General features: G+C 40.2%; 3 protein-coding genes across 4 annotated transcripts; 2 read left to right on the top strand and 1 right to left on the bottom strand.

The window, feature by feature from the left end:
- Positions 1-14,491: 14,491 nt before the first annotated feature.
- vsig8b (V-set and immunoglobulin domain containing 8b) lies at positions 14,492-20,272 on the top strand. Of its 2 annotated transcripts, none has more exons than XM_008417534.3 (8): positions 14,492-14,786; positions 15,096-15,175; positions 16,801-16,961; positions 17,077-17,275; positions 18,921-19,073; positions 19,154-19,273; positions 19,465-19,603; positions 19,692-20,272. In XM_008417534.3, the coding sequence occupies exons 2-8, from the start codon at positions 15,103-15,105 to the stop codon at positions 19,930-19,932; spliced, it is 1,086 nt and encodes a 361-aa protein (XP_008415756.1). In that variant the 5' UTR covers positions 14,492-14,786; positions 15,096-15,102; the 3' UTR covers positions 19,933-20,272. The 2 variants fall into 2 exon arrangements, with proteins under 2 accessions (XP_008415756.1, XP_081466631.1); XM_081610505.1 differs by lacking the exon at positions 14,492-14,786 and adding an exon at positions 14,861-14,879.
- Positions 20,273-24,016: 3,744 nt separating this feature from the next.
- Positions 24,017-26,618, top strand: tas2r202 (taste receptor, type 2, member 202). Its single transcript, XM_008417533.3, has one exon. It carries the CDS (start codon positions 25,529-25,531, stop codon positions 26,504-26,506), a length of 978 nt encoding a protein of 325 aa, XP_008415755.2. The 5' UTR covers positions 24,017-25,528; the 3' UTR covers positions 26,507-26,618.
- Positions 26,619-35,025: 8,407 nt separating this feature from the next.
- On the bottom strand, positions 35,026-102,728 carry dock5 (dedicator of cytokinesis 5). The gene is made up of 51 exons (XM_008417532.3): positions 101,842-102,728; positions 87,812-87,895; positions 87,609-87,649; positions 87,467-87,522; positions 87,080-87,176; positions 86,765-86,913; positions 86,002-86,137; positions 85,737-85,894; positions 83,568-83,649; positions 81,201-81,330; positions 79,423-79,495; positions 73,100-73,242; positions 72,786-72,911; positions 72,538-72,662; positions 70,563-70,661; positions 69,158-69,230; positions 68,924-69,027; positions 68,511-68,691; positions 65,509-65,606; positions 65,334-65,423; positions 63,050-63,150; positions 62,803-62,937; positions 62,568-62,679; positions 62,213-62,283; positions 61,864-61,970; positions 61,587-61,723; positions 55,365-55,460; positions 55,104-55,202; positions 54,549-54,719; positions 54,317-54,417; positions 52,771-52,829; positions 52,354-52,508; positions 51,074-51,159; positions 50,749-50,905; positions 49,870-49,910; positions 49,704-49,794; positions 49,469-49,588; positions 49,121-49,210; positions 48,745-48,849; positions 48,279-48,420; positions 47,595-47,676; positions 47,385-47,469; positions 46,438-46,524; positions 46,171-46,347; positions 41,547-41,630; positions 41,308-41,445; positions 40,889-41,046; positions 40,602-40,725; positions 37,413-37,572; positions 37,049-37,167; positions 35,026-36,882 (listed from the first exon to the last, which is right to left on the bottom strand). Exons 1-51 carry the CDS (start codon positions 101,882-101,884, stop codon positions 36,799-36,801), a joined length of 5,562 nt encoding a protein of 1,853 aa, XP_008415754.2. The 5' UTR covers positions 101,885-102,728; the 3' UTR covers positions 35,026-36,798.
- Positions 102,729-110,783: the final 8,055 nt, after the last annotated feature.

Consider the following 110,783-nt stretch of genomic DNA (forward strand, 5'->3'; position numbering starts at 1 on the left):
CAGCTGCTTATTCCCCGTCTGTGCTGAGTTTCCATGTTTTTCCCTTTAACTCAATGGGGCGCAAAGTCAGTCTTGAAGAGCCGGTGTCCCGCATGTTTCCCTGGGTCAACACACCTGAATCAAATGATGGGTTATTGGTCGGCCTAGACAGGAGAGACAAACCCTTAGACTCCAGTCGGTGAAGACCAGCAACTTTTAAATGTGTCTCTGTGTACAATTATTTTATTCATAGGACTATACTGAAGAAAGGCAAGGATGTTTGTTTAAAAATGTTTTGCACCTATTCAGGGAATGCAGAAAAAGTATGGAAGAAGATGTGCTTTTCAGATTAGGCCTAAAATAAACTCTGACATGCAAAAACATTATGCATGGCGGGAAACTAACACTATCCACATTATGTGACCTGCTTGGAGGCTTTTCGTCAACAGAGACAAGGAAACTGGCCGATTTACACGGGAAGCTGGATGAACTTAAATATAGAACTACAGAGGAATGGTTTTTATTGGAGCATATTTGTGTTAGAGTGAAGGGATTCAGACAATGATTATAAATCATTTCAAATTCTCAGTCTAAGAAAATGCAGAAAAGAAAACATTCCATGACAGGATTAAATAATATCTCAGACTTTGAGTTTGTGGTGAATTAGATTACACAGAGAACAAGCAATTCAGTGAACATTTATCTAATATTTAATAAGAATAACAATAAAAATGGAATCATAATTAACTTCCCTGTTTCTTCCCTGAAATTCTTCAGTTTTATCAAAAGTGTTAAACTGTTGCATGTTTTTACCGCAGAAAACAATGACTGAAGTTAAACAATGAATTAATGCCTTACTTCTCATATTTGAAAATCATAATGTGTCGTGTCATAAAAAAATGTATTGAAAGTTTGTGGTTGTAAAGCGGCAGCATTTGAAAGTGTTCACGCTGTATGAATATTTTTGCAAAGCACTTAAAAAAATTATTATTTTTTCCTTACTTCACAAACTGTTTTCAGTTTTTTGTAAACAAGTTGGTCAAAGTAAATCAAAAAACATTAGCGGTGCTCGGTACCGCTTTGTGTTGCTAAGCTAACGCCTTTAGTTTTTTTTTTTTCTGCTGTGAATCGTTTTAATAGCATTCAATGCGTGTCACTCTGGTTTCTGATGAAACACCAATCTTTTTTGAGGGACTGACTGTCTCCTCTGCGCTGGAACACAACGCGTCAGGCTGCTTTCTGTAACGCTAACGGGTACGCGGTGAATAGCTGACGTTTAGACGGACAAGCTTTGTTTAAAGGCCTTGTTTTCCCTCGCTTCTAAAAGGAGCTGAGGTTTGCTGCGGGACATGATAAAGCTCTATAATTCAGCGTAGTGTTTTCTTTCACTTCCACAACGCACTAATCACACGAAGTGAACGCTGTGTAAATCACCGCATGTCTGAACGGCCGTGGCTATAAAAGGCATTCAGGTCTGCACTCCTCAGGGACGCAAGAGAGATTTTCTAGTTCGACACAAGTTCAGCAATTTCCGGATGTAAAACAATGAATTGCTCTGTTAGCGGCCGTATACAGCGAGTTACTTTTTATTTGACGTTGACTGTCATGTTCAGTTTTGAAATAATGTTACGTTACTGTAAAGACCTTGAAAAGACACACACACACACACGCACGCACACACACACACACACACACACACACACAATTGTATGATTAGCACATTTTCATATCTTACATAACACATAATATGTTTTTTTATTAGAACGCACTGCTGTTATAAACTCTGTTGTGGGTGCAGTAAAACTGATAATGTGATGATCATCTGTATAGCCATGTGCTGTCAGAGATAGATGCTTTGGTCTGTTGAACCACAAAGAGATCTCACCATTTTAAAAAGGTTTTATGCATTCAGTTATTGTAATGCATGTAAAAAGGCACGCGTACATGCCAGAACGGCTAGTAAGCTGCTGCCACTCAGGGACAGTGGGGTTTTATTACTTGCTCTCGGTTAATGCGACTGTTTGACATGTCTGCGGCCCCAACCTTTAAAGGATTACAGAGCGGAGTAGCTGCCGGGCGTTTTAAACACATCCACATGACATGTAGAACATCTATTTGAATTGTAAAGCTTGTGCTCCAATCAAAAGAAGAAAAAAAAAGTTGACTTAGCAAATCTTTACAGAAGCAGAACATCAATCCTGAACTTTACAGTAAGTATTTCCCCCATTGGTTTTGTTTTTTTTCTTCTTCCTCTTTTCTCGTTCCCTCTGGGTTTTCCTGTAACATTCAGGGCTTCGGTTAAATAAAAACTAAGCACAGTTTGGTAGAGTGAAGTTTAGCAGAGCGCAGCGACTCCCGACTTACAGGACACTGCAAATTTTCGGACGATATTTTCAAAGAGAGCAAAATATTTCAGGAAAATAAAAGTAAAAATACGACATCTTAGAAATTATAAAAAATTCTCATGCTTTGCTTCCAGCTTTATTTGAATGGTTGGTGTGTATTCCACTGAAAAATCATCTGCCAATTTCAACTTTTATTTTATATCCAAGGACTTAGAATTTAACTGAATGTTATTTTCTAGAGTACTTCCACTTGTTGGAATAAGAGGGACATTTGGGCCAGAAAATTACCCAAACAACCTCCTGCTGGTAGATATTTAATACTTTTAGTCAAACATTTTCAGCTACATGTCACTAAAGCCATGAAAATAATAATAATCCTCCATTATCTAAACTCAGAAACACTTTGGAGATAATCAACAGAAGCAGCTATGACAGACCTTCAGCAAAACTGAAATGATTGTTGCCCTTCACTTCCTCCTGTTGCTGTTTCATAGCATGATCCAATCATGTGATGCTCTGAAGTGCTATATGTAAAAGAAAACGGACAGTAAACTCGTACACATGACCATCACAGGGTCCTGGGTAATTGGTTCCCCCACATCAAACTTAAACAAAAGGGTTTTTACCACCTGAACAGAACAATACATGGATTCCTTAACTCACTAAATTCTAGAAAAAAGTGATTTTTCTTAAACTGTCGATCTGAGGATTTCTTTCTAAGTTTTTGGTTCCCAAAAGTGGACATTGAACGTCCCCAAGGTTGTTGAATTTATGGTATTCAAGAAACGTCCAGGAACGGCAACTCCTCTTCACACCCCCAAAAGTCTTTACAAAGGATACATTTTTGTCAAATAGCCACATTGTTTCCATGGCAGATTAACCTTAGATTACAGAAAATTACTTTAAATTATAAATAGTCAAAGGGAGAACAAAGAGCTCATTATACAAAAGCAAACTCCCATGACTCATTGTCCTTTATGTAAATAAACTACAAATGTATGAAATTGGAGTCACATTTCCCTGTTTGGATTATTTTGTAGAGTTTTGGCAGTTTGTAGAAAATGACAGTGGTTCATAACTTGTCATAGTGGGAATGAAACACCCCAACAACTTGTTCAAATTTACACACGGCAGAACCAAATATCCTGCGGTGGACTGAAAAATATCAAAACCGCACAGGAATGAAACTGGAGTCACATAATTACTTTTTCAACAGCACGCTATCTGGGGAGTGTACAAACCTTTCTATAAATCCTAACCAAACATCACAAATATGCACATAATTGGTGCAAAGCATCTCGTGGAATGAGGATCAATTTTGTTCTAAAAAGTCGAGTGTGAAAAAAACCCAAACTGCAAAATTACAGAAACAGGGCCATGTAACGTACATTTTCTGTACATGATGAAGAATAATGTTAAGTCATCGAATATCAAACTCACTACCAAAAGTCCTATGGCGTACAGCGCCTGAAAGATGTTTCAATAAAACTGGAAACATGCTTGTTGTTGGAAAAAAATCCAACATGTGACTGTGACTGAAACTGAGAATTTTAATAAAAGTCAACAAGCTACAGGAACAATGTGGAGTCATTAGGACATGAACAATGAGAACCAAAGAGCTTAAATACTGAAGCAGAGGGGAAATGACTGAGCAACCAGAGGAACTAATCAGAGGCAAGAGGGGAACAAATAAAACCTAACATTCAAAAATCCCTCCCTGAAGAACATGCAACCACAATTAAAATAACCATTTAATTTGATAAAACAAAAGTTAATTAGAAGTTTCACTTGGATTAATGCTTTTCAACCAATATCATTTATCCGTTTTCTGTTATTGGGAGGCTTCCCTGTAACATCCAAAGCCTTATCAGATCCTCTCCGCTGATTTATGCAGCCAATCATTAAATTCTCATTAAACCATCTTGATGAAGACTGACCTGCGTGACTGCTTCACTATCAGGGGCTTGTCACACATCAGCAGTCTGAAAATTGAATTTTGCTTCAACAAAGTTGAATTTATGAAACCTTGAGACATGACAGCTTGCTCTGATTATTTTGTCTCAGGACCAAATCCATGACGGGGATGTTTTTAATCGCCACATCTGCTTCCCTGGACTTAAGACGAGCAATAAGGAGCAGAAAGGACAGAAAAATAGATTAATATAAACGGAGTAAATGTATGATATTTACTTTATAAATGTGACATTTTTTGTTATAGTTATGGTGCGAAATGCAACAAAAACCCTGGTCTTTATGGACATTTTCCTCCAATGTCATACTTTCTGTTTGCATAAACCCTTTCAAAGGTTACAACATGTTTCAAGTTAAACACTGCAAGTTTGTTTGGGTCGTCTCTCTTGAACCTTTTCTGTTGTTTCTTTTTTTTTTTTTAACGAGACGGTTCACAGGAAAACTGCTCTGACTGGATGGTTCAGCCTTTGTAATCCCTACTGAACCGGGTAATATTTGCCATCCGTGTGTTTTCAGTTGAGCCAGTCTGGTGTCAAAACTCTTCCTTTTTTTTCCCTCTCCAACGAGAATGGGCAGCTCAGTTTAGCGCTGGCCCATCCGCCCACATCGCTCATTCATATGAATAACCTTGTGGGTGTATGTTTTCATACCAGCAGCAACAGCAGTTTATAAAAGAAGAAGAAGAAAACAACAGAAAAACAAAACTAGAGGTAGGACTTCATGTGTCTTGGTGAGTGTTAGTTCCAGCCATATTTTTTTAATGTTATAACCGTCAAGTCGTCGATGGAGGGGAAAATAAAGTCTGGTGGTCGACATGTTTAAGCTGCAGTGTGAAGGGTTTGTGCTGTGGTCCAGATGCACTCAGAACTGGGAAATTCTGACTTCCAAGCTGGAAAAAAATCACCTGGAACGCTGGGAAACTGGGAGCAACTCCGTTTAGGACATTTAAGGTGGACTTTGCATTTCACGCTTCGCACCAACACACTGAAAGACACAAAATCATACAGAATATTTTTATCAAGTTTCTAGTGCAAATATCTCAGTACACTGGAAATGAGGCAAAACTAACTTTTCAGAAAGATTTAGGAGCTTTCTTTCTTTCTCAGTCAATAATTCCTTAATATTGATGAAAAAGTACTTGTTCCATTGGCAGATTGTTTCACTTGTAACATGAGAAAATATAAGTGTGAAATAATTAAACTAGTTCTTTTTATCAATATTAAGGAATTATTGACTTAAAATTAGGACTTAACTTGTAAGTTAGTTTTGTCTTATTTCAAGTGCACTAAGATAATTGCGCTGGAAGATGGGCCAAATTACTTGATGAGATTTTGTGTTTTTGTAATGTGGTAAAGCTGTGGTGAAAGTATGTTTCCGTTACAAGACACTTAAAAAAAGTGCATCTGAAAACCATTGTTACATGAAACAACTGCAACTCTAAACTGAACAAACTAAAAGTGGTGTTTGCCTATGGAGAGTAAAACTTAAAATCATGTTTGTAAGAGCTATTGCAAACAATGTTTATGGGCGTCGCCATGTTGAAATTCAGACTTCGTAACTGGAACGCAGCATCCGATCCCAATTCAGGAACTTCAGTTGCATTTTCTATGCCCTCATTTCTCACCTCTTTATTAAAGTACCACAGATGTATAACAGGCATAGCACTTAAGAAGCATTTGCTTTCTCTGACACTTGAACAGTCCAACACCGGATGAGAAGGTTAATGGCATTATGGAGGTGTAGCTGTTTTTTAGTGAGTATTAGAAATAAAAGAGTGAGAATTGATGTGGACCGTTTCCTCCAGTGTGGAGACGGATCCGGTCTGTCGCGTGAAGAAAGACCAGAGTAAGAAAAGGGCAGGTCGCGATTTACTGCTCTGCTCTGCTCTGACCCACCTTTGGAAATCCGATACATGGATCACAGCTGAGCTTCCCCTGCAGGGGGGGATGGGGGAAGGGGCAGGGTGCCTCCGTCAAAGTTAAGGCGCTGCTTAACTGCTCAAAAAAGCTATAAAGACATTAACCACTGGACTAATTCAAAACCAAACAACACACAACTCAAATGTGACGAGGCCGTATTCAGAGTTTTGCTGATGACGCCTACGTGATGAGTTTACAGCAGTTACATCAGGTTATTTTCTGTCGTTGGTTTCCTGATTTGATTTCCTCCTAAAATGATCACAGATCAATCTCTATTTTAATGAAACCAAAAGCGGTATGGCCTCTTATAGCAGTGTGACCTTCAACAAATTCAAATCAAATGTTTCAATTTAGCCTCCTTTCTTCTGTCATTGTTGTTTTGTCAATTTGCAACTGGGAAAGTTCTTTGGCTCAACACTAAGCATATTTTGGAGTTACTAAGTAATCCCCTGAACAACTATTTGTGGGATATATATAGAAAAGGTGACACTCTCCAATCAAGCGATGTAAATATGAAGAGAAATTTGCATAAAGACGCTGGTGGATATCTTTTAAAAGGTGGTTTGAGTTGATCGAATGAGCTAATCAAGCTCGACCTTCAACTTCTCTGTTTGCTCTAAATTTCTACCAGAACCTGTGGGGCTGAATACGTCACATTTCCAACATATTTTCTCAGACAGCCATGAAGAAGAAGACCAGTACTTTCAGCTTTTGGTTTTGCCTGTTTCTCTATTTTTTATTCATTTATTTTGAAGGCGTATATGTTATCTGATTTCACATGCGCCTCTGGGTAACACCTCAGTGTCAGGTTGTAAGGACTTCTTGCCCTTTTGTAATCTTTGTGTCAAACTGCTACCTGAGCAAATCAATGGAAACAAAAAATGCTTCAGCTAAGCAGGTTTTGCACTGCTCACAGTCATGAGAGACTATTTCTGTGTGTGGTGAACCAGAGGAAAATTGTAAATACAATTTAAAGCACTTTAAAAAAAGAAAAAGTAGAACAATGGCCTAGATTTATGGTCACAACCAGTTTGCAGTTAGAATTGAGCTTGGCCACATTTTAAATAACGAGATCAGACAGCAGCAGCATGCAAATGAAGAGCGAGCGTCACTTCCAAACCGTGTGAGACGCAAGGTTTTTTTTTTTAAAGCTTTTATTAAGACCGAGGAGGGAACAAAGTCACACTCGCCAATTTGCAGCTCTGACGGAGAATAAATAGCATCAATAGACTGAAAATTAATTTCCACATACAAGTGTGTGGAGGAAAATTGCCATTACTGCACGAATTCTTCTGTCGGTTTCAAGTTAAGAGTGTAGGCGAATCCATTCGGAGGAGCTTCAGCTCTTCAGAAATAATTTCCCTTCCAAATGAATGCCTGCCTCCTATTGACTGATGATACGACGAACAGCGAGGCAGAACGTCTTCCGTCCAATCTCATCCTCATCACCAGTTATTCTCCACCGCGCGGTTGGTGGCCGAGTCCGGCGCGCCTCTCTCTTAATTTGTGTTTTCTGAAAAAGACGACAAAGAAATAGAAAAAATAAATAAAAAATGAGCTCGGAATGGCATCGTTAAATAATAATTCCCTGATGTTTATGGGAAAATAAGAGCAGTCATTACGGCAAAGACTGCGGCTGAGATTTTACTATTTTTCTTTGATCGCAGAATACAGTTTTCCATCCCACTCCTTGCAAGCCAGGCTTAGAGGACCAAACTCTCCACAGTCTCCCTCTGTGTGCCAGACTTCACTGGGTTTAGCACAAGAAGCACAACTTATTGGATTATGGAGTCCACCGTCTATTCTCATATCGCTGCGGGCTGAGTGTTTGTGTATGTGTGTGGGATAAGTGGCCGGCTTGAGAACACAGGAAGAAGAAAAAACAAAAAGCATGGATGGTAAATTCCTCCTTACCTTCTTGTCTTAGATGCCTTTTCATGTCTAGAAGTTGGTATTTTAACGCTTCAAGGCTCATTAGGGCTTCTTGTTTCACATGGATTTAACTGCTGCACTCTAATTTCAGTCCTCGGGAAGTGTTGTGTCTGCACAGACAGGATAAGTTTTTGGCACTCTCTCTCTGTTAGTTGGACTTCCCGCTGATGATATAATGCTGCATAATTGAGCACAACGAGACTGAGATTTGCAGCAAAAGTGATTTACTGGCATGCCTTCTATTTGTGGTCTCAGTCTCTTGTTCAAAGTATTAACCTCTTAACTTTTCACAGATTTGTCTCTAGGTAAAGCGAAAAGTTCATTCCCCCAACCCTTATCCTCCACTGTCTTACTATCATCTCAGTTTTTTTTCCTAACACACAAGATTAAAACATTACAGTGCCCTCTAAGGGACAAGGGGAAAAAAATAATTTCTTTTGCGTACCCTCACAATATTTTTGCATTCCCTCACATTAAGTTTGGCGTTCCCTCTAACTGTGTTTATTTTGTATAAAGTCATGAATGTCAAACATTTCAAATATATACACATATAAAAGCGTTAGTGAAAACATGTTTATTATTAACTTTTTAGTGTAAAAAACTGATTGAAAATTTATTTAATAAATGTATTTATTCACTACGTGTTTATGTCCGTTTGTGTAAGGTTGAGATGGAAACGTCCCTTTAAACCATTCAGGCCACCAACACAATAGACACAATCAAAACTGTCAGATGACTTTATTACCCTGTGATAATAACTCAGAAATAGTCCAAGTTTGAATGTATTTTTTTCTTCTTTTCTACTTATGGAAAGTTTCTGTTTGCCTCATAGGTTTGTGGTGCATTTCTATCCTAAAGAAAACGATATAATACTTCGGATATTTCTCAGCGAGATATTAACATTCATGGAAAAACTTCACGGAAATCTTATATCACAGCAGAAAGTACGATGGCCACTGTAAGAAAGGCTTGCAGTATTCAATTATGACCTATGGACTGATCAGTACATTAGTGCGACGGAACGCAAAAGAAAAGAAAAATCTCCATTCCCTTCAGAGGGCTCCGTAAAACATGATAGCTGATCATTGTGTAGTGAGGAAAACGTGTTGCAGTGCATTTCAGGGCAGCTGAAGACATGAGAAAGTTCTTCCAAAATCACCCAAGTTGGTTGTTCTATAAATAAATATGTGACAATTTGTGGTGGTGACATCCACCAGTAAAAAGCTTTAAATGGGACAAGATGTTCCCGAGACATATGCAATGTATTTTAGCTTTAATCATGGATCATACCCTGAAAAATAACTATTTTATTCATCCTCCTAACCTTGCAGCTGCCAAAGAAAATTATCTTGCTGACGTGCAACCAGTTTATACCATAACTGTGATTATTTTGGGAGGGCGTTGGGGGGTTTAAGGTTTTTGTGGCACTATTAGCCTTTATTCATCAGTAACATGACAGGGAAAAGTACAAAAGGAGAAGGAGACGGCATGCAGGAATCAAACCTGAGAGCGCCTCTGTTGCTGCGGCGCACTACCACTGAGCTACCTGGAGAGTCACCACAAGAGTGGCTTTATCTAAATCTAATATTCTCCTAACTATAAAGATGCACCTAGAAGAGATTTGTGGCTGACTTCCAACCTGTGGTTTTTTTGGAAAGTTATGAGCTGCCAATACTGATATCAGCTGACACTGTGTTTTGCTCAGAATGTTTCAGAATTGCTTTTTCTGCTGTCAGCGGTTTTAATTTTTTCATATTAGGAGCAGAGACAACGTTGTAGCTTGCGAGTGAGAGAGCAGTCACTGTGAAGCAAGGTTTTTACTAATTTAAAACAAAGACAAAAAAAGGTTTGGAGCTGACATTTTAGCATATTTTGATAGCAGTTAGCACAGTTAGCAGTAGGCCACGAGCAGTAAAGCCTCAGTTTTTCCGTGCGTCTTTCATGGGAAATGTAGCTCTTTACTATAGTAGAGATTTCCAAAAGGCTGAAAACATTTTAAAGTACACCTTTCTCCGTGACAAACACAAAAGACTGCAAGGGAGCAAATATGCTGCAACATATTCAGGCTTCGGGTTATCAGACGAAGTTAACTCTGGGTGAGTTTGATCCATCCTAAATAATAATTATGTCAAAATTCTCAATCTACAATGTTCCAGCTAATTCTTTCAAACCATATATTTAAACTTTTGGTTTCAACTGAAGATGAAAACTAGCACTTTTTTTTGACTCAAGAATATTAGAAATGTAGTACAGACTGACATGCGACAAACCAAAAGAAAAATGTCAGGTCTTTGTGTATTTTTTTGTTTGTTATTGTTTTGGACAAACTGTTCCAGCTTTGGAAAAGGCGTGTTTTTAAAAAAAATAGACAGGAAAAAGATTAGAACTATGAGTTTTGCTACTGTGGTCTGGTGAGACTAAAAATCATTTGATTCCAGTAAAAAGCCAATAAAGAAACTTAGCATAGCAGTACTTCTTAAAACTAGCTCAAGGGTAACAAAAATATTCATGCTTCATTGTTTTATTGTATAAAAAGGTAACCGAGAATTTATAAAATAATGAATTCATTACACTTTAATTTTAATGTCAAGGTTAGAAGATGACGGCACCAGATGCAGTTCATCTTTTCTCTGTTAAAAGGACAGTATGGATGTTCTGTGAGACGATACTTGCTCAGCTCTGACTAGCTGAACACCTCAGTGGAAACTTGTAGCTGGTTCTCCAATCTGACTCAGTTTCCTGGAGGATGGACCCCGACTGAGGCCAACTCCACAGAAACCACTTCAGAACTATCCAAACCGTCCCTTTTGGGAGTTCTGAAGTGGTTTTGTTTTTGGGAGAACAAAAAAAGAACTTATTTAGTTCTGATGTTTCCTGCTGTCTTTGTCTTTCGAGGTGGGTGTTATACTCAAAGTGGTACAAGAAAAAAAAAGAAAAGCTCCTTCTGGATGGTGACTCAATTTAAAGATGGTGATTCTCCTTTGTGCAAAAGCTTACTTGTTCCAGCAACAAACAGACTGCAGAGTGGGCGCGTACGGGCAGAACAACTGAACTCTGATTGTCGTACAGATATACAAAGTGAAGAGAAGCAGTAATTGTTCAAATCAAAGAACATGGTGTCTGGCTGTACTTGACTTACGTCTCTTTTCCAGGATCTGACTGAATGCCCTCCTTCCTGCCAGAGGCGACATCCTCATCTTAGAGACTTTCCACCTTTAGAAGACAAATACATCCGTCTAACAGGCTCTCTGACATTGACGCACACGGTGATTCATGACGCTGTGCTATCAGAGCACGGCTGCCGGCAAAAGCCACGATTTCCCCCCAGCCTCTCCTGTCCGTGTGTTGGTCATTTGTTTCCTCCCCTGCTCCGCTGTTTACATGTAATTTGGAGATCCGTCAAGGTGGGTGCGCTCGCCACCCCGTCGTCTGATTAGGTCGCCTTTTGCCAATTCGGCAAAGATGAATGCGAACGGAAGCAGGCCTTGGCTGTGAAGGCTGCCAAAGTCTGGCTGCTTTTCATCCACCGGGATAATTAAGAAGACGCCGGGTGACGGGGGGGAAAAAAACAACAGCAACAAAAAAAACCGCAGGGCTGCTGGGATGCAACAAGTTCAGAGCATTTTCATATCCGCCTGTCTGAATCCCCACCTGTGTTGTGTGTTGTCGTTTTGTTGTTCTGTGATGTCTGTGTGATCCGATCCCGCCTTGTTTTTGTCACGCGGTTCGGTCCCACGCGCCAGCAGGATCACCACCTTTGGGCAGGAAGAAGAGCAATTAGCCACACCTGCTTGTGAGGCAGCCATACTTCGCAGGAACTGCGTTTCCATTAACTATATACAATTACGCAAATTGAAATGAGCATAAATTCACTTAAAGGAAATGTATCAAAAAATACTTACATTTTTCCATAAAAGTTGTTACGCGGGGATGAGCCGCATTCGACTCAATGTATGTCACAGAGCCGTAATGGAAACACTTTTTTCCCCCCCATTACAGGAGTCACGTGATCAACAGCCGGATGTTAACGCTGGCGAAAACCACGAAGAAGACAACAGGAAGTAGTCTTCTTCTGCGTTATGTTCTTTCTCATAAGTTAGCTACTCAACAGAACCTCAGTGGAACGTGACTTACTTTATTAGGCATTTTGCTGAAGAACATAGGGAGAACAATGCGCTCATACACCACACTTGCTGTTCTTCCACAAAGAACACAAAATAGTACCACTGAATAATGTATCGTTTTTACCAAATACATAACATTCTGGTTTGTAGTTACTCCTTTTTTTCAGACAATGTTTAGCTGACTCCAACAGAGCTTGTGTAGCGCAGGTAATAAAAACTGGTGTGTCATTCGAACATGTTGAATCCAGTAACTCTTCTGTAAAATTCCGGACGACCATTTCTCCAAAACGCTGCATAAGTAGTCATTCCCTTAAAAGCGAGGAGCTTTTAACTCCTCCAAAGCCTGAATAAGACTCTGGCGTCTCCTCTGATGGTTGATGGATAATGAGCGATAGCGCCATTGCTGAATTATGAATATAATCTCATGTAACTGTTTACATCTGTCGCTGCCATGGTTTTTAATGACTTATCGCTTGAACAAGCTTATTCACCCCTGATTTCAATCTCATTTCTTACTTAATGGGAACACCGCAATTGCGAAATTGTGTGTGTGTGGGGGGGGGGAAGTTTCCCCCTATATTGGCAGAAAATAGACAAAGATTTGCTGACACTTGTAATGGAAACGCGGGCTACTGTCAAACAAACTCTGGAACACCATGCAACGCAGACCTGTCAGGTCCTGGCGCCACTCAGCCACTCAGCACAGAGAGCCGGAGGTCATGGCATGAAAATACGCAGCTCAGAGCAAGAGAGGAGGGCGGATCGGGAATTTGCATTCTGATCATGTTTCATACTGAGCGCTACTAATTTGCTCATGTCCTTAATGAACATTATTGGCAGCATCGCATTAAACCAGCGCATAACTTTCCTAATGGCCAACGACACACCCTGTGCTCCCATCACATTGTACGCTCTCCTGTAATCGATGCTCAGCTATTCCACCAAAACCTTCCAACCTTTATGTTCGTTGTCGGATTTTGTGATTCAGATCCTTCAAGTTCAATACAAAATTCAAGCCATCTGCGGCTCTTGTGATAATCTCAATCATTTAACAAGAAATCTAAAAAAAAAAACAAAAAAAAGACAACAACAACTTGTACTCCAAGCACAAACAGCAGCAGCAGCAGCTGTCACGCTGCGGTTTACATCCCCGAATTTGCAGCCGTCAATTCCTCACGGCTGCCATTGTCTGCCGTCTGTCAGTCAGCGAGGAACAACAACCGTGAATGTGTTTTTGTGGGTCTGTCAAAAAAAAAGAAGAAAAAAAAAAGAGGGAGAATTAGGGGAAAACAACTTTTGGGGCCTGTCAGACTTAGTTACTTCTGTTATGCTGCTTTAAAAAAAAACCATAAAGCGAGACAGTCATTATTTTAGACTAGTGCACTTCTGCCAAACCAAATTTACAGCATTCAGAACCCTATCAGCGAGAGGTGAGCCTGCACGGAGGAAGTTGAGATATGCACAGCTTCCCAATAACAAATCACGGTGGACGAATGGCGAAGAAAAAAAAAAACATGAACGGCAACATAGTTACTGAGCTACTCAAGAGCGAACAATATTTAATCTCTGTCATCAGCCGCTTCACACACACACGCACACACACACCTCAGTGCATATTGAGCAGTATCAGTCAGATAAGCACGGCCCTCTTAGGTAGTCCAATGTCTGAAATAGTTGTGGTTTTTTAAAACCAGGAGAAAAACAAAAACATTCCTGTCATGCATTTCCCACGGTGTAAGTCTTTGAGCTGTACTTCTTGAGTTTTCTCTGGCGTAGAACGCATCACTAGCACTTCACGTCTATTTATTGCTGCCAGTAAGCTATATTTCTTCACTATTTGTTTGTTTTATTTATTTACTTCGCTCTCATAGAGCTCATGCCGCCTCCTAAGGTTGAGGCACCCTGTGTGGAGAGCCATATCTCCCATATTAAGAACTGCTACAAACTGGCATGTCTGTCAAGCAGCTGAAGGCAGGCTTTACCGGAGCAGATAGCCTGACCAATATAGATAAATATCTGCTTGATTTTTCTTTTCTGTTTGTTATTTTATTTTAAAAAAGCAGAACAACAAACCATATAACATGCAATAAAGTCTTGAAAACTACTTCTAAAATTAGCAGGTATTTAAATTCCATGACTTAATAATACAAAAAAAAAGTTTTATCATATCGTTTTTAAGTTTTTAATAAAAAATTGAAAGAAGAAAGTGCTGCTATTTGTGATTATTTCTCCTAATTTCCCCTTTTGAATCACAACATGGAGGCGCTGAGTTCCAGTAAATGGAACTTTAAACCCATAAAAGCAGGTTGAAGGAAGTCAGTCTTGTTCTGTAGCTCTGGGAGGGGCCAGGCGCATGAACTGTGATCAGTGAAGGTGTGGCCATAGTTTACAGCTGCTGAGTTTCACCTGAGAGCAAAACAAGCAAGCCTTCTTCCTTCTTTCCCCGGCAGGGACGCAGTGACGGGCCTCGGAGGATTCATTTAAATTGGACTCTTTCCTTCCCACGTCTCTTTAAGGTACATCAGAGCTTCCAGTGTTTTTCTTTCTTCTCATTGATCAACAGATCTTGATATTCTCGTCCAGACAGGACCCTGTTTGTCAGGCTTTTGGTAAATCATTGATTTATTCCAGACCTTACTGTGTGCATTGAAAAGCTAAGGAAAACTGCATCTTGTTTTTGTTTTGTTTTTTCTTTTATTTGTTTCTTGTTCAGCTTCACGTTGAAGGACAAAGCGTTCAGGGATAACAAGCTGTGACTGAAGCGACTTTCAGAATATTTATTTATCTTCTTCTTCCTCTGCTCATAACGTCATGTTTGCTCTCAGGGTTGCGATGGATCCTGTGTGGATGTGGCCGAAGGTGGCTGTGCTGCTGCTGCTTCTCACAGCAATGCAGCCGAGAACAGGTGAGCCTCATTTCCACATCTACATAGACTGCTTTGTGTTTTTCAGATGAGCCCCCCCCCAGCCCCACCTGCTGCTGCTGATGATGATATTTGTTTCAGTCTTGATCTGACTGGTGGATTGCATTCCAGACACTCAGAAACGAAACAAAACCCACATACATAAATGCAGGTGTCTGATGAGCACCTTGAGTAACATTCTTCCCTCTCTTTTTTTTTTTTTCTTCCTGTTGCTAAGGATCAGAGCAATGTGTGCATGAGCAGCGTATAACCCTGAGAGACGGGGGTTTTTCTTTCTTCTATCCCTGAGAGAAAAAATATTAGTTCTTGGGCTCCTTCCAAGCTTTCTATTTCAATTTACAACCCTCACAATGACAGAAGTAAAATGCAGTGAGTGAGCCGCATGCAAGCAGGTATGCGGGTTGAAACGAAGACTAGAACGAAAGCATCCGCACCTCAACATTTTCAAGCTGCTTGATTGTGCTAGAGAAGAAGGCTGGATTGATTAAGTTGTGATGCTCCCTGTGTGGAGCAGTGAAGAAGCGTGTTATCCACGTCAGTGAGGGGAGAGAGTGAGAAGGATTTAAATATGTTCAGCTCTTTGTATCAAGCTTAGTGACTGGGCTCACTGGCAAGAATCCTAAAATAGAGGGGGGGGGGGGGGACCACATTGTTGTGCCCAGGGGGGCTGTTTCACTGTGTAAACATCTGATTGACTAGTTTGGGCTGCTTTCCTGCCTCCTCTCATCACGTCTGACATTTCCATGCCTTCGTAAATACCTGCGACACGCTTTTTTTTGGTCTGTTTTCCTGCAGTCTGAAGTGGTGGTTTTATTTTTTGGTTGTTTTTTTTAATGCTGGGTTAAAGACGGAGCGTCAACACAGGAGCGAATGACTTAAACTCAATTTTAATCATTTAGTGAAGGTTGAAGATCTAAATTGTGAGAGATGTATTTTCTCGCAGCTGGGTGTGTCGCCACTTATTTCTGCACCATCACAACTTGTAGGTATTTTATTATTATAATTTTTTTACGCGGCGTGATAATCAAGTCGTTGCTGTAAACGGTGAGTCACCGGGGCGTGTCTGATCAGACGGTGAAACTGCAACCTGTCAAGTGTGTTTTCAATTTTAGTTCTGCTTTTTTTTTTTTTTTTTTTTTCCCCACTGAGTTTATCATCGTCGTTTACCATTGTGTGTATTTCTTCCGGTTAATGAGCCTCCAGAATTATATTAGGATGTAGCTCATTTCAGAGAATATATTTAACTTCAACTATTTTTTTCTATTTTTTTATTTTATTTTATTATTTTTATTTTATTTTGTATTCCAGCTCTAAACCCTCAATCTTCCATTGACTTAAGAGGCCAATTAGTCTCACATCGGTACTCCTTTCCCACCCGGAGCATGCTCGGGAGCGCTGGCCCAGAGCTTGAATATCATTAAGCTGAAATACTTGTTAATGCACTTCTGAGTGAAATTAGTTTTATTCTTTTTTTTTTATTTGTATCTTTTACCCCTCTTATGTGTATGTGGTTTTGATGGAATTCAAATTTTGGAGGGAGGGGGAGGAAATAAAAGTGGATTTGATGAGTTGATAAAGAGATATTTTGGACCTCCTTTCCGTCACAGAGGCGATGGTGATAACATCGTCAGGGTCACAGACTATTCAGAAAGCGGAAAAGGAATCGGTCAACCTGGGCTGCACCTACACACCGGCTGCAGAGGACAAAGGGGAGCTGGACATAGAGTGGTCCAACGTCAGCCCGGACATGACGCAGAAGGACAAGCTGGTGAGCTACAGATGGGGAGGAGGAGGGGGGTGAAAAAAAACCTCAGTTTGGACGTTAAAGGATTTATCTGAGAACTTTAAAAACAACCTGCTAACAGTAAAACTTTGTATCTCAGCTCTTGTCTTACGCAGCCGGCCAGACGCACAACTACTACACGGAGTTTAAAGACAGGTTGAAATTTTCGACGGAACCGAACCAGGGAGACGCGTCCATCACCATCTCAGCTCTGAGGGCCTCTGACACGGGCACTTACCAGTGTAAAGTGAAAAAGGCTCCGGGTGTGGACATGAGAAAAGTCACTCTGGTTGTGCTGGGTAAGGAGGAACTAATGTTTTTTTTTTATTTTTTATTTTTTAGCCGGTTTGACCTGTTTATTATCTCTCCATTTGTCGCCGTCATTCACCTGGAATGTCCAAGCTCTTACGTCACAGTTTTTTTTTTTAAATTAGCTGTAGGTGTGGGCCTCACACTTCTCAACACATCCCCAATGGATTCAGGGAATTACAGTCAACATGTTCTTGCATCACAACTACAAACTTCAGTATGTCTGGGGATTTTATGCGATTAAACAAACACAAAATTGCGAAGTGAAGGTGGCTTCAAGTTTGAGTTTTTCCAACATTTGCCGTACAAATTGGAAAAATGTAATGCATTCAGCCACCTTAACCCTGACAACCCTAAAGGAAAATCCAGTGGAACCAGTTGCTCTCAAATCAAGCAATTGAAGACCTGAGAGGTTCTTTTAAACAACATTGGTAAACGTACAACTTTATGAAGACAAAGGAACTCATCAGACGGGTCTGGAAGAAACTCTTAAGAGACATTTAAAGCAGAGTTGAGTTATAAAGCATCCCAACAACTGCAAACCTGGACTGGGCAAGAGTCACTAATCAAGTTAAAAAGTGTTGCAAAAATCCTTTGTGAGGCAGAAAACCTCTGGACATTACCGTGGTTACCATCCCAAATGTGAAACACAGTGATGGTGATGTGCAGTGTGGCTATACTTATTATTCAATGACTGGAACAGTGGTTAATACAGAATATGGATTGAGCTAAATACAGACTATCTACTCTGTGAGGACTACGACCCGAAACAGCCTGAGCTACAATGAAATGATTTAGATCAAAGTCTGTTCAGTCAGACATAAACCCTGTTTAAGATGCCCGGCAGACTCCGTCCAGTCTGCCGGGCTTTGAGTTATTTTACAAAGAAGAATTGACAAAATGTTCAGTCTCGTTTAAGACTCAGAAATACTTTATTCATCCTGAAAGAAAATTAAATGTCGTAATTCATATGGTTCAAGCGTCTTCACAGAGTCGTCGTGCGCAGGATGGATTTCCAAGACCTGTCGGTATCCTTAAAAAAATAAGTTTAAAAAAACCCGATGAAGCTCAGTTTCTGGCAGCAGAGATGATATTCCACCGTAGCGCTGCTCATCCACCTCATTTGCTTTTGCCACTCCCCTTTAAACCTCTGTTTTGTTCAACTCCTGCGACGTATTCGCCCGTAGCTCAGGTATTACTTGAGCTTTTGATATGCTAATAAGCTGCTCCCAGTTGTAAAAATAACACCTTGTTGCGAAAAAACAGAAGAGCAAAAATCATTCCAGTGGCACAGCATCCAAAACGACCTAAACAATAATGAACAAAACTCTACAGAAAGAGCAAATGTGACACTCCCTGCGTGCTTCTAGCATCATAGTCTACGCAATGGTATGGCGGAGACGTACTCCAAAAGATCTGGAGCTTTAAATGCTGCAACAGGTTAATCAGGAAAGTATAGACTCAGGGCAGCAACACACTTAAACAATACTTTCTGTTGTCCAGTCACATAAAACCCCAATGAAATGCTTGGCGGTCAGTGGCTCTGACCTGTGGAAATGTGTTAAAGAAGTTCTGTGTCTAGTGATACTTCTGGAAGACCTTGCGTGTGCTGAATTTGTTTTGTCTCATCATTAGTGCCGCCCTCCGTGCCAAAGTGTTGGGTTGAAGGTGGTGAGGAAAAAGGAGCCACGGTGACCCTCCGCTGTAAATCCTCCAAGGGATCCATTCCTCTCACTTACGTGTGGACACGAGAGACCGGTGGTGCGATGCCGGCCGCTGCGACGCAAGGTATGCAGACCTACAGGTAACGGCAGACGTTGTTGTTTCTCGGTTTAGGTGTGTCCTAAAACATCTTGCCTTTCATTTAGACGTAGGTGGAGAGCTTGTGATAAAGAACCACACGGACAGCTACACCGGGACGTATGTGTGCGAGGCGAAAAATTCAGTCGGACAAGCACAGTGCAAATACAACCTGCATGCATACAACCGTACGTCAATGAAATCATTGTGCAAATTTTACTCGGAACATGTGAATATCCCGAAGCTACTTTTTAATTTTGATGCTGTTTTTTGTCAGAGTACTCATGTGAAATAATTTTTTTTTTAAATTCCATGTAACCCTCTTGTGAGAGAGGCTTCACAGACGTTTGATGTCTCTGCTCTGTGTCCTCTCTTCCAGCTACCGATAAAGTGGGTAAAATAGTTGGTGGGGTGATAGGTGGTCTGCTGCTGTTGATCCTCCTCCTGATTCTCATCTGGCTCCTGATCGTCTGCTGTCAGAAGAAGCGCTACCAGAAGGAGGCTGCAAATGAAATTAGGTATTACATTACAGCCGGTGAGAGTTTTGGGCCCAGATCGGAGCGGAATCTAATGGAGATGCGCCTTTTTGTTCCCTTGTTCTCACAGGGAGGATGCCCCTGCTCCAGAGAGCAGACCCGCCAGCAGGCAGTCAAGCAGGCACTCCAGTTTCCAATCGATGGCGGGATACCGTACTCACCAGGGGGTGCAGTACAGTTCTGTAAGGGGTCATATGCCCAGTATCCACGAATCGGGTCCCATGTACACCGGCAGCAGCAACTCGCCAAGCATAGCAGGGGACAAAGCAACTTCTCTGAAATATGATGAGCGATACGGATATGCGGTTTAGCTGCAAGCGTGTTTTTTAGCAAGGCCAAAACTGTACAAAATGTAAAATATGAAAAGCCAGGTAAAGGAAAGATGCCATGTGTAATATGCTAGTTACTCAAAGTGCAATCCCAGTGGGAGTGCCACACTGTGACTCTTCTCTGCGTTCATATGAAGGACAGGTTCTTGTTGTTTAAGTCGCTACTGCACACATTTTAGCTGAAACTTTATGTAAAATATATGTAACAAGCATTTGAATAATTCATTAAGGTGTTTTTACCTCTTTCACACAAAAGTACTGTATGTAATACTTTTTTAAATCTGTACATATATAAAAAAAAAAAAATTATCTTTGCACATTGGTTGGAGCTCACATTGTCTCAGATGACTATAAACCAGAGAAACCAAAACCTAGCAAGTTGAGATGCTTACATTTTTCAGTGGGAGGTTCAGACTGGAGGCTACAGATGTATAATCTTGATGTCAGCTGCTGAAGAAAATCTACATTGTTACAATTCTACATTTTCCACTTTCACCGATGGAAGCGATTTTTGGAATGGCAAAGTGGTGGTCAACCTAAAATAACAGAGTTCGGTCAGTAAAAGAAGTTGCTGCAGCCCTCCAAACTTCTTTTATCCTTCAGATCAGCTCTGGAAGTGCATAGAAATATTTACTGAACATGTATGAAGGAAAACATTCGACCACCATGTGCGATACAAATCGTAAGAGTGATGCTAGACTCTGGAGAGCAGTGGAGATGTATGGACAGACTAATCATGTCTTTTCTTCTGCAAAACAGTGGATGAGTCTGGATTTGAAACATCTTAAGACGGGAGTGCCCACTCGGTCCTCAAGGGCCGGCATCCTGCACGTCTTAGTTCTCTCCCTGGTGCTAGTAACAACCTTTTCAGCTTGTCGATGTTCCTCTTAGGCCCTCTAACGAGCCATCATTTGATCCAGGTGCGTTAAACCAGGGAGAGAACTAAAACAGGCAGGATGCCGGCCCTCGAGGACCGACTTTGGGCACCCCTGATCCAAGAGAACAGACGCCTGACCTCACTGTGTCAAGTCTCTATATTGATGTTTTTTGCGATTTTTCAGGAATCTCTTAAGTCTTTTGGATATTTCATCAGAAGTGTCGAAATCGGCTCTCGTTGGCTTAGTTGCATGATGAAAATTGTCATCCTGTTGGGAGGCGTCGTCCTCCGCTTCCTGACACCAGGCTCGTGTCGAACAATTTCGATAGAGGTCTGTGCAAAGCGTTGTGTGCTTCGTCACAGGTTTGTGGATATGTTGTATGTCTTGCTTCAACCAGTCCGCGTCCACTAATCGGTTTTTAGTATCTGCAGCTGATGTGAATACTCATGAGGAATGCTTTCATCGGACGGGGTGACAAATTATGTACATTTATACCAAGATTGCCTACTGGCATCTTTCATGCTCAGCGCCAGCATTATCTCCATGCCATGGACTATACCACCATGTTTTCGTCTGCCAGTGACAAAAACATGGCAGCAGGATATGTCCCCAGGCTAATGCGAGGTGTGTGAGAATACGAACTTCCTGCAATCACGTGACCGTTTGTCAAATAATGAAATGAGTGCTGCAGCTCATTGATGCACACTAAATTCATAAATGTTTATGAATGAAAACTGCTTGTAACATAAGACTGTGCAGAAGAGTCAAGACTTTGTAAATACAGAGGCCATTAGTCCATAGTTGTCCGGGATCCAATTCTTGACCTTTGGACCTTTTGCGACATGTCATGTCTTCTTCTCTCAATGTCCATTTCCTGCCTGATTTCTTCTGCTGCAGGTCACTAGTGCCATAAAATCTTAAACCAAAGTGTAAATCGGTCACAATTACTATCATTCTTTGGAAGAACCAGAGAAACCAAAAATAAGTTTAAAATCCTGACCTCTGAGATTCAGCAAGGGTAAAAGACAAAAAAAAAATGCTTTCAAACTCAAAGTGAGAAAACAGACAGCTCTCAAGTGTGTTTGTGGATCAATGTGAAATTGAACTTTGAGCTACTCGTGAGTCAGAGCGTAAGGATGAAGAGGTGACTGTGGTGCCCAGAATCCTCCTCCCTGTGTTTCCCTCTGAATTTTTTTTTAAGCAAAAGAAAGAGCTGCAAAATTGCTTTCTTGTGTTGTGCTTTTCCTCCAGCATCCCCCCCTAAAACAGCCACTAAACTGGTTATTAGTTGACTGCAAACAGTTGCAGCCCTAACCTGCAGCTGACATCTCAGCAGGCAGAGTCAGCACTCTGCCCGCGGTCCAACCTCTTCTAAAACACCCTGCGATCCCATCTTCAGAAAGTCTGTTGAATTAATAACAGCACCTAGAATGGAGCTGGAAGCTGGTGGGACGTCAGCAAAAAAAAAAAAAAAAACACCTCTTTTCCTGCTCCTCTCAAGGGCACAAGCCATCATGTGCTAATATTGCAGGTTTTATTTGTACTCGTTCAACCTTAGCTGCACCTCTGCTGTGTTTGACTTTGTCAACTTTTGTGCTTCTCTTAAAGGCAAATTGACACTTGCGGCGTAAAAAGATATTTTCCACCATTGGCTGAAATAAAATGTTTTAATAGGAGATAATTACTTTTTGTGTGCTAATACGAAGAAACAAGAACTGATGACAAATATGGCTGCGTCGTTTACTGATGCATACTTCGATACTTTTAATGCATCCCGTCTGGTTGCACACATCACTGATTCAACATGACACTCACTCCTCACTCTTAAGGCTAACTTAAGAGTTATCAGTGAGCCTGTCATACATGCTTTTGGATTATGGGAGGAAGGAAGACACCTAATGAAATCCCATATATGGCAAAAATATATGGAGAGGTTAGAAGCACAGATGATCATCATGCTGTGATGCAAAGGAGAAAAAAGGCAAATTAAAAAGCAAAAAAGATGATTTTACAAAAACAAAAGTGATTAACTTATAAAACCAGAAAATACATAAAAATGACAAAACAATTACAATTTATAAAAGTTAGAAAAAGGTTGTTTTTTTTATCCTGTTTACTTAAAATCAGAAAAGTTTTTTTTTTTTTTTTTTTTTTACAGCACTTCAGTTTTCTAGTCTTGGAAACTATTTCTGCATGAGAACAATTTTCAAATGAAAAATATAGTTATGCTGATTTGTGCCAACCTTGATAGACGGCACTCTCAACAAGAGTCATTATCTCTACATGATAACACTTTTAGAAGTATAGCAAAGTGAAATTAAAAATAAATGAAGACAACAAACACACAGGTTCACAGTGGAGCTCATTTAGATGAAGGTTTTTTTTTATTTTGTAATTGGAAACTTCACTAAAGTCCTCAGAGGACCTCTCCCTCTAAAACTATTTGGCACTGGGGCAATCACCCAACATGATACCCATAAACTTGGTAGCTCTGGCATCCCATACTTCATTGTCAACTGACGACCTGCCAAGACTTCAACTAAGATAATAATCAAACAGGCTCTTTGATGAGCTTCTAATATTTAGGAAATATATCTTCAGGGTTTTAGAAGTGAGGCCCTTCAGCTTTCCAACCTGCACAAAAAAAAAAACCTGGGAAGAAATGTGAGCCCACTGAAAAAAAAAAAACAAGCTGGAGTTAAGAGAAGTTCTCAGCTCAGCAGGCCGGCTCCTACTCTCTGGACATTCATGAACCATAATCAATAAAAATGAGTGTCCATATGAAATTTGAACTAAAATAAAATGACCTACAGAACGAATTTTAATAAAGCTGTGATGTAAAGGTTTGTAAAATACTGTTGGCAGGAGCTACGGTTGCATTTTTAATTGAAGATATTTCAACATGGCACAAATCCATTTTTTATTTTCAAACTAGTCATTAACTGTCAGAACAATCTCAGTGTATTCAAAGTTAGAATAAAGAGAAACAGCGGCGCCTACTGCAGGTAACAATTACAAACCATTTATAAATCTGTTACCACTGCTACAAAACATACAAGATTCTTTAAGTAAATTTTGCGGAAATATCATTATATTGAAAGTTTTTTTAAAAATGCTAAAAAAAACAAAAAAAACATACGTCTTACCGCAGTCGTTTATTCAAGAATAAGGGGATTTTCAGTATTCTAGGAGTCACTTGATAGAAACTGACCATCTTCATCTTGGCCCAAAGTTGTTCGTACTTTGGCAGATTTGAGTTTAAAGTAATCTTAATTTCACTAACATTTTTCTGCTGACTGAAAGTAGCGTCAGCGGACCTGGCCAGAACCCCAACTTTAATCTGACAGAGAATCTATGGAGGGAGGTACAGATCAGTGTGATGGCAGCCTCAGAAATCTGGAACTCATCACCAGAGACAAAATAATCCAAACTCTGGTGGAAACATGCAAAAAGCTTCACACATGCTGAAAGACACCAACACAAAAATATAAATCTACCAAAGGTATAAATAATTAACGAATTTGCACAATGACAATGTGATGTCACTAGAAACTACGCCTTTATCTATGGGATGCAAACAAGCGAGCGCTGCAGGACGTCCCCGGTGAAACAGCACCCGTCTTTAATTTGAAAATGAACAATTTCTCATCCCTGTTTGATACAGAAGCTGTTTTCGTACATCCTTGGACATCATTGCAAGTTAAAAAAAAATAATAATAATAAATAAATAAATAAAAATCATCCAAAGAGATAAAATTACCTTCCATTTAAAGAGCTCAGACTTGTTGAGAGTCTGTCCACAAACCTCACCTCCTCCACCGCACGGCGTACAGTGATAAGGCGCCTGCACAAGGACGCCTCCCAAAGGTAATTTTGTGATTATTCGCTTCCCTTATCAGGTAAACAGGTGTGCAGCTGGTCTGTGGTTTGTAAATGTGCGGCGCCGCTGCAGGAACAACCATTTGCATGTGGTAGACGGCGGTCTGCGGGCTGACTGAGCCGTCACGCAGCGCTGATGGACGTACAGTAAGGTAGCCGGACACCCACAACAAGGAAAAATCCAGCCCAGCCAGAGTCCATGCAAATTGGGCCTCACCACTTACCTGAGGTCAGAAGGCATGCAAATTAGATGCTTTGATATAAATCCTTGAGGGCATTTCTGACTCAAAGGGCTTCACCTTTGACAGGAGAATGCTTCACTTGCAGATAAAACTACTAATTTAAAAACTTTTAGAGTTAAAAGAAGTGGGAAATAATTCATCTGGAGCTTCATTTCAGGTAAGAAATTTTTTTTTGCAAACATTCGTTGCCTTATTTACGCTCGATTTGCACGTTACTGTCTAAATTTCTGATTAAACCGTAATGGAAGACTTTATCTAAACCTATTTGGGTCTGTTTTCTGTATTTCAAAAGCCAAAGATGAGGTTTTTGTCCCGAGGCGCCCTCTCTGACAGTGACTGTGGCCAATTTTATTCTGTCACACCAGTGATGAATCGTCTGGTTTGAAGTGTGGGAACCTAATTTTTTATTTTTTTTTTTGCCTCCTTGTCATCTCTCTGAACGCAGCGAAATCGAGCCGCCGCAGAGTTTTCCCTCCTCCCCCTAAACCCAACAAAGACGCCTGACGCGCCGTTATTGAATTACTCTGCGCAGTTTAAGGCTCCTATGCGTTCGGTGCCGAGAGTCCCGATACGTTCGGAATGAGCAAATTGGGCCTGTGGGTGCTGACGGGCTTCACGGCCGTCACCACCGTCTTCTTTAACGTCTACATCTTTCTGATGACTCTGTGGAACCAGACGGGGAAGAAGGACAGGAGTCCCAGCGAAATCATCATCATGGCTCTGGCGGCGGCCAACGTCACCTACCAGCTAATGTGCTACGTCTGGATGACCATGGACGAGGTGGACAGCGACTGCCACATCATGAGGATGTTCTACACCGTCCTGCTGGTGCTCATCACCAGCTTCAAGTTCACCATCATCTGGGACACGAGCTTCCTCACGTTCTACTACAGCACCAAGCTGGTCAGCACGCCCAACCACTGCTACACCCAGATCCAAGCCGCCATCCTCAAGCACGCCACCCTGGCGGTTTTCGTCATCCCGCTGCTTGGCCTGGCCACCTGCATGCCGATCCTGGTGGTGTTCCACATGGACAACCAAACGGAAGAGGCCACCAGCAAGATGGACTGCGGACTTCTGCTGCCGGAGTCCACCGTCGGTCAGGTCTACGACGTGATCTTCCTGCTCCTCTCGGACGTGTTGCCCGGGATGGTCATGCTGAAGTGCTGCATCTCGATCTCCGTCCACCTGGCCATCCACCTGCGCCACATGAAGGCCAGCACCAACGGCGCCCACCCGCCGAAGCTCGGCTCGGAGATGCGGGTGGTCCAGATGTCCTTGGCCCTGGTGGGGAACTTCCTGATCTTCCTTGCCGTCGACCTGTACGTCAACTACGAGGTCGTGGTGAAACACAAGAACTCCCTGGCCATCACGCTCTTCATCACGTCCGTCTACGCGACTGTCACAGCCATGCTCCTCATCTACGGCAAGAAGACTCTGTGGAAGACGATGATACACGACATCAACACCTGCCTGGAAGCGTATCCGTGTTTGTCCTGCCTGAAGCTGCCCGAGCAAAAAGCTCCACCCAGCAGTCCTCCAAAGGTTAAAAACTGAACATGCAGATGTTACGCCACCTGTCTTGTATTTCTGTCATGTTACAAAATCGTGAATAACTACAATTGTAGACAGCAAAAAAACACAAGTTAATTTGGTAAACTCTGAAATTTGCTAAAAAAATAAAAATAAAAAAAAAGGTTGAAAATTGGTAAGAAAAATTCAAATTTTGAGACTAATCTCAGAAATGTTCTAGAAAAAAAAACTGGACAATTTTAGACTTTTCAAATTCAGAAATGTCCATTATTTTTTTTCCTAAAAAACATTTATGATATTAATCTCAAACCCTTGAGTTGTTTCTAGCAATGCTTTAACTTTTCAATTTCTGAAATGGTCACACTTGTAGGTTAATCTCAAAATGTCTTATTTCTTCTTAGCAAATTTTATACTTTTAAACTTAAAATTTTTCTTGTTTTTTTTTCTAGAAAACCTTTGAGATTAATCTTTTTTTCTAGCTACAACGAGTTTGCCGTCGTGCATGACTGTAAATCAGAAGGCTATGGTAAGAAAACTGTAAAAGTCTTAAAGCGTTTCTGTTCTGACCCTTTAATTTTAATCCCCTCGAATAAAATCCAGTTCAACCAAGCTGTCTGTAGGATATATTTTGTAGATAATCCATCTCCACAGCAACTCTATAAGGGCCTTAGAAGAACATCAGTCAGTTCTGCCCAAAATTTTAAGAAAGGTCAAAAATCCACATCATGAACAATCAATCATCATGAAAACCAAAGAGAAGCAGAAGACACTGCAACCGTGTGGAAGAAGGTGCTCTAGTCATTTGAAAACCATTTTTAAATTATTTTTTTGGCCTACATGAAAACAAAGCAACAAAAAAAAAAACAATATATATGGTTGAAAACTAATGTTGAAAATGACTGTGATGGTCAGAGTTAATGAACTCCATAAATCTAACCAAATGTTTACCTGCTGGTACAGTGGGTGAATAAACTTTTGTAGATTTCTATGTGTATGTTAAAAAGAAGAAAAAAAACATGCATCATTTTAATCCCACGCTACAAAACAAAAAAATGCATTTCTTTGTGTTGTTCAAGTTCGCGGTCGTATAATGTGACAAAATGTGGAAAATGTCAAGCTCCATGAAAGGCAGAGCAGCTTTGTGCTGAAGGTCTTTTCTCCTAACTGCTTCAGTAATGACTGATGTCCTGCTGCGCCGCAGGTTCCCGAGAGAGAGAGAGAGAGAGAGAGAGAGAGAGAGAGAGAGAGAGAGTTTGCTTGTTAGGGAAGGAACAAACGCCGACCTTTTTTTTTCTTTTGAGCAGACAGGTAACAGCGCCACGCCACGCAAATCACAACCTTATCTACCTCGGCGCGATAAGTGTTAATATTTCAGTGGGACAAATAATAGGCAGGCCCCGGGAAGTCTATCTGCGAGCATGGTTGGCTGGACATGATGCAAGTCGGTGCCCATCTAACATGTTAAAAAATACATGTGGCCGCGGTGAGAGCACAGAGCATATTAATAAAACAAGACCGCACACACAACCTGATTTTTTTCCTCCTTCTTCTTCCAGGACAGAGTGTTTTCCTCAGCCAGGTCCCCTCTACCTCAGTCGGACCGCTTGTAAGCTGGAAGTGTTCCAGGCCGAACACACTCCGAGTGAGAAAACGGAAAAGTTGATGAAGAAAAGCAGGTCCTCATCCTCCTCTGCATGTTGATTGGCTCCCCTTACTGTGTAGCTTTAAATTTGTGTGTGTGTGCGTGTGCGTGTGTGTGGGTGTGTGTGTTTGTGTGTGTGTGGTGAGAAAACAGAGCGTCAAAGTGCACTCAAAAAACTTTGAGTAAACAGAAGTTTCTTAAGAAAAGAAAAGGCGCGCGCGGCGGACTTGTTTGCGATGCTACATTAGCTCACAGGCTTTGGCACCACCTAGTGAAGTTCAAAGCCGGGAGACAATAATGCGGTTAATCCGGCTACACACAGAGGGACGGGGTGCCTCCAGCAGTCAAGTGGACAGTAAGAAAGGGCATATTTTCCTTTGATGCAGAGGGATTGAGTTGTGCAGAGGCCTCTGCTTTTATAACCAGTCTATGTAGGCGTTCAGGAAGGAGCTGGGCCCAACACGACAGAGGCGAGAGAGCGGGTCAAATGGAATAAAAATGCTGACCAACATGGCTGCACTTCACACAAGTAAAACAAATCCAATCTTTCACTAAATAATAAATAAAAAAAGCATCTGTAAGATCAACTTATAAAATGAATTTTTATCTACATTGTAAAATAAAAATGTACTAAATATTACAGTTACATACAAATAATTTATGGTTGAATTATTCATCCACATTCATTTTTACCAGTGAGCATGACAGATTGATCATTTTAGCATAAATCATTGAGCCATTTTACATTTTCGGAAAGGGACACTTCTAAATGTTGGATGTGTCACATTTTTCTTATGGAGATTCCTCAACCTTGAGTCATTCATTTGGATCCCTGACCAACAGGAAACTCAAGAAGGAGCTGATATTATACAAATATAAGCTTGTTAAAAAAAGGTATTTTAGGATATCCAAGCAATTCATGTTCCAATAATTTACCGTGTGATCCAGAGTTCTACAGATCATCACCAACTTTAGCTCTTATATACTTCAGCTGCAATAACTTCTATTTACAGCCGCTCACCTCCAGCCCAGAACCCGTCAGCAGCGGCTTTAACCCGCCTAGAAATGTTAAGGAGCAGAGCAAACAGTCAGCAGGTGGTACCAGGTGGTACCAGGTGGTACCGGGACTTTGAGCTGCGTCGCGACTCGCGGTGACAGTCGCAGTACCTTGTCTTATATCAGGATATCTGATATAAAGAGAGACATTGTTTATATCTGTCGATGGGACCGACTCTGACTGCCTGTAGCGAACCGGGCATTTAGCAGCCTGATTAAGTTAAAGTCAGAAGTTTTCTCTGCAGCTGAAGTGTTTCTGTGTTTAGGGGCGAATTAAGCGAAATTTGCAGCTATTGTATGTTTCATTGATCTCAATCCAGGTTGGTTCATAAACAGCAGCTTATGGACCTACAGAACCAGGACCAGACTGTACCCCAAACTGCATTAGCTTCTGACCAGGAACCTCCTTCAGAAACCAAGAGACGATGCTACAAAATACTTAAAGAAACAACAACTCTAGGCATGTTTTTTTTTTTTTTTTTTATTCACTATTCAATAATTTTTACTTTTATATTGCATAAATGCTGTCATATGATTCATTTTTGTAATGCAGTTTTCTCCAAGGCAGGCCTGCTGGATGCTTCTGTCGTTAGTGTCAGAAACGTTTCCATTTCGCTCTGCCTCGTTAGCTGGAGGAGCAAATGAGCTTGATGAATTTGAAAATAAATTGTGAAAGATGAGACTTCAGCAAATTATTTCAACTTTCAAGATTAAATTTTTTATTTATTTTTTTGAAAATCTTTCCTCCGGCCCCCCTAGCGCTCCCTGGTGGCCCCCGCTTTGAAAACCACCGCTACTAGAAAACCAACGTTTCAGTTCAACCCTCAGGGTTCTGGTCGGGTTGGACGGAAAATACTGTAATAAGGTAACTTCAACAGAATCTGATGATCATCTCTCAGGACACTAACGGCTAGTCGCCACTCTCTCTCTTTCTTTCTGGACGTTAGCGGTTAGCACATAAGTACCAAGCGCTCCGTTTCCACTGCTGGACGGGGTTCTGCTGACTGGAGGATGAGAGGTCACGACCTTTTTCAGAAAACACTAAAAGATCACAAAACCGCAGAAAACAGAAAAAATACAACCACATTTACACTACCTAAACATATAGTGGACGTGATAAGTCAACAGTTTTGGTGCGTTGATCATAAACTTTGGTTTTTACTGGGTGGGTAAAGGTTGGGGTTGAAGTTGGCGAACTTAGCTTTCATGTCTTTTGTTCCAATCATAAAATGAGGATTGGTCTAATGAAGAACAAACTTTGCATGTTCTTCCCATGCGTGTGTGGATTCTCTCTGGGTGTTGTTGCTTCCTCCCACAGAATATGCATGTTAGCTTCATCGGTCACTCTTCATAGTGACAACGTGTGTGTGTGTGTGTGTGTGTGTGTGTGTGTGTTTCTATGTTCCCCTGCATTACACTGGCATCCTATCCAAGATGTACTCTGCCTCTTACCCATTGAAGAGACGGATTTGGATAGAAATAACAAAATTGGAATTAAAAATACTTAAAGGGAAATGAGGTCGAACATTCAGAGTATCATTGCGTGATTAAAGGTCTAATCAAGAGTTCGATCAATGTCTCTCTCCAGTGTTTCTTAGTCTGGACAGATTCTTCCCCGACTTCTCCTAGAAAGTGCAACTTTGTGACATCAGGCACCCATCTGAGAATATGAATTAAGGATTGCATTTCCACTTGACATAAAAGAAAAATACAAGAAAATTCCTTTTTTTTTTTTTTTTTTTACCTTTTTGTTAAGGTTTTCAGGAGGGGATGGTTTCAAAACAAAACTAGATGAGATGATGTTTCTGACTGCAAGCTGTTTTTGCGCTCAAGGTTACCGATATGTAATATTCTAAGGAGAGTTCATTTCAAGTATGTAATCCATGTTATAAAGGAATAGCCACTCAGAAATTAGCGGAGTTATTTAGAAAGCTTACCGAGGTCTGAACAAGGAGAATAAAATCGTTTAAGTAACAACTGTATAGAGATGAATCCAAATAAAAGGTTTTTAACATTACAGTTTTGACGTTGCCAGAAACATCTAGAAAAGGATAAAGAAATATATATATGACATATATATATTTTCCCCTGCAAAAGGATTGCTGGGGAAAAAAGTCTGATTTCCAGGGTTTACAGCCAGTGCAAGTGAGGAAATTTTATACCAAGTGCTGACTAAGAGATTACACATTAATGAATTCCATTCATCTCGAGATTAAATAATACATTTTCAGATCTGAAAAAAATAAAATTAAAATGTTTCAAACTTTCCTACGTGACAAACGTGCTCACGTGGTTCATTCCTCTCTAAGTAAAGCGTCCTGCTCGTTTTTCCCTAAAACGCATCACAGCAGCGCGTTTCTCCATGCAACACACGAAGAAGCTGTGTTGATTTAAAAAAAAAGAAAAAAAGAAAAGAAAACAAAAAAACATGCTGCTTCAGGGAGACAGCTCTGTGTGTTCCTTGGACAGACACAGCACCAAGCTGTGCCTACAGTTTACGAGTAAACACACACACACACACACACACACACACACACACACACACACACACACACACACACACGCACACGCACGCACACATGAACAGAAACAAGGGAAACAGAGCAGAAACAGCACTGAAAGGCTGTGGTTGAAACCATTACCCTGACCTGAACGAATTTTTACAGAGATGATTTTCTTATTCTGCACACAGGTACCACAAAACCTCCAGCAGAGCGCACATCCAAGATGAGACCGCTGGAGGAAACTGCTGCCCGATAATGAACATTTTTATATATAGGTTCCAGACCAGATTTAATTGGAGACGCTTTTGTTCCCTTTAAAAAAAACAAAATAAAATTTTGGGCTGCTTGATGAGCTTTTTAATCCAGTTTGAATACCTCAATGTGTCGAGAATCTGATGAAATGAGTTGAATGCACATCAGACGATGTAAAAAAAGGACGTAAACGCTACATTTTGTCATGTCACGTTTAAAACAATTTTTTTTAAATCATTTGTCAAATTAAAGGTGTGGTGTGCATCTGTATTCAGGACCTCGAGTCGATGCTCTGCAGAACCACTTTCTGCTGCAATTACAGCTGCAAGTCTTGGGGGTTTTCTTTTTTTCTTTTTCTTTTTTTTTTAACCAGCCTTGCACATCTAGAGACTGAAATTTTTGTCCATTTTCTCTTTCCAGTGATCAGTATCATCCTTGTGCTGCTGTGGCTGTATGAATGATGGGAATACAACGGCTCTGCGAGATGGAAAATAAGGACATACGCATGGAGATAAGGAACTTTAATACCAAATATTTTAGCTTGTTCAATTTGTGTAAAATTCAGCCACAGCCGTTTCTTTACTCACCCGGATGATGCGGCCACGTCTATAACAGTCCCCGCTCACCTGGGAGCGTGTTTGTGGGAAATGTTTGACAGTCATGTCGGAACAGGAAGCGACCATCTCCAAAAGTTTCCTGCAACGGAAGATGCAGTCGTCCAATAGGTGGTGCTGCTTCTGCTGAAGTATTAGAACGTCCCTTTCAGTGGAGCCAATACTGTGACTGTACTAAATGTAAAATAAAAATGATTTTTTTTTTCTCAACTTCTCAGAAAAGTTTGCAACAGTGTTTAAACAAAACACATGTCCGATCTTTAGACGGCGAAGGAACTCAAAGGCACACAACCCGAGCTGTCAAAGAAGCTGGAAAGACACGAAAAGGAATAAAAAGAACGATACTGTTACAAATAACATGCTTTTTTTTTTTTTTGATCAATTTAGCATGAAGCTGTAAGCACGTTGCATTATGCAGGCCCATTTCCACAGAGGAGTTCCTGAGCATCTAGTTAAAGCTGGCAGCTACAACACTGCTCTGTTTGCATGAGCGAACATCAGTACAAGTGTTCATTGCTCCTGAGGTTTCCTGGCAGAGTTATCTCCCTTACCTCACAATCTGACAGGAGGGGTACAGGCCATTAAAAATCCTGATTAGCCAGACCCAAGCCCCACCACACACACACACACACACGCACACACACAAACGCATGCATCCTCCATAAACATCTTATAAACCCCACCCCAGTCGATAACGAACCGCGTGTGAATCACCGTGAGCTACAGCGGCATCATTTACCTTCATCTGACCCGTGGTATTTGAAAAGCATAAATCACCTGGGTTGTTTCTTTTATTTATTTTCCTTTATGCCGGCTTGTTGGATGTGTTGAAACTGAATGTGTAATTTGTCACGCTATCAGCATCCAAAGCACTATCCGAGTGCCCACAGAGAATAACCTGTGTTCTCTGTGATTACACATCTGCACTTAAGCAACGGAGAGGAAACACTTTTCAAACAAAAGGAGACATACTAAAGCTTTTTTTATTTTTTTATCTTTATTTTATTTCAGTCAACAGCTTGTTCATTATAAAAAATATCACTATATGTCTGTGGAATCATTGTTCATAAACATTTCTGCTTTTTAAAGAAATCTGCTCTATACAACGACATTAATCCCTTGTAAAACATCAGACTAAAAATAGAAAATTAACAGCAATGACATGATTATTCAGTTCCATTTGATCTCTCTCAAAACAGCATGCACTCACAGATTCAGCACCCTGAAGGCACATCATTTGTATTGCTTATTTAAAAATAATAACAATAATAATAAAAAAAAAGATTTACAGTGTTCGGTAAAATGACTTTGCTTCCAACATAATGTAAACACCCGCTGTGCAAATCTCTGAGAAGTTTTTTTAATTTTTTTAACAGAAACAACACCTGAATTTTCGAGCTAAAGTGACCTCCAGAGACATTTTGTATTTATGGCTCCGTTAAAAGTCCCAGCAAAAAAAAAAAACACACACACATTTGGAAACTTTGCTCATTTACTTTCCTGACAAGAAACTTTTATGCCCCTGCAATAAATATTTACCGGGAGCCTGAAGCAGACATGCTCAGCACGGCGACTGAGGACCCAAACCCTCATAAATGTGCTCATTAACAAGATCTAATTTGGGTTTTATATCATTTTTAAAGGCCGTGCCTCTCAAGCTGTGCCATCTTGGTTTGCCTTTAGCGTGACTGTTAGGAAAGTTTGGTATCAATTACTGTACTTGCACCGAGTTTGTGAACACACCAAGTAATGTAGATGCAAGAGGCGATGAGAGCCAAACAAAAAAAAAAAAAGACTTACGTTCATTTTTGTTCTACATAGAAAGTAGTGGAGAAGAGTACTAGAGCTAACTGATAAGCAGGAAGTAGCTCTGGTAGCTAGCATGTTATTTACCTTTTGTGTCGTACCTTGGCTCTAACTCAACTGTTCTCCTTTGCCGAGTTGGAACACCAGTAAGAGTTGCAGTACAGTTAAGAAGAAAAATAAAATAATAAAGGAATTGCTAATCAATGAATCGGAAATTCAGGCTAACCGTAGTTAGCAAGGGACGCTAAAAGAAATGCATTTCATTTGGACTTTCAAATACTTTAGCAGTATGTTCATCAACAGAGGTCGCATAATGTTTGTGCAAACAGTTTAACAAGATACATCTGAACTATCAGTCATGCATGTGAGGCAGCCATATTTTATGTTGGAACCTGTGATTTTTTTCCCCGACTCAGAATTTCAGCATCTGGAAATCGACTATGGAACTATAAACTTGCAAATTCCTGAACTAAGAAGGTTTTAAAAATAAATTCTCTTATTTCGAGGGTCAAACGGGCTGCGATAAAGTGAGAGAGAGCAAGTCTTTCAGCAGAAACAAGAGGGTCTAACAGAAAAAGCCAAAGTTGCTATGTTTGATTCTTTAAAGCAGTCAACCTGTCCGTCATGGGAAAGGGTGGATTTGGACATTTCGGCAGCTTTTTGGAAGTAGAGACCTGCATTCTCTAACTGCAGATTTTCTGATGCTAACCATGCTAACTGCTCTAACTGTGAGTAGAAGTTGCGAAGTCGATTTAAAATGTTGATTTGTAATCATTGTGCTTGTTTGCAAATCTTAAAAAAAGCAGAATGTTGCTGCTTTGGCTTCAAATATAAATAATGACTGGTCACTTTGTCCCTCTTTCTTGCGACCACTTACCCATAAACAGCCAATTTCAAAACGCTGTATGTGGTGCATTATCCACTTGCCAACATTTTTTATACATGCCATGTTTTGCACAAGGACATAGAGTATATTTCTATTTATTTGGTTTCGCCATAGTGGTGAATTATTGGGATGAAGATTCATCAGAATAAAAAATAAAAGTGCCAAGTTGAAACCACATTTGTGTGCTTTTCCTGAATAAACAAGGTCCATATATAGAGGTGAAATGACAAAGTTCCAGAAAAGTTAGAAATGTATATATTTGTGGTTTGTTACAATGCAACATTGTTTATTAAGAGAAATAGCTAATAGGAAAAATGGACCCAGAAAACTCTGTTTTTCTTTCATGACACAATAAATGGAAAAAAAAATCCAAATCCTGTTAAGAGACTATCAACATGTTTGTGAAGAGGATGGTGTGAGAAAGCTAGGGATTTAGCAAGATGGTGGATGTTCTAAAAAGTTGGAGAACCATTGTCTAAAGGCGTATTTAGGGAGCTTCAACACAACTATACATGCCACTTAGAAAAAAGTCCGTCAGGTTTTCAACGTCAGGTTTCGCACCAAGCAGACTAAAAGCATCCGACGTGGACGAATCGCAGTCACAAAAACCAGTTTAGTTTTGTTTGCTTTTTTTTGGCTCCGGCTCTGTATTTAAGCAGGTTTGACAGTGGTATCAAGTGTTTCTTTTTTTTAAATTATTTTCCTCTTTCTTTTTCTGACAACACTTCCCAATAAACACCAGCAGCTACTGCAGCGTAGTGCATCATCAACAGGTTGGGTTTGACATAAGCAACAAGCGCAGAATCTGCAGCACATTCAATAATGCCATCCAGTGTCTCTGAAACCTCGGCGGGTCGGAATGAAAGGCTGCGCTAACAACAAATAAAACAGGAACACAATCAACAGACGCAGACCAACTCCGCTTCAGACCAACAGTTACCTTCTGTACATGGTAATCCCTGCATATTAGTCAAGTTTGACATTTATCTAATGCAGTTCTTTGTATAGGGAACGCTGTTAAACAGCTAGAGGGAGAGTGAGTCATCCAGTGTCGCTCCATACACAAACATAAAAATAAAAACATGACGCTGTACCATTATTCATTCCATTTGTTTGCCACTGATTAAACAGAAAATGCACTGCTGTGACCCATCTTGAGGGAATGAGTCTTTCATTACCTTAATAAGCCCACAGAGCCTAAGATTGTACCTTAAATCACATCCCAAATCATGCATCGGGTTCTGCTGTTTTGACGACGGATCCTTCCCGTCCCAGCTTAACGCTACGATAATTACTCAAATTTAAGAGCGGAGGACAGCTTGGAAGTAAAAGTGAACTGAAAAGAAGCAAATTACTCAAACAAAACAAACAGAAATAAAGAAATCAAGCCAGCCCTGCCTCTCCCCTCAACGTTCCGGTTCTCTTCTGTGACCCCCACTGTGGCGTCTCCGTGACGTCCAAAACGAGACGTCTGCGCTTTCATTACAACCAAATCAGGGAATTAATAAAACTCCCAAGGTCGGTGCGTAGGTGTTGCCTTACTGGGGTGTTGCTCTTTACGAGGGGAACATTGACTTTCGAATCTTCGGAGGAGGCGGGGGAGGCTTGTTCTCAATTTTCACGGGTAGCGGAGGGACGAACTGGTTGTGGGGAAAAAACACAGAAGAAGGTTCGTGTTAAGACTTTAAATATAAATAAAATACAATTCACAAAAAAAAACTCCCCAAAAAAACGGAGTATATTCACGTTTACTAGCCATTAAATATGCATCAGGGAGGGGCTGTTATTTCCTCTAAGCAGATGTACCTCTGAAGAGCCGGCGAGGTTGTCAATCTCGTGCGGATGTTTCTTCGGAGGCATGGGTGGGGGAGTCCCTGGGGTGTCGATGGTATTGGCATCGTTGTCGCTGAGGAGCGATGAATAACCTAGCGAACGGAGGGGGGGAGGGGGGAGGAATAAAAACTCTTCAGACCACATCCGTCTGTGAATGTGTGTGTGACCTGATTAGCTCTGCAGACCAGAATGTGCTTTACACACCCCAGAAAAAAAAAAAAAAGAAAAGTCTGTCAGGTTCCCCCCCCCCTTTATTGTGTGGAAAAGCAGAACTTTAAGAGGGGGAGAAGTGCAGTGTGGTGCTTCTCAGAAGAGGAAGGAGCTGTTCGCTACGTACTGGAGCTGCGTGGCGTGTTTGGAGTGTGCGGGGAGGCGGCGAGCGGGCTGAGTTGGTTAGACAGGCTGAGCTGGGATGAAACGCCCTGGAAAAGGGAGAGGGTGAGCCGTCTGTCACCGAGCTGCAAACTTTTGGGTCTCTGCTGCTTGTCTGGTGAAACCTGGGTGGTGATGGTGGGGGAGAGAAGAAAAGAAGAAAAAAAAAAGGAGTGAAAAAATAAGAACTCCAAGAAAAGTACAGAAAACCATAAAGAAGTGCTCAGTTTTTCACAATTACACTTAGAATAACTTCAAAGGAGCAAAAGTGCTCACACTTCACCAAACGTATTGGTATTTTATGTGACAAATCAAGACCAAGAGCCAAACGGATGGCAGATGAAAAGCGAAGGGATACATGGTTCTGAAAATGAACAACACAAAAGTGCAGCATTGCACTTGAGCCCTGTTTCCTTCTGGACCCCTAAATAAAATCCACTGAAACCAGCTGCCATCAGAAGTTAGGGTAACACTTTATTTGAAGGGGTGTGAATAAGACTGTCATAAACATGACATAAAACTGACATAAATTTGTTATACAAGTATTACTGATTGCACTTTAAAAATTAGGTAACTTTATGTTAGTAAAGGTAAAGTTTAAACAGTAATGATTTATTGGTTAATGTCAAATTGTCATAAAGACATTTTGAATAATGTCAACTTTGTATTAAAAGTGTCATAATTTACCGAATGATGCTTTATGACAACAGTCATAAATATTCATGAAGACTTATTCATGTTCATGACAGTGTTATGTCAGTCTTATTCACCCCCCTTCAATTAAAGTGTTACTGAAGTTAGTTAAACGTGTGTAGCTTCATCTCATAATAAAAGACCCAGATTCAGCTAGAGGGACTATTTGGGCGTTCCAGAATGAAATGGAGAGATGTAGAGATATTTATAGCAGGGTAAAGTTATAACAGGGTTTCTATTCCTCAAATTTAAAACTTTAAAGACCATTATGAGCACAACTTAAGAGCTATATAAATGCACCAACTTTGTCCAACCGACTGGCGATAAATGTGTATTTGCCCAAGACAGTCGCAAACAAAAAAGCTAGCTAGTTAGCTTTTTATTACTAGCAAGGGTATGTTAGCAGTGAGTTACCGTCTCGAATCACAGAACGCAATGAATAAGTCTGAGCGCGACTCAAACTTTTGCCTGACAGAAATGTTCCACAAGAAAGAAACAGATGTATATGTAATGTGAAATATTAAAATATTTAAGATCTGTGATGAACTTGTTAAAGGCCAACTTACTTTTTGAAAGAATTTAAGACATTTTCAGGCCTTGAAAATTCCTTAAGACTTTTTAAGGATGGGCGGAAACCCTGGCTCTATAAACCCGCCACATAACTCTGAACACAACACTCCCTTGGTGAAACTTGATTGTTACTAAAGCTAATGGGGTTTGGGTTTTTTTGTCAAAACTTGCCATAAACTAAACACATAATTCCCCTAAGCATTGTGGGACATTGTGGATTACAAGAAATAAAAAGAAAAAAAGAAAACTCATACTCAAGCGGCACCATATGGACGAACAAATCCCAATCTCAGTCGTGTAAATACAGACGTTTGAAAAACGACCTCACCGGTCTCAGTCTCTTCTCCGTCATTATGGTTGTATTGTCTGAGTTGCTGAATTTTGAAGCCTAACTTTATAATTAATGTTGTCGTGTTCTGCTCCTCAGTATAATAGTTCAGTGGCACCAGTTCAAATCCAAATAACATTAAAGTGTTATGAAGGCCCGGTCAGACTGCAGATCTAAATCCAACTGAAAGTCTGAGGCAAAACTCGAAAAGTGGATCTTATGAGGCATTTAATCTGACTGAGATTGAGCAGGCAGATTACAGGAGGAGGTGGAGGAGAAGGCAGTATTTTAGTCTCTAGACATGCTAGTTGGCAGATGCCCACCCCAAATGACTTACAGCTGGAATGTAGACAAAATGTTGAAAAACAAGTAAGATCTTCTTTTTAAGCTTTTTTTTTTTTTTAGCTATTCGCTACTTTCTGTTGGTCTGTCACATAAAATACACAAATGTATGCAGTTATCACACAAAGTGTAAAATATCCGGAGGTTTGGATAATTCTGTAGGGAACCAGAGCTCAACATGCAGCAACCATAAAAATGTATTCATCCCCTTGGATCTTTCACCCCTTTTTTTGCTTTAACAAGTCAATCATGAGCAAAACAATTTGGCATTTTTAACAACAAAAAAAAAAGTACCAAAAGCAAAGATGAAAACTGATTTCTACACAGTAATGACAAGTAAAAATATTTCACATTAAATAAGTGACTGCATAAATATTCACCCCTTCAAGACAGTATTTAGTAAACATGCTGCCAATCAATGTGTCTCCATTCCTCTGTGCAGAACTGCTCACTCTGCCATGTTTCGTGGTCCTGCCACAAATTCTCTACATGATTGAAATCTGGGCTTTGACTAGACCAGAACATCCGCCTCGCTGTCGTCATTCATTTCTATGCTTTGGGTTTTTGTCTCACTGGAAAACAAACATTCTCTGAAGCTGTAGTTTTTTTTGCTGCATTCATTTTACCCTCTACCTTTACGAACCTTCCAGGGACTGCTGCCAGGACACGTCCCCACAGCATGATGCTGACACCGCCGTGCTTCACAGAGGAGATGATGCGTTTGTGGTGACGTGTTTAGTGTCTGTCAAACATAGCGTCTTGTCTGATAGCCTTGGAGACTTTTTTTGTGTCCAGCCCCTGACTTCTACGTTCCAGTAAGCTATTCTCCGATTTGCTCGGAGCGTTCCTTTGACTTCATGCTGGGGATTCCGATTAATCGGAGATCGGACCTTCCAGTCATGGGTGTTTTTATAATACAGTGTCTGCACTCAGGTGATTTCCATCCACACATTGTGAGAATATTTCTACCAATTGGCTGGACCTACGTTCAATTAGGTCAGTCACTTTAAAGGGGGTTGAATATTTATGCACTTACCTCGTGTTAAATCTTTTCATTTAAATGCTACTTTGTAGATTTGTTTTAGTCAAAAAAGCCGAGTTTTGCCGCCTGCGATTGATATGTAAAAGCAAAACGAAGGGTAAAACATCCAAGTGGGCGAGGACTATTTATAGACACCGTGCAACTGTATACAGCACAGTAGCGCAGACATAAGGCCTCACCTCATCTGCATCCGACTTCTTCTCCAGCAGCACTTGAGACTTGCTCACGCTCCACTCCTTTCTGTTCTTCCGAGCGATCCTGTTGTCTTCCTCGGAGCGCGACAGAACAGAAGCCCTGCGATCACTGGGACAAGCCGACGAGGAGCAGTTAGCGAAACCACCCCGGGCACGGAAACAGACGCAGGAAAATGTGAAACAAAGGGGACAGATGACTGTTTTATGCGAGAACAATAAAAGAACACGTCTGATTATCAGTCGGGGCGATGTGAGGAAGTGGCGGCACTGACTCTTGGGAGGAGGGCCCGTCCGAGGAGCCGCTGGAGAGGCCCGAGGACGTGCTCGACAAGGTGGATGCGGTGGACATGCGGCGCAGGGTGGAAGACATGATGTAGGGCAGGACGACCGAGCCCACGCGGCTCTTCTTCTTCTCAGTCAGAGAGCAGGGCTGGGACACACAAATGGGATTAAGCGTCACCGGGGTGCGGGTGGAGAAGGGAGAGAGAGAGGGGGGATCTTGGCAGGAAGATTCAGAATGACAGGCGAGGCACAGGTTGCAAAAGCCTGGCTAAAGGAAGATTTATGGTCCTGTGCTAATATAATGTACACTATCCCTTTGAATGAGAAGCGCTTGATAGGAAGGCAAGAGAGCCAATGGTGAAAGTTGGCACCCCGCTGCACGAAATCGAGTTTGCAGCTGGCAACGCACCAAGGTTATGACGCCGTACAGCTTCTCCACTTTCTCCCGCAGATCTTGGAAGCAAGTGACTAAACGATTGTGTAAGGGCTTCAGCTGCTCCGTCGCCTTCTCCCCGTGGATGCGAATCCCATCTTCCAGGAGCGGGATCTGTTGGGAGCGAGGGAGGACATAAGTAGAGCACAGGTGTCTGGCAAAAAAGAGGAGAGGGAAAAAAAAGGGTTCTTGACAAAGATGACGGAAAAATGTACCTGCAGGGCGATGACCTGCTTAAGGACCCCGATGCGTTCGCGGTCACCTGGGTGCTTTTGGATGTAGGTGTCGGTGAAGAACGCCTGAAGAAGAAGATGGAAACTGGGTGATGACTGGGCGGCGTGTTGAGCGCGCTCATTAGAAAATGTGGCTGCGAGCAACAGAGAGCCGGCTGCTACGGCGACACAAAGAGGCTCCAGTGTGAACGGGACTCCACAACTCAGTACGGAAACCAGAAACTGAGTCAAACGGAAGTGGGCAGCCATTGTTAAATGTCAGCTAGATGACGATAACTGTCATAGAAATCGTCAGTCTTATGCACACCCCGTCAAATAAAGTGTTACCACAAATCTCATTTTTTATTTCCCTGCCTGAGATGAAAAACTAAACTTTTTGTATTTTAGGGTTAGTTTTAATGACCAAAATTATTTCCATTTGCTGAATGTCTGAATAGTGACAGAGAGTAGGGCTGAGCAACATGGCTTAAAAATTAAATCTCTAATCCCCCCATATGAGATCTAATGTTAATTAATAAAAATAAAAAAAACGGAAAGATATTACAAATGACAAGAAACATTCTCAAAATGTGGCTTTTATATCAGTCGTCCCCCTTCTGTGTGTTGTATGACCGAGTATTAGAGCCAGGCTATTTAATTACGACAACACAGTTGTAATATTAGCAACAAAAGACGCACCGTTACCAGGAGAAAATCTTAAAACTGTGAGGAAAAAAAAGGGAGAAATGAAGAAAAATCTTAGATAATTTTTTGTGTGTATGTTGGAGTTCTCATAAGGTTGTTATTCTCCAAATATTCCGACTGTATTATTTTAATATTGTAACCTTATCTTCACATTGAAGAAAGAAAAAAATGGATTGATCCTTATATTTTGTCGTAGAGTTGGCCTGAATTCAGTTGAAACGGTTAAACAAGATGGTCGCCGTGGAAGTTGGAACTATAGAAACCCAAAGAGAGAATTAGTAGGGAAAAAAAATGAAATCTTCAAAAACCAAAAAAATATTAATTAATAAAATATAATCAATCCTAATAGAATAATTTTTTAAGACATTTAATTAAATTTTCCTCTTGTAAAACAGTCTGGATATCCTTCTGCAAGCGTCTGACGACCGTGTGCTGGAACACCGACCCGTTCCTCCCGACTGAACCGGAGTCAGGTGCTCACACACACCTTCACACCTCCCACCACATTTTGTTTTACAAACAACAGGATTTTGTGACGGCCACTAGAAAAAAACGACTAATTTAATGGTAAACATGCGGTCATTGTCCATTAGGAAGCTCCATTTGTGCCGGATCTTTAACTTCCTGGCTGAAAGTCTTCAGTATTTCCACTTAATGTTTTTTTCTTCATGGTGCCATCAAGTTTTTTTGCCTCCAGCAGGAAAACACCCAACATTATCAGGGCGGAAAGGTTCCTCTTTTCCCCTCCAAACATAATGCTGGTCATTATGGACAAACGGTTCAATTTTAGTTTTATCACACCAGATATTAATGCCTTTGTCTCCGAGTTCATTTGCAAACTGCAGCTCGTCTTTCTGCAAGCTTCTGTTGCTTTTTGAACTAATGACTTCTTCCTCTCTGACTGGCTCTCCAGGCACTTCTCTTATTTTTCTTTTTTACTGAGGATAAAAACTTTTATTGTACTTTTATTGTACTGCCGGCGTCTTTATAAGGCCTTCTGCTTTCGTTCTGGAGTTGATGCTCACTTGTCTCATCGTGATACTTTCACCTCTGGGAAACAAAACTCGTTTCCTTCCTAAACCGTATGAAGGCTGGATATTCATATGTGGTCTACAGCTGCATATTATTATTATTAGAACCGTTTAAGCAGATGTGGCGTCTTCGGCCAACAGGAAGTAGCCAAGAAGCCAAGAATGAAGTAGTCTTCTGCGCAACTGTCGTCTCAATATCTCGACTTAAGTTTCTTTAGATTTTTTTTCATGTCACTTAAAAAAATTGTATATTTAAAGTGTTAAAAAGTACATAAATTGTTCCTATTTATATCTAAATTTATCATTCAGGAACTTACAAAAGTCGTGATTTCGCTATCTGGGCTTTCGTAGAATATTTCCAGTCATAATAGTCTTACTATATGAATACTTCAGGATTAAAAAGAAATCCCTGCAAATATGGTCATTACTCAAAGATTAAGGAAATAAACTGTGAATCCTAACAAACCAAAAACCAGAAAAGTTTGGGCTGATTTACAGTCAGTAACAAAAAAAAAAAAAAAAAAGTTATATCTTTTTATACATTAAAAATAAATACCTGGTTTCAACCGTATGCTTGGTCGAAAAAAAACAAAAAACCCCCACAAGAAATCTAGGTTTCAGTCTTCTTGTTCTTCATCCAGAAATCTTCTCCTTCACTTATTATTCAGCAGAGTAAGAAGGAGAAAGTGTTCACTGGAGTAAAAGCTTCTGGCATCGAGCGGTGGTTCGATATTGTTGTGGACATAAAAACATTTATTATAAAGGGAAGCGGAGGATGTGAAGCTGGAGGAGTTGGAGAGGACGTTACTGTCTGCTACTGTAGCGGCAGAGTGACGCAGCGGCAGCTACGAGATCAGTTCAGAGAAATAGTTTTGTCTCAGTCGATACATTTCTATCAGGAAACAAAAGATAAAAATATAATTCTGCCAAAGCAGATCTTAAGAGACTCAATAATCCTCTCCAGTTATTCACTACTGAGTACCTTTTTACTTTACTCCCTTAGCAGAAAAATATTAATCTAAAAACATGCAAGGATTTTACAAAAGAACAAGCTGACAGGAAAGTTCAAATACAGGATGGTGTAAGGAAAGACTGAGGGCCCAGATTAAACATCTGAGTGATCAATTCGTGTGTTTGCTTATGTCTGAGCAAATATGAAATAAAATTGGATCGAGTCTAGTCACCAAGCTAGATTTAGAATTGGAAATATACGTTTTTTTTTAATGGTTTGTTTTCTTCACCACGATTAAAAAAAAAGAGTAGAGGAGCTACTCAGAGTTAAAGTAAAAGCCTAAATTATCTAGAGAATACACACCGAGCTGCTATTTGCAGGCAGTAACGCTAATCATGCTAATTGATAAAACAATAGGCAAAAGACGGTTTGAAATGTCTCTAGTATGAACCGGTAATTGTTTTAAAAATAAACGACATCTGTCAAAATGTTTTTTTTTATTGCGTAACAGACTAGCAGAGTCTGCTTATGTAAAGCATTGAGGATCCATCACCGCAGGCAGATTCCTGTTCAGGTGTAAATAAATTAATCCTTTCTCCGTGTTACGCATTTGAGTAAATTTTAGTCTTGTGAAAGGGAATGCAATTCTTTTTTAATCATTTTGTATTTGCATAGATAAAGCACCTGGAAGAGTTTATTATGTTTGCAAAACTGTAACCTAGGCCTGTTTTTGAGAATAAAAATAAATAAATTATATGTTTAATTTGCACATTGCAATGCAAAGAAAAGTGTTTTTGATTGACAGAAAAAAGGAGTTAAAATCTGAGAAGTTCACAAAGCCAAAGATCAGAAAATGGACACCAAATCTCTAATGTAATTATATCTAATTGTTAGAAAAATTGACAAAAATTGAGGAAATTGAGAATCAGCAGAATAGGATGAAGAACATGACATTGAAAATATTGTTAAAACCTCGAAATTAGGCAACAACATTTCCCCCCTTTGAATGAAAAAAATGAATTGTGATGATGTTGCATTGATTTAGTTCTTAAAAGTTAGTTGGTTATACGACACCCGTAATATTTATTTTGGAAAATATTGAAAATCATGCAACTTTTGCATTAAAATCTGAATATTTCATAGCTAATTTAAGCCTGTGATGATCTTAAAATATTAAAATTGTATCAAGTCCACCAGTCCCCATGGAGGCCAGAAACTATTTTTGATTAAATCTGCTGTTGTTAGTAGGCTCACGCGTCATAACGTACATTTAATTATTGTTCATTAATGACACAGAAAGGCACTTAATAGCAACAAAACATATAATGGGAGCGGATTTCACCGCTCAAAATGCTTAAGGCCCATCTGTTTGTTGGCTAAACACTGAGAAATTACTCATTTTGTTACATGGCACCTATTTTCTTTTTGGAAAAAAAAAAGAAAGAAAAGTGTTTTGAGTCAAAACTGGGCTACAGGATGACTCAATTAAGTTACGCATTTGGTTTGATGCAGTCCAAATTAAAATTAGCACCTTGCGGCGGCAGCGGCATGCCTCTCCAGTTCACACTCGGTGCCACTCAGTCTGACCTTTTGATTGCTAAATGTCAGCGCATTATGATTCTACCCAGGCAGACATCCGCGTGAGATCGTGTTATTACTACCTCACGACTGTTTAAGACTCAACCAAAAAGATGTTTGGAAAGGTCAAAGTGGCAGTGCCCTTTGACCACCAAAGTCAAGTGTGTGGAGTCTGAAGACAAAAAAAATAAAAATAAATAAAGAATCAATTAATAAAAAGTCACTCGTGTTTGTTCTGTAGATATTGAATAAAAGAAAGGATATGTGCATAGATGACATGAAATATTTAAGAATCCAGTCGCTGGAGGCAGAAAAAGTGCACTCTGCAGCAAATCTGTCAAAATAAATCACAAAGCCAGACCTTCTCGTAGTTGGAGAAGCCGCCCATGACGGCGGGGTCGACGATGCCGCTAAGCATCATGGACAGCGGGTTGATGGACAGTGACCGGTCGCAGGCCTGCTGCTGCACCAGGTTGCTGAGCTTCTCGTTGGCCGTCTCCATTGTTTCTATGGCGTTCGTCAACGGACTGATCTCCTCCTGACACGCGGATGAGCATTCATCATTAATAACTTAAGAAACGACAATACAACAAAACAACATAATTTAGGAATGAGGGCTGCTTCTCACCACTGAGACGGATTTGACTTCAAACCATTTGAGGATCCCAGGGAAGCAGTAGGCGGTGATGTAAGTGGTTCTCTCAATCCACATGGTCTGTGGGGCGGAATATTAATACAATGCTCAAGGGGTAAAACGTTCATTGCTTTATTCATTTAAAGATTGTTTTTGTTTTTTTGCTGCTAGAAATTTGTGCTTTTCCATCGTCTTAGGGTGTTTTCACACCTGATAGTCCGGTTGACTTGGTTCAATTGGGAACCAAGATTGCAACGTTTGTTACATTTTCAGCTGCGCTGTGTCAAACGGACCAAATGAATCGACAACATTGTTCTCCTCCCAGTCTGTGGGGGCGCTGCACCAAAAACTAACTAAGGAAACAACATGAAAATCTCTGAAGAAGACATGAATGCATCATCACAAAATGTAAAGAAAAATGGAGTAGCATGGTTGCTCAGTTAAATAGTTATAGGGAAAGAAAAAAAACATTTGATTCAGACTCATTAAGAGAATTTTAGGAAAGAAAAAGTAGTATAAAAGTAAAAAGGTGGTAGTAGTGAGACAGTGATGGATGCAAGCTGCCGTTAAAAACTAAAAGAAGAAGAAGCAGTGTCGGATTTTAGCGGCGGTTGGGTTTCTTTTTGCCTTTGGTAAAGACACAAGCAATTTCTCCCGCTGGCTTTAGACTCTCACTTTTGTTTTGATCGTATTTACCCAGAATACCCTGCAATATAGTTCACTTCCTGCTTCTGGAGTGGTCTCCAGTGCTATGGCATCCAAACATACGCATGCAAACCGGGACCAAGGTTTTTAGGCGGAACACGGTTCGCTTTTTTTGGTCTGCATCAGAGTTGAGTTTCATTGTTCACGCTTCCCAAAGCGAAGTCTAGTAAAACAAACTGCAGTTCAATTGAAAGGGACCAACCAGGGCCTCAAAAATAAATGTAAAAAGTGCTCACAGCAAACTCGTTGTCCGGGTCCTTTTCACCTTTCCTGAAGGGCCTGGAGTACTGGAACTGGTCCACTTCATTGTGTCTATAATAGCTGCAGGGGAACGAGAGAGGACAGTGATGAGTTAGCACTTTGTCCACAGGACTACACCCCCACCTGCGCCCCCACCCTGGGATTGAATAGGAAATAAATCAGCCTTTAAATGTTGTGTCACGCACTTTAATATCTGCTCTGGAACCCCCTTGTCTTTGAACCGTTGTGGCACCGTGAGAACAGGCTTCACAGTGAAGCACTGGATGTCTGTCCAGTTCAGTTAAGGATAAAAACCAGAAACAACGGGCGAGACGAGACAAATTGCTCTGAATCATTCTGTGTGTTTTTTTGTCCTTTTTCTTTCTCGTTGGAAGTTGCGAGGCTGCAATTAGATAGAGTGGTACTCGAAGCTGAATGCTTACAAGGGAAGCTTAACAAACGTCGTACCGAGCTGGTACAGTTTATTCTGAGCACAAAGCCTCGTCAGGATTCATCCCTGTTCGGATTTTTCATATTTTGTCACGTTACAACCACAAACTTCAACTTATCTTTTTAGGATTTTATTGTTTTTGGGACATCGTTTGTCTGTCAGGGTTTTGCTAGAACTGCTTTGTACATTCAGATGAGATTTTTTTCCCCTCATTCTTCTTCGCAAAGCGGCTCAAACTTTGAGGTTTCACCACAAATTCTCATTCTCATTTGGGTCTGGGCTTTGACTGGGCCATTCTATCACATGAATATAGAAATTCCATAGCAGCTGTAGGTGTTTTTATTATTATTATTATTATTATTATAAAAACAGAAAATATTGTGATTTTTAGGGAGAAAAAGGCTGGATAACTTTTAAGTGCTTGACTTCTGAAGGATACGCTGCCCAGGCGAGTTGCAGATGTTGTCCCCAGGGGGCGCTGTGCTCGTCATCCGGACTGCGTTTGGGAACTGAGAGAGCAGCTTTAAGCTGAAATCTTCCAGCCACTCGAACTCTTTGCCTCGGTAGATGAACATTTTGTTCTGCAGGATATATGGAAAAAAGGAAAAAACAGACATTGTGTAACCCATCAAATCAAAGCTTATAAATAAAAAGAATTGTCATCAAGGTTAATTTACATACTTAATGAGGTTGTGTGTGTGGGGGCGGGGGGAAATGATTAAACCTTCAGCGAGACTGCATTCATTCTGACATTCTCTTGTGGCATCAAGAAGCCAATAACCTTTATTGGAATTATTGCACGTTGCCCCAAGAAATATTTCAAAATGCCAGCCCGTTGCATAAGCCCAGCAATATGAGGTTGTCTCTAAGTCTCCATTTATTGAAACAGGTAATCATTTTCTTACCCTGAGGAAAGAAGGGAATCCAAGGCCATAATATCCAACAGCAAAGTACTCCGGCTGCGGCCGCATGGCGTGCATTATTTGCTCGTAGAACTTGGCTTGTTTTTTCTGTGACGACGAAAGGCATTGAGACGGCATGATGTAATCAAGTGTGTTGCAAATATGTCAGCGGTTACAAATTGAAAAAGAGGAAGAAGAAGCAATTACAATACAGCTGAAAAGAAGAACGCTCTTTGTCCTTGTAGGCGGTTTTAGGTAAATGTCTTTAGTGGCGTTTTTTTTTTTTTTTTGCAAAAGAATCACTTTTACATCAGAATTTACATTTTTTATTTAATTTTTTTACTTTAAATCTCGGACGCCTTAATTGCCGAGCTCTTACCAGCAGCTCGCTCAGCTCCATGAAGTCAAACATGTGGATCTCGTGCATCTTGGCCAGCTGCTTGCCCAGCTCGATGGCCTTCTCCCACATCTGACAAGACAGGGGGTGCGCTCAATTAACGGAGGGGGAGGAACCATAAAACACCAGCTTAGAAAACCGGAGCACAACCCAGACCGGGTTGGGTTGTGCTCCGGTCTGCCTCAAGCTGCACGGTTAATAAATGGTCGGCCGTTACGACACAGCGTCTTGCGGCGGGAGTCTGGGCTGACGCAAGCTTCCTTGTGGGTTTCGCCATGCGAACACAGACTAAGCTAAAGATGAGGCTGTTTTGTCATGCTAAGCAGTTACCTTCCCCTTGTCCAGGTAGCATATGATCTCCTGGAAGAGCTTCTCCTTGAGCTCCTGTTGGGTGCAAACGTGCTCCCCGTCCCGAGGGATCAGATGAGGGGCGCAAGCTTTGTCTGACCACTGCAGGAGCCAAAACACAGAAAAACTGGTTGAGCTTAGAGACCGAAAGGAAGATAAATATATATATATATAAAAAAAAAACAATTCATTTCTACGAGCCTCTCGAGTAACAGACCTCCAGTAGTTCAGCATGCAGCAGCAGCGTGTATGCGGCCTCCGTGTAGTTTTCGCAATCCAGATGCAAATCTCGCAGCTTGTACAGATAGCTGGTTGAGAGAATGGAGAAGTTAGAGGCAGACGAGGGCAAAAACGAACGTCCTCACCGATTCCCTCCGACTCACCGGATATAAATGTCCTCCCTCTTCTTTTCTTTGTAGAAATTCTACAGGCAAAAGAACAATTTCATTAGAAACACTCTCTTAACCTCTTGGAAATAATTAAATGAGTAGTGTCAAAGGGGATTGTTTGAGATTTTTTGACATAAGAGGGTTGTGATGGAAAATCTCTTAGGGAATGTGATGGATTATTTCACAACGGAAGCCATTAGTTTTAAGTAAGAAGAAAGAATTGGGCTTTACAATGTAATTAAAATGTTTCCATAACTTTTTTTTTTTTTTACTTTAATGTTCTGTGGCATCAGGAAAAGACGCTACTACTAATAAATTCCTTATTATTCTGCAAACAAAATCTTAAAAAAAGAAAAAAAAAGTCATTTCATTCACCTTTAACAGTAAAATACTGCCAACACAAAATTCACAGATAATGCACAACAGGATGTTCAGTGAAAAGTTCCTAAGCGGTCAGCATCTTACACCAACATATTACCAACTACCTGGGAATTCAATCTCTTTCCGAACATGGTCACCCCGCTAATGAATACATTCAGTTTCAAACAGGAAAATGCCCGATACCTCTTTCTTCCTCCAATTTTCCATACCAACGTTTTTGATAATCTGTGGAATTAGCATCTAATGCAAACATGGGGAACGGTTTAAAAATTCACTAAATTCCGTTTCCTTTTTAAGACAGGGGTTGTTTTAAAGTGGCAGACTCCTCCTGAAGAAGCAGCCATTAGCATCGGCCTCCGGGACCATCCGACCTGGATTTGTAATAAAAGAAGCTGCCAAGAGAGCAATCTACAGACAGTTTCTGGCAAAACCTGACAGTGACCAGCCCTTCACTCCCTTCCAGCGGGAGCGGGCTGCAGGCCTGCGGCTCACCAGCACGTTGACGGTGCAGCTCATGCGGTGCTCGGGACTCTCGTCGTGCGTGATGGTGCGGTACGCCAGCAGGTTCTCCAGCAGGCTGCTCAGCAGCAGAGCCAGCTCCTCTCCGGAATGGTACAGGTATCTGTGGCGTCTGCAGTGCTCCAACAATCTTAACAAGCAAACACCGTGAAACTCAGGAAGCTGTGTGGCAATCGACTCAAAATCACATTGCTGTGTAGTTCGCTATAAATTTAACGAAGCTGCTTTAGCTTTGCATCGACACGGTGTACTTCAAAGAGAGAAATACTCTCTATTTTGCTCTCATCCTCTGCCTTACATTTTCTCCAACAGGACTTTGTACTGCTCATCTCCTCGACCTCCTTCGACTTCTTGATCCAATTTTGTTATGAGTTCATTCTCAAACTGCAAAGAAAACAGGGAAACCAGAGGGAAACGTTTGTACAAATAAAATGATGCACTTCTTTCTTGTACTTGGATCCCTGGTAGTTGCAATTCCCTGCATCTACTCCTCCTGGGGTTCAACATAAACAACTAGAAACACATAAAAAATTCAAAATAAAACTACGAAAATAAAAAAATACAGAACAGAGGGCATAGATTTTAAAAAAAATGAATAGAGAACTATAATGAAAAATGTTGTACAAAAGGATATTCGCTTCAGTATGTCAAGCAACTCCTACACACAATCAATAACACAATAGGAATAATTAAGTATGGTTGTTTTTCTTGTAAATGCCTTTGAAATTAATTCTTCTGATGCATCTCTAATATAATCTCATGCAAGGTGAACATAACTCTATATGAGCTCGGCATCTTCAAAGAATTAGTATGAACCTCTGGAAGCATAAATCTACCTTCGATCGCACGTCTAGTTTGATAATCATGAACATTAGTATTAAGGCTGGACAATAAACCAATAGTATATATCGTGATAGACACATGATCAATATCAATATTGACCAATCTTAATATTATTGATAGAATATTCTATATTCAAAATATAGAATATTCACTGAACTTTGATTCTGAACCGCACAGCATTCTGGGAGATGTAGGCAGAGAAAAGGATTTAGAAGCACGCAACCTCAGTGAGCTAAGCTAGGTTGGTAGCATCTACTAACTCATTCTCTCTCTTTGGTTACTTAGCAACAGTCTGTTGAGTAACTTGCGCAGCAGCAGTTTCAGGTTTCGCCACTGTGCCTCATAACCGTTTAAAAATGTTTTAAAAACCAATGACGTGGCAAAAACCTATGGACACAATACAGTTCTTACTCCAAAACAAAAAAACCTAGTCAGTAATTATCAATGTCGACTGATATGAAATTATTGTATCGTGACACATTTTTCGGCCACATCGTCCAACCTTAATACTTAAAAAAAAAGAAAAAAAAAACAAAACGATTTAGAGAATATAATCTCTGGTTGTTTTGAACTTGTGTTTCTTCTAATATCATTTTAAATATAAACCTGAATCCAACCCTGAACCAGAGCAATTTAATATGCATCATATATGTTGCATTTATCCCCCCCCGCCACCTCAAAAAAAAAAAAAGTCAGATTCATGCACAGAGCTCCGTTCCGAAGGCAGAGTCTTACCGTTTCAAAAGTGCGCGCCGAGCTGAAGTTGTGCTCGCATTGCATCATATCGAAGAAGATGGGAATGGTATCCTTCCTGAGCTCCGGCTCTGGCACTAGCGTGACCTCCAGGATGGGGCCGACCATGGAGGGGATAAACTTCATTTTGTGCGGGCCTGAGGGACGGCAAATATTATCGTGCAGAAATATTACAGCGTGACTTGAGAAGGCAATATGCTGCCTCTTCTCGTCTCAACAAACAGAGGAGGAATCTAATAATGTCCCCCAGAAAAAACCACCACCAACAATGACAACAACAGCGGCGGCACACTTTCTGAAACTGGACAATAAAAAAAATATTGTCTCGTTATTCCCCTCGCGTCGCAGGCGGCCCCCTGATAAACAGCGTAGACGTTTTCGGATGGACAAAAAGCTCACCGATGTTGTACCACATGTCTCTGATTCTGAATCCCATGTCCTTCCTCATGTCTCCGTATCTGAAACACATTCAGATCAAGCAGCTTGATAAACCTCCTGTCTTCTAAAGTAATAAAAAGCCTTAAAAATCTACCTAATGAGCCACTTCTCTGTAGATTTGGCCATCGGTTTTGGAACACTGTCTTGTTTAAACGCCCAGCGACGCCCCGTGTGACGTTTGCTTGTAGAGATAACCAGATTTTTATTTAACATTTCTCCCATTAAAGAAAAGGGCCCACAGCATCACAGATCCTTCACTGTGCTTCAGAGCAGCATACGTTGATCATTATCCACAATGTGAAAGAAAAAAAAAAAAAAAAAAAGTTTCAAACCACTGTCAGACACACACGCGCACACACACACACACACGCACGCACGCACGCACATATCCATGACAGTATGCTAAAATCTCACGGGCAATGGTTTTTCTGAAGTATAATTTCTGAGGCAACAAGAGCAATCTCTGGGATGGATTATTGTTATTATTATTACTGAGTGAAAAGTGCAAAACCTTTGCTCTGTACTCTTTATTCTTTTTTTTTTTCCATCTTTGCTGCTCATCTTGTACTGCTCACTTCCTTCTATAACAGAAATTTCCCACTTGTAATTAAGGATATTTAGCACCAAGAGTGAACTAGCCCAAAAACAAATCATAATAAAAATGGATATTGAATTTAGTGCAAAGTTTTGAGACAACAATTAGCAATAAATTATCCCCGAGATTCATCTCCATAATCCATAAAAAACACTTATGGATTATTTAAACCCTGAGCCACAGTGAAAACCTTTCTCTTCTGCTTCGAGCGCAGAGCCTTGTTTACAGGTAGGAGGTGAAGTGAGAGGAGATCAAACGGCGAGGCACCATTATAAAATAGGGGGTACAAATTGGCGAAGAAGCAAACTAACCCGCAGCTGTTGATAGCATCTCATTGTTGCCATGGAGACTTCAAGATGCCACTTTTTGCTACGGTCCCCAGAGAGTGAACTTTTCTCAGATTTTTCCATCACGCTGCACATGGTAGCAAGATAAACACGGGCCCTCGTCTGGCTCCGTTTGTCACAGTTCCAGGTTTGTCTTATTTATAGTTCTGACTTTAGATACATAAGTAAGTTTAAGCTCGAGTCTATCATCTTGTCGCTGTTTGAATATCGGATCAGAGCTGCGTTACTTGGATGGCATGTTCTCTTGTCTCTCCCGTTTAGAAGAGTGGCTAAGAGAAAACCTGTGGTTTTTATCAGGGAATGAGTGACTAATGGATCACTGATCAACACTCTAATGAACTTAATGTAAAAATGCTTCAGCTACATTTACTGAAGGTGGAATTAGTTAATAAAAAATGTATTTTCCTATTAACTTTTACACTCAAATTATAGGTTTGACTCGTCCATATTTTTATATGCAACATCAAATAAAATAATCTATTTATCTTTAAGGCTTTTTCCATATTTTTACCAAGAGTCATGATCAGCACTGAAACTTTTAAAGATTAAGTGTAAAAGATCTCACTTGTTCAGGATCTTAGTTCGTTTTTCCAGGGAGAACGATTCCAGCTGCAGTGTCTTGTGAGTGAGGAAGGCCACGGTCAAATGAAAGTAATTATTCCAGAGCTGCAATAAAAAAAACAAAACAAAAAAAACACACACACACACAAGCTTTTAAAATATTGATACAACCGAGCACCAAACCCTGATCTGTGTTTAATAAGCAGTTCGTTCCGCTAAAGGGAAGCGGCGCGGACCTGCAGCTCAAAGTGCACCGGGTCCAGGAAAAGCTTGTTGAGCACGTCCGAGTACTGGTTGATGGCCCTCAGGAAGACCTGCATCTGCACCAGGTTCATCACCATCCAGTCAGCAGGGAACACGTTCCCCATGAGGTCCTTAAACATGATGAACGTCTCCATCAGGAAGTCCTAAAAGGAAAGAAAAAACAAAAACGAGGGTTCAGGGAGGGGGGGATAAAATCTTTACTGCAAGCGCATCAGTTCTGTCTCTTAAAAGAAACGCATTGAGTAACAGCGGAGAGATCAAAAACCAAACACACACACGAGGTAAATCAGCTGCACCGCTCCTGAACGTCACTCACACACACTCCACCCCCCACCCCCCACCTCCACTTTTGAGTTTAATAGAGGTCCAGGAACATCCTGATTCTGTCAGTTTAATCAAGTGCATGAAATGTCTGTAATCAATATTCCCTTAAGGAGCAGTAAGTGGCCGGGTTGCTTTATTGCCCGTTATTGATGGGATGCTCCGGGACATGATGCAGCCGACGGCGGAGGAGCCGAGACACTTACAATGATATCCTGTCTCGTTTTGAAGGTGCTGATGTAGTGGGTGTAATGCGTGTCATCCATTTGCTTCAGGATGGCCGTCATGCAGGCGAGATAGTGGCCCTGCCAAAACAAGTGACAGCTATTACTCAGCGGATCTCTGCAGAAAATCCCCTCCTCAAAAGGCAGCGTTTGCACAACAAAAGGCCCGCGTCGCGCTAATTCGCCGCATTGCTCGTTTTCTTTTGTCCCCCCCACCATTTGGAGGAGTGTGGCGCGCCTTACGATGAGCGGCGAGGCTCGGTCCATGCTGATGACGGTCCGGTTGACCCTGCGAAGGAGACGCTCCATTATCTGCTGGATGTGGACTCGGGTCGGACCCTGCGCAGAGAGAGAGAGATGGAGAGAGAAAGGAAAACGGTTATCAGCTGAAACATGTCAGTGTTAAAAGGGCCACTGCAAACCAAACATCAGCGTGTTTTATTGGGATTGTTGTGTGATAAGCCCATCTAAATTAGATCAAAACTGGGAGGTAAAGCGACAGAGGCGTTGTTTGTTACAAATTCAAAACAGCAAACCTCGGTGGGCGTTAAGAGTTCAGCCTCCCTGGTCAACATTTGCAGAGCCACAATTTGCTTAAATTACAGCTTGAAGAGCTTTTGGGATTCGTCTCTGCCACACAAGTAAGAGACGGATTTCTTTGCTCGATCTCTGCTACAAAGCTCAAGCTCAGTTAAACTGTGAACAGCATTTTTATACCTCACTTGGATTCAGGTCTGAACTTTGACATGTTTGTTATAACACATTAATATATCAGCTCTCAACCTTTAGGGTCCAAATAAGGCCAATTATTTTATTAATCAATTATTCTATCCATCTTTCTGATGATTAATCGGATAATAAAGCTGGCAAATTGTGTGCATTTTTCATTTCATCACTTAAGCCTTTCTTATGCAATATTAGAAATACATCAATAGATGTAAATAAATACCTAATTATATTTAGTTTGGTTTTATTGCCTAAACTGCAATGCTATACTCGTGTAGTGTATGCTTAGTCATTTGTAGCAAAGAATGCAGCTGCAGCTAAAAAACACTTCTACTAATCTGTTGACTATATTTTGGATTAACAAATTAATAATTAAATGGCAATAAGATGCTTAGTAAGAGGTTTTATTTGTGTGTTTTATTTTTTCTACAGAAGCTAAAACTTTGCCATTTGATGAGTTCTCAGTTTTTTTATACAGTTTTGGCTTAATTACTGCTCTGACTGTTGTTCTTACAGAAAATGGCCTTTTTTTTTGAGTCTACACTCGAGTTAACGATTAACTGACTGATAAATTTGTTGACAGTTATTTCAATGATTAATCACGATTAATTGTTTCAAATCTAGTTTCAGGCCTTCTTCTAGGATTGCTCTGTGTTTTATCTCCATTCATCTTTCCACCAACTCAGGCAGATGCCAAAGAAGGCAGCCCCCACAGAATGATGCTGCCTCTACCATGTAGATGCATGCTTGTTCTGTTTTTGGATCATGCATTGAGTGCTGACGTTTAAAGCTGAGGACATCGTTTTATAACCTCTATCTGCTGTGTTTCTTGGCCTACATAATGGTAACTAATGTTCTATAAAAAACCTCTTAAGCCATCTGCTGTACTGTTTTCTATTTAAGGGAATCAGAGGAAAAGTGGGCTGAATGTACATGGTTGCCATGTTTTTTCAGATTTTTATTTGTGAATAAGTTTGATAACGGAGCATTACCATCTGCTTTATAATTTACACAACTTTGTGTTGGTTTATCATGAAACAAAGAATCAAAATTTCAGCATTTGGATCAAACTAAAGCTCACTCTGCACCCACAAGGATTAAAATAAACGAGCCACAAATAGAGGGCACCGATTAAACGGTCATTAGATTTATAAAACAATGTAGAAATGAATCTACATTAATATTTTGGCAGTGGCTTGCAGAGCAACTTGATGCAGAAGTTCTCTAAAACGCCCCCCTTTTTTTTCTTTAAGCGCGTTTTCATTTCTCATGCTCAGACAACATTTCAATCAGGTCTTAGTCTGGACTTTGAGGTTACGGCGACGCTGTGACTCTTGTTTTTTTCCCCAGCCATTCTTTTGTAGATTCCCTGCTGCACTTTTGGGATCACTGTCCTGTCCCCTGACACAGTTTCAGAAAAGCCTCCGCTGTCGCACAGATGGCCTCACACATTTCGCTCCAGAAAACTTTGTTCCACTGGACTGTGTCTTTGTCTGCAAGGTGCCCGGGTCCTGCGGCGGGAAATCGGGTCCAAATCATTAGCTCTCCGTCACCTTCACAGCCGAGGAGCTCACTGCCGATACGCTGTTTGTTTTCAGACGGACGTGGCCCTCGTTTCATGTTCATGTGCAGAATGTTGTTGTTTTTTTTCCCCAGAAGTGTTGTCGATTGGTTCAGATTCGACTTCACAAACGTACACTTTCAGCTTTATTTACAGGGAAAAGAGGCTTTTCTTCTGGCAGCTGCTATACATGTTCCATCTTCTTTTTCCCCACATTTGATATGTCGAGTCTTGAAGGAATTCATTTGCAGCTCTTTGGTTTTTTTCCTGGGAATTTTCACTGAGTATTGCACAATCATGGGGTAAAAATTACCTGCTGTAGTAGGATGGACCGTCACATTGATTCAAAATGGACCAAGCATTTCCCAGATAGACCAGCGGCCAACATATACTTTTTTTTTTTTCTTAAACCATCTTTCCTCTTTAACCTTGGGTTCTCACAAACCTAAATGTTGTGAAACGGGGAAGTACCAGTCTCATTAAAAGTCTGTTTGATCAGCCTCCTCTGCTCTGAATGCAGACATAAGCCAAATCCTCCACAGCATTTTAAGCAGTTATTTTATTTTTGTTTACTTTAAATGCCGGTATTACGTATTTTTGTGGCACATACGGTCATTTTATAGCACAATCAAGTAACTACGTTACCTTCAGTAGTTATAAACATGCTGTATAAAACAAAATGTACTTTTAATTTGACTTTGCATCATAGCTGTCTCTGATGCCTTGAAATTGGCCTCTGTCTCTTTAAGAACCTCCAGCCCTTTTTGACACGAGTCATCACAACAACGCTTCTCCATGTTGTCCGCTGATGTCGTACACAAGCGCTCTTTGGAGCTTAGCAGACGTGCAGGTCCACCAGGTTTTACCTAACTGCTGCTGCCGTTAGTCTAGTGGAGCAGTGTGAGGCGGGCTGAGGAGAGGGGTGCTCTGTGAGGCTGGGGGCTCGACTAAGGACCGAAGCTCCAAGGCGAAGCTTTGGGTAAATGAGCGACGCGTTGATTGCCACGGGAGATTCAAGGATTCCCCTTTAAAAGATAATTCAAAAGAATTCATTGATTTCATTTCTGATCTCATTTCATGTTTGAACTTGGTCAGGTTGCTTGTAATGACCCGTGTGTTTGTCTTGTGTCCTATAGTATTCTAATTATCGTTTTTTTTTTTTAATGTTATCTTAACTGCTACTGTAAATCAAATTTCCCTCTGTGGGACATTAAAGGTCTGAACTGTATTAGAGCAGAATGGAACAGAACAGAATATATTATTTACACATAGAAACAATACAGAAACCATAAGGCTGATAAAACAGCAGCATCTCCAAAGTCATGTTACAAAATTAATAGTAAGCCAGTGTTAATTTTTTTTTTTTAAAGTCAAAAACGAGAGAATTTATAAGAAGCAATCAAAATCACATGTCATTTGAAATTAGCATTATTTTTAAGGGTTTTCTAAAAGAATGAATATTACTAGTGGGTTCAAGAGCTGGTGGCAGGTTATTCCAATGAGAGGAGCCTCTATAATTAAGTGTCCTTCGCTTAATTACTGTTCAGATGCAACAGTGTATTTTTGAATAATCAGAGTAATGAGAGGGGAAAAAGGAATAATTAGGAAAAACATTTTTTTCCTAATAGTTTTTTGTCTATGTGGCAAAAAACTTCCACATAGACATATTAAAAGGTCGCATTAAGTACAGTCCAGACCTTGTGTTTTATAAAAATAAGAGCAGATGAAGGCAGTCTATTTGAAAAGTTAATTTAAAAAAATCATTTTGAATTATTGTAATCTTAGAGATATGATCGACATGCAGCTCCCCAAATACTGAAATATATTAGACTTTTATATATCAAGCTATGATGTAATGCCAACATACAAGACGGTTAATAACAGCCATCGATTTTACCGTCTTTCTTTTTACAAGTTCATTATGTCGTCTCCAAGTTAGTTCCTCGTCATCCACAAAAACTCCTCAGAATTTGGTTGGAGGCTCTTGGTTAGTTAAGAGGATCAACAGATGCTTCACTTCTTTAAAAGTTTCAAGGTTGAATTTAGTTTTTCTCAAAAAAAAAAAAAATCAACTTTTTCTTTTATATAGATAAATACATATATTTTAAATTTTAATGAATAAAACATGTTGTGTTTTTATGAAAACATGTTTATTTGAAATTCTATGAGGGCTTCCTGCTCTGATTGCTCACCCCCTTGTTCAAATATATCTCAAATCCCCTTGAAGACAAAACCTCTCTTATGTGTAACGTTCAAAGTGTTGCAAACCGCAGCCTAAATGAATAGTGGCTCTGCATCATCGGCTTTTCCCTTCAATAAAGCATGCTTCAACTCATGCTATGTGCAGATAAGCAAGAACCAAATAAATGTTCCTTTGCATTTAGACGATTCGAGGGCCTCTTATCGTGTTTGTCTCTTTGATACTTCTGGTTCATTTCACTCTGCGGCAAAAAACATAAAATTACTATTCAGCTGCGACTCCGGATTCTTGCCGGGCAGCTGGGATATCTAATCCCTCCCAGCATGCTCGGGGTTTGCCTACAGGCCTCCTTCCCAGCGGAACTTTTTCTGGGTAACCTCTGAAGAGAAGATGAATCATCTCCGTGGGATCCGCAAAACAACAGGTTTTCCTCTCGGGTCCCCGTGGATGTCTGAGTGCCTTGGCCCCGGCTCGTGCGGCGCAGGCAGACGCCAGGAGGATTAAACCCACTTTGGCCACCGATATCCAGCACAACAATCCCGCTTCGTGCCGTGCCGGGCATTTTTATCTGCACCCAGATGGGTGAGGAGCCTTAAGAATGAATTGGGTTTTTATTGCCGTAACATAAGCTCGCAGTTAATCAATTTTTAATCCGAGTCCAATTATTTAGCATTTATTTTTAACTAAAATCACAGGTGTCATAACTATTCGTACCTCTTTTTTTATTTATTTTTTTTTTCTCTTCAGCTTAAAAGCAGGTGTTTTTATTTGGACTTATTTTGAGGACTGAGACCTAAATCTGACAAGAATTTGATTTTGTTGATTTAGCCTTATGTTTTGGTTTAATATACACTTGATGGATCTTTTTTTTTTTTTTTTTTTAAAGTTTTCTGTCAGATTTCAATTCAAAATGTTGGTGTTTCAAAGAATTTGCGACGCCAAGTTCATCACAGATCCTCCACCGTTCTGAACTTTGAACAGGAAATGTCCAAAGTTCATCCTTTGTTTTATTTGAGTTCATTTGTTCTGGTCTGCTTTGGATCCCCAGAACCAGAAAACAAACATGGAGAAAAAAAAAAAAAAAAGATGCATTCAACTTCTATGCACCACAAATCTGGAATGACCTTCCAGGAAACTACAAAACAGCCGAAACACTGACTTCCTTTAAATCAGGACTGAAAACCCTCCCGTTTAGAGCTGCTTTTCAACCATAACAAATGGCACAGAAATATCTGATGATGACGATTTTAATAATGGTGCCGGACAAAATGTAACGTCTGTTACTCGTTTCACAATTGGTTTCTGAATGATGAGTTTATGATGTTTTTTTTATGTAAAGCACTTTGAACGTCCCTGCTGCTGAAATGTGCTATGCCAATAAATTTGACTGAATGCTGATGAAAGCCTTGATCTTAATTTCATCCGACTAAAAACACACAGTTCCAGTCGAAGTTGAGACTTTTGCATATTTACGTTTTCGATGGAAGAACTGACAAGTTTTGTAGGGCTTGGCATGATGGTCAAATAACCAGAGTGACGTATAGACAGCGTCTAAAGATTGTTACAGAGCTCATGATGCTGCAGGTCATCCTGCTTACCATGGTTAGTGAGGAGACGAGCAACAAGTAGCTAAAAGAAAAGGCCTTGTGCCTTTCTGCTCTGCTGTGAGAGAGGCCCGAACGACAGACCTGCCCACAAATGCGGCTGGCAGAAGTAATCCCACTGTTGCCAACTTTGCCACTACGATTAGTAATGTTTCAGAAAAACAAAAAAAAAAAGTTGGTATCAGTTGGAAACAGGTCAGACCTTTTAAAAAGCAGCTATTGACCAGAAAACTGCAATGTTTTTTTCAATTATCCACACCAGGAGAACTACAAAAAAAAAAAAAAAACTAAAAAGCATATCCTCTCTCCAATTCACACACTTAAAGCGTCTTCCATAATTTATGCTTTTATCCGTGGCTTTTTAAACTCCTTACCACATCTTTGCGGTCCAAGGTGTCCAGCACGGTGCTGAGCAGCTGGACGCAGGCCTCATAGTCGGGTTTACTCGAGTGGTCATCCAGTTGCCCGCTCAGCTGGTCGTTAACAAGTGGCAGCAGTACATCGCGACAATCTGGAGCCAAAAAGAAAAGACAACAACGGCATTTTTAAAATCAAATACTTGAGCTTTTCTTTCCCCCCCCCCCACCTCATTCATTCTGTTTGAAATGCCTATATGTGCTTTTGGAGTTTCAAAAAAAAAAAAAACTTTACCTGGTTGCTTGAAAAGGTCGCTCTCAATGATTTTACACATGCAGCCCAGTTTCTGACGCACAAACTGCGAGTCGGGGATGCTCTCGATGAACTTTGAAAGGAGAACGCTGCAAAGAAGAAGAAGAAGAAAACGGAGGAACGAGGTTGCTGTGACAATCACAATGCAAATCACTTTCACAAGTTGTGATTATAGTCGCTGCTGAGAGCTAATGAGGAGCACACACAGGACACCCCTGATTTTACAGTGCCGAGAATTAGAATAACACCTTTACTCTGAAGTAAGCATAATCAATTGCGCTGAGACAGGCAATTACCATTTCCTGTCGCGCAAAAACCTCTGGAGAGTTACCTGAGCTCCACGGGATCAAACACAGTCTGGATGTCATTAATGATGGTGGGGAGGTATTTCAATATTGCCCCCTGCAACAACAACAACAAAAAAAAAGAAAAGCATCAGACTGGAGCTTGGGGAGGTTTACTCTTTTTTTTTTTTTTTTGTTCTTTAGTAAAACAAACAGCGCTTTCCCTCGATTTACTGAAAGCGCCCACAGGGAGTTCTCTTCACAGTGCTGTCAGTTGCACAACTTTTCAATAACAGCCATAATGGCATGAGGTGCTTTCAGCTCGTGCCATTTATTGATTACCGACTTCTTCATGCAGAAGTCAAAAACAGACAGAAAATAAGCATAAACTGCACACTTTACCTTTATCTTCACTCCCTCGTCCAGAGGTCTGTCCATAAGCGTGTTGAAAGACAAGAAGAGCAAACGTATGGAGTTGGAGAAAGCGCCTGGATCTTCACTGTTCTCGGGAAATCTTTAAAAAATAAATAAATAAATGAAAAGGAAACCAGACTTTTCTTTCAGAAACCAGACCACATTTCAGACAGCCCTCCTTCATAAAATATTTCAATGCAAAATGAATTCATGCCCCACATACCTGAAGGAGAGGACTCTGGACTGTACAATGAACCTGAACAGATACTTGAGGGCTTTGAGGGCTGTGTAGAGCCGTTCTGTCAGGGAGCGCTCCTCTGGATGGCCCACATAGTAGTTTAGCACTTTGGTGAGCTTCCTGAGAAAAAGGGAGAAGCCTGCTGTTAGGGATGGGGGGTGCGGGGGGGGGGGGTTCCCTGCTAATTTGAAGGAGTGAAGCAAAAAAGAAAACCTTGTGCAGGTGAACTCACCTGTAAGCCAAAGTGGCGCTGAAGTGCTTGCTGATGTACGTTTCCAGGACGGGATTAAAATGCTGGAATTTGATGTCCCCAATAAGTGTGATTATGAATACCTGGTGATAAACAGAAAGACGGTAAAAAATAAATGAATAAAAATCTGTCTTTTATGTACACCATCCTCCACAGTTACGGCCAACTTGTGTAAAAATGTCTACAGAGTCCTAAATTTATCTTTTATCACTTTCGCACAATTTTACACAAAAAATATACTGCAGTTCTTTTACCAGGGTCGGGGTTAATCACAAAAAGCCAAATTGATGGCTCATTTTCAGCTTTCTGGCAAGATGCTCACTGTTTTTATTTAATAACAGGTCTGCAGCATCACAGATCCTCCACCGTAAAAAATAAAAACACTGGGCATTAGGCTGCGTTGCACATCATTTCAGTTTTTTTTTGGTGAATATGTAAAAGTAGAATTATGCAAACTTTCAAGCTTCCAAATTCCAAGCAGCAACCAATAATGTAATAACAAGCAAAAATGTAATACCTGCCAATTAAGTAATTTGAACCGTTTTACATAACAAAATCAATAACAGTGACTTTGCAAAATATGCTGTGCTTTTTGAGCCAATGAAATGACATTTAGTCATTTTGAAAATAACTGTATAATAAATTTAGGTCACATGACTAGGCATGTGACATGTCAATCTAGATTTTGTTCAACAAATAATTCTTAATTTGGCCCCAGAACTTTTAATGAGTGCAGCATATTACAAAATAAATGAAAATACGACTATGTCAAAAAATATAAATAGTATGTTTTCAAGGGGCACAGTCCTATTTATGATATATTTGACTTTATACATTTTTAAAGAACTTTACTGATTAACTTATATTATTGGCTAAATGTTACTGCCTGAAAAACAAACATCTAACTAGGTGAAGTGAGATTTATTAGTACTTAAGTTACTGCATGTATTACATTTAAAAGTACCAAAGCCATTATAATGTTGGCATTACGGACTCATGTTATCGGTACAACTGTTAGCATAGCAACGATTGTTTCTTTTGCTGCCCAAACTGTTTTACCACTGCTGGCTCCATGAGAAGATCAATAAAATCATCATCACCTGTGGCTATGTTTCAGAGGTTTGTTTTGAAGTAAGAAAGTAAGTAGGTGTTTAGTCGCTTAGTTGTTTAGACAGCGTTGGCTAATGAAGTCTGCTACTTGGGCTAGCGGAAAACACTTTGTTACAGAAGCAACAATGTAGTCTCCACAACTTTTACATTTTTTCTGTATCTGTGTATTTTTCTCCATTTTGAGAAAAATAATAAACAATGACAGCGTGACTGGCAAGATAAAAATGATTTGTAAGAATCCCGGAACTGGCTGTTAGCCGCTACTGATGCTAAAGCTAGCATAAGCTTCAAAGCCTCCCATCAGGCACTAACTAAAGGTGTGCTTCACAAGATTTTCTATCAAACGCATTCTTAGAGATGCATTTGATCACCTCTAAGAGTCTAAAATACCAAACATGAACTGCATAATTCTCTTCAAAAACAAATGCATTTTAGCATTAGTAAGATTGGCACAGGTGATTTTGTAAAAAAAAAAAAAAAGAGGCAATTTTAACAAAATAGTTTTTAATAAATGTGTGTACTTTAAAGCTTGTGTTTTCAACCATTTTTAGTTTAAAATCATGTTACATTTATAAAAGATGTTAAGGTGTCAATAAGTCTGGAGGTTGGCTTTACGTGTTCACACCTCTTCTGATATGAAAGAGGGGAACTAATTCAAACAGCGTCTTTCTTTCTTCTGCTTTACACTAAGGGTAAGGGTTCACCAGAGAAGTGGCATGTAATGTGATTAAGCAAACGCGCTCTCTGCTTTTCTTTGAATCGCCAAATTTGCAGCTGCAGCCAAAAGGCAGCCTTCACCACGAGAGGGGGGAGGGCATGATATCATTTAAATATGGAGCTGACAACAACCATTTTCTGGCTTTTTCTTCTTGGAGGCATTCAGCTGTTTACATGAAAAATGCAGGAAACTTGCTATGCAAGATTTAGGGGGGGAAAAAGGCTGAAAGAGAAGTTTAAATCCACATCGCTTTGTAGAAACAAGACAACTGCTTTCTGAGGTCATAGGAAGAATCTATTTTTGATGCCTTACACTTTAGCCTTAAATCTTCGTAAGGAGCGGAAGGAAAACATCTAAGAGAAAATCTGCATACTTTATCTAACAGCTGGAACTTTTTTCCTCCCCCTGACTTATCCTGCATCTTCATTAAGGACTAACCAGGGCATCAAACACCAAAGTGTCATAGGTGTCTTTTTCTGAAGTCTCCATCATGATGTTGAACAGAGCGTCAAGAGTGTCCTGGAGAAACTGCGGACAAAACAGGAACATGTTACACACATGCCATTCAACAGAGCAGGAAACTGCTTTTATTTAAGCACATGCAAGAAATTACTTTAACAATCTCCCCTCCTTCCACTTCCATGAGCCTTTGCAAGATTTGGTCCAGATCCTGGGAATTGGACCTCCAGTTCAACAGACCCAGCAGATCCACTACAGAAAAAAACAAAATCAAAAGACATCAATAGTCAAGTAGAGGCACTGATAGGATCTTGAAATAGTTGAGTTTTTATAATACAGCAGCATAACCAAGGGATATGTGAACTAAATATAAAATGTGTTCAAGTTAAGTTTCTGTTGAATGTAGTTGAAATGACAATCTAAGAAAAACTTTGGGGTAGGAATAATGGAAAAAAAGTCACTTTGTTTAAATAGCAAATGACTTAGGATTAATATGAATATTTAAAGTATCCTTTGTATCTCACAAAGGATGATTGTAAACAAAAGTGCATATCTATAAATTAATACCGAATACATGCACTGTGCAGTATAGCTAATTAAATGTTTGTTGTTGCTCATTTTGCATGATTTACAGCATCAATATTATCGTTTTCAAAGTCACGTTTTCCTTCCACTCAACCTTCCATTATTATACCTAAATGTAAGATTCTTTAGTGGCTTACTTACCCTATAACTATGGAAACAGACAATGACTGCTGAACAAGTGTTACGACTGCAGTCTTTCATGATTGCACAGGTTTTAACATTTCTGCATTAATAATCACTTTTATTGATCTTATATTGTTTGTTTGTTGGAGAAAAGTGTGTTTTCATTGGTTGTAAGCCAATATAATCAAAACTAACAGAAATAATCACCAGAAAAATGTCATATAGTTTCACTTATTGAATTTGATTATAAAAAATGATATTCTAATTTACTGAGATGCACCTGCATGCTCACACCGTCATAGAACCGCGATTTTCTCCTCATTTCCACAAATGACCTTTTTAGATCTGGAAGCGTGGCGCTCCTCTGCCTCCATGTTTCTCTTTTCTTCATTTAAACAAGGAGCTGCAAAGTTACAACGCTTTGGTTTTCGTGGATGTTGCTAAATTGCAAAAACACACTGCATTTGTTTTTTTATTCAATCTATGCTGAGATTTTATATAAATCACTACAAACGAGCGTCTTGACGTGTTTCTTCACCGATAAAACGCAGTTCTGACGTCTCTCAACTTCTGCTGCTGCACCGTGTGAAGTTCAGAATATGCTATGCAGAAGTTTTCCTGTCATAATTATTTAACTAAGGAATCCTGCTTCATTGTGATCATTAAAGTAAAAGTTTGGTTGGATATAATATTTAATAATTTATCCAATTATTATTTTTTTATACAGATTTTTTGGAGTTTTCTTTTTTGCTTCTTCAGCCACCTGGCACTAATTTATGAATTATTCAAGCACAAAGTTTCTAATCGACTAAAGTATGATGCTTTTCTCACACCTTCTGTCAGGATTTTTGGATGATTTTTTCCTCCCTTATTTAATCTTTTTTTTCTAGACTTATCACCCCTTCTGTGCTCCAGTTGTCAGCTCTGCTAATTTTTAAAGTCTATAACTGCTGCACAATATGACCTGGTGTAAAAGGTCATGACAGAACAAAATCTAAAGGAAAACTTTGAGAGATTATCATAATGAAGAACTGCGAGTGAGAAAGTCTCCTTATTTACATTTTTTCTCATGTGCTCTAATAGAAAATAATAATTTATTTTTATAAGTTATTTCAAAAACATGAAAAATATCTGCTATTCCAGCAGCAGCAGGATTAAGCTTTCTCTCCTCCACCAGACTCAGTCACATTTCCCTGGAAACCTTCTAAGAACGGTGAGTTACCTTCTGCTAAATCTTGTAATACCTGATCTAAGTCACATTGAGGAAAAAAAAATAAAAATCCCCTGCTGTGGATGTTCACGCTGTAAAAATGGCAACATGCGTCTTTAGCACAGAATCGTTAGCGGGCGGTTTTTCTAAAGAATGACTATAAAATACAGGAGAAATGCAACAAATGTGTTTCTTAAACACATTTCAAGACCTTTAATGGTACTTTCAGAGAACAAATGCAGGTTTCAAAAGATACGCTGAACGTTTTAGAAAGACTCTTTCCTTTAAAGCAGTCGACAAAAAGGATCATTTAATTTATTAATTAACTGCTTTCTATAATTGTGACAAACCATCCAAAACAGAAGAAATCAGTAGGAGGGCACACAACGTTTCCCAGCACTGTATGTTTAACATTTTTCTCTTCCTGAGATTCACCGCTGCTTGGGGAAAAAAAAGAAGCATTTTGAGCTTCAACCATTTACGTCCAGGTCCAACTTCTCCTGTCCTCCTTCAATCCTGCGTAGCTGAAGGTCGCCTGTTACAAATTCAATTACGCTAACTCTGTTAAACGTCGGAAATTTAAATACAAATTTAATTAAACCTGCAGCCGGTAACATTGTCGCGTCAGCGTATTATTAGCAACTCACATCGTTTTGCCAGCATTTTAAAGAGATCTGCATGGCGGTCGCAGCTTCTCTTGCCGTCCTTCACAGAATGTCTGAAGGTCATTTGAGCTGGTTACTGGTTGCTGCTTTTGTGAAGTAAATGAGGTTTGAAAAAAAAAAAAGAGTCTAAAGCACTCAAACTTTCCTCTATGCTGTTGCTATGGCTTTTATTAAAAGTACATTCATGTTTTCTCTAATTATATAGAGCACAGAGTCATAAAAAAGAGACTCTCCTCAAACATGTCTAAAAAAAAGGCTACAAATGTGTCTCCTACTTTATCAAAGTGACATAGATCCAACATTTTTCAGCGAGAACATGAAAAATTCATGCAAAGTATTGCTCAAATATAAAAAGTAAATGGAAAATTAATAAAAGCAAATCTAAGACCTAACTAAATATTGACGTGATTAAAAGTTTAAGACCTTGCAGAAACCTTGTCCAAATTATCCCACCATAAATTAAAAAAAAGAAAAAAAATCCTAAGCCCACATTTGGTATTTCTGACAGAACGCCTGTCGATCACCACCGAGCCACTTCAGCACAGGTAAAATTAGAGATGAGTCCGGCCGTACCATTCTGGGTGAGTTTAGTGGAGCAGGTGAGCGTCGCGATCTGGAAGCTGTCTTTAGTCACTGGAATAACCCCTGAATGGTGGAACGGCTTCCCGGTTTGCCTCTGAATCTGCTCCACTTCGGCCGAGGTGGCCGGCAGGCTGAGATAAACCTTTGCATCGTCTGCCTTTTTCACATCAACCTAAAAAAAATAAAAATAAATTCACAACAAGGTGAAGGATGAATAATGAAGCACATTGATCGATGGAGATGTAATCTCATATTTATTGACCAAAAGAGAGGCCCGCGCATAATCCACCTGCCAACGGGCAGCTATTCATGACACCCCGTTGCATAATTAGGATAATCACGCTCATCTTTTACGCTCTGTGAATTTATGATGCGAACACTCGAGTGCCGTCCTGGAATGCTACCTTGTAGACGAAAAGCTCATGCCTGCCGTCTTTCAGCGTGGTCCCGTCTCCTCTCATTAGCTTGACGTACGCCATGCCAAAGGGCTTCTCTGATTTGTCCCTGGCTGAAGGATACACAGGAGCGTGAGACAGGAAGGAGCGGATTCACCCAAAGCTATGCTTAACATGGTGGCAGGATCTGCCATAGGAAAAAAACAAACAAAACAAAAAAACACACACACAAGAGTAACTTACAGTCCTGGGAGGATCTGTGTCGGAACATCACCCTCAGGTGGCAGCGGCACACATCTTCAATGGGAATTGTCACCTTGCAACAACGTGGGGGGAAAACAATAGACGAAAAGGTGTCAGATTGGTATGACGGGAACATTAAACACATGTTTTCTCTCGAGAATTATTTGGCTACACGGAGGTATCCCAAAAAATTAATAAAAGCAAGAAAAAGCAAACAGGATAAGGGAACATGAAGTGCAGTACCAGCTGTATCTGTTGCCACATGTGCTAAAGATTTGGGAAAATTCAATGTTTTATTGTGGTACTATAATATCACACTGAAAAAGAAATCTTTAATATTTGAGTTATTCACATGGTGGGGAAAAAAAAAAATCCTATGCCAAGGAATCAGTTTTTTGCCGCAATTATTAGTAGTCTGAAAAACTCCCATCAAAAATCAAATTTAGATATATTTTTAAATTCATACTTTAACATGATCAGAGTTCCTGAGAAATACCAAAGAGTAATCCATGTCTTTCCGTTCCTGTTGCACATAAATATCACATCACACTGAGGCTAATTTCTTTGGCCCCTGGCTACTCCGCTGACCCATATGTACGCTGCGACCATGGATCACAGTGAGGATGGCGAGAGATATAAGAAAAATCTCCTGAAGCTCATCAAAACCTACTGCTAAGCAGGAAGGAATGGCATCTGAATTTAATTTTTTGTTGTCGCTTCATACGTGTATAATAAGATTTCGTCTTGGGGTCACTATTCCGATTCAATTAAAAAATATGTTATTCATCCCAAAAGGAAAATGAAATGTTCCCACAACTCCTAACATCCGAGAATCTTCAAAGAGACACTGAGGATGTCAGGTAGCAGTCAGTTTTCCAACAAATCTGAAAAGGCCTCTGACTGAAGACACTGCTGCTGCATGAAAAGTCACATGACTTTCGTGACACGCCAGCAGCTCAATATCCACAGAGATGATATTTAACACATCCTGGACAACACCGTCAGTTTTTGACCAGCACTGCTAATCCACCTCGTTTGCTTTTGCCGCTCCCATTTAAACCGACTGGATATGATCCACTCGGTTTCCCAGCAACACTCCATGTGGATTTGCTCCGAAACGAAGATGATATTGTGGAAAAGGTCTTCAAGTGAGGACAGGGGAGGACGTGTGATTCTTCTCTAAAGGCTCTGGGTCAGTTTTTAGAGTGCAAAACATCAGGAACTCCTTAAAATATTAGGACGTTTTTTTTAAAAAAATCTAGATAACTACCAGCAGTTATGAAGATTAATTTGATTTCGAGGCTTATTGAACCTCTTTAATGGGAGAGCTGATAAAGCTGATCTGCGTTTATTAGCAGCTAGTCTGTGTGATGAGTGCAGCGCCGTTCCTGACAGATGAGCTTACCTTCACCGTTTCGTTCCAACATGGCTGCTTCACCTGGTAGTAAATGACAGACTTGTACTCCGTTATGCCGTCGTAGCCGGCCCCGGGAAATATCGCTTTCTGCCGAAAATTGAAAAGAGGAGTTTTACATGACGGGAACGCCATGAGAGCTTTCGCTAGTGCTGCGTTTGATATCTATCTGCTTTGACCAAAAAAAAGGAAATATATATATGACAGAAATATATGCACATAATATTAAAAAATCTGAATCATAGCCAGGGACATAAACCTGTTGGGGAGGGGAAAAAATATTAGCACAGAAAAGTGCATATGCTAGCAGTTCATTCAGACTGAAATATTGGGTTATTCATTCCTCCTTTCCATCGTCTGGTGAAATACAAACTTACCGTCACTAAAGTAACAGAAGATATCTGAAGTAGGAGCCCTGAGTCATTAATTTTGGAACTATGAGGTCATGAAAATAAAATAAATGAAGCTTCTCACATAATGACGCATCCATATTAAACATTAACCAGCAGACGCACCAACTATTAACCAGATATAACAGGTACTCCTTTACAGCCATTACGATTGTAGAGAAAAAGCATAAAAGTATATTGAACACAAATTTATTGTGCAATGAAAAACACTGACACAGAGCACAGCAGAAGTATTCGACTCCTGTGAAAATGTTCTCCTCTTACATCTATGAACTTCAGTGTATTTTATTGGGGTTTATGTGATAAACAGAGGCAAAGTAATGCATTGTTTTAAAATGTAAGGGAAAGGAGACATGGTTTCAGTTTTTCACAAATAAAAATCTGAAAAGTGAGGCCTTTGTGCTTCCCTGAGTTAACAGCTGGCAGAGCCACCATTTGCTGAAGTCGCTGGACATCCAGAAACAGACATTTTTGCAGAGTCTGCTTTGCAAAACACTTCGAAATCTCAATCAGACTGGACGGGAAATCCAATTTTCAAGTGCCACCATTTATTCTCAATTGGTTTTTAAGGTTTGGACCTGGATCAGGACATGCTGAACCTCCATCACAGTATTTTACAGCCTCTAACAGGATTTCCCCCCGGGATTATCTAATATGTAGCGTCAGCTTCCATGCCTCTGCAAATACGAATGCTGTGGTTCACCACATGGATGACGTTTTCAGGGTGGGCACATTAAAACTGCTATATGAAATATTTTATAAAAAATGCTTCTTTCTTTCTTTTACATATTTTAACATAAACAAATATGCCATGACAGTGTAACATGAGAAAGATGATGTGAAGAGGTTGAGATCGTCTGGTTTCACCCAGTGATACTGTTGCTGTAACGCTCCTGATCAAAAACGATCAGAGCCAGGAGGAGGGTCTTAGAGCTGTCAATCAATCGTACACGCTGCTAAATGTGCTAACGGCAGAGAAACGACTTAACATTTCAGGAAACTGTTTATCTGCTGTCAGCAGCGGCCATGCTAACTAGCTAGACCAGTGGTGACAGGCTCTGCTTTCAGGAAGAAGCTGCAGGACATCAGAGGGTGTGAGCAGCGCACACATGTGCATGATTGACAGTGCCATGACCCTTTTCCTGTTTCTGATCGAGTGGTGTAGTTAGAGGCAAAGGAGGTCGATTTTTATTTATTTATTTATTTTTTATACAGATTATCTGTAAAACTGTCACGGCAAAGTGACAGTTTTAACAAATATGTAAAAAACATTTTTTTAGCTACATACTGCAGCTGTAATTTGCATACCTGGTTGCAAGCCTTTTCTCACCTACATGCATATATAATGTACCAGGAACTCCCTAATAGAAATGTTCAACACACTTTTTAGACTTTGAAGATACGGTTTTGAAAAACCGAATGTCCCTACTAATGAACTACTTTGGCCTACTAAAAAAAACGCACAGTAATTTCTTGTAACAGGAGGGTTGAATAAAAGCACGCAAAAAAAGGCCTCACTTCAAATAAAAACAGAAGAGTGACTCAGACGTTTTTACCTCCATCGGATTGCCTTCATCGTCATGCACACTGAGGATGACCTCCACGTTTTTCGGGGTCTTCTTTTTGCCTCGGTCAAACTCTCCCTGAAGCAAGGTTACATAAATATCATTCCTAACGTTTCCTGGAGAAGGAACAAGAGGAGATCATTAGGTTGACGGGCCAGGTATTCGCAGCACGCCCACACACCTCTCTGATCAGAGCGAGCGTTAGATCAATGCCCAGCAACAAAAGCTTTAAATCCCACCTGGGAGGATGATCTCTGGGAAGCCCATTTTCCTGACGATGGCCGTGCTGCGGTCCACTAAGTGGGGGAAGTCCTTCCTGACTTGAGCGAGGTCTCCCGGGAGGAGCTTCAGGGTCACGAACAGGCCTGGCGGACGGCATGTAAGGAAATTCAATGAGGCAGACACCAAAAGGGTACGATTCGCAGATCCCTCACACTGATGTCAACTTTACTCCAAAACAAAAGGGTTCATTTAGAGTGACCCTCGAGAAAGAAAGAAAGGGAAAAAAAAAAACCACAGGGGAGAGCCCTGGTCTGTGATCGCTCCGCCTCACCCTGGCCTTTATGATTGACCTCCCGCGTGGCGATGACTTTGTTGAAGACAGCCGTGAGCGGCTCATTCTCCCCTATGACTCTGGACGGGATGAGCGGAGACATGATGATCTGCCTCTGGCGGATGTACGTCTCCATGGCTATCCTGGGGGAGACATTTCGGAATGAGGAAAACAACTAAATCAGCCGCCGCCGACTCCGACAGGTGACAAAGAAATGGACGGCAGAGACTCGCAGAAGACGAGAGGCTCCCTCTTCCCGCTGACAAGGTGTGCCGTTATGCTTCCAAACATGCAGTTTACCGCGGCTGAATGCAAGAGAGAAATGCTAAACAACTCAAAAGCCACTGAAGAGACGTGAAACTGCTTATGACAAAAATAAACAATTTGCTGCATCTCGTTAAAAATCATTCAGTTGCATTTGTGATAATAAGAAAAGCTGCAAAATGTATTCATCTGGATCAAGTGCCAACTCTGAACACAAACATTTAAATGTATAATCCACACCAATCCAATCTTACTTATCCATTTGGATTTAACCACCTGTCAAATTAGCGAAGTACTTCAGTGAACTTTGAGTGAGAACCTTAGTTCAGGATTTCTAAAGTGAGGTCACTGCTTATAAACACCTTCTTTGCAAAAGATAATTCTGTTGACATTCTTTCATTTGCGTTAATTCGGATTAATCGTCTGAAGCTAACGGCTAATCCACGCTTCCTAAATCAAGTCCAGTCATAAAAACGTCACAGCGGTTTATGCTAACGCTGTGCTATGAATTTTTTTGTCACATTTGCAGTGACCAGGTATTTACAATATAGAAATGGATAATTATTTACACAAGAAATTGAGCTTGGTGTCGGTGTCCCACCAAAAAACGTCCTGAGAGAAACATGCACTGACAACACATAATGTATCAATGTATTGCATTCAGTAGAGAAACTGGAAGATAGGAAGCAAAAGATGTTTAAAGGGGAAAAAAACAGCATTTGCAGAAGGTTACTATAATATTTATGCTTTTTAAAATGTTTTATTTTTGTAACGTGCAGATAAATTGTTCCATTCTCCATGCATTCTTCACTCAGGAAGATTGTTGGTGGCGTAACGCCTCCAGTCTTCAATTCACTTCACTTTGTTTTTGGCACTTTTCTTCCTACGCCACAAACATATATGCTCTATGAAGACAGAGATATTAATAATGACAAGTTATTAATTATGGCTGCTGTTAATCTAATTTCACTACCTAAAATCATCAGATGGCATCTGTGTTCATTAAAACCGCCGTGACTCCCCACAATCTGCAGTCAAACTCAAACTCTTGAGCACAGACATCCCGTACCGTACCAGCTAATCTTGGTTATCAACTTGGATTTGGCCATTTGTCTAATTAGCTATGTACTCAATGTCATTTTGAACGAGAAGCTTAGGGGTAAGTCATCGAATGTTGGATATTTGGCTTACTCCAATTATCAAAATGAAATGTTTTATGAACTGTGAAATGAAGAGGCCACATATTCGCTTGCCGTCGTCACCGTCTGTGAACAAGATCAAAGAACCGTCCGATGATATATTCACCGCTCACTTCGTCGTGGTTCACTGGTTAGTGTGTCTGTTGTGTCAATGAATGCGTCTGTTACGTTTTAGATTGCATGTGAAATAAATGAATGTAATCCAACTAATGTTAGGCAATGCTTACTGTGTTCCTGTTTGTGACCCAGACAAATTAAACAAAACGAAAAAACCAAGCAGCTATCCATACGCAGGGGAAAAGGCGGAAAGCACTGTACTGAATTAACGAAATGAAAACAGGAAAGGAAAAAACATGCAGGACGGGCATTTACGTGCTAAGAGGTTTTTATGTACTGCAAGAGCTGTCAGATTCAGGTTGGATAAAATCCTGTGTGCTTACAGATCTTTCCTCATTACTGTACAATCCCCCATTGTGTGTGTGTGTGTGTTTTGTTTTATTTCTTACACCGTGTGCATAAATATTTAGCAGGTGAGTAGTTCACCTCTTCATTATGTCTGAGGAAATTTTACAAGCTACACTGAATCCGATTCTCGTGGGATTGTTGTTCGGGTGACGTGTGTTTGTGCAACAAGAATGGTGCGACGTAGAATAATCAACACCTAAAAACCTTCCGGCAAGGAGAAATGGGATTCAATAAGCACGGAAAACTTAAATTTAAAAAAGTATTTTTAGAAGGTTGAAGCATTCTTAACATGACTAAGCTCTTAAGCCATGATTATCAAAAGAAAAAAAAGAAAGCCCAAAAACCAAAGGTTCGGTTGTAAATCCTCAACAAGGCCGTACAAATATGTTTGGAGAAGAAAAAGAACTAAGAAGAAGTCGACATAAAACTACAATGAACACCTTACGCTGAAAAGTTGTTCAGAAATGCAAACGACTTGTAATGTGTAGAAGTTGGAAAGGCTGGATAGACCAGAAGGATGGACTCATGTTTGGATCAAAACCACTAAAACTAAGACTGCATCAAGTTTGAAGATTAACTAGTTGGACCTTTTTAGGTTAGAAATCAAGACTTATAGAGAAGTCTGCAGCACTTTTGTTGTTTTGTTTTTTTTTAAGCAAGACAGCGCAACACCGATTCCGCGAAGGCACTCGACCAATCAGCCAGCTGGGTAAGAGCCTCAAAAAACAACAGAACTATCTATGGAGTCAGTGAACTTCTTCAGAAGCATACGATTTAAAAAAGGGGAAAAGTTCACCTTTTAGAGGAGGACAGCTGAACAAAAATACGACTATGGAAGAAATCCAGTTAGTGGAGAAAAGAGAAAGAGGCTACATTGAGTACTTCACATTCTTTAGATGTCTAAAGTGTTCATTAGTTAACCCTGAGGAGTTCATTTGTTCGATTTTCTCTAATTAAATTAGCAAGAAGGAATTTCTTAAGTCTTGTATTTATTTGAGAGAAATGATGCATCCTGAAAGTTTCCAAAGAATTGTGAACTCACATATCCTCCCTCCGAGAATGTTAATGGTCACATTTCCTTTGCTAACCATTTAATCTTCGAGTGTATTAACGCTTAGCACTGAAATAAAACTTCCCTAATGGTTGTGCACACAGCGCATTTGTTACACTGCAGATATAACGCTTTGTTGAAATATTCATACCCATCGAGCGTCATAGTTTGTCACATTACAAACACAAATTTAAAATTATTTTATAGTGATTTTACCTTATAGACCAACACAAAGAAATGCAAATTTGTGACCTGGATGGAAGACCACAGCTTTCAAATGTTTCTACAAATAAAAATCTGTGGGATGTTTCATGTTTCAGACCCAATGCAGAACCTCCTCGACTTACAGCTGCAAGACTTTTGGGGGAAAACTTCTTCCAATATTGTGAATCTAAAAACTGAAATGTTTGCTCATTCTTCTTGCATGCGGACTTGAAACAGGTTCTCAGTTGAATTTTGGTCAGGAATTAATAAATGAATACGCTTTGATGCTAAACCATCCCAGTGCATCCCTGAGTGTCTGCTTCCATCTCTTTGGCGATAAAACGCATCCCCGCATCATGATGCTGCCACCGCTATACGTTGCAGAGGTGATGCTGTTTTCAGGATGAAGTTTTTATCGTGAGGGTGGCGTGCATGTCGATTAAACCGGTACACTCTGGCCTTTCCTTACAGGAGCGGCTCTGAGTTTTTACGCTCGCTTGTGGTGGTTTTTGGCTTTTCCAAAATAGAGTTAATGCACTACAGCGGAGATGGGAACACATTTGCAGAATAATTTATAACATCACACATTTTCCGGTTCACTGATGGGTTCTGTCAAAGTCCAAACGTCTAAAACAGAAGAGCGGACTCTTCATTGGTCTGAGATGTTTGGTTCATCTTACGGGTATCGTTTTATAGAGCCACACCTACCATCAACATCTGGTCAGACTATGCTTTTCATTCCCTTGTTGAGTCGTTGGAATGTGGCAAATTCTCATTTTGTTTGTTTTTTCCTTTTTGGCTACATTTTAAAAGTTTGCTCAAAAATTGGAAGGCAATTGGATGGAATTATAGCTACTGTGTTCCCGAAATCTGCATAAATCTCACCAGAGTTTTCTGCATGACCCAAGTGTTTTTGGTCTAGTTTTTGAGGAAAATATCCTAGTACACTTGAAATAAGACAAAAACTGACTTACTAGTAACTTTTCAGCAAGATAAAGGAGCATGTTTTAAGTCAATAATTCTTTAATATTGATGAAAAAGTTCTAGATCCACTGCCAGATTATTTCACTTACAAAAGAAAATATTTTTCCCATGTTAAAAGTGAAATTATCTGCAAATGGAACAAGCACTTTTCTTTTCATCAATAGTAAGAAAGTATTGACTTAAAACATCCCCTTTTATCTTGCTGTCAAGTTACTTTTAGTTTTACTTCAAGTGTGTACTATGATGTTTGCACTAGAAACTAGACCAAAAGCACTTGGTACGATTTTGTGGTTTTGCAGCGTATTGTACTCAACCCAACCTCTGAGGTTTTTGCGGTACATCTAAATTTATGCTTTGATTAAATGAGACGCAGGTGGACTCTACAGACCAATCAGGTAAATACCGAAGGCAGTCGGTTGCACCGGATTTTATTTAAGGGATGCAGAGCAGAACACAATATATGTTCTCAGATTTTAATTTCAAAATGTATTTGTGTGGTCTTTCCAGTTTATTAATATGTTTAAAAGAAGTTAAAAATTTTGTGTGCTGAACAGATGTTAAACAATAATCTATCCATCCATCCATCCATCCATTTTCTTTCACCCTTGTCCCTCAGTGGGGTCGGGAGGGTTGCTGGTGTCTATCTCCAGCTAACGTTCCGGGCGATAGGCGGGGTCACCCTGGACAGTTCGCCAGTCTGTCACAGGGCAACACAGAAACACACAGGACACACAACCATGCACACACACTCTCACACCTAGGGACAATTTAGAGAGGCCAATTAACCTGACAGTCATGTTTTTGGACTGAGGGAGGAAACCGGAGTACCCGGAGAAAACCCACGCATGCACAGGGAGAACATGCAAACTCCATGCAGAAAGACCCCAGGCCGGGAATCGAATCCAGAACCTTCTTGCTGCAAGGCAACAGCTCTACCAACTGCGCCACTGTGCAGCCTTTTGAACAATAATACAAACTCTAAATAATAATAATTTTTTTAAAAATCCTTCAACAACACAATAATGCACTAATGTGTAGTAATGCACTATGTGTACTGGTCACATATGTTGTTTAATGTTAGAAATGTTACCAACTCAAACGGGTTGAATACTTTTTCCAAATCCCTGTACATGTGAAACTAGTTTTAATTTTAAAGCTTCTCTTCTGTGCGACGAGTCGTGATGAGGACATACGAAAACCAGAGGGAGCCTCATGCGGTTAAAATCAGGAAGTGAGTGCGCACACATAACACACAGGAGGCGGCGTAAATTCAAAACAGAGCTCAGCATTGTGGCTCGTTTGTGACACATTTTCTCACAAAAGCTGGCAGCACAGCTGACCCGGCGGTCGATAATGACTTTGATGGGTTTTGGAGACGTTTTCAGAAGCACGGCGGCGTTTCAGAACCACCCAATCAAGTAGATATCGGTGCTCCCAGTTATCCCACTCTTTAGCTTTTCAAAAATTTCATTTTGCGTGACCTTTTGCTGGAATCATTTTCGAACCATCCAATTTGCTGTTAGGACAGCAAAATAAGTCGCCGGCTGTTAATGAAAGAGAAATTCATTTGTCACGGCAGGAGAAGACCAACAAAGGATCCGGCGGCTTCAATTCATCCTCTGCGCAAGAGATAAAATGTACCAAACGGTCTTTGTTTGCATGCAACCCTCCAAAGACCGCTTCAGTTCGACGGCGGAGGAAAATTACACACATGTAATATTTAAAACAATTACCCAAGCAGTTGATAGAGCCAGAGTTATAGTCTTGGCTAATAAAACATGTTTGTTTGTCTGGAGGTTCTCAGGGCGGAATGCAGCCCGTTTACGAAGCAGTGAAGAGAAACAAACCGCAGTTCAATGCAGTCGAAATTTGGTTTACATAACGAGAATCAACCAGGCTGTGTTTATGACTCTTCCATCTAAGATCTCTGTGAAAACACCATCCTGATCCCTCCTGCTGTGCACGAGCCAAGAAAGCCCGGTCGGCCTATGACGAGCCGCAACACTCGGGAAGCTCTTTCTTTCTTTAAAAACAGCATGATTGGAAAAAAAAAAAGATGGAAACAAAGGGGGAACACCAGTCTGACTTCTATGTACAAGTTTCTTTCATTGAGGTGGCATCACATAAATGAAGCATGACAACATGAGAAGACTCACTGCTGAAACGGGATGAAGTGCTGCTTGTCCTCATCGTCTATCTTGCCATGGGCGACGTCTGTTATGTCCATCACTGCAACGATAAACACATCGGAGGGATCACAGCGGGGTTTGGACACTTTTCAAGTAGAAACACACACAAAAACAAAAAAAACAAAAGAAAACTCAATTTTCTTGCTTTTATTAGCTCAGAAGCTCCATCCCCCCCAAAAAAAATCTAGGAACACTTTTCTGGATTTTTACAAGAGGAACTTTCCCAGCTTACAGTGCCAGCTGCATTTATTGGCATCCATCATACAGATGTGTAAAAAGTCTTAAAAATAACTTGTCTTTTATTGCACTGGTGGAATCTCACAATGAAAATAGTTAGAAGAAGTCCACTTTTATTTTACCAAACAATTTTTTTTATCCTGTGTTAAAAAAAAAAGAAGCAATTTTTAACAAAATCACCAGTGATACAACACCCATCTAACAATTCATTTGAACTAAATGCATAACTAACAACTAATGCATGACTTTTATAAGATTATTTCCATGGAATATTAATATAATGTGCTTTAGCCACTAAAAATGGGGAAAACAAACATGTCATTCCAGTAAGGCAGATCTTTATATGTAAGGAAATGTAAAAAATAAAATAAAATAAAAAAAGAAAGTTCACCCCAAGTTTCCAGAGTTATTAAGTTAAAATGTTGTATAATGCTTACTTTGATTAAGCTAATAATTTAGCTTTAAGTTGCCAAGTTTAACAAATTAAGAGGATTTTAGGTGCATCAAAGTCACATTTTTCACTAGAAATCAGTGAATTGATGTGGTCCTATTTAATATTAAAGCTTGGTTACAAAATAGATTAATATATTGTGCTGGACTTAGCATTTTTCATTATAAAAAGATTTTAATTAGTCATTAATAATTTTGCTCTAATGAAAAAATAAAAAAAGTTTCCATGCACATGAATCACCTAGATTGAGGGGTAAGATTACATCGTTCTTGGATTAAAGTCAATCAATATATATGTATTTTTTTTAAATCACTCCGGGGGCCACAAACAGCCACCAGGTTGAACTTTGTTCACCTCTGATTTAGAGAAGTGATTTAAAGATTAATGGTTGAAGATGCATCTCTCTAAACGTTCCGATTTTGTGAAATGCTGCATAAGAAGACCAAGTTCTTCCCTTTTAGCAAAAACAAAGGCTGGGGAATCTGTTAACAGCAGGGGGGTACTCTGCTGCATCACTGGCAACTTTGCCAAGAACCTTAAACAAAATTAAAGATGAGACTTCTCAGTATGAGATTTTGCTGCTGTAGGACAAAAAAAAAGGTGAACACCACAGAGTTACTTGGCACATGTAGCTAAACAGATTGAGGAGTTCTCGATCTCCTGAGCTGATAAATTCGTCTAAATTCCTCCCGGTTCTGCTGCCAGTGTGGCTGCGTTTTTATTTTTTTGTTGTTGTTTCTTTCCTTTTTCCTGGCTACGACTAACACTCAGATTTTTATTCCATTTGCTTAAGAGCTGGAGGAAACCATTTCTCATTCAACTCACTAACCATCTGGCCGGAGCCTAAAAGCCAGTTTCCACCAACTCTCTTGCCAGGGCAGAGCAAAAGCCTTTTCTGGGTCAGGAAACAGGTGTTCCCCTTTTTCTTTCTTTCTTTTTGTTTTTGCTCCATCTTTCATTCGTGCGTCTTAAAAGAACCAACCTCTGCAGCTGCGTGACAACAAAAACAAAGGGGGCTTTTATTACCGGTGATTATGAAGAAATATTAGCTGCTCACCAGCGACGCCGAACGGCCTCCGTAAGCCACCTGTTTGTTTTTTGCCCTCTTTGAGCTCCATGCTGCCCACTCTGATGATCTGACACACCAGGAAGAGCCGCTGCCTCATCAGATCGCTGCTGCTCAGGTCCTGGACGTGAGGAAGGCAAACAGAGCTGATTGGCGGTGACATACGAGGTACATTAGATACAAAGGCAGTGACCTTCTCCTGTCATCGATAGTTTATTATGAACGATGACATGGTCAGAGATGCAGACATGACGGTAAAGGTTACAGGACAAAAGCACGGCGTAATTGCTGGGAGAAGGTAAGTCTGTGTTTTAGTATCTCAGCCTTTGTTTATATATGGCTGCATCTCAATAAATTAGAAAATAATAGAAATCTATACTTTAGTAATATGGTACAAAAAGTAAAACATTCAGTGCATCCGGGAAGTAGTCACAGCGCTTCACTTTTTCCACATTTTGTTAGATCCTTGTTCCAAATTGTATCACATTAACCTCTTTGACAATATGGAAAATATTTCTTGAATATATGTGATTTCTTGTTTTTTTTATTGTTAATAAATGTGTAAAAACACACCATTTAAAAAATGTTTTCAACAGTAGAGTACTTGTACAGATCTGACACTGTTCAGTGTACAACTGGCCGCTTCAGGTTTGGTGGACGCTAACTTTAGCATAATTAGCGGCTAACAGTTAGCTAGTTATGATGGCCAGCTAATCCAGAAATGGTGTTTATTTCACCGACTGTCACATAAGCTAACAAATCCAGAACTATTTCCTTTCTTGCAACTATAAATGAAGACCTGAGGGAAGACATTAATTTACCTCAGTTTGGCAAAAGGCTGCAATATCACAAAATGTGAAAAAAGTGAAGCGCAGTGAATACTTTCTGGATGCAGTGCAGGTAGCTGATTTATTACATACAGGGTGACACATCTTAAGCATTGGTTTCTAATTTAGACATTTACAGCTGGCAGCTAACTGAAATGTGAAATTCTGTCACAGAGAAAGGAGACTAGAGTCCTCAATTTTGTCCACGTGGTGCTGAAATGTGTTGGCAGAAAGTGACACAGGCCAATAGAAGGCGCCATCTTGGAAAATAAACTTTGTCCATTCGAAAGACATTCTCCACAAGAAAGGCAAATCGTTGATGAGCTATGATGAAAAGCTGGCTGCTCACAAAGTATTGAATCTAACGGAAAGTTGAATGGAAGAAAAAATGATGGCTGAAAATAATGCTACACATGCAAGTCTTGAGAAGATCATCCATATAATTGTTAGGGAGAAATTCACTATCTGGACTGAATCTGGAATGAGGGCTTCAACAGGAACTACACACACACAGACGTATCAGGATGTGAGCTACAACCGCTGAGTTTCTTGTGTTCATAAAAAAAGACGGTTAGAAGCGTCTCAACTGGACCGAGGAGAAAAACGACAACTTTTTCTCTGTGCTTCAAAACCCTCTTTTTAGATGAAACGGCATTTCATTTGGAAATCACGGTCCCAGCATCTGGAGGAAGGATGGAGATTAATCTAAACTGCTTGATGTCCAACGTGACGTTTTTTTACAAACGGTGATGCTTTGAGAAGCCGTGTCATCAGTGGATGTCGGCCCACTGGGCTTTATGGAGTCCAACATCTCAGCAGTAGCGCACAAAGACATTTGACAGCACTTCTTCATGCTTCCCCCGTGCCGACGAGCCGTAAGGAGGTGCTGGTTTCATTTTAGAGCGGGAACTAAAACGACTGCCACACTGAATTTGTTTCATTGTCAAGAAACAAATTCTTGACAATTTGTCAAGAATTGTCAAGAATTTGACAATTGGCTGAGGTTGATCATGGAGGTGATCAACCTCAGCAGAAGGTTGATCACCTCCATGCCACACCGCATTGATGCTTAATTCATGCAAAAGGAACTCCAACCAAGTATTGAGTGTAAATCCTGTGGAGTAATTATTTCAGAAACTGAATTTTGCGGGTTTTGTTAGCTGTACGTTGAAGTAAATACTGAAAACATTCCACTTTGTGTCTGGAGAGTCTGCAAGTGTCTCGCTTTTTAATTCGAAGGACAGAAATAATTAACCGTCATGTGCCTTTGATGGAAAGGGTTTGATTTTGCTCCAAAACTCCAGTTCCTGGTAGCTCCGCTGCTCGTTTTCCCAGAACTGCCGGCTCTCTGAATACAACAAAATGGCAGCAGCACAACTCATTGACCAAGCCATCCATGAAAGTGAGTAATTTACAAAAACTGTCATTAAATTTCGAGCGATCCAGAAACAAATAGTCTTTCAGATGAGGTTCCGACTGTTTACATCTTTAAAACCAAGGGAACACAGTCAGCAGATTGAGACTCAGTTACCGTGAATAAGGCCGGCAGGTTGTTGAGTTTTTCAATTTCCTTAGGCATTCCCGTACTGTCCCAGCGCACCAGGAAGTTCTCGCTGCATGAATTCAAATAGGAATCACAGTTAGACAGCGCATTATCTGAGCCATCGGAAGAAGTGGAAAAATGGAAGCAGGCCATGCAGCAATTCTTCATAATTTCCTTCCCGTCACCTGATAAACAGAAAACATGCATCACATAAATCTTAAAACTACTTGCGCTGTTTGATTAGTAACCATGTCATCTCGTAGATCCCAACAGAGCTTTCCGAAAATCTCGACTCTTAAAAATTAATGAGTCGAGCTTATTGTCTTAATTGGTGTCTAATGCTCCCTCAGTCGAGCCGTGTTCATACTCTTGCTTTTATTTTTAGTTTTGCAATATTAAAATTCATAGAAATCCATGCCGTTTATAATCAGTGCTGTCACTTCCCAAGACCTGGCACGGCAGCGGCTTAGCTGCAAAACAAACCTGCCCTCCATTTTAAAGAAAATTTTTAAAAAAGCACATAATATCCTGCTTGAGGTTTCAGTGGCATTTCTGTGACGTGCAGGGCTGCAGAATGTGGGCCCCTGGGCTAGAGCCAGTTTTGGTGCCCAAATTACCATATTTTAATAGCTACATACGTACAGCTAAAAACTGATTTTTGCATACTCTATGTGAAAAAAATATTTTTTTTGCCTAATTTTAATCAGATTAAATGCTTCCTGTCAAATATCTCCCAAATGCCAGAATAATGAAGATTTTTTTTATGCAGATCTACAAAATCAGAAGTTTATATAGTCAACTTCCTAAAAGAATGGCTTTTCTGCCAAAAGTAAATGTTTTTTTTCCCCTAAATCATCTTTTGGCAACAAAAAGGTGGTGACTTTTTTGTGCCAAATCACATTTCAGCAAAATTGTGGACTTCTGCAAATTTGGTTCATCCTTGGACAAGATTGCAGAATCCCAAAGAATGCCAAAAGTGATTTTGGAAAAAAATAAAAAATAAAATAATCACCACCTCTTTCTTTCCAAAAGATGTTTTAGGCATACATATATATACACAAAAGAATCACTTTTGGCAACAAAAAAAATGACTTAGGCCATGATTCTAGGCGGGTTACAACATACGAGTCCAGAAAGGGTCCTGACAGGAGAGAGATGTGAAGTAAATCCTGAAAGGCCACTCAAAGAGGAAGAACCCATTACTTCAAAAGGATCATAAGAGAAACTAGTTTCAGTTTGCAGATGCTCTCTGGTACAAAAACCTTCTTTTTTTTTTAGGCTTGCCCTGTGGCTTGATGGAGCTAAAACTGTTTAACCATGTTGCCCATTGTTATATTTGGAGGGCAATAAAAGCAGAGCGTGAGAACTTCGCGACTATGAAGTACAGGGTCGGCAGTATCATGTCGTATGGGGGTTTAGCTGCTTCTTCGTAAAAATTATGAAGATAGGGGTGCTGTGGTGGCGCTGCGGCAAAGCATGACCCGCGTATTGAGGCCTTAAATATTTTCACCCTGGCCCCAGGGCGGTACGTCACCACTAACACCTGGCTGCTTCGCTTTGCACCTTTGTTGTGCATTTGCATCATGTAGCAGCAAAAACAGAGGCAAAACTGATTAAGAATATTCCTCTTAAAGAGACAGATTTTTCCTCTATTAGCTGAAAAGAAAACCCATTTCACCCTGCAAATCTGAAGTGCTCACTGAATAATACATCTTTAAATTCAAGGCTTCCCCCCAAAAAAGAGACACTGTAGTGTTTTCTTTTTTTTTTTTGCCTTTTCCTATTTCTCCAAAAATTTATGTTGCAACAACAGAAAGTCCAAAACATGCTTTTAAGCTCCTAAACAATGCATTTCATTATATTATTCCACCCTCCGCATATTTATTTAATGTACTGCTGGAGCTACAACATCAAGCACAGTTACAGGACAGTAATGAACAATCTTTATAGGTTTATATTATTCATAGCTGAAAGAAATTCTTCATTTATCATGTTGTAACTTTTCCCGAGAAGTGACAGACCGGGGGAAGTGGTAACATAGTGTGGCTTTAAAATCGAAAGACCATTTTATAGTGGCTTTACAACCAATTAGAGGTGAATTATCGACTCCGGGTAACAAGAATTAATATCACACAAGCGACATTTACGCCGACTGACCTGATAAATTCCGACTGGTCGGGATCGTAGAGAGACATAAGCAGCTCGGCGTCCTCCCCGATGTTGCACACAAAGTTCTTCAGGTTCATGAGGAGGCTGTAGGTGTGCACGGAGCTGAACAGCGTCTGCCGCCGCATCTCCAGGTTCTGCAGTCTCGTCTGGGGAAAAACGAGTCGGCGTGAACGAGTGTGAAGACCTTAACCGGAGCCGGCAGCCGCGGCGGACCGAAGCAACGGCGAGCGTCAAGACCAAACGGGATTCGTGCCTTCTCTTCCTGTATCCTGTCGTCCACGCTGCGGGACGCCGTCTCATGGGCCTGGAACAGGCTGACGGTGCTGGTCCGGTCAGGATCCAGCGTGTTGCCCGCCTCGTCTCGGACCACCAGGTCCAACCCGAGGATCCTGAGTGGCAGAGGGTAAGTCAGCTGTGGCTCAGGCAGGAACACGGCGTTGAAAACATTTTGGAGTGATATAGAGACAGTTTCGCACCTTCTTTTGAGATTATTTCGAAAACGTTTTGCACACATTTGTAATGAAAATGCATGTAAAGAGGCTGAGATTAAAATACTAATGACTGTATTCAGTAATTACTAAAGGAATTAGTTGCCCTGAATTTTGTTTAGGGGCATCAGAGTAAAGAAGTGCAAATAGAAATGCATGCCACACTTTTCAGATTCCTATTTGGGAAAAATATAACTGTTCATTTTTCTTCCATTTTATTTAATCCTGCTCTTACTAAATTATGTGCTGATTTGTGTCCATCTGTCACATAAAACACCATTTCAATACGTTGAAGCCTGTGGTTATTACGATGAAACTGTAAATGTACTCAACTCAGATTTGTAAGACTTTTCAGAGCAGGATTTTGTTGCTGCATAAAAAGACGCGATAAATTTAAGATTTTTTTTTACACAACTTTACCAAGAGTGCCCCAAAAAAAAAAATGTGCCCAGCACTGTAAACTTCACAATTCTTCCTGCAGAATATAATATGTTTCTTTGAGGTCCATTGAAAGAACGGGAGCCGTACCGGTTTCCATAATCAATCTTTGCTGTGACTTTCTTCTTGAGCTCCACAAGGTCATCCTTGGGCAGCGTTCCTGACACAATCTGAGATCGATACTCAATGAGGCTGTAGGCCATCTGCTGCACACTCCTGAACAGGGTTATCTTGTTTGTCTGTCAGAAAAACATGTGTTGTATATACACGCCACAGTTCAGAGGAAGAAGCAGCAGTGAACTTTTCTTTTTCTCAGAAAAAAATAATAAAAATAATTAAAAGATGAAAACGTATCCCAGCAGTGAGGGAACTGAGTGTACTGGAAACGGAGAGATCTACACGTACCACGAAGAGCTTTTGCCATATCTGCACCCATTCCCTGAGGGTAGCCCCTATCTCTTGCACCAAGGGTAAATCTGCAGGAATAATTATTTCCTGTTGGCTATAAGCCACAAGGAAAGAAAAAAAAGTAATGAGATATCAGAAGAGCAGCTGGTCGCTCACAGATCATGTCTTATAATCTGGAATGACTCGAGTGCATTTTTTTTTTTTACACATCGAAAACAGTCGGGACAGTTGGTCTGCACAGCCAAGAGAAGCATTACTTAATTCTTACTTATGATAATTACAAGTGTAGTGCTTATGCTACTGGCACACAGAAAGGCAATACTGCAAACTCGGAGCAAAGTGGATTATCGTCAAAATGAAGTGCTTGCTGATTTGTGATCTCACCCTGTTCCCTCGACTGTGGCCTCTTTTAAGTGGATGTAGGAAGCCGGGAAAATGCCCTGAGGAAACAATCGGGAAGTAATAGTATATACATCCGCATCACAGAATGAGCTCCAGCACAATATAGCTCCTGTGATGTCCATACCTTCTGAGCCTTCTTTCTGAGTGTGTAGCCTCGATACCAGCCTGGGGATCAGAAATTGACAAAAGCAGATTGGACAAAACAGAAGTGGCATGGCGTAGAGGAAGAAAAGCACAACACAGAGTCACATACACACTGCACAGGACGTCGCTCTAAGATCATGTTTCTAGAGCGGTGAACAGGGAGACGTCATGGCTGCCACTCACCTTCCAGCTTCTCAAGTATATGCACCGTGTCCCCCACCTGCAGACGCAGCTCCTGTTTGCCATGGGGGTCATAATTGTAGATCGCTAAGGGGAAAAAAAATAACCGTTTCATTATTGAGGGGGGAAAAAAAAAAGGAAGCGCTGCTTACAAAAAAAAAAACGTGGTTTCAGCCGACTCTTTTTCTGGGATTAAAGAAAAATCCTCGCCCTCAATCAATGCCGGCACAGAGAGTGAAGCAAAAAATAAATAAATTCTGCCTGAGTGGTCCTGAGTTTCTCACCAACAAATCAAGCCAGTTCACTCATTGTTGCTCTACAGAGGATCTAAAGCTAAGATTTATTTCTCATCCGGCTGCCGTTTCTAACAGCAGCCCGAGTTTTAGAGCAGAAAGCCAGCTTGAGTTACTCAGACGTCCGAGGCCTTTTGACTGTTTTCAATTGAAAATAGTCAAAAGGGGCTGCTGCACTGTGAAGCTGCAAGTAGGTATAAGACAGGCAAGTAATTTTTAATACAAATGTCAGTTTTATGCTATTTAGACATTGTGTAGCTACCTACTTGTTTGTTTTTTCAAAGAAAAGAAAATCAACATGAATAGTTACTGCTGCTAAAACAATGCAACATATCGAGTATTGCAGTTAGAGCTTTATATTTATTTTTGTTTCTACTGTCAGACACAGGCCCAAGCAAAACTTAATTGTTCTTTGGGATTAATAAAGTATTGCATTGCAAAATCATTGAAAAATACAAAGAGGACACCAGATTTCATGTCAGATTGGAGTTTTCTTTGTAAGCGCACAATGCATCCAGAAAGTATTCACAGCGATTCACTTTTTCCATCCACATTTTGTTACGTTACGGCCTTTTTCCATAACTGTTTAAATAAAGCTCGCTCCTCAAGACATATTTTTGAAGAAAGAAAGGAAATAGTTCTCCAGTTGTTCGCTTGCATGACAGATTCAATAAACTAGTAAACACTCCCGAAGTTTACTATGGCAGGCCACTCCCGAAGTGGCCTGCCATAGTAAACGGTTAACTGTTAGCCGCTAACGACGCTAAAGTTAGAGTCTTAACTGTATTGTTGCAGTGAACAGAGATTCTTTAAAAGAGTGAGACCAGTAAAAGTATTGTAATATTTTTTAAAAAACGTTTTCATTTTTTAGGTGGAAAAATATTGGGATCACCTTACAATGACACAAGTCAAACTTGGACATAAATTATAGAAATGATAGAAAATAGAGTCTTCTCTATCTTCTCTTCTCTAAACCCTGTAACTTCTTTGTGAAAACAAAAAACATATACCTTAAATTTTGCAAAGAATACTAGTAAAGTGTATTTTTGTTCTAATGAGCCCAATATCATGCATCTGGTCTCCTTCCCCGAGTGTATTGTTGCACCACTATTAAATAGTACATGTGTAAACTTGCTTATTTCAGAGAACATTATAGGCTTTTGCCCTTAGCAAAATGATGACTACAAGTTAATTAGTCAGGATCTATAAACTCCTTGCTTCAGCAGAGTTAGTAAAACCTCAATTCAAACCTATCAGAGGATTTTGCCACAGGAAATAGTTCCTAATTTTACAAATTCACTGTAGTTTTTTGTTTGTTTGCTTGTTTGTTTTCCAAAGCAGCTTTCTAACCAACTTCAAGTTTGTCAACTATCGTTAAAAACTTCACCATCATGAAAGTCATGGGTGGCCCATCTTCAGTTTTCAAAATATATTTACTTTTTCCCCAGGAAAAGTGGGAATATTACCAGAACAGATAAATATGTCTTTCCTGTCAGAGGACAAGCATAGAAGCCAATTTTCAGCCAGCAGGTTAGCAATGTGCAGCAACAAGTGGAAAAGAGTCGAGCAGTTTTACTCTAAAATCCAGAAAAATTACCCCACGTTATTTTCTGATGTCCTTTAGGAACAGTATGAGGAAAGACAAAAAAAATTATGGCAGTCTTAAAACTGTACGCCTTTTTAACCTCAGTGTTCTCTGACGCAGGTGAGCAGCCAATGAGCTGATAGCTTTTGATCATCCGCCTTCATGCAGGTCTTTGATAAATAGGGTCACCGGTTCAGTTCGCGCCAAATGGCACTGCCTGCAGACGCCGTCCTCCTGCACGTTCTCGCTTCCGCCTACCGGCGCTGCTGAAGGCAACACCTTCCCTTCTCACCTGCAGCCTGCACATTTGTGGCAGGGATCGCTCACCCAGGCATGTGCTTGCAAACCAACCAAAGTGGCATTGCGAAAGAGAAGCCCTTTTAAAACAATGCTGCAGGTTGAGGTCTTTGTCTTGACTTGAGGGAGCCGCGGCCGCGCGCACAGCTGCTTAATCTCGCAAGGAGGCGCAGGAAGTATGAGCAGAGCCGTGCCCCGACTTGCACGGCGATAATGCTCGTTACTGGAGGCCAGATTTCTCAGCACGCTTCGACTGGCTCAGCTCATCACACCTCAGACTAAGTGCGAACATTTGACAGATCAGTGAATGTGTGTATATGCGTCCTCTCTGTGACTTCCTTCACAGAGGAAGAGTTTCCACTAGCTTGTCTTGAAACGGACATTCATCCCAAACCGTTCCCATTATACCAAAGTCAGCTTTTAGACTCCTTTTTGGATCATTTCCCCCCATAAACTATAACATTTTAGGTTTTGGCCTGCTCCCATTTATGCCGTTTTGATGGATATTGTATTGCTCTGACCTAATTACATTAATCTACGATGCCGGCAGTCTTCTGCATGCATGTCCGCAAGTGAGAATAATCAGGCTGTAATTGTGAGATGCCTTATTGAGTCATCAAGAAATAGAGTGAAGACAAAAAAATACACCAAAATCATGCAAATCAAATTAAACGAATAACCTTTTTTTAATATAATTTAAAGAGATAACTGTCTGAAGGGATTCCTTCACAATGCAGACAATCACATGAATCACCGTGAAAATTACAGTGAAGAAATGACATCTGCCTCCAACCATGCCAGGAGAGACAATGGTCCATTCACCAACTTGACACAGCGTCTGGGGCCTGGCAACGGCATGGCAGCGCGCCCAGGGTGGGAGTCCAAGCAGAGCGAGATGGGACGCCACGCTGTTTAAAGCGAAGGCATCACGGCTCATCTGTGCAGCTCTGGTCCACTCAAACTTCAAATGCGGAGCCCCCCACCGCTCCTCCTGTGCGCTCTAATAAAGCCTTGCTGGCACAAGTTCAGCTTTGTGTGCATACTGATGTTACATCAAAGTCAGCCTGATTCACTCTAAATCATTTAGCATTGAAGTAGATTAGACAACAATTAAGGAACAACAGCGCGGCTGAAGCAGTCTGAGCAGCAGCTGGCAGCCAATCAGCGTCAAGGCAACACGATGACCAGAATCCGTTGTTCTCGTTGAGGGAGAAAGAGAAATGTATAAATCGGCGTGCTATGATAGAGACTTTATCAAATTTGATGGTGCGCCCTGACACAGGCTTTCATGTAATCCTTGAAAATGCAAGTTGGAAAACAAGTACAGCTTTCGGCACACAACTTGGAAGCGAATACTAAAGGCACTAATGAGGAAGGCATGCACCGCTGCAACAAAAATAACAACCACCCGTTTCATCTCGACGCAGGCAAATTAAGTTTCTACAGAGAAATATTTTTAAGATTTATCGAGAAAACAGCTAAATTTATCCCAGGGTGTTGAAAATAGGCAGTATATTGCTTCGAACTAAGAGAAATGTCAGCTAAAAGAAAATTATCCAGTAATGTATCAAGCACAGCACACAATGTCTGTAAATATGTTAGGGTTCGACAAAATATCGAGACAAAGAAGCGATTCCTTGCGATTGTGCAGATGATTTTCAATCTCCAGAGACTCGTCTCTCTTAACTCTCCAATACAGGATTTTAGATAAAACCAAGGTGTTACAGCAATGAATTTTTTCTCCTCTTCTTCTTGTCATAAGAGGTAGTTAATAATAATAATAAAAAAATATGACAGCACAAAATTGGTGAAAAAGGATTTTATTGATTTCTAAAGCAAAGAGATTAAATTTTGTCATCTTTAATATCTTATATTAGCATTTTAGCGCAAAGCTAGCATTACCAAAACAGCACACAATGCCTCCATTTCTAAAGGATATGTATTGGTGCCTTAACTTTTGCAAAAGGCTGCCAACATTTCAAAATCCATTCGTTGACAAAAAGTTGAAAGGTCAAAGGGTCAAGCAGAGTAACTGCACCACTCTGTTCAACCTTCCTGTCATATGTGGGAAGTGCAACTTTCTCTTGCAAGAATCAGTGTGTCATAAAAAACACACTTTCCTTTTTGATGCCTCTTATACGTCTCTTTGCTTTGTTTGAAATTATTTTAAATACAACTCAGAATGAAATTGGCAAACTTTGCTTGTTTTTCCTGGAATTACATCAAAAAATTGTCGGATGGCAATCAAGCTAAAAAAATCATCTGAATCCAGCCAAAAACAGAGTTTCAATAAACTCAAACGCTTACAAACAGAAACAACTGTTTTCAGCTGTGATGCAGCTAGCCACACAAAAAAAGAAGAATATAACAACATGCAGACTTTTCAGCATCCAGCCTGCCAATCACCTTCCAGAGCCAATCATGGGGAAAATGGCTGATATAGATCAATTCTAACAGATTGTTGCAATCAAATACTTACACTTTCAACAGACCTCTTCTCTACGGCATTATTTGATGACTCCTTGTTAGAGCACTTTTCATACAGGAAACTATTCAGCCAAGGAAGAGACAGTTTACTGTAACAGTGGGATAGTGACAGATGGTGGTGGGAGAAAAAAAAAAAAATGACTATAATATAACTAGATTGGTCCAATCACATTTACGGCCAGTCTAAACTTTTCATTACTCAGCAGGGGACGTAAACAATCCAAATTTAAGCTTCACTGGAAGTTGAAGAACCAAGCAGAAAAGAAAATGATATGATAGTACATTAATGTGCCAAAGTAACGGTGCTAATCTGAACTGCATGTATTCACAGTTTCACCTGAGGTAGCGAGGCTCGGTTTTAGCTTTTTAAAAGCGATGTTATGATCCACAAGAGGCTTACCAGCCTACTTTAGGGGCTACAAAAGCATTCCTACAAAGGTATGCCTTCTGTTCATGATACTGCACAGTAACATTTATGCTTTACCAAGTGCCACTTAAACAAGCGATAAAACAGCGGCTTACTTTAGATGAAATACACCGAGGGCTGATTCCCAGCACTACGGCATTTTTAAAGTTTTAAGCATTAAATACGTTCAACCTTGCTAAAAATGTAATATCATCCCATTCCAGTGATTTAAAGTCCTCTTGGGTTGGAAATAATTTGCTGTCCCTCCCGCTAGCTAAAAGAAGGATGCTAACTGCACCTCTCTTGCAAAATGCGAATTTTTACAAATTTCTGGATCGTCCAGGTATGCAAACAAGAGGAGCACCAATTATGACTCTTATTATGGTAATAGTGTTTAAAACCATTATTGATAAGATCAGCTGAATGCAATCAGGCTACCTGAGCATGAAGCTAAGCTAATTATCAAGCTAATCTCGGCTAGTTTCTGGTCAGTTGATTTTTAACACAGACATAGCTCTTAAGATACTATTTGCACAAATACTTCTTTCCAGTGACATGCAATTATTAAGTTTTAGATTTATCTCAAATGAGAACGAGTTAAAACTTGTGAACAATGCTATTTAGGATTTTTTTTAAAAAGCATTTTTGTAAAATACAAGCATCCAAATATTACAATTTTGCAAAGATCACAAAACATGTTCAGCCAAGGGGTGAAAAAAGTTAAAACGTGATTGCCATCTAAGCTTATAAGAATACAGTGTCTGCATATTTGACCATATTTACAGGTATTCTGTTATTGCATCCCCCCAGAAAAAGAGTAGCGATATTAGCAGCCACTAAAGCATTCAGAGGTACAATTTCCCACCAGGTAAACACCAGTTTGTACTCGAGCCAATTCTGCTCAGGCAGGCAGGATGTCTCGGGGGGGAAAAAAAGTAAAAGGCTCAATTGAAAAGCCTTGTGCCTCACACTTACTGTCTAGACAGCCAAAGATGATCTGTGGCTCCTAAAACTGTTCTCTAGCTAATCAGACCGTATAGGGCTACCCATAAATCAGAGAGTTAACTTTAAAGTTCAGAGCTAATAGTGCAAAAAGGAACAAAATTAGATCACTGTGAAGCTTCATCTCTTAATTCAGCTTTTAAAAAAATCCTGCCTCAACATTTAGCCCAGAGTAGATTATGTAAGGCTTATCTAAATTAGGGGGGGGGAGTATAGCGCAGTTTGCTGAATATTAAAATACTTCACAATTTTTTTTCAGGCTTTAAACACCATGACTGGCTCTCCATCTTTGTTAGCCTATTAAAGCTGGGAACAAGGTCAGCAGTAATCTCCGAATTGCAACCTGCAATCAGATCTGACACTGCAAGGTGAGCCTTCAGATTTAATCACCGTGATTCATGGATGAGATGGAAATCCGGATCGCAAAAGAGAAAGAAAATAATTCGTTTTCTTACGCTGAAGGAGGAGGGAGCATCTGAAAGAAAACACATTTTACGTACTTGACACGCTTTCAATACGTTCAAGTCAGAGTGCTGCTTAAAATATTTCTCGGCGGACCAAAGCCAGTGTGGCCCGTGATTCAGCCTCTTTGTGACGTTATTGGCTGCTCCCTGCAGAAATCTCAGCATAGTAACAGACCACAGTGGACCTGCAAATATGGAGGTGTAAAGGCATCATTATCACGGTATGTTCACCAAACAGAAATATAATGCACACGCCGCAGGAGTCGTCGATATACGTTTTGATCACAACTTGCCTACCAATTATTTTTACTTGAAGAGGCCCTTCGCTGGGGGTGGTCTAGTAATACATTCAGGGAGCACCACTGCTAATGTAGGTATAAACACTACCTGTAAACCTGAAAGACGGCTGCTGTGAAGGAATTCATTGAAAGAAACATTTTTCACTTTCCTGTTACCTGCATGATATTCTCAAGAGTTTGGTGCGAATCTTGAACTTGAGTTTGAGGAGAAATGTCTTGTTTTTAGTTTGAAAAGCCAAATTGGATTTTTCAAGAATTCAATTCAAAAGTACTTTATTAATCCCAAAGAACAATTAAATTAAAATTTCCTCTTACAAATCATTGTTTACCCCTTGACTGTAACGCAGACACAGAACCCATTGACTTGCATGTAAATGTTTTGAGGGTGACAGTTAAGGGATTAAAGTAAAACTCTTGCAAGTCGCACATAATTCTATTTAAAAAAAACAATAAATTTAGCAATAAATTTGTAAGCGTCCTTAAGAAAATCTTTGCTTAACCGTTGTTGATAGCTGCAGGTCTACCAGCTGATGTGCAACACCAGGAGAAAAGGAAACAGGGCTGGTGGATCCCTGACTCAAACGGTCAAGCTTCGTAGTAAAAATCCAGTTTATTCATGTACCTAATAATATCTTGGTACTGTATTAACATACCAAAGAGCACAGTGCTCTAGTCATTTTTGGCTGGTTAGGATTAACAAATGATTTCCATATGACTTCCGTAATAAAGAAATAAAAAATATTTTTCATTTTTAATTTCTTGAGTCAGAAGAATCTTACATACACTAAGATTACGATGCTTTTAAACAATTAGAGAAAAGCCCAGATGATGAGTTTGGGCTTTTCCAAATGGACAATGACGCCAAACAGTGCCACATTAGCTACAAAGTGGCTGAAGGACAACAAAGCTAATGTTAAAAAAAAAAAAACAATCTAAATGCTCTGATCTCAGTCCAGTAAGCCAATTCTACCAGATACTAAGGAAATGGAAACTTTTGAAATTCAAAAAAGCTTTTAAAAATTATAAAACCAGATCTAAAACAGGAAAGGTCGGGATGGATTTAATGTCAGACAGCATTACTCTCATCTCTTTTTTGCACAGTGTGTGTGTAAACGTATGGTTTCAACTGTATGTGTGCGCGTATCGAAGACAGGCAGAGCTACTTTATACTGGAAGCGCCGAACGCTTTTTTTGACTGGTGACCAGAATCATTAAATTTTCAGCTTGACCTGCTTTTACGGATGACCAGCAGATCATTAGGCTAAAAGAAATCTAATTTAGTGATCAGCACAGAAGACACGTTCTCAAAGTGACACAATAAGCCACACTTGCACGTAAGCATGTTAATGGTGAGTAAGATTTCTGCAGAATCAGGAAGGAATTGAACAAACCTTGTCAAACAGGTCCAAAAAAAACAATAAAAAGGTGCAAAGTGAGAAGGAACCGGCAACTTCATATTTATTGCTAATAATATCCATTAATCTGTAGTACTTTTACTAGTTTACCACTAAACAATGGTCTTAAATTCTTCTATTTTTTTCCCCCAAAGGAAATATAAAATAAACAAAAGTTTGAACGTGAACATTTTCAGTTCTAAATTTATATGACCTTATTTCACGCCGCACTTGGAACCATGTTGAAAGCTAGCGGAAAAGCTGCACCCAGAGTCACGGTTTCCAGTTTTTTAACTCTTGAGCTGGATTGTAATTTTACCCTCATCCAGTCACCTGGAGACAACCCAATTTTTTGATTTCAAGATAAGAGAGCCGTGTAACTCGGCGAGTTTGAAGCAAATCTGGAAAAGCTGCAATGAAAATCATTCTGATCAAACTTTGGAAAAGTAAAGGATAATTCTCACATAAAAAAAGAATTGCAGTTTTGGCCAAATTTTTGTATATCTTGGCATTTCCAACCATCTGAAACAAACAGTTCTCAAACTGTGGTACAAGTATCAATTGTGGTACTCGGGCTGAGCTTTACTGGTGCCCAGAAGACATTTTGACACATTATCTGCATGGATAAACTAGCTGGGATGTCACACTAATGAGCGCAGCAAAAAAGAGGAGTTGCTGAAGCACATGAAAAACTTCTCAAAAGTGCACTGGAGAAAATGTTAAGAACTCCCAGTATGAACTAAAGTAGGCCATGATGAACCAGGAACAAGTGCTACTTATTTGGTCAAATCCAAGAACGGTATCATACACAATAGGATAGTTTACTTTTTTCAACTTTTTTTTTAAGTGAAGTTATCAGTACATGCCCCTAGCCCGTAGCACATAAATGTAATTTCACACAGAGTCAAGAAATCGTCAAAGAAGCTGATTTCACTTTGGTTCATTTTGTCAAATTCAAGCAGCACAAACTGAAAATGCTTATATCCCGGGAATAGAAAGTCATATTATTGTCACACAGCGGGGAAATTCATGTGTCGCAACAGGAAGCTAAGGTAATTGAGAGCGTGCAGAGTTGCAGACTATACGTTAAGGGCAAAGTTACAAAATAAGGAAAATAATAATACAGCAGTTGTTAAAAATAGCACACTCAGATTAAAAGAAATGTGCAGCTGGAATCCACAATGTAATAAATGTGCAAAAAACAGGCTATTTACAAAAAGTGTGCAAATAACAGGAATTTTATATGAAATGAGAAAACTGCAAATACCAGCAGAATTGTAAAGACGTATTGAGTCGGCCAAGAGCAGTGATGGTTACAAAGACAGCTGATGAGAGGAAGTCATAATACTTTGTGAATCAAGAATGCAGAAATCTGTCTTAAAGTCAGCTAACAGAAAAAAAAAAAAGATGTTGACCTTTTTCTGCTCTTCTTCACTTTTCTAAAACACTAAGTGATAACATCAGGCTTCTGCAGGTAAGAGAACTATAATAATCTCACACAGCTTCTCTTCATGAAAGTTTAATTATCCCCTCAACTGTGTTCTAGTTCCAAGTTTGAATGCTGTTCAGTGACCAGGCTGATCTGCTATTAGCAAGTCAATGTATTTCTCTGCAAATAGAAAGAGCCTTTATATAAATAACGTCTCCCTTTAGCTCTACATCGGTAATAACATTGGTGTCGGCCGATGATAGTGGTTTATTTAACATATTGGTGCAATAAGTAAAACCGGGCTGGTGATGAGAACCGATGTTTATTTCCATCTTGTTGCCATTTCTTTATGCGTTTCAGAAGAACTGAGGGCTGATCAGGTGGCGTTTGGTCATGTCACAGCAATTGAGATGCAGCACAGGATTATGGGGCGTTTAATTGAAGCATAAAAGCAATGTCAGTGGTGTGGCCATTTTTTTTTTATTAATGGTATTAAAGCTTGGTGTTGGCTTTTATATGTGACCACATTGGATTTTGTAGCGGGTTTGGTATGAAGCGTCTGACTTTCACCTTGTGAATTCACACATCAGAGACGGGGAGCGTTCTTTTAGATGATCCGTTTTATGACTTTTTCTTCAAATTCTGAGTAAAAGTATAACATAAATGAAGTACATCTTTCAGAAACATGGTGTAGCGCAAATGAGATGTTTTCTTATTTTTTTTAATTGCAGTTCTTTATCATGATTGTTTGAAAATGTTAACCACCAGTAGAGTGATCCTTGGAAAAGCTTTAATGAAGTAGACTTCAAAATGCAAAACCGTGTCACATAACAGGGTGTGCTGTAATTATGAAGTCTGGAAAACATTTGCAACATGTTTCACTGGGATGTATGCAACTGGCTATACGGTTACGAGATGTGTGCATTACTGGGTGTGCCGCGCTTGTAATAGTTGAAGCAGTCACAAACGCCTCGTCTCAGGCAGATATCAGCAACAGCAGTAATAGAGGCCAGCTGAAATCACATCATTCCCCCCACGCACACACACACACACAGCAGCAGATTTATTTGTTTTTCAGGCAAAGTCAACTAAAGTGGCATCAACTGAGGTGATTCATCCAAAGCCCCTTCTGGAGGCATCATCTCGTTCCAAGACCTGCCGGATTCAGCACTTCATCTGAGTCTCAACAGGGTTTTTGCTCCTCCTCTCAATGTAAAATTAGGAAGCTCTTCCATTATGACTTTGTCACAGATTCGCTGTAAAAGATAAGCCGTCTATTATCAACATTTTCCTGTTAGCAATCATGATCTGATAGTGCTGAAAAACTTTTTTTTTTCCTTTTTCTTTTTAAAACAGCCTCTTCTTCCACCCAAAGATGCTGCCGTCTGTGTTTGAGCGCAGTCGAGGTTCACTAATAGGATTAAAAATGTAAGCCTTCATACAGGGTCCGATGGCATTTTGAAGATTAAGAACAATGTCAGTGACTTCTGCCCCGTTTCTGGGAAGAATGGCTGCACACTCAGACACGCCGGCCGTTTCTGAACACCTACGGACGATCGTAAAAGATTGTCCTGAACATCAGCTGTTTACACAAGGTCATATATAACCAGGAGGTGGGACTGTTATTATGGGTTGAAATATTTTCAGTGACAACAGCAGCAGCAGCTCAAGCTCAAAAGACTTTGCTCAAGCCTTTTATATCGTCAGGAGGAGAGATTAGTCAGGTCAGAGTACAGAGTATACCTGCTGCAAAAACTATCTGAGCTGGATGTTTTCACTGCTGTCACATACTGGCTTTTTTTCTTTCCCCTCGAGAAGGACATTTGCTTCTAGACCAGGGAGTGTTGATAAAGTTCTGTGTAACTTCAATCTAAGATTTATTGATTCACAACCCAACAAAACCAATAACCAGCTTTACCTGTGCTGGTCATAAAACAATAACGGTTAACCTGATAGAGAGCACGACTGCAGCTTCTCACACCATATACCGTCAGGTTTCAAGCGGGGTCAGTTTCTGAAGCAATATCCAAAGCTTTAGAGAGCCAATTCAGTTCTGTTCGATCCGTTATGCCGATATGCATATAGTATGGCACGACTGCAAACGAGGGATGCACCGATCCACTTTTTTCACTTCTGATACCGATACAAGTATCTGAGGCTTACTTACAGAAAAAAAATGTTAAATTGACTTAAAACGTTTTCTTTTAAAACACAGACATAAATGTACTGAATTACAAATGTATTTGATAACTCTGCCCCAGTACAGCACACTTAAATACACCAATAGCTTCACAAGCTTGGTGAAACACGTAAAAACAACGCGGATTTAAGTTGTTCAATCAGTGCAATTAAGAGTAGAACAGCCGATGTAAAATAAATAAGAAACTGACAAAAACAACAGGTTGACTACTTTGGTCAAACATGCAAAAATAAAGTGTAACAAAACTTCTTTCAAATGGTTCAGAGAGGGAAATTAGGAATTCTAAACATAACGTAAAACAAAAATGAATCATGACGTCCCTCAGAACACAAGCAATAGAATTACACTGAACAGATTGGGCACATTGTCACCGGTACCTGATTTAGAATTTTTTTCAATATCGGAACCAAAACAGATATTAATATCGGACCGGTGCATCTCTACTGCAAACCCAACAAGAAATGGTCTACCATCTAAACTGGCCTATATGCAAGAGTGGCAAGAAGTGCACCCCGTAGACAGACCCATAACACATCCTTCCAGTGAAACATAGTGCTGACAGCATCATGCTGTGGGAATGTCGTTCATTAAAAAGGGAAGCTTGTCAAAGTTGATGGTAAAAACGAACGGAGTGAAATACAAGGTGACCTTGAACAAAAACCTCCCTAAAACACAGTGAAAGCTAATTTGAAATGGTTTGTATCAAAGCTTATTCATTTACAAGAATGGCACAGTCAAAGTCCAGATCTAAATCCAGTTATGAATCTGTGGCGAGGCTTACAAAAATGTTGCTTTCAGATCTTCTCCATCCAATCTGAATAGGCTCAAGCATTTTTGCCAAAAGATTCTAGGTCTGAATGTGCAAAATTGGCGACTGCAGCAATATATGGGTTCACAACGTATTGATTCAGGAGCGTTCGATGCGAATCCCCATCACAATGTTCTGATTTTCATTCGCAAAACATGTATGCTTGTCCTGCAACTTTGAATTTATGAGCCACTTTGCGTTTGTTTTTCACATAAAAGCCCAATAAAATCCAATGAAGTATGTGATTAAATGCGGGGAAGTTCAAAGTGTCCGTACAAACACATAAAGACACCAACACACAGCATTTATGTGGAAGCAGTTGTACACACAATTGCATTTACACAAGGAACAAGACATTTCGAATCACATTTAGAGACAGAAGCTTGCTCAGGATTGTTTTATTTTCCCTCTTTTATTTTCTCAGAAAATAGTGGGAGTTTTTTATTTATGAAGCACTGAAGTCAAAATGTAACAAGACGAAAATCTCGTTGCTCCCTCTTTTTGTGAAGCGAATCTGAACCGACACTCAAAGGCAACCAGACCCACATTACTGAATGCTTAATCGGCCAGTTCAGGACACACACACCAAAAAAAAAAACAGGTTGGGATTACTCATAAAGTGAACTGTGCAGATTATTACCTAGTGGGCATGAATAGCTTCCTGATATCTTGCACATTCATGCACACTGTAGATACAATTGTAGGTGAAAGAGCCACACCTTGTTGCAAAACCCTGTGGAAACTACCTTTTCTTGAAGTAACACAAAACTGTGGTGCATTGTAAAGTTGACTGTGTTGTTGCAAGTAAAGCCCAGCGTAAATGCAACTAAATAAGACTTCTGTACTCTGAGTCTACATACAATACAATACAGTACAGACAGCCTCAGGCGCTTCCATGGGGAGTCCCTAAAGGAAACCTTGAGTGTGGGGGGGGGGGCAATAAAATACTTTAAGGCAAAGAGAGGACTCATTTATGTTCATTGGTACTTCAACCGGTTCTCTTCAGTGAGATTAGGCTCAGGAATGACTGGTATGCTCTCTGAACTCCTGGCTCTTTTCCATGTTTCCATAACACCTATTGCGGATCATTGTTCAGCTTTGGTATTTTCTTCTCTCTTTTTTTTTTTTTCTTGAAAAACTAAGTTACAAACAACCAGGAAGGTGAGCTTCCTTGTATTTAAGAAAATAAATAAATAAACGCTATACCTTTGTTTTAATTCCTAGTACGCGGACAGAAAACATCAAGTGAAAACACACAGTTCCCTAACTTTTTCCCCGAGTCCTGTTTGTTTTGAAGTTGGAGAAGTTGCTGCTGGGAGTTAAGAGTCGGCTGAGCGCAAAACACGCCAAGTTAAATACGAGCACTTACCGACGCCGTACTTCTCTTTCTTAGTGGGAATCCAGCGGGTCATAGCGGGAGGGGTGGGGGAGCATGTAAAAAATTGGCCGAATAAATAAATTACTATGTACACTTGCTCAACGAGGACGGGTGGTGCGCTCCAGCTCGTCCCGAAGCCTTACAGTTCCGCCATCATGACTCGTAAACGGGGAGGGGAGAGGAGGGCGCAGCCCGGCGGGGAGAGGGGGGGATACAGGCGGGAGTCACTCACACAGACACCCGCTCTACCAGCTCGGGTTGTGTGTCTCATTCAGCTCCTGACAAAATTCCTCCTATTTCTCGAACTGTTGCTCATAAATCCCCAAATGAGCTCAAATTGAATTAGTCATATTAGATTTAGACAACTGTGCCTTGCTTTTGCTTCAAGGACTGTTTCTCTCAGTGTCAGTTGTTTTGTTTTAAGCTGAATCCAATTTGCCAGAGTTATCTCAATCACTAGCAGTCATTTCATCCCTTGTCGCATAATTAAGGTAGTGGTTAAAATGTCCCACTGAGAAAAGTTCTTAAAGGGACAGGCACAAACCACTCTTATCTGATAGTATGCGGGTTGGTTATGGCTCGCTGCCCAGGGCATCACAACCTTGAAGGCAGCCTAATTTTCTTGTGTTAATTTTCATATCATGCTAATGTCAAGTGGACAGCCGTCAATGTTGTGCAGGGTAAGTGTGCATAATTGTGTATACTGCTGCTGACTACATAAATCAGCATTCAGTCTAAAAAGCTGCATTGGTGTGCCTCATCAATTGATTTAATGAAATACAGTTTGATATTTATGGCACCTTTATCCTGTTCCAGCCTGCTTATTCCAAATTAGTCTGATTCCGTTTTTGTTTTAATTTCATTTTAAGGACTACATAACATAAAACAAAAAAATTGTTCTTCTGCATATGCTTTGACTGAGATCACAGTTTAAAATCCCATAGACCTCGAAGTGGCCATCCCGTGTTCAATTTAACATCTTCTGTTCCTTTGCTGCATGTCTTTTCTCTCTGCCCCCTTCCTGTCAGACTACTGTCAAATAAAGGCCAGAGCCAAAAAAAAAGCATACATGCAGTAGCCGTCTGTCTTGTTGCGTGTTGACATATTTGCAAATGGCAGACTTTGAAAAAGTTTTGTACCCTTTAAATGCTGTATTTCATCTGGTAAATTGGGCAACAAGTTATTGTATGAATTTTAAAAAAATCTTGTTTTGATGCAATATTGTTTTTTAGTCATACGAATATGTCATTCCTCTTACTTCTGAATTCACAAATCACCATTCTGTTAAGTGATGACCTTAGCCTACAGTTTATTTACATCCCTTATCTCATGTAGCTCTGGTGATCTGCTTTCTATGATCTAAATGTTAAAGCTGGCTTACTCCTACATTACGGCCCCTGAATTCACCCTAACAGCTCCTCATTAGTTCCCAAATGAGCTTCATATGTCAAGTTAGATTGAAAAAGCTGCCGTTTGCTCTGCTTGAAGGAATCTCTCTTTTAGTGTGAGTAGTTCATTTTTAGCAGGAAACTGTACACAACTTGACATTCAGAGAGGACTTGGGGTAATTAATCGAAACTGAGCTATAAATCACTGATGCGTCATAAATAAATGATTGCCCGGTTATTGTTTTTAATTAAAGCTCGATGGATTGCATTGCAGGAAGCCACTCTGGCCGTTTCCAACAAGCACCTTCTGCGTGAACGGACCAGACATTCTCACACAGGCTTGATTTGCTTTGACTGCACGTAATACTTCATACAAGCCCCACAAATTAATTGATGCATCTGGTGGCTTGTCCATCAATGAGATGAGACTTCCCAGCCCTGGGAAGCAATTTACAGCTGTTGGCTCAGAGATTTTGGTAGTCTGCTCAGCCTTTTGTTTGCCCGTCATGTGTGTTTATGTTTGTGCAGCCCCACCGGTCAACCAAATGGCGCTGTGTGTACAGTGCTTAACCGTCAACAGCTTTTTGTCATTCAGGAAGGCTGCCAATCATGCATCCTTCGCCATCTATCGCGGAAATGGCCGCGTTAAAAACAGCGCCTGGTGATTTACGGCTGACGCCATCTGATTGGAAGATTTCATTGAAGGCTTTTAGTTTTGCAAATTGCAGAGCAGCGCCGTTGAAAAATGTATCGTATAGCAGCAGCAGCTTCGCTATACAGGCTTTCTATGGGTGAAAAGACAATCTGGTTACTCAGAGCTGGCCCCCTGCTGGCATAGGGGGGCCCCTGAGAACACATAAAATAACACAGAACAGATTAACAAATGTGCTAGGTTTAAAGATGTAAAGGAAAATGTTCAAAGTGTTTTACATAAGGCTTGAGAAGGGTTTGAAGACGTCCTGCGGGGAGCCCTCAACACCTCAAACCCCATAGATGAATCGATAGATCTGTCTATGTGAACAGACATGGTTTATGTTCCATTTATCACAGATGTCTTAATTTAAATTAGTCCTAATATTTAAAACAGTCTTGAGAATGACTTTTCTTGTGTTTTTACCAATAAAACTAACATTTTATGTATCTCAAACTGGGCTTACAAGTCCAGATGATCAATTGCAGAGCAGACTCTATTAGAACAACAGTGAAGCAGCTCCTGTAATATTGCCCTTCAAATATGATGGCAGATTCAGGATTGTTTACCAGTGCCTGCACTGTCCACAACACTGAATCCCTTTCTTCTTTGATTGATTAAGTAAGTCATAAGTCAGCTCAGTGTTCACTGGACGTTGTTTTGCTGAACTGATGCCCCTTTTTCCCCACAGAATGATGTCAAGTTACACAGAGATGTTGCCAGGGGTATCACTTGTACTTACTTGTGTGATTGTCTTTATCTGCTCTGTGGTTTTATCCATTGGGCCTATAGTAAGTAATAGGGGGGCTATACATGTACTTTATGTTGTATCTTCCTCGGTTATGACTTGAGCTTTTCACAAGATTACTGTGACCTATTTCTGGCTGAGCTGTAGGTGCTTGCAGAGAATTCAGATTTATTACATGGCGGGGAGAACGAAGGGGGGGGAGGTCTTCTTATCTCCTCATGCCAATTTCACCTTTGATTTTTATAATAAGTTTAGCAAAACCAGCTGAATCAAAGAGAAAGAACAGCTTTTAGGCTTTCAAAATGTAAAAAAAAAAACAGAAAAAAAACATTTTCAAAAACAACTGCAACATTGCCATCACATGTCTGCCCTGCGTTATTGCATCTTGTGAAATGTTCATTCCTGATCAAATCTACACACATGCAGAGCTTTGCGTTTCACTTGGAGATGAATGCACCACAACCAACAAATAAAAAGAGAGAGAGAGAGAGATAGACAAGCCGAGCCTTTACAGGACATTCTGTCTGCTCTCATCTTCAACATTAGATCACCCTGTGAAACGTCTCAGATGTGCTGGAGAAGCCTCAAACTCATGCAGCGCCATGTTTAAGTAATAAGGTTAAAAAAAAAATTAAAAGCAGTGGGGGGGTTCTGTATATATCTAAATATATAATCAAGCCATGAGCAGATGTGTGTGGTAAATGGAAACAGGTGTACATGTCAACAGAGATCCCGAACAGCTGGGACATAAAAAGGGCTGCGTGCCTCGTTTTCAGCATGAAAGGCTGGAGGAAGTCTTTTTGAGCGCCGGCTTAGTCATTGTAGATTAAAACGCAGCCATGGAAGTACCGTTGTTGTCCTCATATGGGGATATACTGCCTGTTTACTCTGCCTACGGGCTTCTCAGTGTGTTGCCAAACAGATGAATGAACATCGAGGATGACAGACAGACTAATAAATATGCTCCCCACCTAACACTCTTTCTCTCTCCTACCATGAACAGCTTTGTTTTTTTTTTCTGCTTGTGTACGTCCGCGCTTTAGTGCCTGTGCATGTGCGACAGTTTTATTCATTCAAGATGAAGCACATCCAGCATCCATATGTATGAAATTCTCTCTCTCTCTCTCTCTCTCTATATATATATATATATATATATATACACATACATACATACATACATAAAACCTGACCTGAATTGTCTTCATCAGTAGCTGGCATAACTAAACTCTGAAGTGTAATTCTTTTTATGGGGTGCGAAGCTACAACGCCTCAGAGGAAGGAAGGGGATGCGATCAGAGTGATGTGAACATACAGGCGGACGGCCCCCGGGAGGGGTCCTATTCCTCAGATACAGGCAGACCAAACACGGGCCTAATGGATTTATGGGTCCACAGCCAGTACCGCGTGACGCCAGAAGCAAATAGGGGTCAGGCATCCACCTGCTTGTCTGCCTACAGGTCCCAGTAATTGGTGGGTCTAGCAGCTCTTTGAGGATAGGTCAGCGCACTGTCTGTGAACAAGTACTCAACATCCCGCGGCCGAGGTTACGTCTCAGGGTGGAAGGATTGTGGAAGGATGCCGTGTTCACACTTCACAACTTTCACGGCTGGGGATGATTTTTTTTATTTTCTTTTTGAGATACAGTGCCTTGTACAGCTCCTTAAACTTGAATTTTGGGATTTTATGTGCTAGACCAGCACAAGATAGTGCATGATTTTCAGTAATGTTTATTACAAACAAGAATGTGTTGCATATTCAGTCGCCTTGACTCTGATAGCTCAAAATATAATCCAGTGATATTTATTCTACTGAGAGATCAATTAATAAATAAAATCCACCAGCATGTAATTTATGCTCAGCATAAATACAGTGGTTCTGCGAACGCCTTGTGAAACAAGCTTCATCACAAAGACCAAGAAACACACGAGTTGCAGAAAAATCTTTAGCATTGCCAGACTGTAAAGAATTCAATTCAATAAAACTTTATTTGTCCCCAAGGGGAAATTTAAAGACAAGGTGGAGCAGCACCAATATATCTTATATATCTTATATCTACATATATAAGATATATATATAAGATATCTTATATTATGTCTATCTTGCTCCAATTCTCCAATAACCTTCGACATTCAGTCAAAGCTACAGTGGAATAGTAGATCATAGCCTTGAATTATAGGCGATATTTAAACATGTAAGTTTACAGGCACTCTCCCTCCATTCTCACTGAGCAGCTTGAGTCGTTTTGCGAAAGAAAAATCACTCCCTAAAAGAGCAAAGCTGCTATGACATAGGCTACCTCAAAAGATTTACTGGTGTCATTGCAGTGAAAAGTGGCTCCACAAACACACATTTAAGATTTTTCTTTACAAAAACATATCAGATGTGTGTATTATTTTCCTTCTGCTTTGTGGTCATGCACTAAGTTGTGCTGGTAACCATGAACACTGAAGATTAACTTCGTGGCCAAGTTAAAGAAGTGTGAATAATACTTTCTCAACAGACTGCAACTGCATAAGGTCAGATTTGTGATTACTATAACTTTATGTCTTCCTGGAAAATAGTGTAGGTTTTGCACAGCCACTTTCCTTTTTCTTTTTTTTGTCACCTACTTTAAAGTAAAACTAACCTGACTGCTGGAAGCGCACAGTTAAATGCAGGCAATCTCAGAATTTGATTCTGTACAGAGAAAAAAAGAAAAAGACCTTTTGCACAGCTTTATTCACGTCTTATTTCCAGATTGCTTCACAAGACAAGATTGTACCCCGAGGCCATACTTCTCAGTGCGGTGAGCACATGAAACCATCTGACATTTGAAGCTGTAATCCTTATGTACATCAAGAAAGAAATGTCTAGTTTTAAAATTGAAGTGAGATGCCTTTGCATGAAACGGCTCTTGTGCGGTGTCCTCCAGGAGATCGGAAAGTCTCTCTCTGGGACGCTTTTTAATTAGGCGATTGCCTTAGATCAGCAGAGGGAGCCCCAGCTCTTATCTAGATTTCCTTTTTCTGTGGGTAGCGTCAGCGTAGCTGTGTGAGATCTGAAACGACAGACCGCAGTATGACGGCCTGCGAAGGCTGCGTGTGGCCACCAGGAATTTAAAACCCATTATCCTGATGAAAAATTGGCTTTTTCATGAGGAGAAATATCATCAATCTTAGAGGGGGAGGGGAAAAAGAGCCACTAATTTGAATTTTTAGTAACATATCTTCTTAAGAGCTCTCTTCATTTCATATTTTGCTGAAGTTTCGACAGTCAGTTTTGCTGGTTGCCTATGTGGATGCAAGCAGTAACTTCATTGTATTTATTTTCTTGTAACAAGAAAAAAAAAAGAAATCTGAAATTGTAAAGTGAAAGAAAAATTATTCATAATCTTAACCATTTTTTTAAATCTGAAAAGTGTTGCATGCATTTGTATGAAGACTTTAACTACATTTTACTACAATCACAGTTACATGAATGTTTCCAACAGCTTTGCACTTCTAGGGAACAATTTTTTTTTTTACCCACTCTTTGCAAAATAACAAATTAAGTTCAAATTCAAAAGTACTTTATTGAACCCAGCTGCTCTACCGGAGAAAACAGGACGTTAAATATATTTCACACTAATGTTAAGGATTCATAACCCAAGCTCAATCAGAGGATAGAAATCACCTGTAAATTTTCAAGTTAGGTCTGGATTTAAACTGGAATATTGTAATTAATTAATGTTTTTTTTTGTATTGTTATTTTAAACCATTCCATTGTTGCTCTGACTGTATGTTTAGTTTGAGTAAGGTGTGTACAGCATCATTAACTAAATATTAATGAGTGTTTAAAATGTCTCCACAACCACTCACCAATTCATACCAACTGATTGATTGTCCTCCTGGAAGGTGAACCTCACTCTGACCTTTTGCAATTATGAACAAGTTTTCTGTCAGGATTTTTCCAGGTATTTAGCTTTAAACATCTATCAATCCTGTGCAGCTTCTCAGTTCCTGCTGATGAAACGCCTTCTCACGGCATGATGTTGCCGCCACCATGGTTTATAGTGACGTGCTGTTTTAGCTTTCCTCCACAAGCCGTGTTTTCCATGTAGCCCAAAAAAGTTCTAATTTTACCAGAGCATCTTTTCCCACACCAACTCATGCTGTACAAAGTGCTTTACAAAGAAGAAGAAAAACCGAAACTTTCACAACATTCAGAACAGTTCTTTCTTCTTCTATTTTTTTGTGTTAGCAAGCTGTACAATCATTTCATCTCCCTTTTCCACCAGAAACTGGAGTTGTTGACGCCTCCTTCTTCTCCTTTAAACTATTCCAAGTCTCCCCTCCCTTTGACATAGTGTGCCCCCGGAGGAAGCAAAGAGTCGTAGTATGTGGAGGATGAAACGCGGATGGAGACTCAATGTGTGAAAGATAAAGTGTGATAAAAATAATACAGCAGTGCTTTGATATGCTACATTTACAGGGGATCTGTGCCCCACTGTGCCCTCAGATGCACTAAGACACACTAACGGAGCTGTTTAGGCGAGGCAAGTGGGAGAAGGATTTACGGTGTCTGTTGTAAGAGACATTATCACTATCACTGCAGCTTTTTTGTAATCCAGTGAGGAAGCATTTGCAGTATTGCTGTCTCTTGTAGTGATGAAATGAGAACTCAAAAGAAAGCATCTTTTACAAAGTATGACGTCTAACAATTAATTTGACTGCTTATTTGGTTGGATGGAGTTTGTAGCAAGGGAAGACGATAGATGCTGGTAGACTGTGGCTTGTTTTATTTACAAATGCAATGATGTGATGAGTTGGTATCAAGGGTATTTCAAATGAATCAAACATAAACCAGTCTTTATGGTCACAATCAGTGCCTTGTAAAAGTATTTATACTGCCTGAACAGCCACGAGGTTCAATGTCTTCAACTCGAAGAAGTGCATAATTGTGTAGAGGAAAGAAAAGGATCCATCCATTCATTCATCCATTGTGTTCTACTTGCTTGAGTTTGCTTAGCCAGACATACTTGTCATGGTTGAATCTCTTCACTTGTCCTTAGGAGCCTTTATACATTTCTTTGCAAGAAGGGGTTCACCAGCGAGTTTTGTGTGAGCCAGGGTCTTCTCTTTTAAGAGAAGACCAGGAGACATCCTGATTGGATGCCCCAAACACCTTGATTGTCTTTTTTGGATGGAAAAGAGGACCGGTTGTACTCAGAGCAAGGGTCAGACAGTGGAGCTTTCCATCCTATCTCTAAGGGGAGGCTCTTAAACCTATGAAGGAAGCTCCTTTAGTTCATGTCTTACAACCAGAGATGAGGGTCCATATGCAGACAAATTGGTCAACTGATCACTTCCCATTTTTGCTTCACAGCATTGGGCCCAATACTGCAGACAAGTTCCCATCTATCCATCTCCCTCTGCACCCAACCATCGCTTCTGAAAACATCAGACTGGGTAAGGTGTGTACATGTCACAATCTGGTTTTGGAAACGTGGAATGTACTTTCACTGGCAGAGAAGAAGCTTGAGTGTACGGTTGAGTGATACCAGCTATAAATACAGTAGATAACCTCATCACAAAGCTTTGGTTCTCCTTGTCGACAATTGTAAAGAAAGAGAAGCACTGGCCTGGATGTACTGTCTAGAGATGGCTCCTAGGACTTGCTGACAATGTTTAAGCACTAGATGTTTCATACCTGTACCTGGTACCAGATAGCCTTGTCCTTCCAATTGGTCTGTCCAGACAACATACATCGAAGATTTCAATTTACGTTTTGTGCTTAAGTGCTTTTAGAAGACTCTGGATGTGGTTATGTTAGAGAGATAAAGTGGTATCCAGGGCAACTTCCGACACATCAGTCAGAAGCTCAAACCCATGCTCAGGATATGTGTATTTATCTAAATCAGAGAGAAGAGGAAGTAAAATAGTCCAAATGTGAATTTACGTCCTGGGTTTACTTGGGAAATATCAAGTGATCTTTATGTTTGACAAGTGGGATGTGAAAATCTCTGCAAATGCCTTAGAGATGCCCTCATCTCCACCACCTTGCTGCCAAAGAATAAACAGTCTGTCCTCTGTCAAGGTTTTAGTGCAGGGAGATATGTCTCTCTTCCTCTCTTCATCCTCTTCCACCT

Source organism: Poecilia reticulata, chromosome 9 (assembly GCF_904066995.2).
Source record: "Poecilia reticulata chromosome 9, P_reticulata-male-v2, whole genome shotgun sequence".
Taxonomy (NCBI): Eukaryota; Metazoa; Chordata; class Actinopteri; order Cyprinodontiformes; family Poeciliidae; genus Poecilia; species Poecilia reticulata.

Excerpts from the sequence above, each read along its gene's own strand:
- vsig8b (XM_008417534.3), top strand. The coding sequence starts at position 15,103 with ATGGATCCTGTGTGGATGTGGCCGAAGGTGGCTGTGCTGCTGCTGCTT. Across the intron at positions 15,176-16,800 it reads AGCAATGCAGCCGAGAACAG|AGGCGATGGTGATAACATCG; the intron begins GTGAGCCTCATT and ends TTTCCGTCACAG. Across the intron at positions 17,276-18,920 it reads AGTCACTCTGGTTGTGCTGG|TGCCGCCCTCCGTGCCAAAG; the intron begins GTAAGGAGGAAC and ends TCTCATCATTAG.
- tas2r202 (XM_008417533.3), top strand. The coding sequence starts at position 25,529 with ATGAGCAAATTGGGCCTGTGGGTGCTGACGGGCTTCACGGCCGTCACC.
- dock5 (XM_008417532.3), bottom strand. The coding sequence starts at position 101,884 with ATGACCCGCTGGATTCCCACTAAGAAAGAGAAGTACGGCGTCG. Across the intron at positions 87,177-87,466 it reads GCCACAGTCGAGGGAACAGG|CCAACAGGAAATAATTATTC; the intron begins GTGAGATCACAA and ends TGTGGCTTATAG. Across the intron at positions 62,938-63,049 it reads AGCGCCACTTTGGCTTACAG|GAAGCTCACCAAAGTGCTAA; the intron begins GTGAGTTCACCT and ends CCTTTTTCTCAG.